Here is a 144,179-nt window from a genome sequence, read left to right on the forward strand (position 1 = left end):
CATTATCGGGTTGGCAATCAGTAACTAGTGGTGTACCGCAGGTATCAGCGCTAGGACCCCAACTATTTACAATCTATATTAACAACTTGGAAGAAGGGACCGAATGTAACCTAACCAAGTTTGCTGACGATACAAGGATGGGAGGAAAAGCAATATGTCAGGAAGACACAAAAAATCTGCAAAAGGACATAGACAGGCTAAGTGAGTGGGTGAAATTTGGCAGATGGAGTATAATGTTGGAAAGTGTGAGGTCATGCACTTTGGCAGAAAAAAAATCAAAGAGCAGGTTATTATTTAAATGGAGAGAGATTGCAAAGTGCTGCAGTACAGTGGGACCTGGGGGTACTTGTGCAAGCAACATAAACGGTTAGTATGCAGGTATAGCAAGTGATCAGGAAGGCCAATGGAATCTTGGCCTTTATTGCAAAGGGGATGGAGTATAAAAGCAGGGAAGTCTTGCTACAGTTGTAAAGGATATTGGTGAAGCCACACCTGAAATACTGTGTGCAGTTTTGGTTTCCATATTTACAAAAGGATATACTTGCTTTGGAGGCAGTTCAGAGAAGGTTCACTAGGTTGATTCCAGAGATGAGGGGTTGACTTATGAGGAAAGTTTGAGTAGGTTTGGCCTCTACTCATTGGAATTCAGAAGAATGAGAGGTGATCTTATCAAAACATATAAGATCATGAGGGGGCTTGACAAGGTGGATGCAGAGAGGATGTTTCCACTGATAGGGGAGACTAGAACTAGAGGGAAAAATCTTAGAATAAGGGGCCGCCCATTTAAAACTGAGATGAGGAGAAATTTCTTCTCTCTGAGGGTTGTGGATCTGTTGAACTCACTGCCTCAGAGAGTTGTGGAAGCTGGGGCATTGAATACATTTAAGTCAGAAATAGACAGTTTCTTAAACGATAAGGGAATAAGGGGTTATGGGGAGCGGCCAGGGAGGTGGACCCGAATCCATGATCGGATCTGCCATGATCGTATTAAATGACGGAGCAGGCTCGAGGGGCCGTATGGCCTACTCTTGCTCCTATTTCTTATGTTCTTATGTTCTTATAGTTATGTGGATAGACTGGAGAAGCTGGGGTTGTTCTCCTTAGAGCAGAGGAGGATAGAGGTGTTTGAAATCATGAAGGGTTTAGATAGAGTAAATAAAGATAAACTGCTTCCAGTGGCTGAAAGGTCGATAACAAGAGAGCACAGATTTAAGGTGATTGGTAAAAAAATCAGAGGTGACATGAGGAAAAACTTTGGAATGCACTGCCTGATAGGGTGGCAGATACAGATTCAATAGTAGCTTCACAATGCAATTGAATCAACACTTGAAGTAGAAATAATTTAAGGGATGTGGGCAAAGAGCTGGGAGTGGTACTAACTGGATTACTCTTCAAAAGAGCTGGCACAGACTCGATGGCTTGACTGACCAGTAAATCTCGTTCAAGTTGTTTACAAATTGAACCCACTCAAAATGTAGTGCGAGCATTAAATTTTGAGCAGCTTTGGTTGATCAAGTTGTATCTAATACTACTGCACCTGCGAATTGTTGTGAAAATAAACTGCAAACCTTTATACCATCTACTTTACTTCATTACCCAGCATGCATGTGGAAATGAGTGAGAATGTGAATTCACTGAACAACAGTGCACTGTATAGTAAAGACCTTTAACCTTTGTGGAACATGTATGAATTATCATTACTGGATGGTTTCACCGAGTTTATGTATATAGTTACAGATAGACACCAAAAATATTGAATTGGATGTTATAGATGTGTCACTTTTATACACTTTTTAAATTAAATCTTTGTAGATACTTTAAAGCATAACTTATTTTATTCGTCTGGGTATTTTTAGTTGTAGTCTGAGAATGTTTTTAATTTTTTTGGCAGAACAAATATAGTTTTTCATATAAATCTTCCCATTTATCTTGCAACCTAATACACCTGCATATTGTCATGCTTTATTCTATATGCATGACAACCTCAATCATGTAGTTGGAACAACTTATCTCATCTGTGGAATGCAGTTGGCCAGGGTTGAATAATGAGTAAAAAGATAAATTAATATCCTGGAATATTTACTCAGTTACCTGTTGAGATGAATATGAAATTTCAGAGTTTTGTCTTGAATGTTTTAATTTCTGTTATTCACCATCCTTTATGACATCAAATAAGTTAGGAAAATTCCATGACAATACAAAATATACATGGCCTGGTGGTTTTGCAAGCTCAGTGTGGTGAATGGCTATTTCTCATTGTATACTTTACCTTTGTTGAATATAAACCTTAACATGTAATTGAACTGGTACTTAGCGGTTCAAGAGGGTAGCTCACCACCACCTTCTCAAGGGCAATCAAGGGTGGGCAATAAATACTGGTCTTGCCAACAATGCCCACATCCCATGAATGAATATTTTTTAATTACAAGGTCGCCATTTTTATATCTTTCTAACTGCATTTTTTTTACATGATCTTGGATGCACTTTGCACCAATTCTTACCATTCTTATCAAGAAGTTCTTGGCTCTAAGCATTTCTTTCCATCTGACGTCCATGATTCCTAGACTAACAGACGTGTTTAGGGTTAGAGAAGAATAGAATGTATTATTATGATTAGTTACAGGTAACTTAAGCTCTAAATGTAAACAATATGTAGCCTGGCCCAGAAGCTAGCTGCTTGTGATCTCTATGTGGAAATTATACTGTTAACCATTTGCAGGATTCCAGGTTTTCAACTTTGGAAGTTAATATAAAAATGGAACTTAATACAAATGGATTTATTTACTATGATCTCTAACATATCCCCTATGCACTTGCTTATGACTCCTCTAGGAACCCACATTTGGCAGCTCATATGCGTAATAATCAGATCCACTAGAGCTCTCCTTGAGCAGACCTCTCATTGAGCAAACCTTTGGAATCCTCCGCTGCTTGTACAGGTCTGCCGGCTTCCTTTAATACAGCCCAGAAAGAGGTCACGTATGATAATGGTTTGCTGTATGCTGCTTAACTTTGCCATGCCATGGGGACAACACATTGAGCTATCATTGAATGACGACCTTCAACATTTTTACAGTGCATGATGAAGGTCCAGATTATTCTTCTTCTCCAATCAAATCAATCCAATTTTTCCTGAGCCCTGGAACCTTAGTTTGGCTTTCTGTAGTGTGGTGAGGACATTTATGATAGCAAATTTCTTGCTGGATAAGCAGTGCTGGTAGTATACATCCAGGGCCTTGCATCGAAGACAACTGTAAAGAAAGTAAATGAAGACAAAAAGGGAACAGAAAAAATTGAACAGAAATTTAAAACAAAAGAGTGATTCGTAAAATTAGAACAAAGACCTATTTTTGTTTATAACAGATGCCCGTTTGGAATCCGATTGGCGGCGGCGATATTCGAGAGAAACATGGAAAGTTTACTGAAGGCGGTCCCGCACACCGTGGTCTTCCAGGACAACATCTTGGTCACAGGTCAGAACACAGTCGAGCACCTGCAGAACCTGGAGGAGGTTCTTAGTCGACTCAACCGCGCGGGGCTCAGATTAAAATACTCAAAGTGCGTTTTCCTGGCACCTGAAGTGGAGTTCCTGGGAAGGAGGATTGCGGCGGATGGCATCAGGCCCACCAATGCGAAGACGGAGGCAATCGAGAACGCACCGAGGCCACAGAACGTCACGGAGCTGCGGTGGTTTCTGGGACTCCTGAACTACTTTGGTAACTTCTTACCGGGCCTCAGCACACTGTTAGAACCATTGCATGTCGCACTACGAAAAGGGGACGAATAGATTTGGGGCAAAAGCCAAGAAAATGCCTTTGTAAAAGCGAGAAAATTGTTATGCTCCATCAAATTGCTGTTGTTGTATGATCCATGTGAGCGTTTGGTACTAGCATGTGATGTGTCGTCATATGGCCTTGGGTGTGTATTGCAACAAGCTAATGATTGCAGGAAACTGTAACCGGTTGCTGATGCATCCAGGAGTCTGTCTAAGGCTGAGAGAACCTACAGCATGATTGAGAAAGAAGCGTTAGCGTATGTCTATGGGGCAAAGAAAATGTATCAATACCTGTTTGGGCTAAAGTTCGAATTGGAAATTGACCATAAGCCACCTATATCCCTGTTCTCAAAGAGTAAAGGGATAAATACCAATGCATCGGCCCGCATCCAGAGATGGACGCTCATGTTGTCCGCAGACAACTACGCCATCAGAAAACTGTGCCGATGCTCTCAGTAGGCTGCCATTGCCCACCACGGAGATGGAAATGGCGCAGCCTGCAGATCTAGCTATGGTTATGGAAGCACTTGAGAGTGAACAATCACCCGTCACTGCCCGGCATATCAAAACCTAGACAAGCCAGGACCCCTTATTATCTCTAGTCAAAAGCTGTGTGCTTCACAGGAGCTGGTCCAGTGTCCTAGTGGAAATGCAGGAAGAGATAAAACCGTTCCAGAGGCGCAAAGATGAATTGTCTATACAGGTAGACTGCCTTCTGTGGGGCAATCGAGTAGTGGTCCCCAAGAAGGGCAGAGACACCTTCATCAGTGACCTCCACATTACCCACCCAGGCATCGTAATAATGAAAGCGATAACCAGATCCCACATGTGGTGGCCCGGTATTGATGTGGACTTAGAGTCCTGTGTTCACAGATGTAATACATGCTCGCAGTTAAGTAATGTACCCAGGGATGTGCCGCTAAGTTTATGGTCTTGGCCCTCCAAACCATAGTCTAGGGTACATGTCGACTATGCAGGCCCGTTCTTGGGTAAAATGTTCCTTGTGGTTGTAGACCTGTACTCCAAGTGGATTGAATGTGAGATAATGTTGGCTAGCACGTCCGCTGCCACTACGGAAAGCCTGCGGGCCATGTTTGCCACACACGGCCTACTGATGTCCTGGTGAATGACAATGGGCCATGTTTTACCAGTGCTGAGTTCAAAGAATTCATGACCCGTAACGGGATCAAACATGTCACATCTGGTCAAGCAGAGAGAGCAGTGCAAACCATCAAGCAAGGCTTGAAGAGGGTAACTGAAGGCTCACTGCAGACTCGCCTATCCCGAAACCTGCTTAGCTACTGCACGAGACCCCACTCACTCACTGGGATCCCACCTGTTGAACTGCTCATGAAAAGAGCACTTTAGACAAGGCTCTCGTTAGTTCACCCTGATCTACATGAACAGGTAGAGAGCAGGCGGCTTCAACAAAGTGCATACCATGATAGCGCAAATGTGTCACGTGAAATTGAAATCAACGATCCTGTATTTGTATTAAATTATGGACAAGGTCCCAAGTGGCTTCCTGGCACTGTCGTGGCCAAAGAGGGGAGCAGGTGTTTCGGGTCAAACTTTCAAATGGACTCATTCACCAGAAACACTTGGACCAAATCAAACTCGGATTCACGGACTATCCTGAGCAACCCACCTTGGACCTTACCTTTTTTGATCCCCCAACATACACACCAGTGGCAACCGGCACCACGGTTGACAACGAAGCAGAACCCATCATCCACAGCAGCCCAGCAGAGCTCAACACTACAGGCAGCCATGCAAAGCCAGCTGCACAGCAGCCCAGTGAGGGCCCAACAAATGATTCAACAACACCAGCTTTCACACTGAGACGATCAACCAGGGCAAGAAGGGTCACAGATTAACTCACATTGTAAATAGTTACACTATTGACTTTGCGGGGGGGAGGGAGTGTTGTTATATATGTATACTTGTATTTACTCTGTACAGCCACCAGAGGGCTCATCTCCTGGAGTCCCAAGGGATCCCATAATCCCTTGGGAGCACAGGTATTTAAGGAGGCTTCACAGGTTGGAGAGGCACTCTGGAGACCTGCAATAAAAGACTAAGGTCACACTTTACTTTGAGCTCACAGTGTTCAGTCTGACTCCATACTCAACAGTAACAACCTATAGTAACTTTATTTATGCTAATTTTATTTCAATTAATTGATAATCTGGGGAAAGACTTCCACGGAAATTTCAAGGTGTTTGACCATTTTGGCAGACCAATTACTCTACATAGTTTTCAGTTTTCTTTATTTGGTATTTGATGTCTCACTTTTCAGAATATATCCCAGTTTATCATTAGCACTTGAACTATGTGATTCAGCTTTAGTAGCGCTGTCAGTAAACTCTCATCAGTTTATACTGACTGCAATTTTTGCTTATTCCTCCAATTTAGTTTAAAATGTGGCTTTTAAATTTTACACATTTTTCAGCAAAACATCCCACTCCAGTATTGATTTTCCAGATAACAAGGAAAGAGAGAAAGGTTGGGATAGATTTCAGCTACAGGATTATTTTGCTTTCCTCTGTACTTCTCCATTTAGTAATTGACGGTAGTTAACATCCGGAATGCTTTGTATTATGCCAAGTAATTACTATCAGCAAGCTTTTTGGTCTCTTGTAAATCACAGACTCGCATAAAGCTGCTAATGGATGGTGAAGGATCAGAAGTAGCAAGAGCTTAAGGAAATCACGCATTAAATGTAAATTCAATGTAAAAGGATTAAGTTAGTATAAAAGTAAAGTTCTGGAATCTGTAGCTAAAACACACCTTTCACCCTTGCATCACATGATAAAAAATGATATAGCGCCTTTCACAACCTCAGGACATCCCAAAGCGCTTTACGGCCAATTAAGTACTTTTGAAGTATAGCCACTGTTGTGATTTGCCCACAGCATGCTTCCACAAACAGCAATGTGATAATTACCAGATAATCTGTTCTAGCAATGTTGATTAAGGGATAAATATTAACCCGGACACCATGGATAACTACCTGCTCTTCTTCAAAGTAGTGCCATGGGATATTTTACAACCACCTGAGAGAGCAGACTGGGCCTCAGTTTAATCTCTCTTATGAAAGACGGCACCTCCAACAGTGCAGCACTCCCTCAGTACTGCTCTGGAGTGTCAGCCTAGATTTTTGTGCTCAAGTCTCTTGAGCCCACACCGTTTTGACTCAGAGGCCAGAGTGCGACTCACTGAGCCATAGCTGACACCGTGATCCAAGGTCTCTTCTAGTTCTGGTTGATACGCTCTTAACTATGAAAAACCTGTTGAGGTGAGAAGTGAGCAGGCTTTGCTAATCTCCATGGCATCAGCTGCTAGTGTTCCCAGTTATATGTGGGCATGTCTAGATAAGCAAGACATTTTTGCAAACAAGAATTTTGTTGTATTCAGTGTAATCAAAACTTCATCTGGGCTGTTGTAAACTTATCTGGAGTTATTTTGAAAATGGAATATAAATCATGATTTGCTGTCTGGGTGAGAACAAAACATTTACTGTCGCTAGGTTGTGTCAACATAACTGCAAATCAACTTGTCTTAATGCAAGATGAACTCCTATTGAATGATATGATGCATGCACACATTCAGAATATAATATAAGCTTAAACTAAAGCATGTTGGAATTTGACTCAAATATGGTAACCAGTATATAGAAGCATTTCAACCATGCTGTGATCCAAATGTGGCTATTTTATGTTTTTGGATATGTCTTACTTGTACCACTTTATAGGGTGGCAGTATAGGTTGGTTCAGCTATTCTCGTACAAAAAATAAACATTGGCATACGTGTTCAAAGGCATATAATTTCTGTACACAGAGTACTATTCTGAATATCCTGCTGTAATGGTGCTTAATGAGTGAGCAACTGCCATCCTTAAAAGAACTAAATTCAAAGAAATGAGAGAACAACTAAAGTAAGTGAGGGACAAGGATGTTCGTCAACATTTCAGTGGAGGAAAAATGGAAGACTGTTAAAGGAATAATGCTGAGTGTGCAGGACGAATATATTCTTAAGATAAACAAGCTCAATCTAAACAAGCATGACCTAAATGGATTTAAAAAAACCAAATTAAAAATAAAATAAAGACAAAAAATAATCTGAACAGATCTTGCAGGGAGTAATGGAATATATTCACAGGGATAAACATAGGAGCAGGCAGAAAAAAAACTCAATGGGGTATTGGAGAGGCTTCGAAAAGGGAAACAGATTGAATCAATGCAACTATAGACCAGTTAGGTTAACATCGGTGGTAAGAAAGCTACTAGAAACTTTGCTAAAAGATGAGTAAGGGGGTAAGCCAATCACCACAGAATACTCAGACTCTGACCTTCAGTAGCCAGAACATTTATATGGCAGTTGAGTTTCTGGTCAATGGTAACCCCAGGTTATTGATGATGGGAGACCAGGTGATGGTAATGACATTTAATGTCGAGCAGTGCAAATGTTACTTGTCACTTATCAGCCCAAGCCTGGATGTTGTTCAAGGCCTGTTGCCATGTGGGCATGGACTGCTTCATTATCTGAGGAGTTGTAAATGGAGCTGAATGCTGTGCAATCATCAGCGAACATCTCCCCTTCTAACCCTATGATGGAGGGAAGGGCATTGATGAAGCAGGTGAATGTAGTTTGGCCTAGGACACTGCCATGAGGAAATCCTGCAGCGATGTACTAAGATGATAGGCCTTCAACAACCACAACAGTTATACTTAATTGTTCACCGTCATGCCCAACTGGATGTGACAGGGTTGCAGAGCTTTGACCTGATCCGTTGGTTGTTGGATCGCTTATCTTTGTCTGTAGTATGCTTTTGCTGTTTTGCATGCATGTAGTACTATGTTGTAGCTTCACGAGGTTAGCAATTAATTATCAGGTAGGCCTAGTGCATGCTCTTCGACACACTTCATTGAGCTAGGGTTGCTCACCTGGTTTGATGGTGATGGAGGAGTAAGGGTTATAGATTTTGGTGATTTACTGCTGCTGTTGGCCCACAGTGTCTCATGGATGCTCAGTTTTGAGCTGCCATATCTGTTCAGAATCTATCCCACTGAGCATGGTGGTATTGCTACAAAACATGGTGAAGGGTGCTTGAGTGTCCTCAGTGTGAAGATGGAACGTGGTCTGCATGAGTACTGTGTGGTTGCCACTCCTACCAGTGTTGTCATGGACAGATGCATCTGCAACAGGTAGATTGGTGAGAATGTGGTCAAGTAGGTCATGTTCTTATGTTGGCTCTCTCACAATCAACCACAAGCCCAGTCTGGCAGCTACATCCTTAAGTGTTGTATATTTCATTGGGCTGGATCTTGCTGGAGCAGGGCATCTTGCAGACTTTTTTCTGTACCCTTGAAAAATGTTTGCACCTTAACTTGTTGCAAGTGCAAGCTGAGATTTGAAGATTGGGAAAGAAACAAAGGAATAACAGAGACGGAAATACAGTGAATTAGAGTCAAAACAGGTACAGAAAGAGAAATAAAAAGAGGGTAAGAAAGTTTGGATTAAGAGAGAGATAAAAGACAGAAAGGAAAAGTTTAAAAAAAAGTAAATTTAAAATTTGACTTATTTAAAATCTCTAACAACAATTGACTACAACTATTTTTGTGTAGACAATAAATAAGTGCCCCCTGGTTAAAGGCGGGGGGGGGGGGTGGGGGGGAGGCACACTCCAAAAACTTTAAAACAAGTGCCCCCCCCTTTTTTTTTGAGGGCACTAAAAACACAAATTATACAAGTGTCCCCTGGCTAAAAGGTGGGGGGCGGGCACTAAAACCGACAAACTTAAACAAATTAAACTTTAGACGTGGTTCAAATAACAATTGACTACATGCAGGAATGAGATTGAACAGTTTAAATTGTTCTCATTCTGGGCCACACAGGTTGATTGGCATTTCAATGACAATTATCATATCGTTAAAAAGATACTTGCACTGTTAAATTCTGGCCCTAACTTTCTACAACAAGTTTAATGGGCAATTAATGTCCAAATGCAGCAAGTTCTTTAAAATAATGGGGAGGATAAGAGTGAGATACTGTTCGTGGGAAACAAATGGTGGAACAGTGTAAATCGACCAGCTCAGAGAATTGTGATCCTGTGGAATTCTCTACCTCAGAGTTCATTAGATATATTCAAAAGGGAGTTAGATGTGGCCCTTACGGCTAAAGGGATCAAGGGGTATGGAGAGAAAGCAGGAATGAGGTAGAAAAGTTGCCTGATCAGCCATGATCATATTGAATGGTGGTGCAGGCTCGAAGGGCCGAATGGCCTACTCCTGCACCTAATTTCTATGGGGCCAAGTTTCGGCCTGAGTTGCTCCTGTTTTTTTGGAGTAACTGGTTTAGAATGGAGTATCTTAGAAATTGCAATTCTCGGCATTTAGTTTGCTCCAGTTCTAGTCAGTTAGAACAGTTTAGAACAGATTTTTTTTTCAAAAGGGGGCGTGTACGGCCACTTACGCTCGTTTTGAAAGTTTAGGCAGTGAAAACTTACTCCAAACTAACTTAGAATGGAGTAAGTGTAGATTTTTGTACGCTCAGAAAAACCTTGCCTACACTTAGAAAATCAAACGTAGGTTACAAATCAGGCGTAGGGAACCGGGGGCGGGGGGGGGAAAGGGAAGTTTACAAACATTAAACACTTCAGTTTTACAAATAAAGAGCCATCATCAATAATAAATGATAAATACATCAATAAATCAACCAATAAATCAAACAAAAAAAATTTTAAAAATCAATAAATAAAAAAATTTCTACTCACTGACTGCAGCACCGGGAGCCCTCCAACAGCATGCTGGGACGGGGCCCCCCCACTGTGTCTCTCTCTCTCTCTCTCTCTCTCTGTCTCTGTCAGTGTCTCTCTCTGTCTGTCTGTCTGTGTGTCTCTCTCTCACTCTCTGTCAGTGTCTATGTGTTTCTGATAGCGAGGGGTGGGGCGAGAGAGGAGAGGAGAGGAGGGAGAGGGAGGGAGGGGAGAGGGGGAGAGTGAGGGATGGATGGAGGGGGAGAGGAGAAGGAGGAGGCTGAACAGGCCCGGCCGACGTGACGAAGCCGGGCCCAAGACTTCGGGCGGGCGGGCCCTGCCGAAGGAAGAGGGAGCAGACCGGAGTTAAAGGTAGGTGGCCGGGGGAAGTCTGAGCTGGGGGCGGTGGTCGGAGCGGGAGCTGGGGGGAGGGGTCAGAGCGGGAGCTGGGGGGGTGGCGGTCAGAGCGGGAGGTGGGGGTGGGAGCGGGAGCTGGGGGGGGGTTGGAGCGGGAGCTGGGGGGTGGGGGTGGGAGCGGGAGCTGGGGGGGGGGTGGGAGCGGAGCGGGAGCTGGGGGGGGGGTCGGAGCGGGAGCTGGGGGGTGGGAGGGGAGCGGAGCGGGAGCTGGGGGGTGGGAGCGGAGCGGGAGCTGGGGGGTGGATGGGAGCGGGCAGCGGAGCGGGAGCTGGGGGGTGGATGGGTGGGAGCGGGCAGCGGAGCGAGAGCTGGGGGGGGAGGAGCGGGCAGCGGAGCGGGAGCTGGGGGTGGGGGGCTGGGGGGTTGAGAGAGCCACCCCCCCACAGGGGAGGAAGCTGGAGCCAGAGCAGGAGCTGGACGAGGGAGGTGCAGCCTGATCTTCGCCGCCCCAGTGAGCCCATTCGCCAGGGCTAGGGACTGCCTGCTTCGGGCCCCTCCCACACAGTTCCTGCTACTACACATGCGCGCCCACTGTAGCGTGCCTGTGCAGAGGTCCCGGCACTGATTTCAGTGCAGGGACCTGGCTCCACCCCCCATAGCTCGTGCTGCGCCGTGCCAAGCTCCAAATGACCTGCAGGGAGCCGAAGAATCTGAAGGTATTTTTCCGATGCACTTTTGGGCGCGATAAATGGGCGTCCAGGTCGGGGCTGCGCTGTTCTAGGCCCTACGTATCTATGTTTCTATGTTTCTATGGAGATTAGCAATTCACAGCTTATTTCTTAATCCCCTGAACCTGCTGATTGATTTGCACATTAATAACAGCATGCATCGTTAACAAAGCATTATTATTTCAGCAAGATTTGGCCCACTATCTTCACCTGATATTAAACAGTCTTGTGTATAAAAAATAATTTCTAAACCCTGTTTCTGGCTGAAGTCCTATCCCATCCTGTTTTTCAACCTTTCCAAAACGGGAAAAGAAGTGTCTGGCAGAATATGATGGATAGCAAAACAAATGTTGAGGCAGGAAATAAAATCTGTGCGCAAATGATAGTGTTGCTTAGCACCTGAACCCATTGTTTTTCACGCATATCTGTACTCCAACAGGGTACACATTCAAAACTGCAAGAGGCTCTACTGACACCCAGGATAGAGCTACTTCAGTTATTCCTGCTATTGAAAGGAGCACCGAGAAGGAGCATTAGGTTAGGTTCCAGAACAAATGTCTCATATACTGTCACCAAGCGGAAGGACTGGGATAAAAAAAATTAGGCGCCTACGCTCATCACTTTTAGGGTATTACATTTGTTTGCACTTTATTTCAGCTGTATTCAGAGCATTTTCTTCTGATGGTGCAAATAAGGTTTTAGTCGATCAAAGGAAGGGCATCTATGGTGGTTGGGTTGGTACAGAGAGCAATATTAGTGAAAGCATTAGGCTTATGCATTGAGCGCATGTGAACAGAACTTACAGCACTTCAGTCAGCTAAGGCACTTCGGTAAAGATCTCATCAGCTCAATCCAGATGCATGACTCTTCCTGGGTGCAGTTATTTCACTAAAGATGTCTTCTGGGTCATTCTCAGGATCTTGGACTTCTTTTAGCTATGGTTGGGCCAGTCTCCTCCTGGTCCTTGCACGTGCTCCATAATTTGGCTTTTCTGGATAGCAAGGTTGTGCAGCATGTAGCAGAGAATGAAGACTCTGGAAGGGCTGTACCATAACAACTCTCTTTAGGCATTTACAACAAAGGAATCGTGATTGTTGGCAACTCTGTGGTTCATGAAGGCCACGGCATTCTACTTTAGGGCCTGGATGGTCATATAGTACCATCAATAATGTTCTGGTTTTTGGAGAATCATACAATGTGGAAAAATGATACTAGTGCTTAAAGAGTTAAATTATGAGAATAGGTTGCATAAACTTGGCTTGTTTTCCTTTGGGTTTATAAGGTTGAGGGATAATCTAATTTTGATACTTAAAATAAGAAAAGGATTTGATAAAGTAAATACAGAGAAGCTCTTTCCTCTGGTTAGGAAATCCAGATCAAGAAGGTACAATCCTAAAAATAGAGCTGGGCCATTTAAGAGTGAAATTAGACAGCACTTTTTCACCCAAAGGGTAGTGGAATTCTGGAATTCTCTCCCCAAAAGGCTGTGGATGCTGATTCAATTGAAATTTAGCAAGAATGAGATTGACAGGTTTCTGTTAGGTAAGGATATCAAGAGGTATGGCTCAACGGCAGATAAATGGAGTTGAGATTAGCCATGATCTAATTGAATGGTGGAACAGGCTCAAGGGCTGATTGGCCTACTTATATTCATATGTTCCTAATAACAGTGCCCTCTCAATCTGGAGCCCTGTCCCATCCCGATAGGTTTTGGGGAAAATAATGAATGTGGTTGTCCTCCAAATTACACATCAGTACTTGCTTGATGCGTCTGTGTGCTAAGGAAGGTGCTGTTGTCCTCTGTGATAGCTAGAATAGCCTGAGGCATTAAACTTCAATAATGTCGAGACCTTGAATGGCACTGGCAATGCCATCCTTGTGGTTGAAGTTAACTGCAAGTCCATTCCCAACAAATCTGTAACCCTATGAAGCCTAGGTAGGTGGGCCTAGGCCAGTAGCCGTGTATGTGGGTAGTCCGCTTCTGGTGCCAGTGAACCTGCCTCACGTTTTTCCTTCATCCTCCTTTTCCTTCTCCAGCCCCGCCCCCCCCCAACCCCCCCAAAAAAAATGACTACCCAGATACAATTTTAATTGTAGTATTCAAAATCTTGCTCTTAAAAAAAAAAGAAACAAAATGAATCAGATAAAACTGTTATGTATGTAACTATGTAATACTTGCCACCAGAAGGCGCGACTGTTGGAGTCCAAATGGTCACCTGCACACACGTGCAGGGCCAGTATAAAAGGTTGGCTGCCATGTTGGTCAGACACTCTAGAGTTGTAATAAAGATGACTAAGGTCACACTAAGTTTAGCTCACAGTACTCAGCCTCGTGGAGTTCTTCTATACACAACGATTGGCGACGAGTAACAGAATGCGAACCTTCACGCAACCATGGCTGCCATTGGAATATTAGAGAGATTCGTAGAGGGTGATGATTGGGAAGCCTTCATTGAGTGTCTTGACCAGTACTTCGTGGTCAACGAACTGGAAGGAGAAACTAACGCGGCCAAAATATACGGCCTCATCAAGAATCTGCTCGCACCGACAAAACCAACGGAGAAGGAATATACAGAGTTGAGCACGCTGGTTCGGGACCACCTCAAGCCGAGGAGAGTATCCTCATGGCCAAGTATCGTTTTTACACGCAACATCGCTCCGGGGGCCAGGATATGGCGGATTATGTCGCCAACTTGAGTCGCTTCGCGGGACGTTGCGATTTTGGAGCTGCGTTGGGGCAAATGCTGCAGAACTTTTTCATGCTGGACATCAGCCACGAGGTCATTCTTCGAAAGCTGCTTGCTGCCGAAATCCTGGACCTGAGCAGGGCCATCGCGATCACCCAGGCATGCATGGCCACGGACGATAACACCAAACAGATATCCTCTCCACATCGAAGCTCACCAGCAAGTACTGTGCATAAAATGACATCGCTAGCAGGCCGAACTGCATATGGCAGGGCCTATATGTCTGCAGTTGCAAGACCTGTGATGACTCATATTCCGCTATCGGGGGTGAATGTGAATCCATTAGCACCTTGTTGGCGCTGCGGGGATAATCATCGGGCCTATCAATGTAGATTCAAGCACTACGTGTGTAAAGGCTGTGCAACGATGGGGCACCTCCAGCGCATGTGCAAATGTGCTGTGACATGCCACGTGGCAGACGATGATTGATCCGGCGCGGATCACGCAGCACAAGCAACTCAACCGGAGGAGAATTGCATGGGGTACATACCTTCACCACCAAGAGCCCTCCTATAATGCTGAAAGTCAAATTAAATGGAGTTCCAGTATCCATGGAGTTGGACATAGGTGCGAGTCAGTCAATAATGAGCCAGAAGGCTTTTGAGAAACTGTGGGGCAATAAAGTACAAAGGCCCAAACTGAGCCCGATTAATGCAAAGCTGCGTACCTACACCAAAGAGCTCAACCAGTCATTGGAAGTGCCGCAGTGAAAGTATCGTATGATGGAGCTGTGCATGACCTATCATTGTGGATTGTTCCAGGCAATCTGCCCAACGCTGTTCAGCAGAAGCTGGCTAGAAAAGATTAGATGGAATTGGAACGACATCAAAGCACTATCTTCAGTGGATGACGCCTCATGTGCTCAAGTGCTGAGCAAGTTTCCCTCACTATTCGAACCAGGCATTGGCAACTTCACAGGCGCCAAGGTACAGATCCATCTAGGCCCCAATGCACGTCTTGTCCATCACAAGGCTTGGGCAGTTCCGTACATAATGAGGGAGAAAGTCGAGATCGAACTGGACAGTCTCCAACGTGAAGGAATCATATCGCCAGTCGAGTTCAATGAGTGGACCAGTCTAATTGTTCCGGTGTTGTAAAGTGATGGCACTGTCAGAATCTGCGGAGACTACAAAGTAACGACTAACTGAGTCTCACTACAACATCAGTACCCGCTGCCCAAGGCGGATGACCTGTTCGCAACGTTATCGGGGGGGGAAGTCATTCACCAACCTAACCTCCGCCCACATGACACAGGAGCTGGCTGAATCTTCGAAAAGACTGACATGCATCAGCACACACAAAGGACTGTTTATATACCACAGGTGCCCTTTCGGGATTCGCTCGGCTGCAGCCATTTTCCAGAGAAACATGTAGAGTTTGCTGAAATCTGTTCCACACACCGTTGTGTTTCAAGATGACATCCTGATCACTGGTCGTGACACCATCAAACATCTACACAACCTCTCAGGTTGAAACGCTCCAAGTGTATTTTCCTGGCGCCAGAAGTCAAATTTTTTGGGAGAAAGTTTGCAGCAGACGGCATCAGGCCCACGGACTCAAAGACAGAGGCCATCAAGAATGCACCCAGACCACAGAATGTGCGTTCGTTCCTGGGACTCCTGAACTATTTCGGTAACTTTCTACCCGGTTTGAGCATGTTGTTAGAGCCTTTGCATATGTTGCTACGTAAGGGTGATGACTAGGTTTGGGGCAAATCTCAAGACACAGCCTTTGAGAAGGCCAGGAACCTGCTATGTTCAAATAAATTACTTGTACACTATGACCCATGTAAAAGTTTAGTGCTAGCTTTTGACGCCTCATCATACGAGGTCGGCTGTGTGTTACAGCAAGCCAATGTATCGAGCAACCTCCAACCGGTTGCATTCATATCTGGAAGTCTGTCGAAGGCTGAGAGAGCCTATGGTATGGTTGAGAAAGAAACATAGAAATATAGAAACATAGAAATTAGGTGCAGGGGCAGGCCATTTGGCCCTTCGAGCCTGCACCGACATTCAATAAGATCATGGCTGATCATTCAACCTCAGTACACCTTTCCTGCTTTCCCTCCATACCCCTTGATCCCTTTGGCCGTAAAGGCCATATCTAACTCCCTTTTGAATATATCGAACGAACTGGCCTCAACAAATTTCTGCGGTAGAGAATTCCATATGTTAACCACTCTCTGAGTGAAGAAGTTTCTCCTCATCTCGATCCTAAATGGCTTACCCCTTATTCTTAGACTGTGACCCCTGGTTCTGGAACTCCCCAACAACGGGAACATTCTTCCTGCCTCTAACCTGTCCAATCCCGTCAGAATTTTATATGTTTCTATGAGATCCCCTCTCATTCTTCTACACTCCAGTGGATACAAGCCCAGTTGATCCAGTTTCTCCTCATATGTCAGTGCTGCCTTCCTGGGAATCAATCTGGTGAACCTTCGCTGCACTCCATCAATAGCAAGAACGTCCTTCCTCAGATTAGGGGACCAAAACTGAACACAATATTCCAGGTGAGGCCTCACCAAGGCTCTGTACAACTGCAGTAAGACCTCCCAGCTCCAATACTCAAATCCTCTAGCTATGAAGGCCAACATGCCATTTGCCTTCTTCACCGCCTGCTGTACCTGCATGCCAAACTTCAATGACTGATATACCATGACACCCAGGTCTCGTTGCACCTCCCCGTTTCCTAATCTGTCACCATTCAGATAATCTTCTGTCTTTGTGTTTTTGCCACCAAAGTGAATAGCCTCATATTTAGCCACATGTGCCATGCATTTGCCCACTCACCTAACGTGCAGTCTCTTAGCGTCCTCCTCACAGCTCACACCACCACCCAGCTTAGTGTCATCTGCAAACTTGGAGATATTACACTCAATTCCTTCATCTAAATCATTGATATATATTATAAAGAGCTGGGGTCCCAGCACTGAGCCCTGCGGCACCCCACTGGTCAATGCCTGCCATTCTGCAAAGGATCCGTTTATTCCGACTCTCTGCTTCCAGTCTGCCAACCAGTTCACTATCCACGTCAATACATTACCCCCAATACCATGTGCTTTAATTTTGCACACTAATCTCTTGTGTGGGACCTTGTCAAAAGTCTTTTGAAAGTCCAAATACACCACATCCACTGGTTCTCCCTTGTCCACTCTACTAGTTACATCCTCAAAAAATTCTAGAAGATTTGTCAAGCATGATTTCCCTTTCATAAATCCATGCTGACTTGGACTGATCCTGTCACTGGTTTCCAAATGCGCTGCTATTTCATCTTTAATAATTAATTCCAACATTTTCCCCACCACTGATGTCAGGCTAACCGGTCTATAATTACCCGTTTTCTCTCTCCCTCCTTTTTAAAAAAGTAGTGTTACATTAGCTACCCTCCAATCCATAGGAACTGATCCAGAGTCGATAGACTGTTGGAAAATGATCACCAATGCTTCCATTATTTCTAAGGCCACTTCGTTAAGTACTCTGGGATGCAGCCTATCAGGCCCTGGGGATTTATCGGCCTTTAATCCCATCAATTTCCCTAACACAATTTCCTGACTAATAAGGATTTCCTTCAGTTCTTCCTTTTCGCTAGACCCTCGAACCCCTAGTATTTCCAGAAGGTTATTTGTGTCTTCCTTACTGAAGACAGATCCAAAGTATTTGTTCAATTGGTCTGCCATTTCTTTGTTCCCCATTATAAATTCACCTGTCTGCATGTGTATATGTGGTTAAGAAAATGCACCTATAGCTATTTGTACTTTGTTTTGAGCTTGAAACTGACCACAAGCCATTCATTTTGCTGTTTTCAGAGCGCAAAGCTATTAATACCAATGCTTCATCCCGCATCCAAAGATGGGCACTAACATTATCCGCTTATGACTATGTTATCCGCCACAGACCAGGCACCGAAAACTGTGCTGATGCTCTCAGCCGGCTGCCATTACCCACCACTGGGGTTGAAATGGCGCAGTCCGCAGACTTGCTACTGGTCATGGATGCTTTTGAGAGCGAGGGGTCACCCGTCATAGCTCGCCAAATCAGGACCTGGACCAGCCAGGATCCTGTGCTATAATTAGCAAAGAGTTGCATCCTAAATGGGAACTGGTCGGCCGTTCCCGGGGAAATACAAGATGAAATTAAGCCATTTCACCGATGCAGAGATGAAATGTCCATCCAGTCGGAGTGTCCCTTATGGGGTAATCGCGTGGTGTTGCCAAAAAAAGGCAGGGAAACGTTTATACGCGACCTACACAGTACCCACCCAGGCATTGTCATGATGATGGCAATTGCCAGGTCGCATGTTTGGTGGCCCAGCATTGATTCGGACTTGGAGTCATGCGTGCATCAGTGCAACACTTGCTTGTAACTGAGCAATGCACCAAGGGAGGCTCCACTGAGTATGGTCCAAACCGTGGTCCAGGATCCACGTAGATTTTGCCGGCCCCTTTCTAGGAAATATGTTTTTAGTAGTAGTGGACGAATACTCCAAGTGGAATGAATGCGTAATCATGTCATCCAGCACGTCCACAGCCACCATTGAAAGCCTCCAGGCCATGTTCACCACCCATGGCTTGCCCGACGTCCTTGTCAGCGACAATGGACTGTGTTTCACCAGCTCGGAATTCAACGAGTTTATGACCCGCAATGGCATCAAGCATGTCAGGTGTGCTCCGTTTAAACCCACGTCTAACAGTCAAGCGGAGCGGGCAGTCCAAACAATCAAGCAGAGCATGAAATGCGTGACGGACGGTTCCCTGCAGACCCGCTTGCCTCGCATTTTGCTCAGTTACTGGACGCGACCCCACTCACTCACCGGGGTTCCCCCGGCAGAATTGTTAATGAAGGGAGTCCTCAAAACCAGGCTCTCCCTGGTCCATCCGGATCTTAATGATCACGTGGAAACCCGATGATACCAGCAGAACATGTACCACAATCGTACGGCTGTTTCATGTGACATTGATGTTAACGACCCTGTGTTTGTCCTGAATTACGGTCATGGTCCCAAATGGTTTGCTGGCACTGTTTTGGCCAAGGAAGGGAATAGGGTGTTTATAATCAAACTGGTAAATGGCCAAGCGTGCAGAAAGCATTTAGATCAGACCAAATTGTGATTTACTGACAACCAGGAATGACTTGAAGAGAACATCACTATCGATGATCCACCACCACACACCCAACCAGCAATAGACCTCGCTGTCAATCACGAGGATGAACCCACCGTTCCTGACAGTCTGGTCAGACCAGCCGCGGTGCAGAGCAGCAATGGTCCGGCCAACTCTCACATGCCAGGGTTTGAACTTAGACGATCAACCAGAGAGCGAAGGGCTCCGGATCGCCTCAACTTGTAAATAACTTGTATCGAAGACTTTGGGGGGAGTGATAAGTTCCTGCCTCCTGCTTGTGCATTCTATGCCAGTGGAACCAATGTCACTGGTTAGAAAATATGCCCTTTGGCATTGAATTTATAAGAACATGATAAAAACATAAGAATTCGGAGCAGGAGTAGGCCATTCGATCCCTTGAGCCTGCTCTGCCATTCATGTAAGATCATGACTGATCTTCTACCTCAACTCTACTTTCCTGCACTATCCCCATATACCTTGATCCCTTAATACACAAAAATCTATTGATCTCTGTCTTGAATACAGTCAATGACTGAGTATCCACAGCCCTCTGGAATAGAAAATTCCAAAAATTCACCTCTCTCTGAGTGAAGAAATTTCTCCTCATCTCAGTCCTAAATGGCCGACCCCTTATTCTGAGACCCCTGCTTCTAGACTCTCGAGCAAGGGGAAACATCCTTCCTGCATCTACCCTGACAAGCCCTGTAAGAATTTTGTATGTTTCAACGAGATCACCTCTCATTCTTCTAAACTCTAGAGAGTATAGGCCTAGTCAACTATGACAACAGCATCAACCTGCTTGAGGAGAAGAGAATTTCTTGCTCATAATCAAATCAGTCGGGAGCGGGAGGTTCAGGATCGAGGCCTATAAAAGGCCAGGAGCACCGGCAGTTGGGAGTGGCAGTCGGGAGCAAGGGGCTCGACAATCGAGGCCTATAAAAGGCCAGGTGCAGCGGCAGTCGGGAACGGCAGTTGGGAGTGGGACGTCGAGGATCGAGACCTGTAAAAGGCCAGGAGCAGCGGCAATTGGGAGCGGCAGTCAGGAGCGGGAGGTCGGTGCAAGGACAAAAGTAAACAAAGAAGTATTAAGAAATCGAAGTGTGACATCACAGCCAAGCGGGTAAGTGATTGGCTGGTGTATTGGTGAGCATTTAATCTTTTTCGTTTTCTTTTTCTTTTCTTATCAGTAGGTAACCTTTGGCATTGTTGTCAAATTAAGTTAATTTAAGGGTTCAGTCATGGCAGGAGAGCCCAGACCCCTGTCATGCTCCTCCTGTGCTATGTGGGAAGTCAGGGATGCTTCCAGTGTCTCTGACTACTATGTGTGCATGAAGTGTGTCCAGCTGCAGCTTCTGACAGACCGCATTGTGGCACTGGAGCTGCGCATGGATTCACTCTGGAGCATCCGCGATGCGGAGGATGTCATGAATTGCACGTTTACTGAGTTGGTCACACCGTAGGTAAAGGTTACACAGGCAGATAGGGAATGGGTGAACATCAGGCAGAGGAGTGGAAGGAAGGTAGTGCAGGGGTACCCTGCGATCATCTCCTTCCAAAAGAGATATACCTTTTTAGACACTGTTGGGGGAGGTGACTCATCAGTAGAAGACATCAGCAGCCAAGTTCATGGCACCATGGGTGGCTCTGCTGCACAGGAGGGCAGGAAACAGAGTGGGGGGGGGGGGCTATAGTGGTAGGGGATTCTATTGTAAGGGGAATAGATAGGCATTTCTGTGGCTGCAATCAAGGCTCCAGGATTGTATGTTGCCTCCCTGGTGCAAGGGTCAAGGATGTCTCGGAGCAGCTGCAAGTCATTTTGGAGGGGGAGGGTGAACAGCCAGTTGTCGTGGTGCATATAGGTAAAAACGGGATGAGGTCCTACAAGCTGAAGTTAGAGAGCAAGGAGTTAAATTAAAAAGTAGGACCTCAAAGGTAGTAATCTCAGGATTGCTACCAGTGCCACATGCTAGTCAAAGTAGAAATAGCAGGATAGTTAAGATGAATACGTGGCTTGAGGAATGGTGCAAGAAGGAGGGATTCAAATTCCTGGGACATTGGAACTGGCTCTGCAGGAGGTGGGACCAGTACAAACCGGACGGTCTGTACCTGGGCAGGACCGGAACCAGTGTCCTCGGGGGAGTGTTTGCTAGTGCTGTTGGGGTAGGTTTAAACTAATATGGCAGGGGGATGGGAATCTATGCAGGGAGACAGAGGGAAGTAAAATGGGGGCAGAAGCAAAAGGTAGGAAGGAGATAAGGAAAAGTGAAAGGCAGAGAAATCAAAGGTAAAAATCAAAAAGGGCCACATTACAACATAATTCTAAAAGGACAAAGAGTGTTAAATCCAAGGAAGAGGCATATAATTTGGCCAGAAAAAGCAGCAAACCTGAAGACTGGGAGAAATTTAGAATTCAGCAGAGGAGGACAAAGGGTTTAATTAAGAGGAGGAAAATAGAGTATGAGAGTAAACTTGCAGGGAACATAAAAACTGACTGCAAAAGCTTCTATAGATATGCAAAGAGAAAAAGATTAGTGAAGACAAATATAGGCCCCTTGCAGTCAGAATCAGATGAATTTAGAATGGAGAACAAAGAAATGGCAGACCAATTGAACAAATACTTTGGTTCTGTCTTCACTAAGCAAGACACAAATAACCTTCTGGAAATACTAGGGGACCGAGGGTCTAGCGAGAAGAAGGAACTGAAGGAAATCCTTATTAGTCAGGAAATTGTATTAGGGAAATTGATGGGATTTCATAGTCTATCTTCCCTTTCTTAATCATTTTTTTAGTCATTCTTTGTTTGCTTTTAAATGCTTCCCAATCTCTGTCCTCCCACTAGTTTTGGCCACTTTGTATGCCCTATGTTTGATGACAGAATAAAATATCATAATTGAATGCAAAATATTCATGTTGAGTCAATTATTAAGAAAAATAATATTTGAGAAAGATGTTTAAACCTATTTCACTTTAGTGCATGTTTCAGCACTTACACACTCACAGCAGGGAGTCTTGCTGAAAGGGAACCCAGGAGAGATAAGACCACGGTGCTAACGTCCTGATTCTTCTACTCCTGCTCACTATGAATGAGTTTCCCTACTGGAAGTGTAGCATCACGCAATTTATGTTTTTACTTTCAGTATGATCATAAAATAGATAAGAATGTAGAGGCCATTCAGCCCACTCCTGCTCATCCTTCTAGAAAGAACCTCCCGTTCCTCCAACAGAGTATCTAATTGTCCAAGGGACACAGGCTTGTAAAAAATAGAAACATAGAAAATAGGTGCAGGAGTAGGCCACTTGGCCCTTCGAGCCTGCACTACCATTCGATAAGATCATGGCTGATCATCCCCTCAGTACCCCTTTCCTGCTTTCTCTCCATACTGCTTAATCCCCTTAGCCGTAAGGGCCATATCTAACTCCTTCTTGAATATATCCAATGAACTGGCATCAACAGCTCTCTGCGGCAGGGAATTCCACAGGCTAACAACTCTCTGAGTGAAGAAGTTTCTCCTCATCTCAGTCCTAAATGGCCTACCTCTTATCCTAAGACTATGTCCCCTGGTTCTGGACTTCCCCAACATCGGGAACATTCTTCCCGCACCTAACCTGGCCAGTCCCGTCAGAATCTTATACGTTTCTATGAGATCCCCTCTCATCCTTCTCAACTCCAGTGAATAAAGGCCCAGTTGATCCAGTCTCTCCTCATATGTCAGCCCAGCTATCCCTGGAATCAGTCTGGTGAACCTTCGCTGCACTCCCTCAATAGCAAGAACATCCTTCCTCAGATTAGGAGACCAAAACTGAACACAATATTCCAGGTGAGGCCTCACTAAGGCCCTGTACAACTGCAGTAAGACCTCCCTGCTCCTATACTCAAATCCCCTAGCTATGAAGGCCAACATACCATTTGCCTTCTTCACTGCCTGCTGTACCTGTATGCCAACTTTCAATGACTGATAAACCATGACACCCAGGTCTCGTTGTACCTCCCCTTTTCCTAATCTGCCTCCATTCAGATAATATTCTGCCTTTGTGTTTTTGCCCACAAAATGGATAACCTCACATTTATCCACATTATACTGTATCTGCCATGCATTTGTCCACTCACCTAACCTGTCCAAGTCACCCTGCAGCCTCCTAGCGTCCTCCATCGCCACCCAGTTTAATGTCATCTGCAAACTTGGAGATATTACATACACTCAATTCCTTCATCTAAATCGTTAATGTATATTGTAAAGAGCTGGGGTCCCAGCACTGAGCCCTGCGGCACTCCACTAGTGACTGCCTGCCATTCTGAAAAGGACCCGTTTATCCCGACTCTCTGCTTCCTGTCTGCCAACCAGTTCTCTATCCACGTCAGTACATTATCCCCAATACCCTGTGCTTTGATTTTGCACACCAATCTCTTGTGCGGGACCTTGTCAAAAGCCTTTTGAAAGTCCAAATACATCACATCCACTGGTTCTCCCTTGTCCACTGTGCTGGTTACATTCTCAAAAAATTCCGGAAGGTTCGTCAAGCATGATTTCCCTTTCATAAATCCATGCTGACTTGGACCGATCCTGTCACTGCTTTCTAAATGCGCTGCTATTTCATCCTTAATGATTGATTCCAACATTTTATCCACTACTGATGTCGCTCTACAATGACCTGTTTTCTCTCTCCCTTCCTTTTTAAAAAGTGGTGTTACATTAGCTACTCTCCAGTCCATAGGAACTGATCCAGAGTCGATAGACTGTTGAAAAATGATCACCGATGCATCCACTATTTCTAGGGCCACTTCCTTAAATTCTCTGGGATGCAGACTATCAGGCCCCGGGGATTTATCGGCCTTCAATCCCATCAATGTCCCTAACACAATTTCCCGCCTAATAAGATATCCTTCAGTTCCTCCTTCTCACTAGACCCTCGATCCCCTAGTGCATTCCGAAGGTTATTTGTGTCTTCCTTTGTGAAGACAGAACCAAAGTATTTGTTCAATTGGTCTGCCATTTCTTTGTTCCCCATTATAAATTCACCTGAATCCGACTGCAAGGGACCTACATTTGTCTTCACTAATCTTTTTCTCTTTACATATTTATAGAAGCGTTTGCAGTCAGTTTTTATGTTCCCTGCAAGCTTCCTCTCGTACTCTATTTTCCCCCTCTTAATTAAACCCTTAGTCCTCTGCTGTTGAATTCTAAATTTCTCCCAGTCCTCAGGTTTGTTATTTTTTCTAGCCAATTTATATGCCTCTTCCTTGGTTTTAACACTATCCTTAATTTCCCTTATTAACCACGGTTGAGCCACCTTCCCCGTTTTAATTTTACTCCAGACAAGGATGTACAATTGCTGAAATTCATCCATGTGATCTTTAAATGTTTGGATGGATGTGGCGAACAACTGGTTCAGCCATTCACTGTCAGATCTGGCTGGACCACATAAAGCATTATCGGTCCTGCTCTCATCTACCAAAACTGCTCACTATTCCAGGATCATTCTGGAATGCAAGAATAACTCCTAGCTTCTTTTCTCTACTGAAAATCATCTTCTTAAACCCCTCTCTCCTTTCCCCTCCTCCCTCACCTCCAACAACAATTGCAAGGAACTCATGGTCTTCTTTGTCTCCAAGATTGAGACCATCCGATCAGCTGCCTCTGCCACTTCCCATCCTTCCCCTAGCCTACTGGGCAAATGTCCTCTAAGATTCCCCCCTGCCCTAGCCCTGAACTCGCATCTTTCTCCAGTTTCTCTCCGATCTCCCCTCATGACCTCTCTGAGCTCATCTTGTCCATGAGACTAACTTTCTGCTCTCTTGACCCTACTCCCACTATACGGCTGACCACCCAACTTCCTTTTCTGACTCCCATGTTACCTGATATTGTTAACGGTTCTCTCTCCTCAGGTACTGCCCCCTCTCCTTTGAATCTGCTGTCATCACCCTTCCTGAAAAAAAACAACCCTCGACCCCCTCCGTCCTTGCAAACTACCGTCCCATCTCCAATTTTCCTTACCTCTCCAAAGTCCTTGAACATATTGTCGACTCCCTAATCCGTGCACGTCTTTCCCACAGCTCCATGGTTGAAACCCTCCAAACAGGTTTCCGCCCTACCACAGTACCAAAACGACTCTTACCAAAGTCACAAATGACATCCTTTTTGACTGTGACAAAGGTAAACTATCTCTCCTCATCCTTCTTGACTTGTCTGCAGCCTTTGACAAGGTTGACCACTCCATCCTCCTTCAATGACTCTCCACCGTCAGTCAGCTGTGTGGGACTGCACTCGCCTGGTTCCATTCTTATCTATCTGATCGTAACCAGAGAATCACCTGCAATGGCTTCTCTTCTCACTCCCGCATCATTACCTCTGGTGTCCCCAAAGGATCATAATTGTCTCCCTCCTATTTCTCATCTACATGCTGCCCCTCAGCGCCATTATCCAAAAATACACTGTCAGTTTCCCCACATATGCTGACGATACTACCTCATCACCACTTCTCTCGGCCCCTCCACTGTCAAACTGCTTGCCCAACATCCAGTACTGAATGAACAGAAATTTCCCCCAACTAAATAACGGGAAGATTGAAGCCATTTTGTCTTCAGTCCCCATCAGAAACTCCATTCCCTAGTCATCGACTCCATCCCTCTCCCTAGCATCTGTCTGAGGCTGAATCAGACTGTTCACAACCTTGGTGTCATACTTGACCCTGAAATGAGCATTTGACCACACATCTGCAGCATAACTAAGGCCGCCTATTTCCACATCCGTAACATCACCCAACTGCCCCTGCCTCAACTCATCTGCTGCTGAAACCCTCATCCAGGCCTTTGTTACTTCTAGACTTGCCTATTGTAACGCACTCCTGGCCGGCCTCCATGTTCTATCCTACATGAACTTAAGGTCATCCAAAACTCTACTGCCCACATCCTAACTTGCACCTAGTTTTGCTCACCCATCATCCCTGTGCCCGCTGACCTACAATGGCTCCTGATTAAGCAATGCCTTGATTTTAAAATTCTGTTCTTGTTTTCAAATTCTTCCGTGGCCTCGGCCCTCCCTATCTCTGTAATCTCCTCTGGCCCCACAACCCCCCACCGAGATATCTGCGTTCCTCGAATTCTTCCCTCTTGAGCATCCCTGATTTTAATCACTCCATCATTGGTGGCCGTGCCTTCAGTTGCCAAGGCCCTAAGCCCTGGAATTCCCTCCCTGAACCTTTCCACCTCTCTACCTCTTTCATCCTTTAAGATACTCCTTACAACTTACCTCTTTGACCAAGCTTTTGGTCACCTGCCCTAATTTCTCCTTTTGTGGCTTGGTGTCAAATTTTGTTTTATATCGCTCATGTGAAATGCCTTGTGACATTAAAGGCTCTATATAAATACAATTTGTTGTTGTTATCTACTAAATAACCCCCAAGGTTGTGGCCTTCAATTCCCTATTTGGAAGTACATTCAAAGCATTAATTCCTCTGCATGAATAAAAAATCCCTGACATCTGTCCTTTCATCTTGTCCCACTGCAGTGGCATTTCTTGAAGTAGTGCTTTATCTTTTTCTATTACTATCTTTTACTATCTTATAGATTCCCACCTCAACACACATCCTTTCCAGACTGAAGGGCCCATGGGGGCTAATTCAATAACCCCCAAAAACAGACTTGAGGTTCGCGATGTGTGATTAATCTGCATCTGTTGCTTCCAATGCAGGCAGCATGCCAACTTCGTGCTGCCTGCAAATTAGCATGATTGTTGCCTGCAGCCAGCACTAACTGTGCTGATGAGTGGCTGCATGCCTCAGTAGGGGCCCAAATCTATGCCTGCAGTACTTAAAGCCAGTCTGCACCTGTTTATGCAAGAGAGTCTGAGCAGGAAGAAGACTGAATTATAGCGCAACAGAGAAGAAAGCGTGCTCCAAAGTTCTCTAAGGCTGCACTGAAGGCCTTGGTGGAGGAGGTGGAGAGGAGGAGAGAGGTCCGCTAACCACAGGGGGCCAAACTCTGCAAAGACAGTACGAGCAGATAGCAATTGTGGTCTATACCAGGAGTCAAGCCCCGAGGACTTGGATGCAATGCCACAAGAAGTTCAATGACCTCACACGGATGGCCAAGGTCAGTGAATGAATCTTCAAATGCCATATCCCACCATCTGCATCACTAGCCTCACACATTGATCAATGCACCACACCATCATCATTCACCTACCAACAATATCAATCACGACGCATACCTCATATTCATAGCTTCACCTCACCCTCACACACTTAGCACTGCTGTAAACCTCACACCCACATCTCACAACTTGCACACATTGCCAACTATTCAACCATGACAGGCACATAACCCAAACACATTGCACTACACTCACTGACACATTTTCTTCTCTTTTCAGGACAAGTTGTGCATAACTGGAGGAAGCAGGAGCTAACTGGTGGGGGACAGGCATGGCTGCATATCCTTACCCCAATGGAAGAGATGGTTGTCACCATCATTGGAGCGGCCATCGCTGAGGCTGTGGCCAGCGGTGGAGCTGAGACCATCGAAGTTGATGGTATCCTCATACCTAATCCTCCTTCTCGCATCCCACTTACCCCTCATCGCAAAATCTCTTCTAATTTACAAGTTGCCAATGGTGTAAGCAAGCACCTCTTGCTTTTCACCCCTCCCCTCACCACAACCATACCATTGTGCCTTCCTCCTTTCAGATACCCAGGAACTGCAGCCTGGCCAGGCAGTGGTGAAGCAGAAACACCATCGCTCGATTACACACTCGCAGTCACCAGCTCAGATACTGAAACTGTGCATTATTTAGAGGATCTGCACGTGATGAAACACTGGGCATGAATGGCTTGTAACCAGGGCATGGAACAAGCGTAGCACAGGTGCCAACTCGCCAAAGAGCGAGGTCGTACATGAATTCTGCTGCATAGGGTTCAGCTGTGCACTTTAATAGGGCAGGCTACAGAAGGCTGATGGGTATGCGCAATGAAATGTTTGATGCATTGGCAGGTCTGCCAGAAATCTTGTGTGCAATGTCAATGAGCATGGATGAGTCTGGCACCAACTTAGCACAGGGCTTTGGGCAGAGCTTGAAGCCCATCCTTTCCAGCATGGAAGTGGCAGACCCAACCATGATGCAGTGTCTGATGGCTGATGTCTCAGCTTCCATTGCAGCACAAGCAGAAGCCACCCAATGTCTGGGTGCTGCAGTGGAAGCTCAAACTTCTGTCATGCAAGGTCAGCTTGCTGCCATCTTGGCTGTGGATACCAGTGTTCAAAGGGGCTTGCAGGATGTCACAGCAGTCCAGCAATCTGTCCTCCAACAGATTACTAGGATTGCTGAGGCACTACCCGGGCGGAGTACCAGTGGCTCTGTGGAATGTGAACCTGCTATCCTCTCTCCAGATGGCAACATTTGCCCTGTCACTCCACCAGTGCCCTTGCTGTTGCCTGTCATCCAGCCAGGTCAGCCTCCTGCTGCCCATGCCGAGATGGTGCAGTCCGAAGCCTGGCCTTTTATGCCTAGAGATGCTTGAGGTCGTCCTCCAAGGCCATCTGCAGTCTCCCCTGCTGAAAGTCAGCAGCATTCCGCCAGCCTGGGGTAGCACTCCGTTGGAACACTTGGACAGCCAAAGGCACATGGAAGGCATTCACTAAAGGAATGCACAAGAATGATTAGTTGATGTTTGTATGCAATATGGCGTGGTTTGATTTATAAATTGGTTTGGATTGTTTATTTTGTGATGGCTTTTATTTTTCTATTGTGGGCAAGCGGATGTTGTGATGGTCAGTGACAGAGGGAAGGTAAGGTGTGGGACTGTTGCGGAATTGGGATTGCATTTACTGGTATCGCAGTCGGATACGTCGATCACGGACAGTTCAGTCAGAAAGGGGCTGTCTTGGTTTCCTCCTTCCTCCTCCTCCTGCTCCTCAGCTGGTCGCCATATAGCTGGTGGCAAGGGCTATGCCCTCATGATGATTTTGCAGCATGCAGCAGACCACCACTCTACCGAGTTCCACAGGGCTCCTCCAGACAGTGGAAGCATTGCTTCCGCATACCAATAGTCTGTTTGATGATATTTCATGCGACAGCATGTCTTTCATTGCATACTACCCACATATGCTTGGATTGCACAATGGAGACATGAGCTATGTTGATAATGGATAGCCCTTGTCACCAAGTAGCCACCCTCTGGTTTGTCGTCGTGGCTCAAATTCATATTGCAGAGCAGCCTGCCACAGAATGCCAGGATATGAGGCATTCACCTCATTGATTCACTAAGCTGGACTTTGAGGGAATGGGATTCATTTTGGTTGCATTACTTCTCTCAGAGTTTACATGCGGTGCCTCCAAAGCGACCTGCGGCAGTCAGTGCCATCCTGCACCATGGAGAAGCTTACAATCCTAACAAAGCCACGTGCTCACTCCACCTGCTGCCCTCTGGCCAGAGAGAATGAAATGTATTCAGCTCTTTTGGAATACAGACCTCAGTTATCTCCCTTATGTAACAGTGGATGGCAAACTGGGAGATGTGGCAAATACCTCCTGCTCCAGCCTGGAAGGAGCCAGATGCATAAAAGTACATGGCCACGGTCACTCTCACAGCCACTGGCAATGTGGTCCTCGCCCTGCTCTGAGGTTGCAGTTGTGGCTGCAGCAGGTGGGCAGTTTTCAGTGAGGACGTCCTAAGTGAATTGAGACATCTGACACACTGTTCCTTGCTGAGGTTCAGATAGGAGAATTGCTCCCTTAAGAGCCTGGGCAGATTAGGCCTCCTACTGAGAGCCCATCTCCTCCTCATCCTCCTCCTCCTCCTCCCTCTTCCAGCAGCTTGTTCTGCTCTGTGTCACCTCTGCCATGCTGTAGGCCAAGGGGAATGCCTACTACTGCATCCATGTCTGGGAGGAAGTGGTCTGTGCAGAATTCTTGAAGTCAGGACAAATTCCTCCCACACCATTCCCTGTAGACTTAAGCAACTTTAAAGAACTCTAGAAACCACCAAACACTTCTATAAATGCAGCTAGAGCCAATAGAAATCACTCAGCAACTCACTGTACGTAGTTGATGATCGCTGGTGGGGGGTCCTTCCTGCTGCTGAATGCATGTTAAGCTGTGCCTGTTTAAGAGAAAAAGTTGGCTGGAGCTTGGAGCTCCAAAATGGTGGTATTGACGTCAAATACGCATTGCACACAGACTGATGTCATGATCTGCCTGCTCTGCACACTTCCAGCAGATGTTCACTGCGTGCGAATGCCCTCACCAAGATCATGTGGGACTTAATCATGTTGCGGTCACTATTCATCTGAAATGCAAGGACCTTTGTTTCCTGTGTGGTATCTTGCCACTTATGAGGCCCAAGTTTGCCCAGGAGTTGCTCTCTTTTTTCTGGAGCAACTACATTTTTTTGGAGTATCTTAAAAATCGCAATTCTGCCCATTTAATTTGCTCCAGTGTAAATGAGTTAGTTAGGTTTTTTTTTAGTTTAGTTTTTTTTTCAAAAGGGGGAGTTACCAGCCACTTACACCTGTTTTGGCCATTTAAGCAAGTTTAGAAAGCTAAAAGTTACTCCAAACTAACTTAGGCCAGCGTATGTGGCCACTTGTGTCTGCACAGAAAAACCTTGCGGTGAGCTAAGAAATCAGCGCAGATAGCCAAAGATAGGCATGGTGGGGGTGAGGGGCAGGGGGGAAGTGAAGTGAAAGGACCTTGCAAAGTACTAAACACCTTCACAACAACTAATACAGATCTTGTACTGTAACTTTTGCATAATTTATACATTCCACTGTATAAAGCTTCATAAAATGTGTACTTTTTAATATCATTTATATCAGAAGTTGAATTTTGATGGTGCTGACTGCCTTTCTTGCTGCTCTTATCAGCAGGCAGTCTAGGGACAACTTTTCTAATTCGAGCAGCTTGTTCTTTTTCTAAATCATTTGAAGAAACTCTCCTCTTGCCTCTTGCCCCCCCCCACCCCGATCAAAACTCTTCGCCCCCCCCCCCCGATCAAAAGTCTCCATTCTCCAACCTGTTTCTTGTAGCCCTCAGAGTGGTTTGAGTCTTGAAATCTCCAAGGTCATCAGGTGTGAATTTAGGTAGTTAGGTTTAGGGGGCTATTTTACTGAGGAAAGTTTCACAGCCAATTTTTTTCCTCGTCCAACATCCCCAAATGTGAACACTTTTCCAACAGGGGCAGTGGTCGGGACTCAGGAGCTGGCAAAGTGTCGGGGGCTGAAGGAGCATCGCGGGAGGGATAGTTGGGACTCGGGACTCGGGAGCCAGAGGAGCATCGAGGGCCGGAGGAGCATCGGGGGAGGGGCAGGGGTTGGGACTCCGCAGCCAGAGGAGCATCGAGACCGGAGGGGGGAGGCCGGGAAGGCGATTGTCAGCCAGAGGGGAGGATCAGAGGCCTCAGGGAGAGAGTAATAGAGGTCTCGTGGGTGGAATCGGAGGTCTTGGGGTTGGAGGTCAGGGAAATTGGATGCCTCAGGGTGTCCGATCGTGGAGCATGTTTGAGGCAGTGAAGGCAGCGGCCGGCCTGTGCGGCAGGCCACTCGCCCGGGATAGGGGCAGCGAACATTGGGTCGTCCCTTCGGCCAGAGATAGGGGCGGTGAGCATCGGAACGCGCTGGGAGGGCGAGGAGCTACGGCGCATGTGCCCAGACTCCACTGCCCATGCGCACAGGTGCCGGCACTGTTTTCGGCCCCCGCACTGTGATTGCCACGCCATGCCAAGCCCTAGGACGGTCCACGGAGCGGGGAGAATAATGAGCAACAAAATTTCGGCGCCGTTTTAGGAGCAGAAAGTCGGTGCACCTCTGGTAAGTGCGCCGGAAAAAGGGGTTGGGGAAATTTGGGCCCATGGTTCCCAAGCTGAGATCTAAGCTGCCTCTCATGAGCTCCCTAATGCATTTGTTCATGAGTGTATATTTCCTTTAGAAACTCAAGTACTAAACCAAATAATTCACACCCAATTAATGTTAAAATACTGGAATATTTGTAAAATATCTTTGTTACATGATTATATGTCACATGGTTGTGTTGACTGTTATGTGTTATGTACACACTCATATTTTGCCTCTGGTGGTGAAACTAGACATTTTAAAATAGTTCACAGTAAAAGGAAACCGGAAAGTAAATGGGATAAATCTTCTGTGACTGTCAACATCTGGTGATATTACCAGTAACAGGAACAAAATAAATTGTAGAAAAAGTTGCTGAAAGATTGAAACTGTGTAAGATACTTGAACCTAGGCCTGGCCAGCCATCTGATCACCTGAATTGAGAATAGGATGGGAAAAAATGTCTTTTGTACTAATGTAGAATGATGTAGATGACAGGCAAAGTAATCAGTCAAACAATTGTGGGATTGCCATGAAAGGGGTTTCTTTAAATTCATGTTTGAATGTTGATCAAAGGGATTAAGTCTACAGATCCGAGGTAGTTCTTATGAAGAATATCAGATTTAAAAACAATTGTACCTCATACGTGTTTATATTTCTGCATTTTGTACAAGTTTTATTTTGATTCGGGAGAATGTTGGGCTAAGTTGATCAAGCAGCTGAAATGTTGCAAGTAAAGGTCGCATCGTGTTTCCTCTCTCAGACTTTGTTTCACTGCTGACTCATTTCATTTGAGAAACATGCCTTTCAAGTGTCTCCCTTTCAGTATTTGTGATACTCAGTTTATTTATCCCTGGTTCTCACCCACCAAACGTACACACAGACACACATTATATAATTGCTTATCGCTCCTCTTTCTTACATACCAGATTTCATTTTCAGTGTATTTGTTCTTTAACATGAAAGGCCACTGTGCTGCCACCACACTTAAAAAAAAATTAATCTCTATTCTGAACCAATTTTGTGAAATAAATCTTGTCAGCGAATTATTTCTTTGCAAAAAGCACAGGTATCTAACAATCTATTGATAAACAGGATCAAGCAATGCTTAGGACAGAAATACAGAATGTCCCAGAGCACTTTAATTAAGTACTTTTGAAGCATAGACCCTGTTGTATTGTAGGAAACACCATAGACAATTTGCACACAGCAAGATCCCACAAGCAGTGATGCAATAAATGGGCTGGTTGAGAGATAAATGTTGTTCAGGACATTGAGAGAAAGCCCCCACACTTCTTGGAATAGTGCGATGGCATCTTTTACGTCAACCTGAGAGGGCAAACGGGGCTTCAGTTTAATGTCTTATACAAAAGATGGCACCTCCAACATGCAGCACTCCCTCAGTACTGCATTGAAGTGTCAACCAGAATTATGTACTCAAGTCACCGGAATGTGAATTGAACTTACAGCCTTCTCTCTCACAGGAAAGAGTTCTTCCACTAGACATAACTGACACAATGGCCCCAACATTAATTGGGAGACACGTTGGGAGCAGGGTGGGGAATCTGATAATGCATGGGAAACCCGGAAGTAAGTTCAGTGTGTCTGTCAGTGACTTTTTAACTCAGCGACCTCGCTAGCATTTTGGATTTCCCACCCAATTTCCGGCAGCAGATGTGATATAGACCTGTGTGATGTGATTTCAACTCCAGTGCTTAAAGGAAAATCCAAAGATGCAAGTTGGAGGAATTAGAGTTGGCAGTAAGGGAAGGTGAAGTCTCACAATGGAGTCCAGACGTTCAAAGGCTGTGCCCTGCTTTATTGACATCTCCCTTGATGTGCTGCTGGGCACTGTGAGGAGTAGGAGGGAGATACTCTTTCCTAGCAATGGGAGGAAGAAGCATGCAACTGAAACCAAGAAGGCGTGGTTGGAGATGGCAGAGAAGGTCAGCAGCAGGAACGTAGTGCCAGACTCCTGGCTTCAGTGTAGGAAGCTGTTTAAAGCAGGTCAGGAAAAGTGAGTACAGTGGTACATTCGCTTACATCCTGCAGTGCGCATCACCGCAAGCCCTCACTCTGCCTTCTCCAACTCGGTCAAATGCTGCCTTGATGTCAAGGGCAGTCACTCACCTCTGGAGTTCAGCTCAACCTACTCCAGCACATCACTTCTCACATCCACTTACTTTGCTGGTGCATCCATCCTTCTCTTTCTATGTACTTCCTCACAACCCCATCTATCCATCCACTACTCACACTGCCTCTCATCCTTATGCAATGTTATGCCTCTCCTTATAGTCACTCTAAACAAATACACTCTATCCATCAGCTGAACACAAGCCATAACACTCACTCATAGGTCTGTTCTTTCTCTCCTTGCAGGGGAAGAAAGGACAGAACACCAGGAAGAGAGAGAGAACCAGAGGTGGCCCTTCACAGACTTCCCAACTGACAACTGGAGAGGAGGAGGCAATAAAAATGAGTGGAGCTTTGCCATCTTTTGTTGTCTGAGCTGTGGAGACAGGGAGCTCCCAGTTACCTGGTGACACAATTCATTAAAAGTCACCCACATGTCATTTAAAAAAATTATTCGTTTATGGGATATGAGCGTTGCTGGCAAGGCCGGCATCTATTGCCCATTCCTAATTTTCCTTGAGAAGATGGTGGTGAGCCGCCATCTTGAACTGCTGCAGTCCATGTGGTGAATGTACTCCCACAGTGCTGTTAGGGGGGGAATCCAGGATTTGGACCCGGCGATGATGAAGGAACAGCGATATATTTCCAAGTCAGGATGGTGTTTAACTTGGAGGGGAACTAGAAAGTAATGGTGCTCCCACTGCCCTTGTCCTTCCAGGTGGTAGAGATCGCGCGTTTGGGATGTGCTGCCGAAGAAGCCTTGGCAAGTTGCTGCAGTGCATCCTGTAGACACTGCAGCCACGGTGCACCAGTGGTAGAGGGAGTGAATGTTTAAGGTGGTGGATGGGGTGCCAAATCAAGCTGCTGCTTTGTCCTGGATGGTGTCGAGCTTCTTGAGCGTTGTCAGAACTGCACTCATCCAGACAAGTGGAGAGTATTCCATCACACTCCTGACTTGTGCCTTGTAGATGGTGGAAAGGCTTTGGGGAGTCGGGAGGTGAGACAGGACATACCTGGGCAGCTTTCCACAGTGTTGGATAGATGTCAGTGTTGTAGCTACCAGGCTCCCCACCCATCCTTTCCTTCAACCACTGTCTGTCCCACCTGTGACAGAGACTGTAATTCCTGTATTGGACTGTACAGCCACCTAAGAACTCACTTTTAGAGTGGGAGCAAGTCTTCCTCGATTTTGAAGGACTGCCTATGATGGATAGAGCTGTACTGGAACAGCTTAGTTAGAGGCACAGCTAGTTTTGGAGCACAAATCTTCAGCACAACAACTGGAATGTTGTCAGGACCCATAGCCTCTGCTGTAGCCAGTGCGCTCAGCTGCTTCTTGATATCACGTGAAGTTAATCGAATTGGCTGAAGACTAGATTCTGTGATGGTGGGGATCTCAGGCTGATATGGATCATCCACTCGGTACTTCTGGCTGAACATGGTTGCAAACACTTCAGCCTTGTCTTTTGCACTCATGAGCTGGACTCCACCATCATTGAGGATGGGGATATTCATGGAGCCTCCTCCTCCACTTAGTTGTTTAATGTTCCACCAGCATTCACAACTGGATGTGGCAGGACTGCAGGGCTTTGATCTGATCCATTTATTGTGGGATTGCTTAGCTCTGTCTATAGCATGCTGCTTCCCCTGTTTAGCATGCATGTAGTCCTGTGTTGCAGCTTCCCCAGGTTGGCACCTCATTTCAGAAATGCCTGGTGCTGCTCCCGGCATGCTCATCTGCACTCCTCATTGAATCAGGGTTGGTCCCCTGGCCTGATGGTGATGGTAGAGTGAGGGATATGCCGGGCCATGAGATTACAGATTGTGGTGGAATACAATTCTGCTGTTAACCTGCTGTGCATCATGGATGCCCAGTTTTGAGCTATTAGTTCTATTCTGAATCTATCCCATTTAGCACAATGGAAGTGCCACACAACATGATGGAGGGTGTCCTCAGAGTGAAGATGGGACTTTGTCTCCACAATGACTGTGTGGTGGTCACTGCTACCAATGCTGTCATGGACAGATGCAGCTGCGACAGGCAGATTGTGAGGATGAGGTCAAACTTTTTCATTTGTGTTGGTTGTCTCACCACCTGCCACATACCCAGTCTGGCAGCTATGTCCTTCAGGACGCAACCAGCTCGGTCAGCAGTGGTGCTACCAGGCCACTCTGTGATGGACATTGAAGTCCCCCACCCAGAGTACATTCTGTGCCCTTGCTATTCTTAGTACTTCTTCCAAGTGGTGTTCAACATGGAGGAGTACTGATTTAGCCGCTGAGGGAGGGCAGCAGGTGGTAATCGTCAGGAGGTTTCCTTGCCCATGCTTGACCTGACGCCATGAGACTTCATGGGGTCTGGAGTCTAGGGGCCACTCCCTCCCAATGTATACCACTATGCCGCCACCTCGGGTGGGTCTGTCCTGCTGGTGGGACAGGACATACCCAGGAATGGTGATGGAGGAGTCTGGGGCATTGGCAGCAAGGTATCATTCTGTAAGTATGACTATGTCAGGTTGTTCCTTGAATAATTTGTGGGACAGCTCTCCCCATTTTGGCATGAGTCCCCAGATGTTAGTGAGGAGGACTTTGCAAGGTCGACTGGACTGGCTGTGCCTTTGCCATGTCCGGTGTCCATGCTGAGGCGTGTCCGTAGCTGGTGCTGAGGTGGATGCTGGGTGATCCGTCCAGTTCTATTCTGATTATTGTTTTTGTAACGGTTTTGTACAACTGTGTGGCTTGCAGACCATTTCAGAGGGCTGTTAAGAGTCAACCACATTGCTGTGGGTCTGGAGTCACATATAGGTCAGCTCAGGTAAGGACAGTAGATTTCCTTCCCTAAAGAACATTAATGAACTAGATGGGATTTTACGACAATCCGATAGCTTCACGGTCAGCATTACTGATACTAGCTTTTTATTCCAGATTTATTTAATTAACTGAATTTATACGGCACAGAGAGCGAAATATGATCATCTTCATAATGATAACTTGCAACATATTCTTACTTTGCTAGTACTTTTTCATGTCTTTTATCTCTGACAGGGCTTCATGCATTAGAAGTCGATGGAGGTGACCGACGACGAATCCTCAGAGGAGCTGAGTCCTTCTGAGGGTGCACTGTCACAGGTCTCATGCAGACCATGCACCAGCTCAGATACTTGCACCTTGGTGGGACCAATAAGGCAGATAGTTGGGTTTTCACCTGGAGACTCTCACTTCACAAGTGAGCAGGAGCAGGTGGTGGTGACAGGGACAGCAGCGGAGAGTCCGCGTCGGAGGGCACAGCCCTCTCCAAGCTCTGCTCAGCTGGACACAGATGCTGTAACCTGGGGGCCGCCAATGAAAAGGAGAATCATTGAGCAGCAGCAGATATTATGTGATGCAGTGACAGACCTTCAAAGTAGACTCACCACGATTACAGATTGAATGGAGGAGTCCTTCACAAGCATGAGTGGGTTGCTGTCACAGCCCACTGAGATAATTGTTCTTCCATGGATGGAGTGGCCAGCTCTGTGGAACATCAAACACTCCAATCAACTGAGCCCATGCTCGTCTTGACCACAGTTGTGCAGACTTTGGATGCCAACATATCTGCCACCTTAAATAGGATGACAGATACCTTAGCCTTGGCCTTACAGAGTCACACTGATTTGCAACAAAGTATTCTCTGGCACAGTGGTAGCAGTGAAGAGCGACTGGACCATGAGAGGGATGATGGCTAAACGGGACATGAAAGTGTTGTGAGAGTGACTGCTCTTGACATCAAGGCAGTATTTGACTGAGTGTTCCATCAAATAGTCCTAGTAAAATTGAAGTCAATGGGAATCACACTCAGCACAAAGGATGATGGTTGTGGTTGTTGGTCAATCATCTGAGCCCCAGGTCATTGCTGCAGGAGTTTCTTAGAACAGTGTCCTCGGCCCAAACATCTTCAGCTGCTTCATCAATGACCTTCCCTCCATTATAAGGTCAGAAGTGGGGATGTGCACTGATGATTGCACAATGTTCAGTTCCATTTGCAACTCCTCAAAAAATGAAGCAGCCCATGTCTGCATGCAGTAAGACCTGGACGACATTCAGGCTTGGGCTGATATGTGGCAAGTAACATTCGCACCACAAAAGTGCCAGACAATAACTATCTCCAACAAGTGGGTGTCTAACCACCACCCCTTGACATTTAACGGCATTACCATTGCCGAATCCCCCACCATCAACATCCTGGGGGTCACCATTGACCAGAAACTTAACTGGACTAGCCACATAAGTACTGTGGCTACAAGTGCGGGTCAGAGGCTGGGTATTTTGCAACGAGTGTCAAAGCCTTTCCACCATCTACAAGGCACAAGTCAGGAATGTGATGGAATACTCTCCACTTGCTTGGATGAGTGCAGCTGCAACAACACTCAAGAAGCTTAACAGCACCTAGGATAAAGCAGCGCACTTGATTGGCACCCCATCCACCATCTTCCACATTCACCCCCTTCACCACTGGCGTACCGTGGCTGCAGTGTGTACCATCTATAGGATGCACTGCAGCAACTCACCACAGCTTCTTCGACAGCACCTCCCAAACTCCAGACCTCTAGCACCTAGAAGGACAAAGGCAGCAGGTGCATGGGAACAACATCATCTCCAAGTCCCCCTCCAAGTTGCACACCATCCTGACTTGGAAATATATCGCCATTCTTTCATCATCATTGGGTTAAAATCCTGGAACTCCCTCCATAACAGCACTGTGGGAGTACCTTTACCACAAGGACTTCAGTATTTCAAGAAGGCGGCCAGTGGTTCAAGAAGGTGCTCAGCACCACCTTCTCAAGGGCAATTAGGGATGGCCAATAAATGCTGGGTTTGCCAGCGACGCCACATCCCGGGACGAATAATTTTTAAAAACTCAAAGCGCTTTCACTTATCATCTGTTGTTCCACCCACTCAATCAGTAGCTGACATGCTGCCTCGTGTCCCGATGGCTGAGGCTACTCCTGCTCAGGTGCAGGTGGAGCAGTCTTTGTCAGCACCCTCAAGGGCTCCAAGATCCAGAGGTTGATGGCCAAGAGCATCTCAGTGGTCAGAGCAGGGATTTGAGCAGCTGCCTCTAACTCTGCTGAAGTCACTATGTAGGAATAATAGGAAAAGGAAGGGTAATGCTTTGTAGTTGCACAAGGATCTGCACATGGGTGTCCGAGACAATATTGTATTTATGTTTCTGTTGTTTATTAAGGTCACATAAATGTTATTTTTTTTCACCACTTTCCTGTATTGTCCATTCTTGGGTGCTGGGTGGTAAGTCACCTTTTCATTTGCTTGTTAATGAATGGGAAGAAAAGGATTGAGGGGGACCAATGGGAGGATGGTAGTTGGTTGGTTGCTGGACTGCTTTGTGTCCGTGGCATTGAGAGAGGAGTGGGGGTAGAATGGCGGTTACATTGCCTCGTGACATGGATTCACTGGTGCAACCTAAGTGAATCCTGCATTAATAAGGGCATCCCTGGCATCCCCAGCAGCATTGAGCAACTGGGGGTGCATTGCACTCATAATCTTCCTCCTCCTCTTCTTCCCCCTCCACTTCCGAATCATCCATGGAAGATCTGAGCTCTGTGCCTTGCTCCCCCAGCAGGTCAAAACCTTGTTGCTGCACAGTGTTGTGCAGAGCGCTGCACACCATGATCATTCTGGAGATCCTGGCTGCTGAGTACTGAAGGGCACCTCCAGATCTGTCTAGGCACCTGAAGCGCATCTTTAGCATGTCGATGGCCTGTCTGGTGAAGGCGTGGCATTCATTGTAGGGCTGTTGGGCTTCAGTGGTCGGGTTTCTGACAGGTGTCATGCGCTAAGCTTGCAGTGGGTATCCCTTGTCGCCTAGCAGCCAACCCTTAAGTCTGCTTCCCAGTCCGAAGACATCAGGGAGCTTGGACTGCCGCAGGATAAAAGCATCATGGCTGCTCCTCATGAATCTTGCCACACCTGCAGAAAGATCTTTTTGTGGTTGCACACCAGCTGCACATTGATGGAGTGGAAGCCTTGCATTTGATAAATACTCCTGGTTGTTCTGGGAGTTCCCAGATTGCCTACTGTGTACAGTTGATGACACCCTGCAGCTGTAGGAAGCCAGCCAGAGATACAAACCTGAGCACCCGCACATTCTGACTGGCATCATTGCAGGGGAAGTTGACATAATTGCTGGCCCTGGCAAACAAACCATCATTCACCTGTCTTAGGCATTTGTGGGCTGCCGACTGGGAGATCCTGCATATGTCTGCAGTGGAGCCCTGTGTTATGTATTAATGCTTGAGGGTCACCAGACCTAGAGGGCGCCGCGATCGGAGATCATCCGGCTGTACACATGCGGCATGTGTTGGTCACCTGTATATAAGCTGTATGTCTTTGTCAAGCTGGCATTCTTGGGCTGGAATAAAGATGGATCAGGTTGCACCTGAGTGAGTTTACAGTAACCAGACTCTTGAGTCATTACAATCTCTTGACCCTGGAAGGCTCCATAGGCAAAAATATTGAGGGCGGTGCTGACTTTGATAGCCACTAGTAATGCCTGTCCGGCAGGTCTAGCAGGGAGCAGGCCTTCCTCTAGGAAACTGCAGATGTATGCCGCGACAACCTGAGTTTCCTGAGGCACTGCTGTTCCAACATGTCAAGGAAACCGAGCCTCTGCATGTAGACCCTGTTTTGAGGTTAGTGCCTCCTGTGAGCTGCATCTCTCTGGTGTGCAGCTAAAGATTTGCAACCCACAGGCTGCTGGTGCTGCTGATAGTGTTGCTGCTGGTCATGTTGCTTCGCGTTTGAGATCCAATCTAAGGCACCATAAGCGGCATCCATCCTGATGTGGTGAAACAAATCGCAAAAGTAAAGAAACCTCCAAAGTGTAGAAAGTAACCTCTCAGCAAAAGTACTGTGAACAAACCCTTTCCCACTAGCAGGGAAGAGAGCAGATGTGAGTACTGAGTATTTAATGGCATATTTCCCTGAGATTCATTCAACCCCTTTAATTGCCGCTGTGCACTCGCCTTGCTTTCATTGGCGATCTTCAGGAAGCCCGGGAAACTCGTGGACCCAACGTTAATCTCAAAAGTGAGTTGAGAAAATGCTCCAATTGAGTGATTAACATACATAAGAACATAATAACATAAGAAATAGGCGCAGGAGTAGGCCATTTGGCCCCTCGAGCCTGCTCTGCCATTCAATAAGATCATGGCTGATCTGATCTTGCCTCAACTCCATTTCCCTGCCCGCTCCCCATAATCCTTGACTCCCATATCGTTCAAAAATCTGTCTATCTCTACCTTAAGTATATTCAATGACCCAGCCTCCACAGCTCTCTGAGGTAGAAAATTTCAAGGATTCACAGCCCTCTGGAGAAAAATTCCTCCTTGTCTCCGTTTTAAATGGGCGACCCCTTATCCTGAAACTATGGCCCCTAGTTCTAGATACTCCCACAAGGGGAAACATCCTCTCTGCATCTATCCTGTCAAGCCCCCTCAGAATCATATGTGTTTCTGCTTTGTTCAGAATAAATTCACAGGACTATATCACAAGCTCAAACTGTTGTGATCTTTATTCAGACTCCAGAGTGGGGAAGTAGCATGGTGAATCATCTTTTATACCTGTTTGCCCCAGGGTGCACAGGTGACACTTAGGTCTCCCACAGGTGTGCCCCCTAATGGCAAGTCTTACATTTTGGTAAAGTTTACATACATAGATAGCATCACTTCCCCTCCCCAAAGTCTTATGTGCAGGTTATTTGCAAGTTGAGGCGATCTGGCGCCCTGCGTCCCTGGGTCGATCGCCTTGGTTGAAGTTCTGACGTGATGGGTTCATCCTCGTGGTTGACGGCGAAGTTGATCGTGTTAGTGGGTCGCTGGGGGCCAGGTCCTTTCACAGTGGTTCCTGGTTATCTGTAGTTCGCAGTTTGGTCTTGTCCAAATGCTTTACTCGTTAGCCCGGTACATGGTTTCACAATCAAACGCTCCGTTTTCATCACATACACTCCATTCCCCCCTCTAGGCTAATGCGGTGCTAGCGGCCCAACAGGGGCCCTGAACAAGGTCTACATCACTTATTCTGATATCGCGTGGGGGGGCCGTGCAATTATGGTGCATTCTCTGCTGATGGCATACGGAAGGCTCGGTTCTGAGTGATTCTGCCTGGTGACTGCATAGCACCCAAGATAGCCGGATCTGTAGGGAGTCTACCGTGACATGCGTAGTGCTAGCTTTAGTGATTTGGGCTGCCTGCTCCGAGGCTATTGTCGCTGACCCTGAGGTCTGGCAAGCCCAGGATGGCCAGAATGGCCTTGAGACTTTTGGTAATGGCGGAAGGCCTAGTGGTCCCGTGGACCTTGGGCTGTAGTATGGGAGCCCCGGACCACCGACTGCGCGTAGCCGCCCTGCCTCGCTTTGCAACGTTGAGATGGGTCTTTCATCTCTGTAACGGATAGGTTGCAACATCCCGTCTAGCAGTTCACCTTTGGCAGGCGGTAACATGGGAGCCTGGCTGGTCCAGGTCCTAAGCTGGGGGGCTGTTACAGATGATACCTCACTTTCTAGCACTTCCACGACCGCGAGTGGGTCTGCAGGCTGTGCCGTTTCCACCAGTGGTGGGCAACGGTAGCCAACTGAGGGCATTAGTGCCGCTCTCAGTGTCTGACCCGTGGCGGATCATGTTACAGTGCACAGACAGAGTTAGACATTCTCGAAACAATACATCGATAATGGTACCTCTGCTCTCCCAAACTTGTGGGATGGGCAGCTTGTCTGACTCGAGCACATATTGGGACACTCTTTGGTACGTCTCTTTAGTCCCGTGAACACAGGCTGCTGCTTTGTTTAACTTTTTGGATACATGTTCAATCGTTTGGGGCTCACCCGCTACTTTTGCTTGCTGCACAACACTCTCGACTCCATGTGGTAACATCTCACTTGCTATGAATACTTTGTTAGATACATATACAACTAGTTGGGATTCGCCTGCTACTTTGGCTTGTTGTAAGGTACCCCCAACCCCATATAATGGTACATCCTTGGCCGCGAAAGACCGCTCACAAGGGTTATATAGTGCACACAATTTATTGGAACGTAATGGGTTCCTGGCCTTCATAGCGGCCGCCCCTTTACCTTTGCCCCAAACCCAGTTGTCTTCCTTGCTGGGCGACACATTCCTCCGTTCCGTTGCAGCGACCACCTATGGTCTGGATGCTCTCTCGTCCCGTGGTCTGGACGCACCTTCGTCCCGTTGTCTGAACGCACCTTCGTCCCGTTGTCTGGACGCCTTTTCGTCCAATGGTCTGGACGCTCTCTCGTCCCATGGTCTGGATGTATTCTCATCCCGTAGTCTGGACGCACTCTCGTCCCGTGGTCTGGACGCCCTCTCGTCCGTGTCCATGATGCTGACTGCCGTGATCTTCCTCCCCAGGTATTTTGCCTCTGGCGCCGGGAAGACGCATTCGGATAATTTCGGCCAGAGTCCCACTCCGCATCGTCGACCTGGAGCCTCTTCCATCATCGCGAAGAGGTCGTTGGCTTCAGGTGGTGGGTGCCGCGCCTGTACCGCTGCTCGGTTGAACTTTACCTCCTCGTGGTCGTGATGAGCGGCCTGTGTCTCGGGGATCTGCTTGGGTTGCTGTGCTTTGTCGCTCCACAGTCTCTCGAATGCCTTCTGGCTCATAACTGATTGACTCGCCCCTGTGTCTAGTTCCATGGAGACTGGCATGCCGTTAAGTTCAACTTTTAACATTATTGGAGGGCTTTTGGTGGCGAAGGTGTGTATCCCTTATGCTTCCTCTTCATCCTCAGGTTCAGTTGCCTCTCCTGCTCATTCATCGTGATCTTCGCTGGATCGGTCATCCTCTCCTGACTCTGCCATGTGGTGAGTCAGAGATCGTTTGCACATTCGCTGAAGGTGCCCCATTGTTCCACAGCCCTGGTACACATAGGGCTTGAATCGACATTGATGAGCTCTATGGCTGCCCCTGCAGCGCCAGCATGGTGCTAATGGATACGCATTCACGCCCCACGGCGGACTCTGAGTCACTCTAGGCCTAGGTCTGGCCTCTGCGGTTGTGTGGGCCCTGCCCTGTGCCGTTCTGCCTGCTGAAAACATTATTTTGTGCGCGGTGCTTGCCGGTGAGTTTTGATTCTGTGAAGATATCTGTTCGTGTTATCAATCGTGGATATGAAGGCTTGGGCTATCGTGGTGGCCTTGGCAGACAGCAGTTTGTGAAGGATGACCTCGTGGCAAATCCCAAGCATGAAAAAGTGCCGCAACATTTCCCCCAAGGAGTCTGCAAAGTCGCACTGCCCCACAAGGCGCTTTAGGTCGGCGACAAAACTCACCATGTTCTGGCCCTCGGAGCGACGGTGCGTATAAAAACGGTACCTGGCCATCGGGATGCTCTCCTTTGGCTTGAGGTGTATCTCAGAACAGCGTACACAGCTCTGCGTAAGATTTGTCCGTTAGTTTGACCGGTGCCAGCAAATTTTTAAGGAGGCCGCATACCGATGACTCACATACGGTGAGGAGAATCGCCCTGTGCTTGATCTCTGTTTCAGCCATGTCTAATTCGTTGGCCACAAAATATTGGTCGAGGCACTCAACTAAGGCTTCCCAATCATCACCCTCAACAAATCTCTCAAGAATACCAATGGTAGCCATTACTGCGTGGAAGTTCATGATCTGTTACTCGTCGTCAATTTGTTATGTTCAGAATAAATCCACAGGATTATATTGCAAGCTCAAACTGTTGTGACCTTGGTCTCTTTATTCAGACTCCAGAGTGAGGAAGCAGCAACTGCTAATACAATTGTTGAACCACACATTTCCTACAAAATAGACCACATGTTACCGGACCTTCTTACTAGACAACTGGAAAATTGTATTTCCAGCCCAAGAAAAACCTGCTTGCCCCAGGGTGCACAGGTAACCCTTAGGTCTCCCACAGGTGTGCCCCCCTAGTGGCAACTCTTACATTTTGGTAATGTTTACATACATACATAACAGTTTCAATAAGATCACCTCTCATTTTTCTAAACTCCAATGCCTACATGCTCAACCTTTCTTCATGAGACATTATGTTAATTGGCATCCCACCTCCCCCGAGTGGGTTACGCGCACACAGTCTAATGCGCTGGAGCTAAACCCAGAAGTCGGTGGGTTGGTGTTGGCTCCCCAAGACTCTGTGAATTTCCCCGGTTTTTCCCCCCCCACCCATACTCAAACCCACGTGCTCCACCAGGTTAAAATTTAGTCCTTTATCACTGTACCATTTATTGGGATATTTAGAAATGTTTTTAGCTTAATACCTTACAACATTTCGGTTGGGTTACTGTTTAAGTAAGGGCTATGGCGTTGGATTGACATTTAAGGTTGTCATTAAGCGAAACACTGCATTAAGTGGTGCACTTTAATAATGTCACTTTTTAGCTCAAAAGTGCAAGTTTGATATTTCTATTTCTATTCATGTTAAAAAAGACATAAGAGGAAGACTTTCGTTTATTTAGTGCCTTTCACCACCTTAGGATGTCCCAAAATGCTTCATAGCCAATTAAGCACTGTTGAAGTGTAGTCACTGCTGTAATGTAGGAAATACAGCAGCCAATTTGCGTATAGCAAGTTCCAACAAACAGCAATGAGAGAATGATCAGATAATCTGTTTTAGTGATGTTGGTTGAGGGGCAATTATTGGCCTGGACACCGGGAAAAAACTTACCTTCTTATCAAGTAGTGCCATGGGATCTTTTACATCCACCAGACAGAGCAGACACGGCCTCAGTTTAACATCTCATCCAAAGGACAGCACCTTCAAGACTCCCTCAGTACTGCACTGTAGTGTCAGCCTGGATTTTATGCTCAAGTCTCTGGAGTGGGGTTCAAACCTTCTGACTGAGAGGTGAGAGTGCTACTAACTGAGCTAAGGTTGATACACTAATGCTCTTGTGTACTGCTGTGATGCTTGCCTGTGATGCTGATGCTGCAATGGGAATGGCTGATGTACTGCATCGATAGCTTTAAACTATACCCAGCAGAAAATAGTTTGGCTTTTCTTAGATACTCTGTCCATATGGCCAAAAGAAATGAACATGGAAAAATGATAATGTGCAGAATTTTGACTTGTGCTTACAGATTATAGGCTGGAATTTGTGGTGGGTAATAATGGCAAACTAACAGCATTCATCGTTATTACCCCTTTGAAACTGACCGCAACATCAGGATATAGCAGATGCGCATCTAAACGTGACATTCCTGAAGTAGCGGTCAGTCATTAAGTGCTCTGACACTGGCTGCGCTATGCTCCTCCCACCATAGCCGGCAATCAGTGTAATCGGTAAAATCAGTTGAACAGATGAAAACGTGGGCTTTTCTGCAGTTATATCACTGTTAAATACCTGATTAAATGTTAGGCCTTGTTGGATTAGCTGTAACTGGAGCTTTAACAGTGCATTGACTGCTGAACAAATGTTATGGCCAAGAAAAACTCATTTTAATTTTGTGGAGTGTCAAATTCTCCTTTATGATAAAATTTACAATTTTTAAGAAACTTTAGAATAAATTAACATATTTTTTTAAAAGATTGTTCATGATTATTTCAGTTCTACCTTACCCCCACGTGAAAGCCCCAATCTTTGTTTTGTTTTCTGTAACAATTTTTTAAAATTCAAGATAAAAGCAGCTTCTCATTTCCTGCTTCCCTATCTGTGAGAATTCTACAATGTGATTGGCTGCTTGGACAGCTTGGTGACGTCACAGCAAATTGCGTTAAGGATTCCCCATTATATTGCACTGAAATTACTTATGTATTGAAAAAGGCAAAGGTCTCACCACACAGGGCCAACGGCAAATGCCTTTCCTCTGCCGCTGACCGCAAATTCCAAGCCCTTCTAAATTGTACATAGTGAAGGCCATCAAATTTATTTGTATGTTTTTATTCAAGGATTAATGTGATTTCTTTCTATGTATCTTTACACTTTCATTTGATGATCTGTACCAATCTCTGGTAGATGTACGTCTCATTTACAATGATAAGAGTATATCTGGCCTGTTTTTACCAGCGTAAGGGTTTGAAAAATAGAAAAATAAAATGTTATCACTCATTTACATATTAAAAACACTGTCCATTAAGGTAATTTAACTTGTAGCTCTGTTAAAACATACTTTTTAAAAATCCAAAAAATAAATTTTTGTCTTAAATATTTAATTAAATTGCATTTTAATTAATTTTAAATATGTAGTGTGTTTTTAAAATTTATTTTTAATGTTTGTGTGTTTTTGGGAGTATTCCCATTCATACTTATGGCAGCTCTGTACATACAGAATTACTATAAATGTGGATGGGGATCCCCCTATTCTGATAGGTTGGGCCGGCCCAAATGATCCCACAAAGCCCGGGCGGTCCTGGGATACATGGGCCCCTACGTTGGCCTTCTCGTAGAGCCCCAGGATCACAAGTCGCTGAACCTCCAGGACCACCAGGTACTACGTAGAAATTATTCTGGTCAGAGACTTACTCGCGGGAAGACAGCTCTTGGGTGCCAGTGACCATAATTCAGTCAGATTCAAGTTAGTTATGGATAAGGACAAGGATAGGCCTGGAATAAAAGTCCCAAATTGAGAAAAAGCTCACTTTGCTAAGTTGAGGAGTGATTTGGCCACGGTGGACTGGAAACAGTTACTTGTGGGTAAATCAGTGTCAGAACAGTGGGAGGCGTTCAAGGAGGAGAGCTGGAAGGCTCAGGTCAAACATGTGTCCTTAAAGAAAAAAGGTGGGAATAACAATTTTAGAGCCCCCTGGATGCCTAGGGACTTACAGGGGAGGATAAAGAAAAAAAGGGAAGCTTATGTCATATACCGACAGCTAAATACTATAGAATCTTAGGAGGAATATAGAAAGTTAAAAGGTAAAATTAAAAAGGATATTAGGAATGCTGAGAGAGAGCATGAAAAATTATTGGCTAGTAAAATTAAGGAAAACCTAAAGATATTCTATAATATATTAAGAGCAAGAGGGTAGGGCCTATGAGAGACCATGAGGGTAATCTGTGTGTGGAGGCGGAAGATGTTGCTATGGTTCTTAATGAATACTTTGAGATTGTTTTCACAAAAGAAAGGGACAATGCAGATACTGCAATTGAGGAGGAGTGTGAAATTCTGGATGAAATAAACATAGTGAGAGAGGAGGAATTAAGGGGTTTAGCAGCTATGAAAGTAGATAAATCCCCAGATGAAATGCATCCCAGGCTGTTGAGCGAAATAAAAGAGGCCATGACCATCATTTTCCAGTCCTCTTTGGATTTGGGCATGGTGCCGGAGGTCTGGAGGACTGCAAATGTGGTACCCTTGTTTAAGAAGGGAGAAAGGAATAGGCCGAGTATTTACAAGCCTGTCAGCCTACCCTCAGCGGTGGGAAAATTATTGGAAAAAATCCTGAAAGACAGGATAAATCTACATTTGGAAAGGCAAGGATTAATTAGCGACAATCAGCACGGATTTGTTAAGGGAAGATCGTGTTTGACTAATCCGATTGAATTTTTTGAGGAGATAACCAAAAGGGTAGTGTGTACGATGTAGTGTATATGGACTTTAGCAAAGCTTTTAATAAGGTCCCACATGGTAGACTGGTCACAAAGGTTAAAGCCCATGGTATCCAGGGCAAAGTGGCTAGTTGGATCCAAAATTGGCTTAAAGGTAGGAAACAAAGGGTAATGGTTGATGGATGTTTTTGTGCCTGGTAGGATGTTTCCAGTGGGGTTCCATAGAGCTCAGTACTGGGTCCCTTGCTTTTTGTGGTATATATTAATGAGTTAGATTTGAATACAGGGAGTATGATTAAGAGATTTGCAGACAAAACTACAATTGGCTGTGTGATTGATAATGAAGAGGAAAGTCATGGATTGCAGGAGGATATCAATCCACTGGTTAGGTGGGCAGAGCAGTGGTAAATGGAATTTAATTCGGAGAAATGTGAGGTAATGCACTTTGGGAGGGCTAATAAGGAAAGGGTATACACATTAAGTGGTAGGCCACTTAATAGTGTAGAAGAACAAAGGGACCTTGGAGTGCTTGTCCACAGAACTCTTTTTTGATGCTTGTCCACAGATCCCTGAAAGTAGCAGGCCAGGTGGATAAGGTTGTCAAGAAGGCATACGGAATGCTTGCCTTTATTGGCCAAGGCATAGAATACAAGAGCAGGGAGGTTATGTTTAAATTGTATAATACTTTGGTTAGGCCATAGCTGGAGTACTGTGTGCAGTTCTGGTTGCCGTATTATAGGAAGGACATGATTGCACGAGAGAGGGTGCAGAGGAGATTTACTAGGATGCTGCCTGAAATGAAGAATCTTAGCTATGAGGACAGATTGGATAGATTGGGTTTGTTCTCAGTGTTCAGCCTGACTCATGGAGCGGTGCACAAGCTCCCACTCTGGGTGATACCGGTAGCGATGGTCCCACGCTGCTCGGCAGGAGCTGGCTGGGAAAGTTAAGCTGGAACTGGGATGACATCTGAGTGCGATCGCCTGCTGATGACACTTCATGTGCCCAGGTCTTAAACAAATTTCTTTCGCTGTTCGAACCAGGCATCGGGAGATTCCAAGGAGCAAAAGTGCAGATCCACCTAATTCCAGTGGCGCGACCCAACCATCACAAGGCGAGAGCAGTACCGTACATGATGAGAGAAAGGGTAGAGATCGAGCTAGACCGGCTGCAAAGAGAGGGCATCATTTCCCCGATTGAGTTCAACGAGTGGACCAGTCCTATCGTCCCAGTCCTCAAGGGAGATGGCACCATCAGAATCTGTGCCGATTACAAAGTAACTATCAATCGTTTCTCCCTGCAGGCCGACGACCTCTTTGCAATGCTGGCGGGAGGAAAGACGTTCACGAAGCTGGATCTGACTTCAGCCTACATGACGCAGGAACTGGAGAAATCATCGAAGGCTCTCACCTGCATCAACATGCAAAGAGGTCTCTTTGTTTATAACAGATGCCCATTTGGAATCCGAACAGCGGCAGCGATATTCCAGAGAAACATGGAAAGCTTACTGAAGTCGGTCCCGCACAATGTGGTCTTCCAGGACGACAACTTGGTCACAGGTCGGAACGAAGTCGAGCATCTGCAGCACCTGGAGGAGGTTCTTAGTCAACTTAACCGCGTGGGGCTCAGGTTAAAACGCTCGAAGTGCTTTTTCCTGGCGCCTGAAGCGGAGTTCCTGGGAAGGAGGATTGCGGCAGACGGCATCAGGCCCACCAATGCTAAGACGGAGCCAATCAAGAACGCACTGTGGCCACAGAACGTAATGGAGCTGCGGTCGTTTCTGGGACTCCTGAACTACTTTGATAACTTCTTACCAGGTCTTAGCACCCTGTTAGAACCACTGCATGTCTTACTATGAAAAGGGATGAATGGGTTTGGGGCAAAAACCAAGAAAATGCCTTTGTAAAAGCGAGAAAATTGTTATGCTCAAACAAATGGCTTGTGTTGTATGATCCATGTAAGCGTTTGGTACTAGCATGTGATGCGTCGTCATATGGCGTTGGGTGTGTATTGCAACAAGCTAATGATTTCGGGAATTTGCAACCGGTTGCCTATGCATCCAGGAGTCTGTCGAAGGCTGAGAGAGCCTACAGCATGATTGAGAAAGAAGCATTAGCGTGTGTTTATTGGGTAAAGAAAATGCATCAATATCTGTTTGGGCTAAAATTCTAATTGGAAACTGACCATAAGCCACTTATATCCCTGTTCTCCGAGAGTAAAGGGATAAATACCAACGCATCGGCCCGCATCCAGAGATGGGCGCTCACGTTGTCCGTGTACAATTACGCGATCCGCCACAGGCCAGGCACAGAAAACTGCGCCGATGCTCTCAGTAGGCTGCCATTGCCCACCACGGGGGTAGAAATGGCGCAGCCCGCAAATCTAGCCATGATTATGGAAGCATTTGAGAGTGAGCAATCACCCATCACTGCCTGGCAGATCAAAACCTGGACAAGTCAGGCCCCCTTATTATCTCTAGTCAAAAGCTGTGTGCTTCACGGGAGCTGGTCCAGTGTCCCAGTAGAAATGCAGGAAGAGGTAAAGTCGTTCCAGCAGTGCAAAGATGAAATGTCTATACAGGCAGACTGCCTTCTGTGGGGCAATCGAGTAGTGGTCCCCAAGAAGGGCAGAGACACCTTCATCAATGACTTCCACAGTACCAACCCAGGCATCGTAATGATGAAAGCGATAGCCAGATCCCACGTGTGGTGGCCCGGTATCGATGCGGACTTAGAGTCCTGCATTCACAGATGTAATACATGCTCGCAGTTAAGCAATGTACCCAGGGAGGCGCCGCTAAGTTTATGGTCTTGGCCCTCCAAACCATTACACGTTGATTATGCAGGCTCGTTCTTGGGTAAAATGTTCCTCGTGGTGTAGACGCCTACTCCAAGTGGATTGAATGTGAGATAATGTCGGCTAGCACGTCCGCTGCCACTACTGAAAGCCTGCGGGCTATGTTTGCCACACATGGCCTACCCGATGTCCTGGTGAGCGACAACGGGCCATGTTTTACCAGTGCTGAGTTCAAAGAATTCATGACTCGTAACGGGATCAAACATGTCACATCTGCCCCGTTTAAACCAGCGTCCAATGGTCAGGCAGAAAGAGCGTGCAAACCATCAAGCAAGGCTTGAAGAGGGTAACTGAAGGCTCACTGCCGACTCGCCTATCCCGAGTCCTGCTTAGCTCCCGCACGAGACCCCACTCACTCACTGGGATCCCACCTGTTGAACTGCTCATGAAAAGAGCACTTAAGACAAGGTTCTCGTTAGTTCACCCTGATCTACATGAACAGGTAGAGAGCAGGCGGCTTCAACAAAGTGCATACCATGATAGCGTAAATGTGTCACGTGAGATTGAAATCCATGATCCTGTATTTGTATTAAAGTATGAACAAGGTCCCAAGTGGCTTCCCGGCACTATCGTGGCCAAAGAGGGGAGCAGGGTGTTTCGGGTCAAACTTTCAAATGGACTCATTCATCGGAAACACTTGGACCAAATCAAACTCAGATTCACGGACTATCCTGAGCAACCCACCTTGGACTCTACCTTTTTTGATCCCCCAACATACACACCAGTGGCAACCGGCACCACGGTTGACCACGAAGCAGAACCCATCATCCACAGCAGCCCAGCGAGGGCCCAACAAATGATTCAACAACACCAGCTTTCACACCGAGACGATCAACGAGGGCAAGAAGGGCCCCAGATCGACTCACATTGTAAGTAGTTACACTATTGACTTTGGGGGATATATATATATATATATATGTTATATATGTAAATGTATTTACTCTGTACAGCCACCAGAGGGCTCATCCCCTGGAGTCCCAAGGGATCCCATAATCCCTTGGGAGCACAGGTATTTATGGAGCTTCACAGATTGGAGAGGCACTCTGGAGACCTGCAATAAAAGACTAAGGTCACACTTTACTTTGAGCTCACAGTGTTCAGCTTGACTCTTTCTCCATACACACAGAGACCTCATTGAGGTGTACAAAATTTAGAGGGGCCTGGATATAGTGGAGAGCAAGGGCCTATTTCCATCGGTGGAGGAATCAATTAAGACGGGGCATAGTTTTACGGTGCTTGGTAGAAGGTTCAGAGGGGATTTGAGGGGTCTGGAACTCACTGCCTGGAAGGGTGGTGGATGCCGGAACCCTCACCACATTTAAAAGGTGCTTGGATGGGCACTTAAAGTGCCGTAACCTGCAGGGTTACAGACCTAGAACCGCTAATTAGGATTAGACTGAATAACCTCTTGTTGGCCAGCGCAGATACGATGGTAAGTACTGCATGGAATTGAATACAGCCAGGATGATCTCCTGGACTGGTTTCGATCACCTGGATGGGTCAGAGAGGAATTTTGCCAGATTTTTTTCTCGAATTGACCTGGGTTTTTATCTGGTTTTTGCCTCTCCCAGGAGATCATATGGCTGCGGTTGGGGTGGAGCGCAGTGTAAGGAATGTCGCAGTTGGGTGGGGTGGACTGTTTGAGCTGGGTGCTCTTTACCTTTCTGCCATTGTTCATTGTTCATAGGTTTATATGTAACCTTCAGGGCTGCTGACCGAGGGCTGTGCAGCTCTTTGATGGCCGTCACGGACGTGATGGGCCGAAATGGCCTCTTTCTGCGCTGTTGGTTTCTATGTTTCTATAGCAGGTACCAGACGCTGCTCATGAATGCGATGGTGAGCAGGATTTCTACTGTCATCCTGACCATAGCATGGAAACTGCACCTCAGGAAAGATATATTGACTTTGGAGGGGTTGCAGTACAGGTTCACCAGAATTATACCACAGCTTAGGGAGTTAACTTATGAGGACAGGTTGCATAAGCATTGAGATTGAGGGGTGATCTGATTCAGATATATAAAATGTTAAAAGGATTTGATAGGGTCGATATGGAGAAACTGAGTGCAAAATGCGGATCTGTAGCACACGGTTTTTGGATGCTTTGAGTGCCCTTAGAGCACGAAAATGGGGTCCATGGCACACGCGCACAGTTGTGGGGAAAATCGCGTTGGACGCCACATTAATGAGCTTGTTAGTGCGCGTGCATTTAATGTCTGCCAGAAGTATGTAGAGCAGGCAGATCAGAACGTCAATCCACATGCAATGCTGATTTGACGCCACCGCTGTCGTTTAGAGCTCAATGGTCCAGCTGTAACCCTCTCTTACCCTCGCACAGCTAAACACACATTCAGCATCAGGAAGGACCCCCTCACCAGCACTGTCTAAAGGGATCATCAACTACTTACAGATTGATTGCTGATTAATTTATTTTGGCTGTTGCTACAATTCTAGATGAGACATTAAACTGAGGCCCTGTAAAATAAATCTGCCCCCGGCTACAGCCACAACTGCAACTGCAGAGCAGGGTGAGGACTGCATTGCCAGTGGCTGTGAAGGTGATGGTAACGATGAACTTTTATGTTTTTGGCTCCTTCTTGGCTGGAGCTGGAGATATTTGCAATATCTTGCAGTTAACCGTCCACTTTTGCATAAGGGAGGTCACAAAGACTCTCTATTCAAAGAGTGCTGATTACATTTAATTCCCACTGGCCAGAGAGCAGCAGGTGGAGCGAGCATATGGCTTCGCCAGGATTGTAGCTTTCCCCATAGTGCAGGGTGGCATTGACTGCACGCACATCACTTTGTGGGCGCCGCATGTCAACTCTGCCATCTACCGAAACCAAAATGAATTCCACTCCCTCAACATCCAGCTGGTGTGCAACCATAGTTAACAAATCATGCAGATGAATGCCCAGTATCCCAGCAGCAGTCATGATGCCTTCATTCTGCGGCAGTCTGTTGTGTCAGCTGCATTTGAAACATCACCGCAAACCAAAGGGTGGCTACTGGACGGCAAGAGCTATCCGCTGACAACATTGCTCATGACTCCAGTGCGCAACCAACGTACATATGTGCAGCACGTATAAATGAAAGCCATGCTGTCTCACTTAATGTGATAGAGCAGACCATTGGTGTGCTGAAACAATGCTTCTGCTGCCAGAACCGCTCTGGAGGAGCCCTGCAGTACTCGGCAGAGCGGGTGTTAAGATTTGTGGTGGTCTGCTGCAAGCTACATAACCTCGTCACCATGAGGACACAGCCCTTGCCACCGGCTATACGGCGAGCAGCTGAGGAGGAGATGGAGGAGGATGAAGAGGAAGGGAGCAGGCAACTTAGATAGTCCCTTTCTGCCTGGGCTGTCCATGACAAACTCATCTGAGTGCAATACTGGCAACCGCAAGTTCAATACCCCATTCACCAACAGTCCCACACCTGACCTTCCCTCTATCACTGACCATTACAATGTCCATTTGGCCACAATGAAAAAAATAAAAGACTCCACAAAATAAACATTCAAAACCAAATAAATCAAAACATTCCATTTTGCATCCAAATGTCAACGAATCACCCCCATGCATTCCCCTAGTGCCTGTCTTCTGTATGCCTTTGCCTGTCTTATTACTCCTACGCAATGCTCCCCCAGTGGCTGCAGCATGGCTGCTGGAAAGTTGCTGACTTTCAGTGGAGGAGACTGCAGATGGCCTTGGAGGATGACCTCGAGCAGCTCTGGGCCTAGAAGGCCCGTTTCGGACTGCACCAGCTGGCAGCAGTCTGGGCTGGCAGGGTTGTCGTATGAGTTTAAGTGAGAATTTCCAGATATGAACTTGATTGATTTGAATGTTATGAATGGCACTAGAGCCTATCACGCCACCTGTGCCAGCCAAAGATCTCCCAAAAATAGTTCAAAAACTGTAACTTCAAATTTGTCACATTTCCCATAATGATTGATTTGCGATTGATGACTGCAGGAAAAGCAGCCTTTTAAATTATTCTGGAATCTAGCCCTACTAGCATGCCTCCTTCACGCAAGCCGAGATTGCACTGGGGGAAACTGAGATTAGACTATCTGGATTCTGGACCGATATCTTTATCGTAACTGTCTCACCTGTTTCATTTACATTTGCATTGAAAGGGCAGATGCAAGAAACACCTGATCCAATTTTTGTTCAATTAAAAAAAGGCTGGGGTAGGCAAAGACCTGGTGCAACAGAATACCAATCTACTTTCTTTCCCTACCCACTCAAATTGCATGAGTTATTTGCCCCATATTGGGGGGAATTTGGGAGGCTTTTGTGTTTTAGAATGTGTCTATCACATTTTCCTTTGGAGGCCCATGCTTCTCTGAGAAGCTGATGGCTTACATTGATAGGGCAGCTTAGAATTAGGAAGAATCAAAGAAGTTGCAAAGAATCATACAGCAATTCTCAGAATTCCTTTTTGTGATTGACAATAAGACTAACCATTCACAGAGCACTCTCGGACTTCCTCCACTCCTGTGTATCAATGCAAAATTAATGTGGTTGAAAACCTTCTAGAGAAACCAATTTTAGGATTAGTGTAAGTAACTGGAAATTGTTTTTGAATAATACATCAAGATAAAGCATAAACACTTCCTCCTTTTTCTCAAGTAGCTTTGCTGAAAAACACATATAAGGGACTATGGGCCCGAGTTTGGTCGACCTACCGCCGGCTGCCGACGAGTTTTCTCAACGGTCTCCATGTTTTCTGGATGTTCTCCTCTCTGAGCGAGTTTGGTCAGGTCCTCATGCCGGCGGGGAGAGAAGACCACTGGGGAGCATCCGTTGGCATCTGCTGGTGTACGCAGGCGTGCAACGCCGACAAAAGTCCTCTCACCCGCTCCCTCCTGAGATTGGTCCAGGCGGTCCTCCACTCTAGTAGCAGAAGAGACCACCATGTGGAGGCAGGTCTTACCTGAACGGTAAGTATGAAGACCTGCAAGAAAAGGTTAGTGCACTTGTTTTCTTCATTTCTTTTGCAGCGACTTTGGTGGATGGGGTCCTCTGAAAGGTTTGCAGTAGGTTTTTGTCATGTGTTGAAAATGTTTTATTTTTCCCGTTCCTGCCTCCCTGGACCCAACTCTATTCTCGGCATTACTTTGCCGAGGATCGCATTTGCCACTCAGAATGCGACCTAGCGCCCACTGCTGCCCAGAATCGGCGTGCAAGGCCCATTTTTTCTGCTGGGTGGTTTTTTGCACTTTTTCCATCAAACTTCCGCCCATGTGCCATCAGGATCTGAGCAGTCCTTTTGACGGTACATGGACAGAACGTAGGTTTGACCAAACTCGGGCCCTATGTTCAGAAGGGTGTTTATTTAGCAAACATTTTACATTGCTGTGTGAAATGTTGCCATTATTCAATCTTTAGATTCTGTAATCAAAATGATTACACAAGCTCCATTTCTTTTATTATATTAGAGAGAACTTAAAAACAACCGGTAAAAATGATTAATGTAAACAGCAGTAATTCCTAAAGAATTGTACTATTACTCAAGTATGGAGGGAGGCTGTGAGCAAATGTCCTGAATTTTTAAAATATTTATACAAGTATAACCTTTTAGTAGGAACATAGGGTACTGAGGTACTTTTGCAGAGGTAAAAAAGGACCACATTACAGCAAAATTCTAAAGGGGCAAAGTGTGTTAAAAAGACATGCCTGAAGGCTCTGTGCCTCAATGCAAGGAGTATTCGGAATAAGGTGGACGAATTAACTGCGCAGACAGCAGTTAACGGATATGATGTAATTGGCATCACGGAGACATGGCTCCAGGGTGACCAAGACTGGGAACTCAACATCCAGGGGTATTCAACATTTAGCAAGGATAGACAGAAAGGAAAATGAGGTGGGGTGCCCTTGCTGGTTAAAGAGGAAATTAGTGCAATAGTAAGGAAGGACATTAGCCTGGATGATGTGGAATCGGGATGGGTGGAGCTACGGAATACCAAAGGGCAGAAAATGCTAGTGGGAGTTTTGTGCAGACGGTGGTCTGCAGTAGTAGTGAGGTTGGGGACAGCATCAAATAAGAAATTAGGGATGCGTGCAATAAAGGTACAGCAGTTATCATGGGCAACTTTAACCTACACATTGATTGGGCTAACCAAACTGGTAGCAATGCGGTGGAGGATGATTTCCTGGAATGTATTAGGGATGGTTTTCTAGACCAATATGTCGAGGAACCAACGAGAGGACTGGCCATCCTAGACTGGGTGATGTGTAATGAGAAAGGACTAATTAGCAATCTTGTTGTGCGAGGCCCCTTGGGGAAGAGTGACCATAATATGTAGAATTCTTTATTAAGATGGAGTGTGACACAGTTAATTCAGAGACAAGGGTCCTGAACTTAAGGAAAGGTAACTTCGATGGTATGAGACGTGAATTGGCTAGAATAGACTGCTTGGTGATACTTAAAGGGTTGATGGTGGATAGGCAATGGCAAACATTTAAAGATCACATGGATGAACTTACACAATTGTACATCCCTGTCTGGAGTAAAAATAAAACAGGGAAGGTGGTTCAACCATGGCTAACAAGGGAAATTAAGGATAGTGTTAAATCCAAGGAAGAGGCATATAAATTGGCCAGAAAAAGCAGCAAACCTGAGGACTGGGAGAATTTTCTAATACAGCAGAGGAGGACAAAGGGGTTAATTAGGAGGAGGAAAATAGAGTATGAAAGGAACTCTATTGCTGGGAACATAAAAACTGATTGCAAAAGCTTCTATATATATGTGAAGAGAAAAAGATTAATGAAAACAAACATAGGTCCCTTGCAGTCAGTTTCAGGTGAATTTATAATAGGGAACAAAGAAATGGCGGACCAGTTAAACAAATACTTTGGTTCTGTCTTCATGAAGGAAGACACAAATAACCTTCCGGAAATACTAGGGGACCGAGGGTCTAGAGGGCAGGAAGAACTGAAGGAAATCCTTATTAGGTGGGAAATTGTGTTAGGGAAATTAATGGGATTGAAGGCCAATAAATCCCCAGGGCCTGATAGTCTGCATCCCAGAGTACTTAAGGAAGTGGCCCAAGAAATAGTGGATGCATTGGTGATCATTTTCCAACAGTCTACTGACTCTGGATCGGTTCCTATGGACTAGAGTGTAGCTAATGTAACACCACTTTTTAAGAAAGGAGGGAAAGAGAAAATGGGTTAGGCTGCTTAGCCTGACATCAGTATTGGGAAAATGTTGGAATCAATTATGAAAGATGAAATAGCAGCACATTTGGAAAGCAGTGACGGGATCGGTCCAAGTCAGCATGGATTTATGAAAGAGAAATCCTGCTTGACAAATCTTCTCGAATTTTTTTGAGGATGTAACTGGTAGAGTGGACAAGGGAGAACCAGTGGATGTGGTGTATTTGGACTTTCAAAAGGCTTTTGACAAGGTCCCACACAAGAGATTGTTGTGCAAAATTAAAGCACATGGTATTGGGGGTAATGTACTGATGTGGATAGAAAACTGGTTGGTAGACAGGAAGAAGAGAGTCGGGATAAACAGGTCCTTTTCAGAATAGCAGGCAGTGACTAGTGGGGTGCTGCAGGGCTCAGTGCTGGGACCCCAGCTATTTACAATATACATTAATGATTTGGATGCGGGAATTGAGTGTAATATCTCTAAGTTTGCAGATGACACTAAACTGGGTGGCGGTGTGAGCTGTGAGGAGGATGCTAAAAGGCTGCAGATTGACTTGGACAGGTTAGGTGAGTGGGCAAACGCGTGGCAGATGCAGTATAATGTGGATAAATGTGAGGTTATCCACTTTGGTGGCAAAAACATGAAGGCAGAATATTTTCTGAATGGCGGAAGATAAGGAAAAGGGGAGGTGCAACGAGACCTGGGTGTCATGGTTCATCAGTCATTGAAAGTTGGCATGCAGGTACAGCAGGCGTTGAAGAAGGCAAATGGTATGTTGGCCTTCATAGCTAGGGGATTTGAGTATAGGAGCAGGGAGGTCTTACTGCAGTTGTACAGGGCCTTAGTGAGGCCTCACCTGGAATATTGTGTTCAGTTTTAGTCTTCTAATCTGAGGAAGAACGTTCTTGCTACTGAGGCAGTGCAGCGAAGGTTCACCAGACTGATTCCCGGGATTGCAGAACTGACATATCAGGAGAGACTGGATCAACTGGGCCTGTTATTCACTGGAGTTTAGAAGGATGAGAGGAGATCTCACAGAAACATATAAAATTCTTATGGGACTGGACAGGTTAGATGCAGGAAGAATGTTCCCGATGTGGGGGAAGTCCAGAACCAGGGAACATAATCTAAGGATAAGGGGTAAGCCATTTAGGACTGAGATGAGGAGAAACTTCTTCACTCAGAGAGTGGAATTCCCTACTGCAGAGTTGTTGATGCCAGTTCATTGGATATATTCAAGAGGGAGTTAGATATGGCCCTTCCGGGTGAAGGGATGAAGGGGTATGGAGAGAAAGCAAGAAAGGGGTACTGAGGTGAATGATCAGCCATGATCTTATTGAATGGTGGTGCAGGCTCAAAGGGCCGAATGGCCTACTCCTGCACCTATTTTCTATGTTTCTATATGCAAAAAGCAAAGATACAAATGAATTCTTCAGGTTTATATTTCTTGGACCTTGCTATAAATCCCAAATCCAAAATGTCATGTATCTTACATTATTATATATAACTGTATCCTAACATGCTATACATGACTGTAATAAGATGTGATCTGTAACCACAAGCATACCTTACCACCAAGGGTGCACTTGCAAGAGACAGGTATATAAGGACAGGTCTCAGGCACGTGCAGCATTCCAGAGCTGTGAAATAAAGGTGCAGGTCCAGAGTGACCTTGACTTCACTACAAGCCTCGTGTGAATCTGTACTGAGGGGACAGGACTTTACAGTGGCGACGGGTTACGGGATTACAGAATCCACAGAATGGCGAACAACGGATCAGATGAAAAGTACAATGCGGGAGACAATTGGGAAAACTTTATAGAAAGGCTCCAGCCAAGCTTTGTAACCAAAGACTGGTTAGGCGACGATAAGGCAGACAAGAGAAGAGCCCATCTCTTGACCAGCTGTGGCTCGAAAACATACGCTTTAATGAAGGATCTGTTGGCACCCGAGAAACCAGCAAGCAAGTCGTTTGAAGAATTAAGCACACTGGTAAGAGACCACCTGAAGCCAGCGAGCAGCCTACACATGGCCAGACACAGGTTCTACAACTACAGACGCTGTGTGGGCCAGAGCATACCCGACTTCGTGGCGGAACTTCGGAGGTTGGCTCATTTATGTGAGTTCTCCGATGAACTGAGGAGAGAAATGCTGAGAGACTTTTTCATTGAAGGAATAGGCCATGCAGGCATATTCCGAAAGCTCATAGAGACCAAGAACCTGATCTTAGAGGCAGCAGCACTGGTTGCACAGACATTCTTGGTAGGGGAAGAAGAAACGAGGTTGATTTACAATGCAGGTATGACAACTAACAAAATATCGGAAGAAGAAGTTCACAGCACTAAACAAGCTGCTACCCCCACACACAGACAAAACCGGGAGAACAGGCTCTCGACAGCAGGCAGAAGCCATCAAGGGCCAAAGGAACGGCCGTTCACACCTCATTAACCCACAATGCGAGCAATCAACTACAAACTGAGAGAAGCTCAAGAGAGATCAGCCAGACGCAGCTCATTCTTTGGGAACTCTTTGAACAATGGACCAGGTCTGTGCTGGAGGTGTGGGGGTGGGCACTTGTCCAGCGGATGTCGATTTCAACAGGCTGTTTGCAGAAATTGTGAATGTACAGGGCATTTGGCCCGCATGTGCAAAGAAACGGCAGCTCGGCTGGTATACGAATCGGATGGGTCGGAAAGCGGACCAGAAGATGGTGGGGACAGTACCCGGGACACCAGTGTACAGCGGGTCAACACGATCAATGGCCGCTGCTCCTGCAACAGGACGCCTCCTGTAATGATGAGGGTCCTACTCAACGGGATTTCTGTCAACATGGAGCTGGATACGGGAGCGAGTCAATCTCTCATGGGCGCTCAACAATTTGAACAACTGTGGCCGCATAATAGAGACAGACCAAAACTCACAAGGGTCGACACCAAACTAAGGACCTATACCAAAGAAATCGTACCAGTCCTCGGCAGCTCCATGCTCTCTGTCACACACAAAGGGACAGTGAACCGACTTCCCCTGTGGATTGTCCCCGGAGACCCCCCAGCACTGCTGGGGAGAAGCTGGCTGGCAAAACTAAACTGGAAATGGGATGATGTCCATGCCATGTCATTAGAGGAACGGACCTCCTGCTCAACAGTTATAAAGCGATTTGAACATCTCTTTCAGCCAGGTGTGGGCACTTTCAAAGAGGCCAAAGTCAAAATCTACATCACACAGGATGCTAGACCGGTCCATCACAAGGCCAGAGCTGTACCCTATGTGATGAGAGAAAAGATTGAACACGAACTAGACAGGCTTCTGTGGGAACGCATTATATCACCTGTGGAATTTAACGACTGGGCAAGTCCCATCGTCCCAGTCATGAAGCCTGATGAATCCGTACGAATTTGTGAGGACTACAAATCTACCATAAACAGAGTCTCCCGACAGGACCAGAACCCGCTGCCCAGAGCGGAGGACTTATTTGCCACATTGGCTGGAGGTAAACTTTTCTCAAAATTAGACCTCACATCTGCGTATATGACGTAAGATTTGACCGAGGAATCCAAGCTACTCACCACCATCAACACACATCGAGGCCTTTTCATGTACAATCGATGCCCATTCGGCATCAGGTCGGCAGCTGCCATATTCCAGCGCAACATGGAGAGTCTGCTCAAGTCCATCCCGGGGACGGTTGTATTTCAAGACGACATACTTATCACGGGCAGGGACACCGACTCCCATCTCCGTAATTTGGAGGAAGTACTAAAGCGGTTGGATCGGGTCGGCCTACAAGTCAAGAAATCCAAGTGCCTGTTTCTCACACCCGAGGTTGAATTTTTGGGCAGAAGGATTGCCACTGATGGAATCCGCCCAACAGAGTCCAAAACAGAAGCAATTCGCCTGGCACCCAGGCCCCGGAATGTCTCAGAACTGCGCGCCTTTCTCGGGCTACTCAATTACTTTGGGAACTTTATGCAGAACTTAAGCACGCTGCTGGAGCCTCTCCATGTGCTACTCAGGAAGGGGTGCGATTAGTTTTGGGGGGACACCCAGGAACGCGCCTTCAATAAGGCACGCAATGTTCTGTGTTCCAACAATGTTTTGACTTTCTTTGACCCAGGTAAAAAGCTAGTTCTCACATGCGATGCGTCAGCGTATGGGGTCGGGTGCGTTTTGCAACATGTCAATAGTGCGGGCAAATTACAACCCATAGCTTATGCCTCCAGGTTACTTTCGCGGGCGGAGCGCGGGTACGGAATGGTAGAGAAGGAGGCGCTCGCGTGCGTGTACGGTGTTAAAAAGATGCACCCATACCTTTTCGGGGCCAAGTTCGCGTTAGAAACCTCCTATCCGAGAGCAAGGCAATAAACGCCAACGCCTCGGCGCGAATTCAATGGTAGGCACTCATGCTGGCGTCCTACGACTACACAATAAGGCACAAACCAGGCACAGACAACTGTGCCAACGCGCTCAGCAGGCTACCACTGGTGACCACGGAAGGGTCTGACGAATAGGACTGTGAGATAGTCATGGCAATCAATGCCTTTGAGTCCACAGGTTCGCCCATGACGGCTCGCCAAATCAGAGCCTGGACGGCCAGCGACCCCACGTAAAAAGATGTGTCCTAACCGGTGACTGGGCAGAGGCTCGCGATGCCTGCCCCGAGGAATTAAAACCCTTTCACAGGCGCATGCATGAGCTATCACTACAAGCAGACTGCCTGATGTGGGGCAGCCGAGTAGTCATGCCTCTGCGAGGCAGAGAGGCATTTGTCCGGGAGCTCCACCGCGAGCACCCGGGGATCGTTCTCATGAAGGCCATAGCCAGATCCCACGTCTGGTGGTCTGATATTGACGCGAACTTGGAGCTCTGCATCCGAAGGTGCACCATTTGTGCCCAACTCAGCAATGCCCCCAGGGAGGCTCCACTGAGCCCCTGGCCCTGGCCTACCAAACCGTGATCGCGGGTGCACGTAGACTATGCGGGCCCATTCATGGGCAAAATGTTCCTCGTAGTTGTTGATGCATTTTCAAAGTGGATCGAATGCACCATTTTAAACTCGAGCACAACCTCCACCACTGTGGAGAGCCTCACAACCATGTTTGCAACGCACGGAATCCCTGACACATTGATCAGTGACAATGGTCTGTGCTTCACCAGCGCAGAATTCCAAGACTTTATAATTGACCACGGCATAAATCACGTCAAGATGGCACCGTTCAAGCCGGCCTCCAACGGCCAGGTGGAGAGAGCAGTGCAAATCATTGAACAAGGCATGCTTAAAATCCAAGGTCCCACGCTGCAGGGTCGTCTGTCGCGACTGCTGCTGGCATACAGATCTTGTCCGCACTCACTGACTGGGATCCCCCCTGTGCAACTGTTGATGAAAAGAACTTTAAAAACAAGGCTCTCATTAATCCTCCCAGACATGCACAAAATCGTTGAGGCAAAGTGCCATAAGCTGACTGAGTACCATGACAGAAATTCAAGGGGGAGATGGAATGAGATAGGGGACAAAGTGTTTGTACTAAACTATGGCAGGGGTCCCAAATGGCTTGCAGGGACAGTTACGGGCAAGGAAGGAAACAGGCTACTGGTAGTACAAATGGACAATGGCAAAACCTGCCGGAGGCTTGTAGACCAAGTCAAAAGCAGATTTACCAACAACATGGGGAACTAGAGGCAGACTACAATGTGGAACTCGCACCACACCTGGTGGACAGACAGAGGGAACAACCTGAGGAAAGGGCAATCCCAACAGACAGCCCAGGCGAGTCAACAACAATCTCACCAATCGAAACAGATAGCCCAGGCGAGATACCAGCAACCACACCCAAAGAAAAACAGACACCAAGGCAAACAACTGAACCACAACTCAGACGCTCCACGCGAGAGCGTAGACCACCTGAGAGACTGAACCTCTAAAGACAATAAGACCTTGGGGGAGGGTGATGTCATGTATCTTATAACTGTATCCTAACATGCTATACATGACTGTAATAAGATATGACCTGTAACCACCAGCATACCTTACCACCAGGGGTGCACTTGCAAGAGACAGGACTATAAGGACAGGTCTCAGGCAAGTGCAGTATTCTAGAGCTGTGAAATAAAGGTACAAGTCCAGAGTGACCTTGACTTCACTATATGCCTCGTGTGAATCTGTACTGAGGGGACAGAACTTTCCACAAAATAGATGAGAAAACTTTGCTGATTTGATTTCCAAGGTAAAAAACTGCTTCCCCATGAGAATTAGTTACTTATATAACTGTTGTATGTGAGGGGCCAGCCTTTTAGTGGAGATGTATTGGTAAAGATCATAAATCTTAGTTGTTCGATTAAAAAATATAGTGTTTATGAATTAATGTGCAATAATAGTTGGATGTCTCAAGATGTCTCAAGAAACATCAATTCTTCTCACCGACATTCCGGTTATTTTGGCTGAGATGTTGACAAGCGGCCTACTAATGAGGCCCGGCCACTTAAATCGACTGAACCTGCTGCCTGCTCCCGCTCGGGCATGACACTCGCTTTGCTGCATTCCCATTTGGGAGTTAAAATCGAGGCAGAAATTTCAGTAGTTTACAAAGACAAAACAGATAATCCCAAGCTGTTGAGCTGCTTAACTCATATTACTCTGCATTATATTTCCTTGTATTATTTAAATTGCTACCACTGGTGTATTATCATGCAAGAAAGGAGCCCATGCAGAACTAACAGCTTTATGGACCCAAGGTTCAGATCTCCCGTAGAACGGCGCACCTCGGAGAGGTCCGCCTATTTTCTAGAACTCAAAAAGTGTCTAAAACTTACCTCGTGATTCTCTGATATCTGTAGGCCCATTTCCTGCTCAGCACGGCACAGCAGGAGCTGCTGGGGGCTGAGTAAGCACTGCCAGCAGGGGGGCAGGGCTAGGGCCCAGCGTCAGCTTGAGTTCTGGCAGCGTTGCGCATGCGCGTTGGAACGTGTGCGCATGCGCAATGGCACACAAACATTGGCAATCAGCCATCTTTAAAGAGACATGCAGAAAAGTGATTTTTGGGTGTGTGGAGCTGTGCAAAGCCTTCTGACTGATTTTTTGTGCCTGAAGGAGTGCTGTTAGCAGTACTGTGGAAGAAATCAGCTGCTGAAATCAGTGAGTGCTGTTTGTTGCTGCTAAACTTCCAGAACAAGTGCTGCATAGGTGCACGCAAAATAAAGACTGTGTGTTTTGAAAAATCACTGAGTATCAATTGAATACAGCGATGGAACAACGTCCACCAAGAACGAAGAATTTCTTTCATGAGGAAGTGGAGACACTAGTTAATGTCATTGAGCAGAGATGGCAGGAGCTGGATACCAGCAACAGAGGTCGCACAAAAGTCATCATCATCATAGGCAGTCCCTTGGAATCGAGGAAGACTTGCTTCCACTCCCAAAGTGAATTCTCTGGTGGCTGAACAGTCCAATATGAGAGCCACAGACCCTGTCACAGATGGGACAGACATTTGTCGAGGGAGGGGGTGGATGGGGCTGGTTTGCCGCGCGCTCCCTCCGCTGTCTGCGCCTGACCTCTTTACGCTCTTTGCGTTGAGACTCGAAGAACTCAACGCCCTCCCGGATGTACTTTCTCCACCTCGGGCGGTCTTAGGCCAGGGTCTCCCAGGTGTCAGTGGTGATGTCGTACTTTACCAGGGAGGCTTTGAGGGTATCCTTGTAACGCTTCCGCTGCCCACTTTGGCTCGTTTACCATGACGGAGCTCCGCATAAAGCATTTGCTTACGGAGTCTCGTATCTGTCATGCAAACTATGTGGCCTGCCCAGCGAAGTTGATCGATTGTGGACAGTGCTTCAATACTGGGGATATTAGCCTGGTCGAGGACACTGATGTTGGTGCGCCTGTCCTCCCAGGGGATCCACAGGATTTTACGGAGACATCTCCAGCGACTTGAGGTGCCTTCTTTCCATCGTCCATGCCTCAGATCCATACAGGAGGGCGGGTATTACTACAGCCCTGTAGACCATGAGCTTGGTGGTAGATTTGAGGGCCAGGTCTTCAAACACTCTTTTCCTCAGACAGCCGAAGGCTGCACTGGTGCACTGGAGGCGATGTTGAATCTCTGCATCAATGTCTGCCTTTGCTGATAAGAGGCTCCCGAGATATGGGAAATGGTCCACGTTGTCGAGGGCCGCGCCGTGAATCTTGATGGTTGGAGGGCAGTGCTGTGCGGTGGGGACAGGTTGTTGGAGGACCTTTGTTTTACGGATATTAAGCATAAGGCCCATGCTTTCATATGCCTCAGTGAATATATTGACTATATCCTGGAGTTCAGCCTCTGAATGTGCGCAGACGCATTCATCGTCCGCTTACTGCAGCTCAACGACAGAAGTTGGAGTGATCTTGGACCTGGCCTGGAGGCGGCGTAGGTTAAACAGCTTCCCACATGTTGATTGATAGGTGGAGCGTGGCGGCAAGGAAGATTGAGAAGAGGGTTGGAGCGATGACGCAGCCCTGTTTGACCCCGGTCCGGACGTGGATTGGGTCTGTAATGTATCCGTCGGTAAGGGTCACGGCCTGCATGTCGTCATGAAACAGGCGAAGGATGTTGACAAACTTTTAGGGGCATCCGAAACGGAGGAGGACGCTCCATAGACCCTCACGTTTGACAGTGTCAAAGGCCTTTGTAAGATCGAAGGCGGCCATATATAAGGGCTGGCGCTGCTCCCTGCATTTTTCCTGCAGCTGTCGCGCTGCAAAGATCATGTCCGTTGTGCCCCGTAGGGGACAAAATCCGCACTGTGATTCCGGGAGGAGCTCCTTGGCCACAGGGAGAAGACGGTTGAGGAGAACTCTAGCGACAACCTTCCCAGTGGCTGATAGCAGGGAGATACCCCTGTAGTTTCCGCAGTCGGACATGTCCCCTTTTTAAAAAATGGTCACAATCAGTGCATCTCTGAGATCTCCCGTGATGATCTCCTCCCTCCAGATGAGAGAGATGAGGTCATGTATCCAAGCCAACAGCGCCTCTCTGCCATTAATGCAATAGTAAGAAAGGACATTAGCTTGGATGATGTGAAATCGGTATGGGTGGAGCTACGGAATACCAAAGGGCAGAAAATGCTAGTGGGAGTTGTGTACAGACCACGAAACAGTAGTAGTAAGGTTGGGGACAGCATCAAACAAGAAATTAGGGATGTGTGCAATAAAGGTACAGCAGTTATCATGGGTGACTTTAATCTACATATTGATTGGGCTAACCAAACTGGTAGCAATGCGGTGGAGGAGGATTTCCTGAAGTGTATTAGGGATGGTTTTCTAGACCAATATGTCGAGGAACCAACTAGGGTGCTGGCCATCCTAGACTCGGTGTGTGTAATGAGAAAGGACTAATTAGCAATCTTGTTGTGCGAGACCCCTTGGGGAAGAGTGACCATAACATGGTAGAATTCTTTATTAAGATGGAGAGTGATACAGTTAATTCAGAAACTAGGGTCCTGAACTTAAGAAAAGGTAACTTCGATGGTTTGTGGCGTGAATTGGCTAGGATAGACTGGCAAATGATACTTAAAGGGTTAATGGTGGATAGGCAATGGCAAACATTTAAAGATCACATGGATGAACTTCAGCAATTGTACATCCCTGTCTGGAGTAAAAATAAAACGGGGAAGGTGGCTCAACCGTGGCTAACAAGAGAAATTAAGGATAGTGTTAAATCCAAGCAAGAGGCATATAATTTGGCCAGAAAAAGCAGCAAACCTGAAGACTGGGAGAAATTTAGAATTCAGCAGAGGAGGACAAAGGGTTTAATTAAGAGGGGTAAAATAGAGTATGAAAAGAAGTTTGCCAGGAACGTAAAAACTGACTGCAAAAGCTTCTATAGATATGTGAAGAGAAAAAGATTAATGAAGACAAACGTAGGTCCCTTGCAGTCAGATTCAGGTGAATTTATAACGGGGAGCAAAGAAATGGCAGACCAATTAAACAAATACTTTGGTTCTGTCTTCACGAAGGAAGACACAAATAACCTTCCGGAAGTGCTAGGGGACCGAGGGTCTAATGAGAAGGAGGAACTGAAGGATATCCTTATTAGGCGGGAAATTGTGTTAGGGAAATTGATGGGATTGAAGGCCAATAAATCCCCGGGGCCTGATAGTCTGCATCCCAGAGTACTTAAGGAAGTGGCCCTAGTAATAGTGGATGCATTGCTGATCATTTTCCAACAGTCTATCGACTCTGGATCAGTTCCTATGGACTGGAGGGTAGCTAGTGTAACACCACTTTTTAAAAAGAGAGGGAGAGAGAAAGCGGGTAATTGTAGACTGGTTAGCCTGACATCAGTATTGGGAAAATGTTGGAATCAATTAATAAAGATGAAATAGCAGCACATTTGGAAAGCAGTGACAGGATCGGTCCAAGTCAACATGGATTTATGAAGGGGAATTCATGCTTGACAAATCTTCTGGAATTATTTGAGGATGTAACTAGTAGAGTGGACAAGGGAGAACCAGTGGATGTGATGTATTTGACTTTCAAAAGGCTTTTGACAAGGTCCCACACAAGAGATTGTTGTGCAAAATCAAAGCGCATGGTATTGGGAATAATATACTGAAGTGGATAGAGAACAGGTTGGCAGACAGGAAGCAGAGAGTTGGGATAAAAGGGTCCTTTTCAGAATGGCAGGCAGTGACTAGTGGAGTGCCGCAGGGCTCAGTGCTGGGACCCAAGCTCTTTACAATATACATCAATGATTTAGATGAAGGAATTGAGTGTAATATCTCCAAGTTTGCAGATGACACTAAACTGGGTGGCGGTGTGAGCTGTGAGGGGGACGCTAAGAGACTTCAGGGTGATTTGGACAGGTTAGGTGAGTGGGCAAATGCATGGCAGATGCAGTATAATGTGGATAAATGTGAGGTTATCCACTTTGGGGGCAAAAACACGAAGACAAAATATTATCTGAATGGCGGCAGATTAGGAAAAGGGGAGGTGCAATGAGACCTGGATGTCATGGTTCATCAGTCATTGAAAGTTGCCATATAGGTACAGCAGGCGGTGAAGAAGGCAAACGGTATGTTGGCCTTCATAGCTAGGGGATTTGAATATCGGAGCAGGAATGTCTTACTGCAGTTGTACAGGGCCTTAGTGAGGCCTCACCCTGAATAGTGTTCAGTTTTGGTCTCCTAATCTGAGGAAGGACATTCTTGCTCTTGAGGGAGTGCAGCGAAGGTTCACCAGACTGATTCCCGGGATGGCTGGACTGACATATGAGGAGAGACTGGATCAACTGGGCCTTTATAGATTGGAGTTTAGAAGGATGAGAGGGGATCTCATAGAAACATACAAGATTTTGACAGGATGGGACAGGTTAGATGCAGGCAGGTTCCCGATGTTGGGGAAGTCCAGAACCAGGGACACAGTCTTAGCGTAAGGGGTAGGCTATTTAGGACTGAGATGAGGAGAAACTCAGAGAGTTGTTAACCTGTGGAATTCCCTCCCGCAGAGAGTTGTTGATGCCAGTTCATTGGATATATTCAACAGGGAGTTAGATATGGCCCTTACGGATAAGGGGATCAAGGGATATGGAGAGAAAGCAGGAAAGGGGTACTGAGGGAATGATCAGCCATGATCTTATTGAATGGTGGTGCAGGCTCGAAGGGCCGAATGGCCTACTCCTGCACCTATTTTCTATGTTTCTATGTTTGTATACTTTAGCGCTCAGCAGGGATTCCATCCGCACCCGTAGCCTTGTTATTCTTGAATTGTTTTATGACTTTGCCTACCTCGTGCAACGTTGGAGCTTCACTGAGTTGGTGGCGGGTCGCATGCTGCGGGATGGAATTGAGAACACTCGAGTTAAAGGCAGAGTCTCAATTGAGGAGATCCTCAAAGTGCACCCTCCATCGGGCCCTGACAGCCTCGGTGTCCTTGATGAGTGTTTCCCCGTTCTTGGCCAGGAGTGGGGTGGGGCCTTGGGAGGTTGGACCGTAGGTGTCCTTGACTGCAATGAGGAATCCTCGCATATCGTGGCTATTGGCCAGTTGCTGTATCTCCTGTGCTTTCTCCATCCACCACCTGTTCTTTAGGTCCCGGGTTTTTTGTTGGACCTGAGCTTTGAGCCGTCTATAATGTTGTTTTGCAGCTCCCGAGTTGGGTTGTTGCTTGAGGCTCAGAAATGCTTTGCGCTTGCTATCTATTAGTTCTTCGATCTCCTGATCATTTTCATCAAACCAGTCCTGATGTTTTCTGGTTGAGTGACCAAGTGGCTCTTCACAGGCACTGGTTATGGCGGCCTGGAGGGCAGACCAAACGCTGTGGGCATTCAGCATCTCAGGATCATCAAGGCACGCCAGATTGGCTGTGAGGCGCTGGCTGTATAGGGCTCTCTTAGCTGGGTCTCTCAGTGCCCTGGCATTATCTTTTTTGCGGCACTGCTTCTGCTGTCCCCTCTGCTTTGGGGCAATGTTAATGTTGATGACGGATCGGATTAGGCGGTGGTCCGTCCAGCAGTCATCAGCTCCTGTCATGGCGCGGGTGTTGCGCACATCCTTTTGATCCCTGGCTCGGACAATGACATAGTCAAGCAGATGCCAGTGTTTGGAGTGAGGGTGTTGCCACGATGCCTTGTATTTGTCCCTCTGGCGGAACATGGTGTTGGTGTTGAGGAGTTCATGTTCTAGGCATTTTGTCAGGAGTAGGGTACCACTGGAGTTGGCTTTCCCTACCCCCTCTCTGCCAATCACGCCTCCCCAGAGAGCTGTATCTTTGCCAACCCTGGCATTAACGTCATCCAGGAGGATCAATTTATCACCCGTGGGGATGCGGGACAAGGATGTCTCGAGGTTGGAATAAAAACCGTCTTTAGCCTCATCCGTTGCATCGAGAGTAGGGGCATATGCACTGATCACTGTGGTGCATTGGTTCCGGGATAGGACGAGACGAAGAGTCATGAGGCGTTCGTTAATCCCGCAGGGGGAGTCTTTGAGGCAGTCGACCAGCTCATTCTTGACGGCAAAGCCAACTCCATGAAGGCGGTATTCTGCCTCTGGTTTCCCTTTCTAGAAGAAGGTATAACCTCCATCATGTTCCTTCAACTGGCCTTCCCCTACTCGCCGGGCCTCGCTTAGGGCGGTGATGTCAATGTCAAAACATCTGTGTTCCCGGGCAACTATGGCAGTGCAGCGTTCTGGCGTGTTGCTATTGGAATTGTCCATGAGGATCCTGACGTTCCAGGTCTCGAACTTCATACTGGTGAAGTGGAAGATGCCTGTGCATGAGTTCTTTTAACATGGGGTGGCCGCTGCACACCGGCAACCACACGGGCTTAGCTGAACAAGGTCTTGGTCCAGTGGCAAGGGGGTCCAAGACAACTGGAGACCAGGCACAGCTGTAACAGCCTACTTGCCAACGGCGAAGTGTTGGCCGCAAGCTCGGCGCTGAGTATTGCCATTGGTGGTAGATGGCCCGAGGCTTGGTTGGGGGGCAGGCATTAGGAAGGTGACTTCCAAAGTTATTTTAAGAGTTAAAAGTTGATAAAAATTTGATAAAAATTCGCAATTTATTTTAAAAGTTTCTAAAAGTTGTTAAAAGTCAAAGATGTAGATCAATAATAGGTGTTTAAAAGTATTTTGATTAAAAGTCTAAAATGTAAGTTTTAAAAGTTCTTCCAAATTGTTTAAAAAGTTTCCAAGTTGATTAAAAGTTTAAAAGTTGATTAAAAGTTGGTTAGGAGTTTAAGATGTTGGGTTGAACGCCGCCGCCTCGGTCCCTTCGGCCCGTTCAGCGCCGGCCTGGAGTCCCTTCGGCCAGTTGAATGCCGGCCTCGGTGTATCTTTGGCCGGTTCGATGTCCCTGGAGTCCCTTCAGCAGGTTCGACGTCCCCCCAAATCTGTCAGCACAATGAACAGCTGATGTGTGACCACAGGGACAGGCATGGGCAGGTGTGGAGTCCTTTCGCCCCGGGATGGGTGCGGGCTGGTCCCTTGGCCCAGGATTGCAGTGGGCCGGTACGGAGTCCTTTTGGCCCGGGGCCTGCGCGGGGTCCCTTCGGCCCGGATAGAAGCAGGCCGGCGCAGGGTCCCTTTGGCAACTGCAAGGCAATGTTTGTTTGTTGCCCCACTGGCTGCTCAGGGCCCACTGGGCTGCTCAGGGCCTGCTGATTGTTGTCCCGCTGGGCTGCTCAGGGTCCGCTGTTTGTTGTCCCGCTGGGCTGCATAGTGCCACCCAAAGAAATGAAGAAACGCTGCAACTTAGCTGCAGAAGATTACTGCGCAGTGGTGCATACCAGGAGATCTGGAAGCCAGTGTGCAAAGAAATGGCACGACCTTGGTCAAGTAGTTAGTGTATGTAATATTTTAATTTTTCAATGGAATCTCAATTGTGAATGTGACCATCTGTATATGTCCCAACCTGCAGAAAGACGCACTCTGTAAAAAGTTATATTTTAATCTTTGCAGAAGAAATTGGCCCACAACAAAAGGGAAAGAACTCGAACAGGAGGAGGCATACCAAATCTGCATCCACTGACCCCCTTGGAACAGAGGGTCACTGTTTTGATGAGTCGTACATGGAGAAAAGCAATCAGTACTGCACAAGCTGGGCCCACACGCGAGGGAGAGGGCAAGTTCTGAAAATGCATCGTGGCCCTTCAAATCAACCTGCTGCCTGGCCTGCTATGTGTGAGACTACTGATGCCACCCATCCTGCCCCTCCTGTGCTGCTAATCACTTGACTGTTCTGTTAAATTTTGCAGAAGATGATGCCAATCCTGAAGATACAGAAGAAGAACCAGAAGAACCAGATGCGGACGATCCAGACCAAGGGTGGGTGCAAGGGTTGACTGAAATTTCTTCAGGGGAGACTTTTGAATTTAACATGTATCAGTCCACATCAACGGACATCAGTCTTTCAAACATTTGCATAGGTCCTGGTCCGACATTCTGTGGTTTCACAGATTCTGAGGTTGCGGGTCCCAGTGGTGGTGGTGGTGTAATGCAGCATTTTACACCCAGTCCGGCCTGCGCCTCCCACTGGAGTGGTGCCGCCTGCAACACCCAGGGCCCCATCGTCCCCGCCTGCACCTCCCACTGGAGTGTGCCGTGAGGCAGACCCAGGCAGAGGAGAAGGAGAATCGAAACACGCTCTCCTGAGATGCAGCGTGCAACAGATGTGGGTCAGGCTGCGGTATTGGGTGTGGAGAGCAGTGACCTTACCCGATCGCTCGTGGGCAGCATCAGTGCGATGGGTGAAGAGGTGACGGTACTGACGGAAGAAATAGCAGTAATGACATGGGAAATGAGGGAGGGAATGTCAGAGGGAGTGCAAGTGATGGCACAGGCCCTCATGGAGGTAGCTGCTGCAATAAGGGCACACAGCTCGGCCAATCAAATTACACCCCCATGAAGAAGTGAACATTCACCGAGATGTGGATGAGAGATGGTTGCAGCCTTTCTTTGCTGCTTTTGTTCTTGTTCTTGATGTTACTGTAGTAACTTTTTTCAAATTGAAATTGTTTTGTAACTTTTTCAACTTTAGAACTAATAAGTGATCTTAGCCATTTTAAGTGATCTTAGAGTGTAAATGTTATCACATTTTGTAAGTTATTTAATTTTGCACCTAAAAAGTGATCTTGAAGTTTAAGTGATCTTAAGAGTGTAAGCTTTTTCACATTGAAATTGTTTTATAACTTTTGTAACTTTATAAGTTTTTAAGTGATCTTAAAGAGTCATATTAAAGTAAAGTTTGATACAACAAATATTTTATTACACTGACATGCAGTATATTGTGAACTTTTCAATAAAATATTTTTACATTAAAACTGAATCATGTTCCATTAACACAACACAACATAGGAACAACTCCAAAAAATAAACATGTCCATGCGGAACAGTTGACGCTGAGCCCTCAGGCATCAGTAATTGAAGCGTTCATGGATGAGCTGCTGGTACAGGGCTCGAGCAATCATTAAAGGAGCACGATGGATGCTCCGGCATCAGGCACTTGCATGCTTTCCTGATCGCATCATCATCCTCATCCTGCTCTTCCAAATTACTATCATCAGGCACTCTCACCTCATGTTCCACTTCTGGCTCCACTACCGGCTCCTGCTGCCTCATGATGACTAAGTTATACAGCATGCAGCACACACCAGTGAACTGACCAACATTCTCAGGGGAATATTGCAAGTGGCCTCCAGAACGGTCCAGGCATCGGAAACGCTGTTTCAAGATTAATATGTCCTTACTATACAGTACAAATGCACACGAGACCCATACTAGAGAGAAGGTCACTCGATGACCAGTAACCTTTATTTGCCAGCATTGAAGTGATGAAGGTGGGTGGAGCTGCCCCTTTTATATCTGAAAATCCAGGTTAGGATTGTCTCCCACAAGTTCACCACCTAGTGGTCAGTGTTCTCACGGTGTACAACTTAGGTCAGTTTATACATGGATTACAATGACAGTTGAATACATGACATCACCTCCCCCCCAAAGTCTTATTGGGATCACAGGTTAAGTCTCTGGTGGTTTACGCTCCCTTGTAGAGCGCCTGAGTTGGGGCTCCGGTTGTTGGGCGCTGGCCTGAGTGTCTGCTGTTTGCGGTGCCTCAGGCCTGTCCGGACTGCCCACAGTGACTGGGCTCTCCTCCACTTGGTTCCGGTGTTTGGTCACCTGTGGTGGAGTGAACTCTACATCGTGTTCTTCCTCTGCTTCTTCTATGGGGTTGCTGAACCTCCTTTTTGTTTGATCCATGTCTTTGCGACAGATTTGTCCATTGGTAAGTTTAACTACCAGAATCCTATTCCCCTCTTTGGCAATCACAGTGCCTGCAAGCCATTTGGACCCAGCAGCGTAGTTGAGGATAAAGACAGGGTCATTGACATCAATACATTGCGCCCTCGCATTCCCGTCATGGTAGTCACATTGTGACCGGCACCTGCTCTCAACAATTTCTTTCATGGTGGGATGTATGAGGGATAACCTGGTTTTGAGCTTCCTTTTCATCAGCAACTCTGCGGGTAGAATCCCTGTGAGTGAGTGTGGTCGGGATCTATTGGCCAATAGGAGGCGGGATAAGCGGCTTTGTAGGGAACCCCCTTGGATTCTGAGCATTCCCTGTTTGATTATCTGCACTGCTTGTTCAGCCTGGCCGTTTGAGGCTGGCTTGAATGGTGCCATTCTGACATGGTTGATACCATTTCCTGCCATGAAGTCCTGGCACTCAATGCTTGTAAAGCACGGGCCATTGTCGCTGACCAAGACGTCTGGTAGACCATGGGCGGTGAACATTGCCCGTAGAGTTTCTACCGTGGCAGAGGATGTGCTTGAATTGAGAATGTCACACTCGATCCATTTGGAGTAGGCATCTACTACAACCAAAAACATTTTTCCCATGAAAGAGACCTGCGTAGTCCACATGGATGCATGACCATGGCTTGGCGGGCCAGGACCAAGGGCTAAGGGGGGCTTCCCTGGGCGCATTGCCCAGCTGGGCACACGTGTTGCACCTGCGAACACATGTGCCCAGTTCCAGTGCATCTATCCCTGGCCACCAAACGTGTGACCTGGCAATTGCCTTCATCATGACAATGCCCGGGTGCTCATTGTGGAGTTCTCGGATGAATACCTCTCTGCCCATCTTGGGCATGACTACTCAGTTTCCCCATAGTGGACAATTGGCCTGAATCGAGAGATCATGCTTGTGCCTGTGAAATGGTTTAAATTCCTCAGGGCATGCCCCGTATGTGGCTGCCCTGTCCCTGTTCAGGACACATTTCTTGACGAAAGACAGTAGCGGGTCTCTATTTGTCCAGACTTTGATCTGACGGGCTGTCACGGGTGAGCCTTCGCTTTCGAAAGCTTCAACAGCCATGACCATCTCAGCAGCATGCTCGGTTGTCCCCTCGGTGGTGGCTATTGCTGAGTGCATCGGTGCAGTTTTCAGTGCCCCGGTCTGTGCCGAATTGTATAGTCATAGGCGGCTAACGTGAGTGCCTACCTCTGTATGCGGGCCGACGCATTTGCATTTATGGCCTTGTTGTCGGCCAAAAGGGACGTTAGGGGTTTGTGATCTGTCTCCAGCTCAAATTTCCTGCCAAACAGGTACTGGTGCATTTTTTTACTGCATATACACATGCAAACGCTTCCTTTTCTACCATCCTGTAGACCCTTTCTGTCTGGGACAGACTTCTGGAGGCATAAGCTACCGGCTGTAACTGACCCTTGACATTAACATGCTGCAACACACACCCGACCCCATAGGACGATGCATTGCACGTTAACACAAGTTTCTTACATGGGTCATATAGCGTTAACAGATTGTTGGAACATAACAAATTGCATGCTCTATCAAAAGCCCTTTCCTGGCTGTCCTCCCAGACCCATTCGCAACCTTTGCGTAGGAGCACATGTAGCGGCTCTAACAGCGTGCTCAATTTGGGAAGAAAGTTACCAAAATAGCTTAGGAGCCCCAGGATCGAATGCAGCTCCGTCGTGTTACGGGGTCTGGGTGCTCTCTCGATCGCTTCCGTTTTGGACGCAGTAGGTCAGATCCTGTCTGCTGCTACCCTCATCCCCAGTAATTCTACCTCTGGAGCTAGGAAGACGCACTTCGTCTTTTTCAGTCGCAGACCTACCCGGTCCAGTCTGCGTAGCACCTCCTCCAGGTTGTGGAGGTGTTCTTCAGTATCGCAACCCGTGATGAGGATGTCGTCTTGAAAATCCATCGTCCCTGGAATCGACTTGAGGAGACTTTCCATGTTTCGTTGAAAGATCGCGGCGGCCGAGCAAATCCCGAACGGACATCTGTTTTACTCAAACAACCCCTTGTATGTCGTGATGGTGGTCAGCTTCTTCGACTCACTCGCCAGCTCCTGGGTCATGTAAGCTGAGGTCAGGTCCAATTTTGAAAAAAGTTTGCCACCGGATAGCATCGCAAAGAGGTCCTCCGCTCTCGGTAGCGGGTACTGGTCTTGGAGTGACACCCGTTTGATGGTGGCCTTGTAATCACCACAAAACCTTACCAACCTATCCGCCTTGAGCACCGGCACAATCGGGCTCGCCCAATCACTGAATTCAACTGGCGAGATGATGCCTTCCCCCAACAGGTGGTCCAATTCGCCTTCTATCTTTTCCCGCATCACGTACAGTACCGCTCTGGCCTTGTGGTGTACTGGCCTGGTGTCCGGGTTTATGTGAATCACGACCTTGGTCCCCATGAAAGTTCCAATGCCGGGTTGAAATAGTGAGTCAAATTTGTCCAGGACCTGTGAGCATGATACTCGCTCCATAGAAGAAATTGCCCCATTTCCAGTTCATGACAGCAAGCCAACTCCTCCCCCGGGACAATCCAGAGTGGTAACCTGTTCTCCAAATCTTTGTGGGTCACGACTACCGTGGCGCTGCCTAGCACCGGAATGATCTCCTTTGTGTATGTCCGTAGCTGTGCGTCAATCGGCAGTAATTTTGGCCTCCTGGCCTTGGACGCCCACAACTTGTCGAACTGTTTGATACTCATCAGGGACTGGCTGGCCTCCGTGTCTAGCTCCATTGATACTGGGATGCCATTGAGGAGCACTTTCATCATTATCGGTGGCGTCCTGGTGTATGAACTGTATATGTGCTCCACATGAACTCGCTGAACTTCAGCTTCCAGCGATTTCCCCCAGTATTTATTTGGCCTCGTAGGGCTTACATCGGGCCCGTCCTCCTCGTACATCAACCTGGCTGCAGGCTTCCTGCACATACGTGCCAAGTGATTGCTGACGTTGCAGTTTCTGCAGGTATATTGCTGATACCTGCAAGCCCTGGCTATGTGTTTGCCTCCACACCTCCACATGAGCCGTTGTTGGAAACAAAAGGTGCATTACCAGTCGATCGTCTCTGACTGTCTCTGTAACTGTCCTTAAATGCACCATTGACAGGTGTTGATGGCCCCATTACTGGCCGCATTGTCCCTTGCGATGGCATGAATCATTGTTCAGCTAGCCATTGTCTCTGTTGAATTCCCCCTTTGGTTTCGACTACATGCTCAGGCATATCCGATTGCCCCTGTCTGCCTGGAGAACTGTGTGCCACGTTAACAATGTTGACTCCCTGTCCATTTGCTGCATTTAAACCAAGATTTTTGTCAAACATCATTCTGGTTTCTTTCTCCCCTGAGATAAATGTCTGGGCCATAAAAGCCGCCATTTCCAGGGTCAAGTCTTTGGTCTTAATCAGTTTCCTGAAAACCCCAGCGTGCCCGATGCCCTCAATAAAAAAGTCTTGCAGCATCTCCGCTCTGCATGCATCTGGGAACTTACATAGGCTCGCCAATCGCCGGATGTCTGCCACAAAGTCTGGAACGCTTTGCCCTTCTTGCCGCCGGTGCGTGTAAAACCGGTGTCTCGCCATGTGCATGCTGCTCGCCAGTTTAAAGTGTTCCCCAATCAATTTACTGAGCTCTTCAAAAGTCTTGTCCATCGGCTTCTCTGGCGGTAGAAGGTCCTTCATCAGAGAGTACGTCCTGGATCCACAAACCGTCAGGAGATGAGCCCTGCGTTTGTCGGCCGAATCCTGTCCCAGCCATTCCTTAGTGATGAAACTTTGCTGTAGTCTCTCAATAAAATCGTCCCAATCATCACCAACATAGTACCTCTCGTCTGTGCTGCTCTTACCCATGCTCACGTGGTTTAAATCCCAGTTTCTCGTCGCCAATAATATGTCCTTACTAAACAGTACAAATGCACACGAGGCCCATACTAGAGAGAAGGTCACTCTGTGACCAGTAACCTTTATTTGCCAGCACTGAAGTGATGAAGGTGGGTGGAGCTTCCCCTTTTATACCTGAAAGTCCAGGTTAGGATTGTCTCCCACAAGTTCACCACCTAGTGGTCAGTGTTCTCACGGTGTACAACTTAGGTCAGTTTATACATGGATTCCAATGACAGTTGAATACACGACAAAGATGCCAATGGTCCTCTCTATGATGCTGCACGTCGAAATGTCGACATGTTATATTGATGGTCAGCTTCCGTCCGTGTTATGCGTGGGACATCATGAGCCAGGTGGCGAGGCCGTACCCTTTGTCTCCCTATAGCCAGCTCTGCCCTTCTGGCTGCTGCTCAAACATGTCAAATATAATGCTGTCGCGTAGGATAAACGCATCATGGGTGCTGCCAGCGTATCTTGCATCGACTGACATGATACTCTGCATGTTGTCACACACGAGCTGCACATTAATGGAGTGGAAACCTTTTCAATTCCTGAACTGCTCGGCCTCCTCCACAGGTGCTCGCAAGGCGATGCAGCCCTGTACCTTTGGGAAGTCAGCAACCTTGGAGAACCCCAGAGCTCTGTCATGCATTGCTTGGCCAGTCATTGGGAACTTGATGAAGTCATTCCTCCGCGCATACAGTGCAGCTGTGACTTGGTGAACGCAGACATGCATTGCACGTTGAGAGAGGGTGTACACATCTCCAGTTGTAGCTTGAAATGATCCCGAGGCATAGAAGGAAAGTGCAGCTGTAACCTTCACTTCAACAGACAAGGCAGTCGGCGCTCTGCTTCTCGGCTGTAAATCTGCTCTCAGCACATCACAGATCTCAACGACAACTTCTCTGCGGAAACGCAGCCTTTTGACAAAATCAACCTCACTCATGTCCAGGTACGAACGCCTGACTCGATAGTGCCCATGTGGGTAAGGTCTCCCGCCCATCAGCCTACGGGCTATGATGTTACTGGTGCGGTGAGCTCTAATCAATTCTCTCCTATGCAGCGAATTGATGGAGAACCATTGCATAATCTGTGGCATTGATAATGCAGCGCCCATACTTGAAGTAAACTTTCAAAGATGCGTGCTGGCTGGCTGGCTGGCTGGCTCTCCGTCCCGGTGCTTTTCAGGCCTCCCCCATCCCCTGGCTGAATAGCCGAAAGATCGCAGCTCGGTTTGCTGCCTGCATGCTGGGGCCCTGCTCTGTGGACGGGCTCTTTGGACGTTGCCCTCCCGATGTTTTCAATGCCGCCTCTATCCCCTGGCCAAATGGTCGAAAGATCACAGCTCGGTGCCTGCTGCCGCTGCTTCGATGGAGAGGTAGGAAAATGTAATTTTTTATTTATTGATTTATTTATCCTTTATTATTGACGGTGGCTCTTTATTGGTAAAAGGGAAGTGTTTAATGCTTTGTAAAATCCCCTAACTTCCCTCTAACTTCCCTTCCCCCCCACCCCCCGCCATCTCTCGCTCCCTGCGCCTAATTTCTAAAATGTAGGTAAGGTTTTTCTGAGTATACAAAAATCGACACATACTCCGTTCTAAGTTAGTTTGGAGTAACTTTTTGCTGCCTAAATTTGCAAAACAGGCGTAAGTGGCTGGTAACGCCCCCTTTTGAAAAAAAAGTACTAAAACGAAACTAATCTAACTAACTAGAATTGGCACAAACTAAATGCCGAGAATTGCGATTTCTAAGATACTCCATACTAAACACGTTGCTCCAAAAAAATAGGAGCAACTCGAGCCGAAACTTGGGCCCAATGTATCTATGATTACTGCTAAAATACCTTTAAAATTGTGCTGAAAATGATTCCAGCCTCAATGATTTTAAACTATTTGTAAGTGGTAAGTAAGCCTTTCCTGAAACCTGAATTAAACATAATTATCCAGTAAAGATTCACTCATAACTCATGCTCTATTGTTTAAACCTGTCTTGACATTGATGTGTCTACCTGCTTATGGTTTCTCTTGTAAATTGCCCAGCTATTAGTAGCAGCTTTTCCTTCAACATATTGGAAAAAGCTGTCATTGTTTTTGCTCCACCTAGAATAACTTTAGTGTAGACAGATCCCTACTAACTTCTTGGAGGAGCTAGTAGAACCAGAATGAGAGATAATAACATGTTTACTTGAATAGAACTTTCAATACACATGCCTTATTAGGGATTAGGACATGTGTTTAAAAATGGGCACACAGAGTGTAACCACTCCTGAATGGAGAAGCTCAAGATTGCATGTGATATTGGGCCTCAGGCCACATTATCATCGAGCTGGCGAACTGCAGACACCTACTTGGTCTCTCCGGGCAGCTCGCCAGTGAAGAGGAATGGACAATTGGGCCACGATGGTGTCAGCAGTGACCTTCAAATGAGTGGTTGAAGGGGGGGGGAAACGACGCGGAATGAGGCGATCAGGAATAGGGGTCACCAGGAATTGGAGTGATCGGGAAGCATGGGGGGCAAGTGGGAATCGGAGCAACCAGGAACGGGGTGGATTGGGAATAGGTGTGACTGGGAAGGGTGGGGGGGTGATCAGGAATAGGACCGATCGGGAAGGGGCATCAGGAATAGGGGCAAACTGGAAGACGGGGGACGATAGGGAATAGGAGTGACTGGGAAGGGGGGTGATCAGGCATAGAGTCGATGGGGAAATTGGGGCATTCGGTAATAGGGGCAATCAGGAAGTGGGATGATCAGGAATAGGTGCGATCAGGAAGGTGGGGTCAGGAATAGGGGCAAACTGGAAGAGAGGGCAATAGGGAATAGGAGCAACTGAGAAGGAGGGCAATCATAAGAAGAGCATAAGAAATAGATGGAGGAGTAGGCCATATAACCCCTCAGCCTGCTCCGCCATTCTATAAAATCATGACTGATCTTCAACCTTAATGTTTGATCCCATATACCTTAGAGTCCAAAAATCTATTGATTCTAGCCTTAAATATACTCAATGCTTGAGCATTCACAGCCTTCTGGGGTAGAGTATTCCAAAGATTCACAACCCTCTAAATGAAGAAGTTTCTCCTTAAGTTTCTCCTCACCTCAGTCCTGAATGGCCGATCCCTTATCCTGAGACTATGACCACCACTTCTAGACTCTTCAGCCAGGGGAAAGAGCTTCTAAGCATCTACCATGTCAATCCCCCTCAGAATCTTATATTTTTCAATGCGATCATCTTTCATTCTTCTAAATTCCAGAGAGTACAGGCCCATTCTACTCAATCTCTCTTCATAGGACAACGCTCTCATCCCAGGAATCAATCTAGTGAACCTTTGTTTCATCCCCTCTAAAGCAAGTATTTCCTTCCTTAGGTATGGAGACCAAAACTATACACAGTACTCCAGGTGTGGTCCCATCAATGCCTTGTACAATCGACACAAGACTTCCTTACTGTTGTACTCCAACCCCCTTGCATTAAAGGCTAACATACAATGTGCCTTCCTTATTGCTTGCTGTACCTGCATGTTAACTTTTTGTGTTTCGTGTACAAGGATACACAAATCCCTCTGAACATCAACATTTAATAGTTTCTCACCATTTAAAAAAATTCTGTTTTTCTATTCTTCCTACTGAAGTAAATAACCTCACATTTCCCCACATTATAGTCCATCTGCCACCTTCTCGCCCAATCACTTAACTTGTCTGTATCCCTTTGCAGGCTCTTTGGGGCAAAATTGCCCTGTTAGCACTTCCAGGAGGCGCTAATGGGGTGCAATTGTGTTTCCACCTGGGGGAGGGGGGCGCTACCGCCTCCTGGGAAATTTCCCTGGAGGTTTGGGGGATGCTGCCACGTGCCGGCGAGCAACTGGCGATGACGTCATCAGCAAGCTTAGTTGGAACAGTGTAAGAGGCTGAGGACAGAGTAGTCAGTGTGGGAGTAGAGCAGAGAATTAAAGTGACAGGTGAGCGGAAGCTCGGGGTCACTCTTGTGGACTGAACTGAGGTGTTCTGCATAGCAGTCACTGAACCTACGTTTGGTCTTCACAATGTAGAGGAGACAGCATCGTGAGCAGCGAATACAGTATACTAAATTGCAAGAGGTACAAGTAAATTGCAGTTTCACCTGGAAGGAGTATTTGGGGCCCTGGATAGTGGGAAGGGAGGAGGTAAAAGGACAGGTGTTGCATCTCCTGCGTTGCACATGAAGTTGCTGTGGGAAGGGGAGGGGGTGATTGAGGAGTGGACCAGGTGTTGCAGAGGGAGCAGTCCCTTAAAAAATTCTGAAAAGGGAGGGGAGGGAAAGATATGTTTGGTGGTGGGATCAGCTGGAGGCGCTGGAATTGACAGAGGATGATCCGTTGAATGTGGAGACTGGTCGGGTGAAAGGCGAGGACAAGGGAAACCCTATTGTGATTCTGGGAGGGAAGGTAAGGGGTGAGAGCAGAAGTGCGGGAAATGGAATGCACACGATTGAGGCCCATGTCAACTGTGGTAGAAGGGAATCCTTGGTTGAGGAAAAAGGAAGACAGATCAGAAGTATTGAACGAGGCATTGTCAGAACAGATGCGGCGGAGAAGGGGAAACTGGGAGAGTCCTTGCAGGAAGTGGGGTGGAAGGAAGTGTAGTCCTGGCCCGTGTGGGAGTCAGTGGGCTTATAGTGGATTTTTGTCGATAGCCTATCCCCAGAAATGGAGACAGAGAAGTCGAGGAAGGGAAGGGACATGTCGGAGATAGACCATGTGAAGGTGAGGGATGGATGGAACTTGGAAGTAAAGTGAATTAAATTTTCTAGTTCAGGGCGAAAGTAGGAAACTGCACAAATACAGTTATCAATGTACCGGAAAAAGAGGTAAGGGAGGGGACCCGAGTAGGACTAGAACAAAGAATGTTCCACATATCCCACGAAAAGGCAGGCATAGCTAGGACATAGCAACATCTTTAATTTGGAGAACGTGAGTGGAGTCAAGGGAAAAGTTGTTCAATGTGAGAACAATTTCAGCCAGGCGGAGGAGGGCGGTGGTGGATGGGGACTGATTGGGCCTCTGTTCAAGGAAGAAGCAGAGTGTCCTCAGGCCGTCCTGGGTGGGGGATGGAGGTGTAGAGGGATTGGACGTCCATGGTGAAAAGGAGGTGGGGCCAGGAAACTGGAAACTGTTAAAGTGGCAGAGGGTGTAGGGAGAGTCGCAGATATAGGTTGGAAGAGACTGGACAAAGGGATAAAAAACAGTCGAGGTAGAAAAAAATTAGTTCTGTGGGGCAAGAATAGGTTGAAACAATGGGTCTACCAGGGTAGTCCTGTTTGTGGATCTTGGAAGGAGGTAGAAGCGGGCTGTGTGGGGTTGGGGGACTATAAGGTTGGTGGCTGTGGAAGGAAGATCTCCAGAGGAGATGAGGTCACTGACAGTCTTGGAACCAGTGATTACTAATTAATTCTGGCTCATTACACAAGAAAAGATCTAAAATAGCCAGTTCCCTGGTTGGTTCTACACTGTATTGTTCTCAGAAAGTGTCTTGTATGCATTCCATGAACTTATGCTCCAAACTACTTTTGCCAATTAGATTTTTCCAGACTAAATGAAGATTAAAGTCACCAACGATTATTTCATTATCTTTTTTACAAACTCCTCTTATTTCTTCATTAATACTCTTTCCAACAGCATAGTTACTGTTAGGTAGCCTATAAACTACTCACACCAGTGTTTTCTGCCCCATTTATTTCTTATCTCCATCCAAACTGATTCTACGACCTGCTCTTCTTCACTACTGTCTTTATGTTATCCTTTATTTTCAGGGCTACCCCCTGGTTTTACATTTTATCTTTTTTTCAAAAAATCGAGTACCCTGAAATATTTAGTTCCCAACCTTGGTCACCTTGCAACCGTGTATCTATAATGGCTATTAGATCAAACCCAATTATCTTTATTTGTGACATAAATTCAGTTGTTTTGTTACGAATATTTCGTGCCTTCAGATAAAGCACCTTTAATTTCAACGTTTTACTATTTTTCCCTAATTTGACCTTATTTAGTCATGTACTATTATCGTTAAACTCTCTGGCCCAGAAATTGAGCTACTTACCACCACCCGTTCGTGCTGGAATGCTGGCAACATCCTGTTCTGGCACGGGACAATGTGGTGAGGGCCTTAGTGCTGCCAATAGCAGTGCTGACCCTGGAGATTCAAATAGGGAGAACATGATGTAAATGTCACGCTCTCTGAACTTCAACCTTAGTGTTGAGTTTGACGCTGGGTCCTCAGCTCGCTCTGAAAAGCGAGTGTGCAGCAGCCTCACAGAGACATTGTTAGCACTTCTTAAAGGGACACACGCATCTTTCAGGTGAATTTGAATTTAACTTTTTGAACTGTATTTGTTTTATTTTATTGAAGTAGTGGTGCAATACATGTTACAAAAGTTTTAAGTGTACAGGGAGTGCTGCTGGACGTTTGCTTGGCCTTGGATAGTAAAGGAAAGCCTCTGAGAAGACAGAAAATGCTGGAAATACTCAGCAGGTCAGGCAGCATTCATTGAGAGAGAAACGGAGTTCACATCTGAGGTCAGGATGGTACCTAACCTGCTGAGTATTTCTAGCATTTTTATGTTTTTATTTCAAATTTACAGGATCTTCACGCAGAGGGAAGAGGAGGACGCAGAAGAGGAGGAAAAAGCAGAAGGAAGAATGCAACCCAGACAGCCCCTTTCTATCTGGGATATCCGGGATGGAATCATCCGCCTGTGGTATCAGTGACAACAGCCCCAATTCCCCTTTCAACATTAGCCCCACACCTTACCTTCCCTCTGTTACTGACCATCACAGCGTCCCCATGGCCACAATGTTGAAATAAAAGCCACCGCAAAGCAAACTTTCCAATCCAACTTTATACATCTATCCATCCAATATGAGAAATCAACTCATCACTCGTATGCATCATCATAGGCAGTCCCTCAAAGCGAGGATGACTTGCTCCCACGCCAAAAAGGGCTAAGTTCACAGGTGTTTCAATGAAGGACCTAATATTCCAGATCCCGAATTACATCTTGGAGGGTGGAAGATGCCTGTGCTTGGATTTTTTAACATGGGGTGGCCGATGCACGCCAGCCACCACACGGGCTTGACAGAGCTAGGTCTTGGTCCAGTGGCAAGGATTACCCAAGACGACTGGAGACCAGCTCTGCTGCACAGACCTAGCGAGCACGTATCGCAGTGTGGGCTGGCCCTTGCTGCCCCTGGGCCCATGCCTCTTCTGGGCCCCAAACTGATGCCTCTCCTGGGCTCCGGTCACTTCCCTCTACAAACTCTTGCTGCTCCTTCGCCTGCTGTGCCTGCCTGCACTACAATCAGTGACCTGGCTTCGCAGCCGTCGCCCTCCTGCAGCAGCACATGCTGCTCCCTGAAGTGGTATGCCGTTGCACGCTGCTCCCTCCAATGGCCCCGGCCTGATGATGGTCTTGCAGGCCGGGACTGCGCCATATGCATTCTCTTATTGACTATCTTGTGTGTCCCTTTGCCTATCCTACTGATTTCAGGCAGTGCTACCACAATGGCTGCAGCACAGCCAGCCTCCGCCTTCTCCTCCTTCTTCTTCACTATCACCTTCTTCTTTTCCATCTTCTTCCTCCTCCTTCTTCCTCTTCCCCTCCTCTTCTTCTCCCCCTCCTCTTCTTCCTCTTTCTCTTTCTCTTCCTCCTCCGCTTCTTCATCATTTTCCTCCTCTTTGCCTTCTTCTTCCTCTTCCTCCTCCTCTTATTCATCTTCTTCCTCTTCCTCTTCCTTCTCTTCCTCTTCTTCCTTCTCCTCCTCCTTCTCCTTCTCCACCTTTCCCATTTTCCTCATCCTCTTCCTCCTCCTCCTTTTCCTCCTCTTCCTCCTCATCATGTTCCTCCTCCTGTTCCTCCTCCTCCTCTTGTTATTCCTCTTCCTCCTCTTTATCTTCCTCATCTTCCTTCCTCTTTCTCCTATTCCTCTTCTTCCTTCTCCTCCTCCTCTTCTTCTCCTTCACCACCTTCTCTTCCTCATTCTCCTACTCCTCTTCCTTCTCCTCCTCCTCCTCCTCTGCTTTTTTGTCTTCTTCCACTTCCTCTTCCTCATCCACATCCCCCTCCTCCTCTTCCTTATCCTCCTTTTCCTCCTCCCTCCTCCTTCTCTTTCTCCCCTTTGTTTTCCTCTTTCTCTTCCTCCTCCTCCTCTTTGTCTTCTTCCTCTTCATCCTCATCCTTTTCCTTCTCCTCCTCCTTTTCCTCCTCCACCTCTTCCTTTCCTCCTGCTCTTCCTCCGCCTGTTCCTCCTCCTCCTGCTCCTCCTCCTCTTCCTTTCCTCTTCCTCTTGCTCCTCCTCTTCTTTTTCCTCTTCCTCTCCATCTTAGTCCTTTCCTCCTCCTCTTCCTCCTCCCCTCCTCTTCCACCTCCTTTCCACCCTCCTCCTCTTCTGCCTCTTCCTCTTCCTCCTCCTCTTCATCTTCCTCTTCCTCCTCCTCCTCTTCATCTTCCTCCTCCTCCGCTTCTGCCTCTTCCTCTTCCTCCATCTTCTTCCTCTTCCTCGTCTTCTGCCTCTTATTCTCCTTCCTCCTCCTCTTCCTCTTCCTCCTCCTCTTCCTCTTCCCCCTCCTCTTCCTCTTCCTTCTCCTCTGCCTCTGCCTCCTGCTCTTCCTCCTCTTCTCCTCTTTCTCCCTCTTCCTCCTATTCCACTTTCTCCTCCTCTTCCTCTTCAGGCCACATTTTTTCTGTGTGTAAAATGAGGAAAGCACAAGGGTGGAATTGTGAGGGGAGGGTGGGAAAGCAAAAGGTGCATGTGATAATGAGGATACCAGCATCTTTTATCCTTTCAGCCATGTCACTGGCCAAGGGCTCAGCCATGTCCCTGCCAAAAATGGCCTGCGCTGTATCTTCCAAGAGGGTGAGGTGAAGCTAGGAATAGGAGATGTGCCTCATAATTGGTATAGATTGTTGGTGGGCGAGACTTTGAGTGGTGGGTGGAGAGTCATGCATTGAGAACTGTGTGAGGCTAATGGTGCAGTTGGTAGAAGACGGCTTTTGATAATTAATTCACTGACCTTGTCCACTCACCTGAGGTCTTGGTGATGTGGTCCCACATCCTCCATTCTAGAGGGTCTCCTGGCCCCCTGTGGGTAGAGGACATCTCTTCCAGTGTTGAACCCCTGCACAAAACTGGAGTGCTGTGTGCGAGACCCTGGGTGTCTCTTCCTTGGGTTGCTGAGCCATTTGTCTTAGTGCTGAAGCTCTTTTCCCATTTTTCACGTGCAGAAGGCAGTTCAGTCTTAATAGCTGAAGACTGCCTAGTTTGGAATGATATTTCATTTTGTTCAGAAAGCAGTTGCGTTTAAAGGGCTAAACACTGCCTATTTTTGATTTTTTTTTTAATATAAGGCAGTTCGGGGGAGAAATTGGCCTGATTTGCATCTCCCGTTAGCTTCTCCAGTGGGCGGTTACAGGGCGCTAAGGGCTTACCGACAGGGCGTGGCAAATTCACGACGCCCGCAAACTTCCCTGGCGGTTTTGCGCTGGCGGTAACATTTACCGACTCGCTCTATTGCGCCATGGATATCATGATGTCATCAGGTGCACAGCACCCTGTTATCGCCCCGGGTGCAATACTTGCTTCCGTCCCCTGCAGCATCGTCAGATGTCAACAACGGCAGTTGCAGGAGGTGTTGTCACCTCGGCTGGCCACTTGGTGAGTGCTAATTAAAGGCAGTGGTGGTTAGGTAGAGAAAAAATGAATTATGTCCCTAGTGTGTTTCATTTCGCTTTTTTTGGACCCCACTCTCAGAGTGCTTGGGGCTGTAATGGACGTATCCCGGGTGCCGTGACCCAACACATACATTCATCCTCACATTGGCCCTTCCCTTTAAGGGAGGGAAGGAGCCTGTACAGATGGCAGTGCTGCACGGAACAGTGTGCAGTGCTCTGCTGCTACCAACCCTCTCACTCCCTTTAGTGCTCTAAGAGAAATGATGGCGTTTGATTTAGCATCCACTTCCTTCTTGGAGTGCTAAAGCGGAAGTTTCCGTCAGTGCAAAACATTTTCGCCTGCCGATACTTTTATGTCCCACAAAAGTTATTGCCCCAAACGGGACGCTATGCAATTTCTAGCCCTTAATCTTTGAGGTCTCGAGACTGCTTTCTAAAATGACAGCTTCGCTTTAAGAAAATGCGGCCTCACTCCAAGGACGCGACAGGGATGTGGCATTGGGCTTCCTGCTGAATGCACAGCCTAAAGCAGCCATTAGTCATTTGGCTGTGTGCGGAAATCATTCAAATCAGTGGGCAGCACCAAAATAAAATGCTGCCTGCGATTTTTAAACAGGCGTGAGCAAATCTCGCCCCGTGGTGCCATGGCCTATTTTCAAGCCTTATTGAACTTCTAGGCCTATATGTTATACTTTGGCACTAAAATATAAATGGTATGCTTGATCATTAGTTTGCAGATATTTCTGTCAAAATAAAGCTGTATCATAGATAAAGGACCCTAGTTAAAATGGATTGACAAATTGATTGCTGGCAAAACAATTTCACTACTAGTTTTTCAACAGGTAAAATCGTCTGTGAGTATCTCTTGGTACAAATTACATTTAAAAAATGTATGTTTCCATCTTCTTTACCAAAGCAGAAAATACAGTACTAACCAATCATGTTTACAATGATTTTACATTGTCAGTGAAATCATTTCTGTTGCTCAGGTTGTCCAAGATTATTGCAGTATCACTGACACACCAACAGACAATCAGAATAAATGCAGTTAGTTAGCCATTTCGGACCTCACCAGAGATTGTCAGAAATTCATGAAAATGGCATGGATCTATGTTTATTACTTGCATTTATAGGTAAGTTACATCAGTGTTCATCAATACAATTCTAAGGTAATTTCCCTCACAAATTAACACATAATGATTGTTATTAACTTGCAATTCATTTAGTCATTTGATATATGTTTCAACTCACAAAGTATCAGTTCTTTGATATTTTGGTAATTTCATAAGCTTTAGAATGGAAAGGTGGAATGTGTAGGGTTTTTTCCACCCATCACTATGATGTTCGCTGCATTGGTATCTGAGTAATTCGCTCTCTGGTTCAGTTCTCCAGAGGGTAGACAAAAGGCTTATTATAACAAGATCTCAGTGTTCAGATGTCCGTTATAGCGCTATATTGTGTAGAGTGGATTGCAGTTGATGAAATGCTGCTTTATATGAAGAGAGATTTTAGACAGCATAAAACATTTCTACTTGGGTTACAGAACCTTATCAAGTTGCATAGGTTTTTCAACTCCACCTGGGAAAGTTAATTTAGGTTGAAGGACCTCTTAATCAGCTATGCAATCAAAAAGGCAAACCCACTGAGCACAATGAAGACAGCAATTAAACATATCATCTAGTACAAGGCTGCTGGAATTTGCTTATTGGCAGAGCATCTATCATAAAAATCACTGTGGTATTCTAAATCCAGGCAACTGCAACCTTCCATTTTACAAAGTAAGCAAACAGTACAAGGGTTGCCAGGCTCTTACTAAACTAAAATATGCCACATAATAAATGTATAGGTCAGCACTTAACAGACTCATATTAAGGTAATAAAACTTGACATTTCAGTTTTTATTATTGGTGCATACTAAGAGATGAAAGGTTTAAGCTGACTTATAGTTTCATCTGATAAATATGATTTTGTTTTAAGGATAGAGAGTCAGGGATTATTTTAGTTATATAATTCCTTCCGTCTTCCGCTGTCTGGAGAATTGAGCTGGGCTAAAGCTGAATGGATCTGCAACTTTCATCAGTTCTATTTGCACTGGTACATTGACCACTCCAGCCCACTGATTATTCTGGACAAAATCGCATGAAATTTATAGTCGCCACATAAAGTTGGGAAGAATACATCTTTTCTAATCTTACATTTATTCAAAGGACTTCAGTAGAAATTGAAATGTTCTATTTCATCCAAGTGAAAAGTTAAAATTCACAGGTTGCTAGTTCCAAGGCAAAAGACTGAGACATCATCTTGTCTGCACAAAATCCCATTTGCACATCATCACTGACCAACTGGCCCTTTGTCTCCCAGTGCATTGAATTTCAAATCCATGTCCTCATTGCAAGTGGTTTTGCCCTTGGTGGTTTCGAATCACCCCCCCTTACAACAATTCTAGACCTGGGCCAAAGTGGCGAGTTCACGTGTGTCGCTATGGGTCTCAACACTTCCTGTGCCACCAGGGATCCCAGTGCCATCTCCAAGTCTGCCTCTGCCTCGCTGGGGAAAATGTACTGCTTCTGTGGCCGTGACATGGGGTCCCTCGATACTCGGACTTCCACCCCCATCACCCTACCACAGTCGTGCTTGTGTGTGGCGAACGATGCGAGGTTGTCCCGCACGTACGCCTGGTACTTGGCTGGGGTAGTATTGACCAATTACTCAAGGTCGTAACTCCCCTTCGGCTTCATAGTACACATGTTGCCTTTTCCTTCCTCTTTCCTTGGGATCACTACAACTTCTTTCTCCTTATCAGAACCCACTGCTCCCCAAAGGCAGTAATTCCTCAAATCCACTATAATTCTGTGGGCCAACATAAAGTCGGCCCCTCGGACTCCTGACCCTGGCTGTTCCCACTTTATTAGGATGCATTCCCATCTGATGTGGAGGGATCCTAAATCTATGGATAACGGCCTGGACATCGGCCCCGCCTGCTCGTTCCTGGTGAACCCCACCAGACTGAATAGAACCTTGCTGGACCAGGGTGAATCGGTCGGGTTCCTCACATGGGTCACCGTGCTCGAAGCCCCGGTGTCCACCAAGTACTTCCCCTCTACCTTCTCCACCCCCATCCTCATGTATGGTCTACTCCACTCTTCGTACGTGAGTGAACACAGGTACTCAGGCTGGGTGCGTGCTAGTCAGGGTGGTGGGATTACCGGAGCGGTCAGGATTTCCCTGCTCACAGCAGAGTCTACACTTCCCTGCTCTGGCACAAAAACTTTCCGAAGGGCGGCCACCAGAACATCAAATTGTTCCGCGGTCAGTCCTGTAGTATCTCTGCACCTTGTTACAAACTCACACGAGGCATGGATATATCAGACACGGTCACTCTGTGACCTTCACTTTATTCCCAGGACAGAAGAGTGTTGATCCTGGGTGGGACCTCCCCTTTTATACCTGGAAGCCCAGGTGAGGAGCTCACTCCCTGTGGTCAGGGTGTGCATTACAAGGGTACAGGTACAGTATGCATGAGTTACAGTTACATACTTATAGTCATTGCAAGATGGTGAAATACATGACAGGTCCCTTCACCTCGACAGGTTTCGTCTTAGCCACTGGAGGATTCGCTTTACCTTGCCCCCTCCTTGGGGCTGGGCAATCACTCCTCCGTCTTCCCACACCAGAAACACGTCCTAGCCTTCCCTGCGCTAACCCCTTCCTGACACAATTCCTTTTTACTAGCCTCACTGGCCTTCATTTCATGTACCTTGCCCTTACTTGGTTTGAGCTCCTCCTCTGAGCCGGTTTTAAAAGCCAGGCTCATGTGACGGAACACTCCGGCCTCCGTATTCGCGAGGTTCTCGGAATCAAACCAGGCCTCCGCTTTTACCCTTATTAGTAGCAAACTGTTTGCCAAGAGGGTCCTGAGCCAATGGTTTCTTGCCTCCCCTCACCACGCCCCCCGCAACTGTGCTCTGTCGAGCACCCCCCCGTGGCCTTTTTCTAGACAGGCCAGAGCCTGTCCGCGAATGCCTGAGGTGCTTCCCCTGCCAGTTGCAGTGTCCTCTCTACCCTAGAGAACGGACTACCCTGGGTGTGACCCATGGCTCTCAGGATTTCCTCCTTTAAGCCGGCCATGGTCCCCTGTCCCCATTTGGTTTCGGCGGACAGGGCCTGATACAGATTCCCATCCAGGGAAAACAGCAACAGTTTGTGATCCTCAGTCTCATTACACCCATTAATCCCCCCAATCTGGTCCACCTTGGTAAAGTGAACTGAGGGGGTCCCCTTCTTTCTTTAACTAGGGCAGCCCCAAGATCATATTCTGCAGGTGCGGGGTGGTGAACGGAACCACAAAATCGCTGTGCAGCGTGCCCTGACCTGCGCCCTGACATCGGTCTCGGTGGCGCTTCAGGCGGTGGTCGGACGTCCCTACCCTGCCCCTATCCTCGCTATCTTCTCCTTCCTCTTCCCAGTCCACCTGAGCTTCCCTCGGGGCTATCAAGCAAACCACGCCTTTGGCTTTGGATAGAGCTTGAGTCAATCTTTGGATTTCTTCTTGGCAGGGCCTGTGATTCCCACTCTCAAACACCCTACTGTTAGCTACCCTGTAAGCTGTCTTAATATCTCTCAGTTGCCCCTCCAGCCCGTCAACTTTACCCATTAACTGGGCGTTCTCCTCCAGTACAGCCTGCTTGTTGAGCTTGGCCTCGGTGACCTGGCATTGCAGGTACTCTCCGGTTTCCTCCTGAGTATGCCTTTCCTGCCTCTCCTCGTGTAACTCATCCACTAATCTATTCCCCACTGTGGCCCTTGCAGCTGACGGCTCCTCTGACTCTTGGAGCTCTGCCTTAAGCTTACCAACCTGCCCCCTGAGCAGCTGGATTTGCTTATGCAAACACAGGAGCCAAATGGCCTTTTCTTTTGCCTTTTTGTGCTCCTTACTCCCTGTCCACAGAGCAGCTTTGTCCTCAGGACTCTCAGCTCGCAACAGGTCTAACACCTACTGCTGTGATACATTAACTTTTCCGAATACGTACGAGGCAATCCTATCCCCCATTGCCGATCTCTTGACCTTGAGATCTTCCATAACTGTCTGTTCACTCAAACCAGGTCCTGCCGCCAGTTGCCAGATTCTGTAAGTGGTTTTGCTCTTGGTGGTTTCGAATCACCCCCCTTACAATAGTTCTGCACCTCGGAATTATAGTAGTGAACAGGATACTCAGTTATAGACAGATCACAATGCTTTTATTCAAGTTAAAGCACACACCTGCTTCCAGTAAAACACACCCTGGTGGCATAAAACAAACACAGTACAACACACAACACTGGCCTGTCTGAACAGGCCCCTATCGCAAAGTACCCACGACTAAAACACCCCTGCTTGGATCAATAGTGCACCACCGAATCTGTCCAACAGACTGTGTGTACGCCTATGATCTGTGTAGAACCTCCCCACTTAACCCCTAAGGCTTGGCTGGGACACACAACATCCCTTCACACTATGCGGTGGTCTAAAGGAGGTGTGGGCTGGGATAATGTTCACCAGTCATCCCTTTAGCTTACTCGCTGCTTTTCCCAATGAGGCGTATCTTCTGGTTCCGTACTAATCTGTGGTTTCCAAGTCCCAGTCTCAAGGTCAGCTTCCCAGTTGAAATAGCGAAGCTCTCTTTGCTCGTAGATGGTGGTTTCTTCTCTCCATCCCAGACGGAGTGCTCGGTCCTTGAGTGCGTTGAACGAAGCAAGCAAGCGTAGAAGAGGAGAGAGAGAGAGAAATGGCAGCAAAGTGCCTTCTCTTATACCTGAAAAAATGCTTGCTGAATCCTTGTGCCAAAAACCAGTCCTTTGCCTGAGGCAGTCCAACTATAGAGCATGAATCACATCTCTGGCCTGTACCTTTGTTACCGGGCTTTTGCTGGGGATAAAGGCTCCAACGAGTCTGGGTGGTCAATAGCTTTCTTTGTCCTGAGGTTCCCGCGCCCAGGGGCTATCTCATCCAGGATGATGGCTTGAGCACTGATCAATTTACCTGATCTCTCATTGTTGGGTTCCCATTACATGTCAAAAGGGTCCTCCATCGGCCATCTAACTGCGATGAGGTTCCTGCCTTCAGCTATTGACCCATCCCAGACTATCCCTGCCCATCTGATGTGTATTCCTGTGGAACATGCCTGGGCCTGTTTCAGTCATGCTGTCAGCTCTCCTCCAGTTACTGAAATATGGAAAAGCAATGTCCAAAACTTAAAGTCCAAAATCCTGAAGTCTGTGTCGATGTTTACGCCAATGCTTACATCATCTACAAATCTCTCCATGACCTCACCGTTCTGCCACCTTCTTCAGTCTTATTTGCTGCATGTGACATTCCCCCTTACTCAACTCTGCAATATGTGGCATAGTCTTCAGCTGTATTGGCCCTACACTCTGGAACTCCATCCTATACCTCTCTACCTCTCTTTCTCTTTAGATCATTAAAAGTCTTATCAAAACCCATCTCTTTCACCAAGCTCATGGTCACCTCTTAATAACTCTTCCAAAATGCCTTGATGGCCATTCTTTTCTTCCTCCGTGAAGCATTGAAAGACTATTCCATTATGTGTTAAATCTGTATTGGATATGCATTTTGTAAAATCACCTTTGTATTAATCAAAAATGTACTTGATGACTACTAACAGATTGTAAGCACTTGTTATAACCTCACACACGCACCTTGATTCATTGCACCACATGTATTTTTGATATGTAACTTTAACAGTTCTTTATACGATCACCTTTTTCATATCAATCAAACAAGTATACAATAGTCATAAAGCCTAAAATTTGTCAAGCTTTGCAAAACTTTGAGAAAAAGAAGCATTCTGCCTTCATGCAATTAACAGAGTGTGAGAATCAACGAACTGGTCTTGGGACTAGCTAAGACACTGGGGGAAAAATATATCCCCTTAGAGCTTTTGTTAGTGGCAGTAGATGGCACTAATGGGGCACTAGACCTGTATCACCGGGGCAAAGCGAATCCAACACTGAACGTCAAATCCGTGCCCCCTGTAGTGCTGCCAGCAAGAGATTTTGCTGGGAGTGTCAACGCCAGGTAAATCGGACGTCAGTGAGTGTGCAACATTCACTGACCACTTGATTTGCAAAATTGATTCTCGCCACTTGCCTCATGGCCTGCATAAACACCGACAGGGTGAGCTGGTTGCGGCACCAGGAGGCTGGCTCTAAGGACGTTATTTAAAGGGATCATCAGTAATCACTTGTAGCTGTCAGGTTACTGCAGTTTCAGTATTTTTTAGTTAGTTTCACAAGAACAACAACAACTTGTATTTATATAGTGCCTTTAACGTAGTAAAATGTTCAAGGTGCTTCACAGGAGTGTTATATGTCAAAAAAAACTGACACCGAGCCACATCATAAGCGATTACAGCAGATGACCAAAAGCTTGGTCAAAGAGGTAGGTTTTACGGAGCGTCTTAAAGGAGGAAAGCGAGGCTTAGAGGCTCAGAGGGTTAGGGAGGGAGTTCCATAGCTTAGGGCCCAGGCAGCTGAAAGCATGGCTACCGATGGTTGAACAGTTATAATCAGGGATGCTCAAGAGGGCAGAATTTGAGGAGTGCAGATATCTCGGGGGGTGGGGGGCGGCGGAGGAGTGGTGGGTAGGTGAGGCTGAAGGAGATTACAGAAATAGGGAGGGGCAAAACGATGGAGGGATTTGTAAACAAGAATGAGAAATTTGAAATCAAGGCATTGCTTGACTGGGAGGCAATGTAGATCAGCAAGCATAGGGATGATGGGTGAATGGGATTGGTGCAAGTTAGGACACGGGCTGCTGAGTTTTGGATGACCCCAAGTTTATGTAGGGTACATTGTGGGAGACCAGCCAGGAGTGCTTTGGAATAGTCAAGTCTAGAGGTAGCAAAGGCATGAATGAGGGTTTCAGCAGCAGATGAGCTGAGGCAGGGGCAGGGGCAGAGACGAGCAATGTTACAGAGGTGAAAATAGGCGGTTTTAGTTATGCTGCGGATATGTGGCCAGAAGCTCATTTCCAGGTCAAATATGACACCTAGGTTGCGAAGAGTTTGGTTCAGTTTCAGACAGATGCTAGGGAGAGGGATGGAGTCGGTGGCTAGAGAACTCAATTTGTGGCGGGGACCAAAGACCAAAGACTTTGGCTTCAGTCTTGCCAATATTTAATTGGAGAAAATTTCTGCTCATCCAGTACTGGATGTCGGACAAGCAGACTGACAATTTAGAGTCCGTGGAGGGGTAGAGAGAAGTAGTAGTGAGGTAGGGCTGCATGTCGTCAGTGTACATTTGAAAACTGACACTGTGTTTTCGGATATCACCAAGATGAGAAATAGGAGGGGGCCAAGGGTAGATCCTGGGGACGATGTGGGAGTGGGAAGAGAAGCCATTGCAGGTGCTTTTCTGACTATGATTAGATAGTTAAGAATGGAACCAGGCAAGTGCAATCCCACCCAGCTGGATGATGGTGGAGAGGCATTGGAGAAGAATGGAATGGTCAAACATGTCAAAGGCTGCAGATAGGTTGAGAAGGAAGAGGAGGAATAGTTTATCTTTGTCACAGTCACAAAGGATGTAATTTGTGACTTTGATGAGAGCCGTTTCGATACTGTGGGAAGGACGGAAACCTGATTTGAAGGGATTCAAACATGGAGTTCTGGGAAAGATGGGTGCAGATTTGGGAGGTGACAACGCATTCAAGGACTTTGGAGAGGAAAGGAAGGTTGGAGATGGGGCAGTAGCTTGCAAGCACAGTGGGGTCAAGGGTTGGTTTTTTGAAGATAAGGGTGATGACAGCAGATTTGAAGGAGAGGGGTACAGTACCTGAGGAAAAAGAACCGTTAACAATGTCAACTAACATAGGAGTCAGAAAAGGAAGTTGGGTGGTCAGCAGTTTAGTGGGAATAGGGTCAAGAGAGCAGAAAGTGGATCTCATGGACAAGATGAGCGTGGAGAGGTCAAGAGGGGAAATCAGAGAGAAACAGGAGAAAGATGCGAGTTCAGGGCTAGGGCAGGGTGCAACCTCAAAGGAAGTTTGGCCCAGTGGGCTAGGGGAAAGAAGGGAACTGGCAGAGGCAGCTGATCGGATGGTCTCAATCTTTCAGACAAACGTAGAAACATAGAAAATAGGTGCAGGAGTCGGCCATTCGGCCCTTCGAGCCTGCACCACCATTCAATATGATCATGGCTGATCATGCAACTTCAGTACTCCATTCCTGCTTTCTCTCCATACCCTTTGATCCCTTTAGCCATAAGGACCACATCTAACTCTCTTTTGAATATATCTAATGAACTGGCCTCAACAACTTTCTGTGGCAGAGAATTCCACAGGTTCACACTTCTCTGAGTGAAGAAGTTTCTCCTCATCTCGGTCCTAAATGGCTTACCCCTTATCCTTAGACTGTGTCGCCTGGTTCTGGACTTTCCCAACATCGGGAACATTCTTCCTGCATCTAACCTGTCCAATCCTGTCAGAATTTTATATGTTTCTATGAGATCCCTTCTCATTCTTCTAAACTCCAGTGAATATAAGCCCAGTCGATCCACTCTTTCTTCATATGTCAGTCCTGCCATCCCAGGAATCAGTCTGGTGAACTTTCGCTGCACTCCCTCAATAGCAAGAATGTCCTTCCTCAGATTAGGAGACCAAAACTGTACACAATATTCAAGGTATGGCCTCACCAAGGCCCTGTACAACTGCAGTAAGACCTCCTTGCTCCTATACGCAAATCCTCTTGCTATGAAGGCCAGCATGCCATTTGCCTTCTTCACCACCTGCTGTACCTGCATGCCAACTTTCAAGGTCTCGTTGCACCTCCCCTTTTCCTAATCTGTCACCATTCAGATAATATTCTGCCTCCCTGTTTTTGCCACCAAAGTAGATAACCTCACATTTATCTACATTATACTGCATCTGCCATGCATTTGCCCACTCACCTAACCTGTCCAAGTCACCCTGCAGCCTCTTAGCATCCTCCTCACAGCTCACACTGCCACCCAGCTTAGTGTCATCTGCAAACTTGGAGATATTACATTCAATTCCTTTGTCCAAATCATTACTGTATATCATAAATAGCTGGGGTCCCAGCACTGAACCCTGCGGCACCCCACTAGTCACTGCCTGCCATTCTGAAAAGGACCCGTTTATTCCTACTCTTTGCTTCTCATCTGCCAACCAGTTCTCTATCCATGTCAATACATTACCCTCAATACCATGTGCTTTAATTTTGCACACTAATCTCTTGTGTGGAACCTTGTCAAAAACCTTTTGAAAGTCCAAATACACCACATCCACTGGCTCTCCCTTTTCCACTCTACTAGTTACATCCTCAAAAAATTCTAGAAGATTTGTCAAGCATGATTTCCCTTTCATAAATCCATGCTGACTTGGACCGATCCTGTCACTGCTTTCCAAATGCACTGCTATTACATCTTTAATAATTGATTCCAACATTTCCCCACTACCGATGTCAGGCTAACCAGTCGATAATTCCCTGTTTGCTCTCTCCCTCCTTTTTTAAAAAGTGGTGTTACGTTAGCTACGCTCCAATCCATAGGAACTGATCCAGAGTCTATAGAATGTTGGAAACTGACCACCAATGCATCCACTATTTCTAGGGCCACTTCCATGAGTTCTTCGCACTTCTTGTTGGAGGTGAGTGTGGTGGAGACAGGGGAGAGGGGGTTAAGAAGATGGTTTGCAGTAGAGAATAGTAACCGGAGGTTATCTTTGCATTCCAGAATGATCCTGGAATAGTGAGTAGTTTTGGTAGACAAGAGTAGGACCCGATAATATTTTATGTGGTCCAGCCAGACCTGATGGTGAGAGGCTAAACCAGTTGTCCGCCACATCCATTCAAGTCTGTACCTCTTGGACTTGAGCGAGCAAAGACCAGGGGTAACAGCCAGGATGAGAGAGAATAATGGTTTTAATAGGGACGAGGACATCATCATCATCATCATCATCATCATAGGCAGTCCCTCCTCTAGGACATCAAAGGTGGTGGTAAAGGTATGATTGAGCAAATCGGTGGCTGCAGAAAGGCTGGACAGTTTTGAATTGATAAATGCAGTTGTAAGAGAGTTTGGAGAGAGTTTTTTCCAGAGGTGGATGCAGAAGGAATTAAGGTTGGGTGGGGGAAGGGGGATGTGGGCGGAGAGTGATACAAGGAAGTGGTCAGAGATGGCCTTATCTGCAATTAACAAGGTAGGAATAGCAAGGCCACTAGAGATGACAAGGTCAAGGGGATGGCTGTGAATATGGGTAGGGGAGTTCACATGAAGGGAGAGATTAAGGGAGGATAGGAGGGTAGTGAATTCAGAGGAGAGAGTACATGATGAATTGAGATGGAGGTTGAAATCACCAAGGATGAGAAATCACTTGGTGCAGAGGCTGAGGGAGAAAAGCAGTGAAGATATCTCAGTGATAAATTTTTTATCGTACTTGGGTGGAGGGGGAAGAGAACGAGAATTTTAAATTGGAGGAGCGAGGGGTGGAATAAGGCAAGATGTTCACTCACTGCAACTGTTTCATTCAGTCATTTCAAGATTCTTTTGTATCATGAGCCTTCTGGCAACTAAAAGGTAGCTACATTTATGCTTCAAAGATTCAAACTGCTACACTTGGTTACATTAACGGAGGATGTACTGGCATGCCACCTCGATCTCCAGGATCTACGGCAGAGGGAGCATAGGCAGCACGAAAGATGGGAACATGTGCGCAGAGGGAAGAGGAGGGCCATTAGGGCTCTCAACAGGAGGCCGTACCCTCCGAGGATATTTCGAGAGCACTTTTACCTTCAATTAAGCAAGGAGCAGTGTATTAGAAGGCTTCGCTTCACTAAGGAAGTGGTCACAGAAATCTGCCACCTCCTGCAACCAGACCTCCAGTCTCAGATCAGGACGACCACAGCTCTCCCAGTGGCAGTCAAGGTCACCATCACCCTCAATATCTTCGCCAGCAGATCCTTCCAGTCAGCAACAGGAGACGTAGCTAACATCTCACAGTTCGTCGTCCATCGCTGCATCCGGGTGGTCACAGAGGCTCTCTACACTAGGAGAAGGGACTACATTTCATTCCCCATCACCAGAAAGAAGCAGGACGAGTGTGCATGTGGCTTTTCCAGGATAGCGGGATTCCCCTGGTGCAGGACGCCATAGACTGCACCCACGTTGCTTTGTGGGCACGGTATAACAATCCTGAGATCTTCTGTAACTGCAAAGGCTACCACTCACTTAATATGCAGTTAATGTGCGACCACAGACAACGAATCCTTAATATCAGTTCTCGCTATCCTGGCAGCAGCCACGAAGCCTTCATCTGCGCCAGACTGGTGATCCAGCACTCTTCCAGTACCACGTCAAGCTCGAGGGTGGCTATTCTCAGACAAGGTCTATCCACTCTCCACCTGGCTCATAAATCCCCTCCGCAACCTCACCACTCGTACCTAGCACTCATATAATGAGAGCCATGCCAACACTGGGAACATCATCGAGCAGACCATCGGCTTATTGAAGCAACGGTTCCACTGCCTTGACCGCTCGGGAGGATCCCTCCAGTACTCGCCAAAGCGGGTTTCCCAGTTCATGGTGGTCTATTGCATGCTTCACAACGTAACCATCAAGAGGGCGCAGCCCTTGCCAGCACGGATTGCGGGACCACCTCAGGAGGACGATGAGGAGGAGGATGAGGAGGAAGAGGATGAGGAGGAGGAGGAGCAACAGGAGGGAGGAGGCAGCGAGACAATTGACCTTCTGGACAGGACTGTCCATGATCGGCTCATCAGACTCCGATTGACATGAATGAAATCTCAGATCCCCATTGCTCACCACATCGCCATTTTTATGTTCAGAATAACTCCCCAAGACTGTATATTATAAGCTCAAACTGTTGTGAGCTTGGTCTCTTTAATGTAACTCCAGAGTGAGGAAGCAGCATGGTAGACTGCCTTTTATACCTGCTTGCCCAGGGTGTGCAAGTGACCCTTGGGTCTCCCACAGGTGCGCCCCCTGGTGGCAAGTCTTACACATTGGTAATGTTTACATACCTAACATCACTCCCCCCAAAGTCTTAGATACAAGTTATTTACAAGTTGAGACGATCCGGGGCTTTGCGTTTCCGGGTTGATCGCCTGAGTTGAAGTCCTGGCATTGGTGAGTCGGTTGGATTATTGCTGCGCTGCGGTGTGGCTGGTCTGATCGGACTGTCAGGCATGGTGGGTTCATCCTTGTGGTTGACCGTGAGGTCGATTGCTGGTTGGTGTGTGTGGGTGGATCAATGATGGTAATGTCCTCTTCAAACTGTTCTTGGTTGTCAGTGAATCACAGTTTGATCTGATCCAAGTGCTTTCTGCACATTTGTCCATTCAAAAGTTTGATGACAAATACTCTATTCCCCTCCTTGGCTAACCAATGTCCGCAACCCATTTGGGACCATGACCGTAATTAAGAACAAACAGGGTCATTCACCTCAATGTCACACGATACACCCACGCGATCGTGGTACATGTTATGCTGGTGACGTCAGGTTTCCACATGATCATTGAGATCAGGGTGGACTAAGGAGAGCCTGGTTTTGAGTGCTCTCTTCATTAACAATTCTGCAGGGGGAACCCCGGTAAGCGAGTGTGGTCGTGTGCGGTAGCTGAGCAGAATCTGAGATAACCGGGTCTGAAGGGAACCATCCGTCATGCGTTTCAAGCTCTGCTTGATGGTTTGGACTGTCCGTTCCACTTGACCATTGGATGCGGGCTTAAATGGCGCAGACCTGACATGCTTGGTGCCATTGCGGGTCATAAACTCGTTGAATTCCGAGCTGGTGAAACATGGTCCATTGTCACTAACAAGGACGTCGGGCAAACCGTGGGTGGTGAACATAGCCCGGAGGCTTTCAATGGTGGCAGTAGACGTACATGACGACATTATTATATATTCAATCTATTTAGAGTAAGCATCCACTGCTACTGGGAATATCTTTCCTAGAAAGAGTCCAGCGAAATCTATGTGGACCCTGGACCATGGTTTGGAGGGTCATGACCACAGACTCAGTGGGGTCGCCGTTGGTGCATTGCTCAACTGTGAGCAAGTGTTGCATTGGTGTACGCATGACTCCAATTCCGAGTCAATGCTGAGCCATCAAACGTGCGACCTGGCGATAGCCTTCATCATGACTATGCCTGGGTGGGTACTGTGAAAGTCGCGTATAACTGTTTCCCTGCTTTTTTTTGGCAAAACGACATGATTCCCCCATAGGAGACCGTCCGAATGGATGGACATTTCAGCCTTGCGTTGGTGGAACGGCTTAATTTCGTCTTGCATTTCCGCGGGAAACACTGACCAGCTCCCATTGAGGACGCAGCTTTTTACTCGTGATAGCACAGGGTCCTGGCTAGTCCAGGTCCTGATCTGGTGAGCCATGATGGGTGATCCCTCGCTCTCAAAAGCATCCATTGCAAGAAGCAAGTCTGCGGGTTGTGCCATTTCCACCCCGGTGGTGGGCAATGGTAGCCAACTGAGGGCATCAGCACAGTTCTCAATGCCTGGTCTGTGGCAGATTACATAGTCATACACAGATCACATTAGTGCCCATCTCTGGATGCGGGACGAATCATTGGTGTTAATACCTTTGCTTTCTGAGAACAGCGAAATGAGCGGCTTGTGGTCGGTTTCGAGCTCGAACCGGAGTCTAAATAGGTATTGGTGCATTTTCTTAACCCCGTATACACATGCTAATGCTTCTTTCTCAACCATACTGTAGGCTCTTTCAGCTTAGATAAACTTCTGGATGCACATGCAACAGGTTGCAGTTTGCCTGACACATTGGTTTACACACATTGGCTTGCTGTAACACACAACTGACCCCGTCCGAAGATGCATCACAAGCTAGTACTAAAGGTTTACACGGGTCATACAATACAAATAACTTGTTAGAACATAGCAGGTTTCTGGCCTTATTAAATGCTGTCTCTTGAGATTTACCCCAAACTCAGTCGTCACCCTTGCGTAGCAATAAATGCAAAGGTTCCAGCAAAGTGCTCAACCCCGGTAGAAAGTTACCAAAATAGTTGAGGAGTCCCAGGAATGAACACAGCTCCGTCATGTTCTGTGACCTGGGTGCATTCTTGATGGCCTCCGTCTTGGAGTCCGTGGGTCTGATGCCGTCCGCCGCAATCTTTCTCCCCATAAATTCGACTTCTGGTGCCAGGAAAATACACTTGGAGTGTTTCAGCCTGAGTCCCACTCTGTCCAATCGCTTTAGAATCTCTTCCAGGTTGTGCAAGTGTTCAGTGGTGTTGCAGCCAGTGATCAGGATGTCGTCTAGAATCACCACGGTGTGCAGAACCGATTTCAGCAGATTCTCCATGTTCCTCTGGAAGATGGTCGCAGCCGTGCGAATCCCAAAGGAGCATCTGTGATATATGAACTGTGTTAATGCACGTCAATTTTTTCGAAGGTTCAGCCAGCTCCTGTGTCATGTAAGCAGAGGTTAGATCCAGCTTGGTGAACAACATCCCCCCTGCGAGCGTTGTCAACAGGTCATCCGCTTTGGGTAGTGGGTACTGGTCCTGTAACGAGACTCAGTTGATTGTTACCTTGTAGTCCCCGCAGATTCTGACCGTCCCATCGCTTTTCGACATCGGAACAATTGGACTGGCCCACTCGTTGAATTCAACTGGCGATATGATCCCCTCTTGTTGAAGACTTTCCAGCTCGATCTCGACTTTCTCTCGCATCATGTATGGAACCGCTCGGACCTTGTGATGAACGGGTTGTGCATTAGGGACTAGATAGTTCTGCACTTTGATGCCTGTGAAGTTGTCGATGTCTGGCTCAAATAACGACAGGAATTTGTTCAGCACTTGGGCACACGAGGCGTCATCCACCGAAGACAGTGCTTTGATGTCATCCCAGTTCTATCGGATCTTTCCTAGCCAGCTTCTGCCGAACAGCATTGGGACATCGCCTGGTACAATCCATAGTGGTAAATCATGCACAGCTCCATCGTACGATACCTTCACTGCCACACTGCCAATGACTGATATGAGCTCTTCGGTGTGGATCAGGCTTAGGTTTGGTCTTTGTGTCTTGTTGCCTCAAAGTTTCTCAAAAGCCTTCTGGCTCATAATTGACTGACTTGTTCCCGTGTCCAATTCCATGGCAACTGGAATGCCATTTAATTTGACTTTTAACATTATCAGAGGGCTTTTGGTGGTGAAGGTGTGTACCCCATACACTTCCTCTTCAACCTCGGGTTGAGTTGCCTCTCTTACTCGTTCAGCGTGATCCGCGCTGGATCGGTCATCTTCTGCCGATTCTGCCACGTGGTGAGTCGCAGCATGTCTGCATATTCGCTGGAGGTGCCCCATTGTTCCACAGCTCTTGCACATGTATTGCTTGAATCGACATTGATGAGCTCGATGATTACCCCCGCAGTGCCAACATGGTGTTAATGGATTCGCATTCACGTCCCACGGCGGACTCTGAGTCATCCTAGGTCTGGCCTCTGCAGGCGTGTAGGCCCTGCCATGTACCGTTTTGCCTGCTGATGACGTTATTTTATGCACAGTACTTACCGGTGAGCTTCGATGCTGCAATGATATCTGTTTAGTGTTATTGTTCATGGACATGAAAACCTGGGCTATCATGATGGCCTTGCTCAGATTTAGGGATTTGACAGACAGCAGTTTGCGAAGAATGACCTCGTGGCCGATTGCAAGCATGAAAAAGTCCCGCAACACTTCCCCCAAAAATCCAGCAAATATGCACGGTCCCACAAGGCATCTTAGGTTGACGACATAGCTCGCCACATCCTGACCCTCGGAGCGTATAAAAGTGATACCTGGCCATCAAGATGCTCTCCTTCGGCTTGAGGTGTTCCCGAACCAGCGTGCACAACTCTTCATATGTCTTCTCCTTTGGTTACGTCGGTGCTCGCAGATTTTTCATGAGGCCATATATCGTGGACCCGCAAACGGTGAGGAGAATCACCCTGCGCTTGACTGTGGTTTCTCCCGCATCCAGCATGTTGGCTATGAAGTACTGGTCAAGGCGCTCAATGAAAGCTTCCCAATCATCACCCTCAACAAATCTCTCAAGAATATCAACGGTAGCCATAACCGCGTGAAAGTTCATGATCTGTTACTCGTCGCCAATTGTTATGTTCTGAATAACTCCACAAGACTGTGTATTATAAGCTCAAACTGTTGTGATCTTGGTCTCTTTAATGTAGCTCCAGAGTGAGGAAACAGCATGGTAGACTGCCTTTTATACCTGCTTGCCCAGGGAGTGCAGGTGACCCTTGGGTCTCCCACAGGTGCGTCCCCTGGTGGAAAGTCTTACACATTGATAATGTTTACATACATAACAGCCATCATACAATCATTGTCACATGGCGTATCACAGCATTCTCCTGAGCACAAATGAGAGAGACTACAAAATATTCCAAACATCATTAATAATTTTATCTATAAGCATATCACACATATCACATGAATTCTAATAACTAATGACCCTTGTGCCTGTCATAGTTGAATAGCTGTCATTGTGTGCAAGATATGAGATGGGGGTGTGAGTGTTGCTGGGTAGTGATTGTTGGTGGGTGAGTGCTGGGGGTGTGGTGCTTTGGGCAGTGTGTGAAGACTGTGGTTTAGATGGTGGTACATAGCATTTGTTGAAGCATTCACTCAACCTGACCACCCGAGTGAGGTTGTTAAATTTCTTCCTGCACTGTGTGTGGGTCCTGGGGACCACAGTGCGGCCTGAGACATGCTGCACTACCTCCCTCCACATGGTGCGGAAGACATGCTGTGAGAACCTCCTGCCACTTGTCGGGTAGTGCACCGACCTCCGTCTCTCCACAGCGAACACCAATGCCTCCAATGCTTCATCGGTGAATCTGCGGGCTTGCTCCCTGGGGCATGGACCTGCCATGACCACACGTGGTTCAGTCCTCCAGCTCCTCCTCCTTCTTCTGCTTCTGCTTGCTGAGGCAGCTACACAGCCAGCAATGATGAGAATGAGGTGCTGCAGCATCAATGAACCTCCCTTTTAGTAGTGAAAAAAGCCTGTGGCAATGAGTTGCAATTAGACAGCACCCAATATTGGTCCATCCTTTATGTGTAACGCCAATGAGCTTGGGTTTTAAAACTTGATTTAGGACTCCAAGGGAGAGAATGTGTTATCGGCTGGAAAGCAGTCGGTGTCCTCTCCAACTACTGTGAAAGGCCGCCCGAAATGGCCGCTGTGCGAAACAAGGTAAATTGGTGTAGGGCGCTAACCTTAGGTGCAACACTGTCCTGGTGGTGTTGCATGAGGCATCCGGGAACAATTATTTTTGCCAGTGCGGTGCTGCTGCTTCCCTGAGCATTTGTGTGCGAGTCTGTGAAGCTCGCAATCCATTGTGGGTAGTGAGGAGCTCTGAAATTTAAAGGGCCATGCACATTGAAGCAAGGGAAAATAAAATGCACTAATTCAATTTATTTAACAAATAATCAATATTAAAAAATGTTCCAAATGTCAATATTTAGCACTGAACTCAACAAATGGAAAAACTGCCTCAGTGCTACCATAAATGGCTCAGCAGGCCAGGTAAGGGGCACCCAGGGTCTCGTACACAGCACTTCAGCTTTCTCAGGGGGTCAACACTGTAAGACTGGCCTTTTACCCACAGAGGCCAGGAGGCCCTCCAGAAAGAACAATGTGGGAGTACATTAGCAAGACTGACACTGCCAACAGTATCACCCCCATCACCTGGCTCCAGTGCCTAAAGTAGCTTTGTGAATTCAGACCAGTGGTCAAGGTCAGTAAATGCATTTTCAAAAGACATCACCTACCACTAAACCACTAGCCTCACACACTTCTCAATGCAGGACACCCAATCACTCTGCACAAATAACAAGACACATCTCCCCTTCCTAGTCTCAACTCATCCCTTTGGAGGAGACAGTGCTGGCCATTCTTAGCAGGGGCATGGCTGAGCCCTTGGCCAACAGCAGGGCTGAAAGGATACAAGATGTGGGTATCCTCGTACATTATCCTCCTTCTGGCATGCACCTCTCGGCTTCCCGGCCTCCCATCAGCACAATTCCTCCGTTGTGCCTTCCTCATTTCACACACCCAAGAAATACATCCTGCCCAACCAGTGGGTCAACAAGAAGAGGCAGCCTGTTCAACCAATGGGACTGCAGGCGGATGATTCAATCCCAGATATCCTGGCCATAAAGGGGCTGTCTGGGATGCATCCTACCATCTGATTCCGCCTCTTCTGCGTCTTCCTCTCCCCTCTGCAAGCGAATGCTGTAAATGTAAATGTGAAATGACAGGAACATGCAAATACTCAGTTGGTCAGGCAGCATGTCGACCGGAGACGTGAACTCCATAGATGTTGCGTGATCTGCTGAGTATTTGCGGTATGGTCTGTCTTCTGAAAGGTGTTAACTTACCATCCAAGCCCTTGCAAGTTTCCAGCAGTAATCCCAAACCACTCAAACAACTTTTCACATACATTGTAGCAAACCGCCACTTCAATAAGATCAATAAAATAGAAAAAAACAAGGCCAAACCTTTCCATTCAAACTTACCTGATTGATTTGTGTATCCCTTTAACAGCTGCAGTTATTGCCCCTGTCAATGTTTGTCAGTCTGCTTGCACACCAGGTTAACCCCCCGTGCTTAGGACCCAGCGCTGAATTGAGTGCTAGGGTCGAGGTTTGCGTAGGTGACATTCAGTCGCCATTGCAGGCGACTGACATCACCACACTGCCATTTTTTTTACAGGGGGTTGCTGGTTACCCGCAGCGCAAAGGGGCCCACGAATATGGCGGCCACCACGGGGACTGTCTCCACCTGCCGTAAGAGCGGCGGCGCCATTTTTTCAAGAATCGCTGGTGCTAACATGGGGCGGTAAGTGTATGAATTTCTCGCCCGAATCATTTTATTGAGCAGTGAGCACAAATTTTTTGTACTGTCTAAAGTATTTGTGCCTGGCGCTAATTCTCCAAATTTTCTACTGACACTGCCCATTCCTTGGCTTTAACTAATTTCTCGCCCACTTTACAATAGGATCTTATAATTACCAGACCTGGGACCAGACAATGTTAGTAGAACAGGAGATAACAGGTCTTGAAGTTACTAGCTAATGCCTTAATAAAAAGCAAGAGCAAGATGAGATGTAGGAGCAGCTCTCTTCCTATCTTGTAGGCCGCTGATTAGTCAGCGATAAAGGTATGACATCTTGAGGACCAGTCAATCATCCCTTGCCCATCAAAGGTAGGGACGGAGAGTGAGCTGACTCTTCTTTCCTTTGTCTGAAAGAAACTCAACCCTTTGGAAAGACCCTAATAGGGTAGATACCTGTGTCAATATATATCCATGGAACTGCGCCCAAAAGTAGCATAAAAGGGGGACCACTTATGAGAGTTAGGAGCAAGGACTGATCCTGGAGAGGAACCAAGCAGCAGTGGCCTAAGAGAGGAGGATCCAGATCTGAACAGAGGTTGGCCCAGGAGATGTGAGACCAACACAATGGCCAATGGACATAGGATATCCCAGGTAGGATGAGGCCAAGACAAGGGCCAATGGACATAGGATAACCCAGGTAGGATGAGGCCAAGACAAGGGCCAATGGACATAGGATAACCCAGGTAGGATGAGGCCAAGACAAGGGCCAATGGACATAGGATAACCCAGGTAGGATGAGGCCAAGACAAGGGCCAATGGACATAGGATACCACAGGCAGAGTGAGGTGGAAGAGACCCCAGGTAGGGTAGAAGCTTCCATCAAGACTCCTATCAAGGGGGCACGAACTCAACCCAGGACAGCACGGGTGATATAATTCTCATTCTGTGCTGTAAACTATGGCTAAGGCACATATAAGTGCTGACCTTTGTGTAATACCTAATAAAATATCACTGTACCATATTGGAGTCACGTCGAACAATTGGGAAAGGGTGCTAAAACCCTGACAGCATCTTGGGATGTTTTTCTATATTGATGGTGTTATGTAAATGCAGATTGTTTTTATTATTGTTGTGCTCCATGTCTGCACGTCTCCCTACCTCTGTTCCAGCACATTTCCACTTCTCGTCTGACTCTGGTCTCTTTTATACACCCTCCCTTTCTGAACTATCAGCTGTCTCAGCTCTGTAGGACTATGGTTTTGTCCTAGATTAATTTGTAGTGGGCAAGAACAAATTAGTTAACACTACCGGCTACTTCTCAGAGTTCGACACTGGAAAATAATGTGAAGACATCTATAAGTATAATTCCCACTGTGCGTGGCAGTCTTTACTGAGTACTGATCAACCTGTTATCAACATTACGCCTATCAGTCTGTCCCTTGAGCTGCTAAGCTACATTATAGTTACCAGTTCGTCAGTTCCCTGCATGCTCACGATTGTCCCAGTGGTCTGCTGACGTGTCGTGATGCGCATCTTCTGATGACTGACCGGGTCACCCTTCCTTGACGGTTGCTGTGTTCCCACTCACCTTTGCTGAGTCTCTGCATAAGTTTCCCTGCGCACTCACGATTGACCCGGTGGTCTGTCGGGTTCGTGGAGCACAACTTCTGATCACTGACCAAGTCACCCCTCTTTGACTGCTGCAGCCTGCTGTCCCGTCGTCTGTGTGTTTTGTCCCTGCTTTTCTCAGGTGTTGTTTCCATGGCTACCGAATCCTTCCTTTGAGCCATTGATGATGTATCTTCTTTGAGCACGCTTTTAACATTTCAGAAACTGGCCTATTTTCTAGTCTAGCACTATCATGAACCTCACTGTGTTCAGTATCGGTGTTTACACTTCTACAAAGGTTTGGTCAGTATCAGTGTTTACATGTCCACACAAGATTTAGTATCCTTTCCATTGTGTTTGAGTTTACAGATTATAGTTTGTGTGATTTTACATTTCCACAAAAGGTTTCTGACAGTCCTATTGTGTTGGGCTTTCTCTACAGATTAACATGAAGCATTTTAAACAGGAGTGTCCAACAGTTCTTACATTGTACAGGAAGTCAGTATTTATTGCTTTCGTGTTTTACGCATTTTATACAGAATGTTTAAAAAGGTTAATCACAGAGTTTGATTTCCTGGGCCTTACACTGGGTTCAAGCCCTACAATATCCACCCTCAAGTGATAAAGTTTACTCTTAAAAGAAATTGTAAAACTTCCACGTACAGACATCGCAGAATACATTCAGAGGAATCAGCTATTGCATGTTATGGTAGCCGGTCGGTTTCTCTTGCTGACCATTTCTCGTTCAATAACTTTAATATTCGCTTGGCCTTCAGTCTCCGGCATCTTCCACATGAATCGATTAGCAGGTATGATACTACAATTAGTTGCACCACCACCAACACATGCGAGGCTATGCGCATCCATGGATGGATCTGTATATTAGTTCCAATAGCCCTAGCCCACAATGAGGTTTCTGGGATTTCATTAACTTTCCCTGCTAATCTCTTGTTTGTTTGCTGTAGCTGATAATAGTGTTTCCTGGATCTTTTGATCCATTCCTCTAGCTTTGCCAAATGCTTCAGCAATGGTGGGATGTCATACCCGAACCTCTCCACATATCTCCTTAAATTCTCTTTTAAATCACCTTTTACTTGGATTCCCGTTGCACTGTGTTGCTAAACATTTATCAATTCCCACGCCCCTATCCTCACCGGTCTAGTAGGGGTTAAACAGAATGTGCTGCATGTAATTGGGCATTGCCAAGTGCCGTGAGTGTAAGTTGTGTGGCTGGTTGTTACACAGTATTCCCCTTTTCCCACATGTGCGCTTTGCGTGGACTGCAACTGAGCATTCAAAGCTTCCATGGTGCAATTCACCTTGGTTCCTGAATTATTGAACCCATATGACAGCTGAGAATGTTCCTCAATAGTATAGGGACACATCACGGTGTCCCCGTGTGTATTGTATCCTTTTAACCTTGTCTCCACCATATAATCTCCTAAATTTACTGTGTATGGAGAGATTCCATGATACTTTACATAATTTTCACCTTGCAACACTCCTATATTTTCTATCCGATACACCAAGAGTGGCACAGTCCCATGGGGAATTACTGGCAAATATAACACCAATCCCAGTATTGTCAGATTACTTCTGCTACAATCGGCTTGGACAGGATATACCTGAATTAAACCTCGGAACTGACACACTGTGACGTTATTACGGTATTCCATTAAATCTTCGAGGTCTTCGTTAGTTATACACAAAGGAATTTTACCATCTTGGGTATGTTCGAGATTTTCTCAGGCCTGCTCTACCAACCAGGATCCATAATTTTATCTTCCCCTAACTGGTCATCCTGATTGTCATTAGCACCCTCAAGTATCTCCTTGAGTTTAGTTTTTAAGTTCCTGATTCCTCCCCCCAGGGCAGCCAAATCCAGACTATTCATCAATGGTGACCCAGTATTAAACATTGTGGCCACATCATTGATCAACCCTCTTTTTCATTTACTTTTAAAACCACCTGTGTCAATGTTTTTTTCCCTGTAAATATTATCCTGGTGTTCACTTCCATGGCTAACGAACCCTCCTGGCTGTCTGTCTACCAACACTTGTTTCAACAGCCTAGTGTAGACGGCCCTTGTCTTGAGGCTACACCACTCCGGTAATCCTAACTCTGTAAAGTTTAACATCATGGGTATCACCTCATGATGTACGTCATGGTACAAAACCTTTCGTGTGGAGATGAGGACTAATCCGTTCTTAGGCCCCATTGTGAGAGTAAGACATTTATCCTCTCTCCTAGGCTTGGGCGGTACGGCATGTTTGATCTTCTTAACCTTGATTAATTGAAACCCTTCCAACCTTAATTCCTCGCAGTGCAATTTACCCCACTTGCTGTTAGGGTTCCATTTGTAATAGTGTACCAAGTATAGTTTCATTTCCCCGTGGCATACAAACATACAATGACCATCCCCATATAAAACAATTGGCTGTCATCTTTAACCAGTATTTGCATTGTGTATCCCTTATCCGCACCACCATTGTCTCTTGCTCCTGTGGTTTCCTGCATGGTGTATGCATGTAAAAATGGTTCTCTCCCCCCTTGACCACCATCAATGGTTCCAGCATATCTTGGTATGTGTAAAGTTATGCATTACCGTAGGACTGATCCCTTTCTTGGGCAACCCCTCTAAAGTACCATTTTTCCACTGCATCCACTGAGTCCGATGGTACCACTCCTCAGGCTTTTCGCAGACCAAACACACTGGGTCTCCAGCCGAGACTTTATAATTGGTCACTGATAACTGTCCTGGGCATGAATTTTGGCATCCACCCTTGATTCCCTCAAACTATATTATGTGTTTTTGGTTCTCTCTTTCCAGTGGCGGTTCAGTCTGTTATATATGTGGACTTGTATTTACTCTGCACAGCCATCAGAGGGCTCATCCCCTGGAGTCCCAAGGGATTCCTGGGAGCACAGGTATTTAAGGAGGCTTCACAGGTTGGAGAGGCACTCTGGAGATCTGCAATAAAAGACTAAGGTCACACATTACTTTGAGCTCACAGTGTTCAGTCTGACTCATTCTCCATACACAACAACTGATGACGAGATAGAGATAGCGAACCCAAAGATGTAGAGAACAGTGGGCAGCCTGGATACATTTTCGGAGGGAGGTGATTGGGAAACTGTTGTGGAGCGACTCGATCAATACTTCGTGGCTAACGAGCTAGATGGGGAAGAAAGCACTGCCAAACGAAGGGCGATCCTCCTCACCGTCTGTGGGGCACCAGCGTATGGCCTCATGAAGAATCTGCTCACTCCAGCGAAACCCACGGAGAAATCATACGACGATTTGTGCACACTGGTCCGAGAGCTTTTGAACCTGAAGGAAAGCGTTCTGATGGCGAGGTACCGCTTCTATACCTACAAACGGTCTGAAGGCCAGGAAGTGGCGAGTTATGTCGCTGAGCTAAGACGCCTTACAGGACATTGCGAATTTGAAGGACATTTGGAGCACATGCTCAGAGACTTTTTCGTACTTGGCATTGGCCACTAAACCATACATCGCAAACTTTTGGCTGTAGAGACCCCAACCTTGAGTAAGGCCAAAGCGATAGCCCAGGCATTCATTGCCACGAGTGACAATACGAAGCAAATCTCTCAGCACACAAGTGGTGCTACAAGTACTGTGAACAAAGTGATGTTGTTTTCAAATTGTAATGTATAGGGCAGGTCACACATACCTGCAGCTGCACGTCCACAGATGATGTAAGGGGTGGTTTGCAGAGGGTCAGCTTTCCCTTCTGACCTTATATGAGCGGTTCCGAATCGCTCCCACACCCTTGGTTCTAGACACTCGAATTATGAAGGGACTGTGACAGACTTGGACAGACAATTGGTTTCAAGGTAGGAAGCAGGTATAGCTTTATTGTGTTTAAAAAAGAAGTAAAAAGTCACACCTTTAATAACACACACAGACCAATACACATTGAAGGGTACAACACATTGAATAAATTGTCCAATTACAGTCTGTGGGGAAAAGAATACAGCTTAAACTCTAAATGGGGTAAAGAGGTGAATGCAGATACATTTACACAAGTTATCCCAGCCTCCCCCCTCCCAATTCCCCTAACTAACTAAGTTATAGCTCTCAGGGTTCAGGGGCTATGCTCACCAATCCCTTTAGACAGTTGCCGGTGAATCACGGTTTCGGGGTTCGCTGCACTTGGCCTTCTAGGCGAGCCGTACCCCGGATGGAGGAGAGGACTTCGGACTGTGTAGTCTTCGGTTGGGGTGCGTCCGTTGATGCGGTAAGTTGCGTTTTGGATGTATGGGGTAAGTACCCACTTTCTTTGGTTAGGAATAGTTTTAGTTAGTCCTTTTTGGTAATTTCTCCCCCATTGGGTCGTTCAGAAGTAGATTGTAGAGTGGTTGTTAATTTGGTTCCTGACAACCTTCCGTTTCGTGCACCTCGTGCTCGGTCGGTCCTTGACGATTTCTTGTAGTTTCCTTCACTACTCCATTTCTTCACTCCCCAGCTCCAGCTGCTTGTGTCTGTGTCTGTGTTCCAGTCTCTGTGTTCTGCTAGTTTTGAGTTCTGCTAGCCTTTGAGTTCTGCTAGTTTTCCTGTGTTCTGCTCGTCTTTCCTTGTAAAACCGGGGGATAGATATATCCCCAAAAAAGGCTCTGTTATCTCCCATCAAATCTCTTGGGCTCTGTTTAAACTGTCTGTCCATTGATTTTCAAATGTCTCCTTTGTCAGCAGTAACTCGATTAGGGTGTGAGAATGTGCTATCACTGGTTTTGCATTGTTTTAGGATTGTCCAGTTTCTTGACCATGATTTCCATTGTGCTTGATTGGGTAATTCAATTATCTCTTAGAGGGTGAATAGTTCCCCCAGACAGTCTGGGATCCTTAATACACGAATTTGGCCCCACCTCCTGTATCTGGTAAATCTTTTTCGCAGCCAAAATGTTGTAGAATCTTAAAATTGATATGCTCCTTCCCATAGATGTTTAGAGGATCTCAAGCTTCTGTAATTTAGGTCCATTTTGAATTCCCTTTCTTATGAGTCCAAACACTGGGGGGGGGTGTCTCCATGAATGCATCCCCTTTTATCCCCCGCAGGCTTCGTCTGCCCCTTTAAACTCATTTTAAAAGCCCAGAAAGGGATTTTTCTCCTCTGTAGGGGAAAGGTACCTGGAATCTTTGCGAGATATTGACAAATTCTACATTGACTCAGAGTCCACCATCAAAGGTGATGAATGCAAAGCCATTAACACCTTGTTGGCACTGCGGGGGTGATCATCGTTTCCATTCATGCTGATTCAAAGAGTACGTTTGCAAGGGCTGTGGAACAATGGGACGCCTCCACCGAGTGTGCAGGCGAGCTGCAAAGCCTGTTAAACCTGCAAACCACCATATTGCAGAGGAGGACAGATCCACCGAGGATCACTACGAACCAGAGCCTCGGATCGAGGAGGCAGAGGTACATGGGGTGCACACATTCACCACGAATTGTCCCCCGATAATGCTGAATGTTGAACTAAATGGACTCCCAGTGCCAATGGAGCTGGACACGGGCATGAACCAGACCATCATGGGCAAAAAGACTTTCGAAAGTTTGTCGTACAACAAGGACTCAAGGCCAGTCTTAACTCCAGTTCGCACGAAACTAAGAACTTACACAAAAGAACTGATTCCTGTAATCGGCAGTGCTACTGTAAAGGTCTCCTATGATGGAGCGGTGCACAAGCTACCACTCTGGAGGAGGAGCTGGCTGGGAAAGATACACTAGAACTGGGACGACGTCCGAGCGATATCGCCTGCTGACGACACTTCGTGTGCTCAGGTCTTAAACAAATTTCCTTTGCTGTTTGAACTCGGCATCGGGAAATTCCAAGGAGCAAAACTGCAGATCCACCTAATTCCAGGGGTGCGACCCATCCATCACAAGGCGAGAGCAGTACCGTAGATGTTGAGAGAAAGGGTAGAGATTGAGCTAGATCGGCTGCAAAGAGAGGTCATCATTTCACCAATCGAGTTCAGCGAGTGGGCCAGTCCTACTGTGCCAGTCCTCAAGGGAGACGGCACCGTCAGAATCTGTGGCGATTATAAAGTAACTATCAATTGTTTCTCCCTGCAGGACCAATACCCACTACAAAAGCCCAAGGACCTCTTTGCAATGCTGGCGAGAGGAAAGACGTTCATGAAGCTGGATCTGACTTCAGTCTACATGACGCAGGAACTGGAGGAATTTTTGAAGGCCCTCACCTGCATCAACACGCACAAAGGTCTTTTTGTTTATAACAGATGCCCGTTTGGAATCCGATTAGTGGCGGCGATATTCCAGAGAAACATGGAAAGTTTACTAAAGTTGGTCCCGCACACCGTGGTCTTCCAGGACGACATCTTGGTCACAGGTCGGAACACAGTCGAGCACCTGCAGAATCTGGAGGAGGTTCTTAGTCAACTCAACTGCGTGGGGTCAGGTTAAAATGCTCGAAGTGCGTTTTCGTGGTGCCTGAAGTGGAGCTCTTGGGAAGAAGGATGGCGGCAGACGGCATCAGGCGCACCAACGCGAAGACGGAGGCAATCGAGAACGCACTGAGGCCACAGAACGTGATGGAGCTGCAGTTGTTTCTGGGACTCCTGAACTACTTTGGTAACTTCTTACCGGGTCTCAGCACATTGCTAGAACCACTACATGTCTTACTACGAAAAGGGGGCGAATGGGTTTGGGGCAAAAGTCAAGAAAATGCCTTTGTAAATGTGAGAAAATTGTTATGCTCAAACAAATTGCTTGTGTTGTATGATCCATGTAAGCATTTGGTACTAGCATGTGATGCGTCATCATATGGCGTCGGGTGTGTATTGCAACAAGTTAATGATTTCCGGAAACTGCAACTAGTTGCCTATGCATCCAGGTGTCTGTCTAAGGCTGAGAGAGCCAACAGCATGATTGAAAAAGAAGCGTTAGCGTGTGTCTATGGGGTAAAGAAAATGTATCAATACCTGTTTGGGCTAAAATTCTAATTCGAAACTGACCATAGGCCACTTATATCCCTGTTTTCCGAGAGTAAAGGGATAAATACCAATGCATCGGCCCGCATCCAGAGATGGGCGCTCACGTTGTTCGCATACAACTATGCCATCCGCCACAGGCCAGGCACAGAAAACTGCGCCGATGCTCTCAGTAGGCTGCTATTGCCCACCACGGGGGTGGAAATGGCGCAGCCCACAGATCTAGCCATGGTTAGGGAAGCATTTGAGAGTGAGCAATCACCCGTCACTGCCCGGCAGATCAAAACCTGGACAAGCCAGGACCCCTTATTATCTCTAGTCAGAAGCTGTGTGCTTCACGGGAGCTGGTCCAGTGTCCCAGTGGAAATGCAGGAAGAGATAAAGCCATTCCAGCGGCGCAAAGATGAAATGTCTATACAGGCAGACTGTCTTCTGTGGGGCAATCGAGTAGTGGTCCCCAAGAAGGGCAGAGACACCTTCATTAATGACCTCCACAGTACCCACCCAGGCATCGTGATGATGAAAGCGATAGCCAGATCCCACGTGTGGTGGCCCGGTATCGATGCGGATTTAGATTCCTGCGTTCACAAATGTATTGCATGCTTGCAGTTAATCAATGTACCCAGGGAGGCGCCGCTAAGTTTATGTTCTTGGCCCTCCAAGCCGTGGTCTAAGGTACACGTCGACTATGCAGGCCTGTTCTTGGGTAAAATGTTCCTTGTGGTTATAGACGCGTACTCCAAGTGGATTGAATGTGAGATAATGTCGGCTAACACGTCCACTGCCACTACTGAAAGCCTGCGGGCCACACACGGCTTACCCGATATCCTGGTGAGCGGCAACAGGCCATGTTTTACCAGTGCTGAGTTCAAAGAATTCATGACCCGTAACGGGACCAAACATGTCATATCTGCCCTGTTTAAATCAGCGTCCAATGGTCAGGCAGAGAGAACAGTGCAAACCATCAAGCAAGGTTTGAAGAGGGTAACTGAAGGCTCATTGCAGACTCGCCTATCCCGAGTCTTGCTTAGCTACTGCACGAGATCCCGTTCACTCACTGGGATCCCACCTGTTGAACATGCTTATGAAAGGAGCACTTAAGTCAAGGCTCTCGTTAGTTCACCTTGATCTACACGAACAGGTAGAGAGCAGGCTGCTTCAACAAAGTGCATACCATAATAGCGCAAATGTGTCACGCGAGATTGAAATCAATGATCCTGTATTTGTATTAAATTATGGCTTCCTGGCACTGTCGTGGCCAAAGAGGGGAGCAGGGTGTTTCAGGTCAAACTTTCAAATGGACTCATTCACCGGAAACACTTGGACCAAATCAAACTCGGAGTCCCGGACTATCCTGAACAACCCGCCTTGGACCCTACCTTTTTTGATCCCCCAACATACACACCAGTGGCAACCGGCACCACGATTGACCACGTAGCAGAACCCATCATCCACAGCAGCCCTGCAGGGCCCAACACACTAGGCAGCCCAGCAAGGCCAGTTGCACAGCAGTCCAGCGAGGGCCCAACAAATGATTCAACAATACCAGCTTTCACACCGAGACGATCAACCAGGACAAGAAGGGCCCCAGATCGACTCACATTGTAAATAGTTACACTATTGACTTTGGGGGGGGGGAGTGTTGTTATATATGTGGACTTGTATTTACTCTGTACAGCCACCAGAGGGCTCATCCCCTGGAGTCCCAAGGGATCCCATAATCCCTTGGGAGCACAGATATTTAAGGAGGCCTCACAGGTTGGAGAGGCACTCTGGAGACCTGCAATAAAAGACTAAGGTCACACTTTGCTTTGAGCTCACAGTGTTCAGTCTGACTCATTCTCCAAACACAACACAGTCCCTATCCCCTTTGTCCCATTATGTGGGAACCTTTTAACAAAGTAAATTATTATCAGTCCCCCAGGGGGGTTTGATGACCGCCTGGATTTCTTCCCATCCTTAGTGGCTCTGGTGAATTTTGACCCAAACCGACCCAGAGTCCAGATGCTCCTGGTGTCAATACAATGATTCCACCCACCTTCCTGAGGATAGAGGACATGTACGCAAACTGGTCTAGGTCCGGCTCCACAACAAGTGACCATTTTTACCTGATAGGTCATTACCCCCTCCTGTTTTTCTCGAGGTCCAGAGACATCTCCTTTTGGCTGGCAACATTCTTTGCTTTGGATCTCCGGCCACGTCAGTGCTGTCCCTGGTACAAGATTTCCCAAAACACCATCCATTCTATTGATCGATCATCTGAAATTAAACAAAAATAAAACTTGCTCTGTGACAAATTTTACCTCCTGCAGACTGAATATACATTACTTATTTAAATTATGACGGACAATACGGCTGTAGAGGTTTTCATTTCCTCTCGCTTCTTTGCGTTCCTGCTAGGAACAGATTAGGGGACCTTTTCTTTCGACACTGAGTCCAATCCCTTTCCGCCACCTCTCTGTCAGGTTCCTGATTATCCAGGACTCGGTGCTCAACTGGCTGGTCCCCCAGTTCCTCACACTCCCAAGCTATGGGTGGAACTCAGCCAATCATACTCATAATGGTGGCCTGTTGCCTTTTTGACCTTTCTCCTGGTCGGTTCAGCTTCATTTGATTAATGTGGAACCATTTTACCGCTTTGGGAGCTGTACTGCATATACCATAGGGCTAGCCTTGTCCACTATACTATACGGTCTTTTATACAGAGGTTAATACACCCCCACCCTCACATAGTTACGCGCCATCACCTGATCTTCTACATGCCATTCCTGTGGTTTACTTGGGCTTAAATACAATCATTTGCGCTGATATACTTTCCCGATGTTATGCATTCAGGTTGAGTTCCCTTGAGAGCTCCCACAACTCCTTCACAAACTTTTCTCTGTTTACCTCTTTCAGCTGTTTGTCAGCAAGAGTCGGGACCGGTAAATGGGTAGGTGTGCACATGGGTCGCCCCGTTACCAACTCGGACTTTCTACTCTGGGATTAAGTGCATCCATGAGGATCAGAGGATGCACTTAATCCCACCACTTGAGCTGCTCTTCTAATTCTATCCAACGGGCTAGCTTGAGAGTTCAGTTCATTCTCTCTACAATTCCGGGCAACTGGGAATTATGGACCTCATGCCATGTTCCCTCAATCCCTAACAGCTTCAGAGTAGCTTGCATCACCTGTCCCGTAAAATGGCTTCCCTGATCTGACTCTACCATTTTGGGGAGCCCCCACCTGGAGAACACTTCCCTAACTAGAATCTTAGCAGTCCCTAACGTGCATGTGGACTTGCAGGGGAACGCCTCCACCCACTTCGTGAAATGATCCACTAGCACCAGGCAAAACTTGTTAACTTTCCCGGAGGTAGTAAAATCTATCTGGGTATATTGCCAAGGTCCTTCGGATTGGCGGGTGTGGCCTAAAGGCATTTTGTTCCGATGGGGATCCGGATTATTAGCTGCGCAGATCAGGCAGTTTTTATAATAATTTTCCACATCCTCCCTGAAATGGGGCCACCACGCTACCTCCCTGATCCTGTCGCAAGTTCTGGTCCTGGGTGACCAGCCCCAGGTCCCATGTGCCAGTTGCATAAAATCCTCCCGGTACCTTTCCAGTACTATCCATAAGTCTCCCTTGAACAGCATTTCCTCTTTGATCTCAATATCATTAGCCCTGCATGATCCCTTGATTGGTTTTCCTTCCCTCTTGAGTGCCCTTGACACCACATCCTTGTTCTGAACTGTTTTGAAATCTGGTGGGAGAGGGCCCTCTTGGTTTCAGGGACCATTGAAACTATTAACACTGACTGATATGGATCCCACGGAATCTCCTTCTTGGCCCCTGTCCTAGCCAGTTTGTGGGTTCTCTTATTCCCACCTGGGTTCAGCTTTGGAATGGGCTTTGACCTTGTGAATGTAAAATTGTTCCTTTCCCGATCCTACGATTCCCATTATAGTAGCTAACATAGGAGCGGTCACCAATGGTTTGTCATTGACTGATGTGAACCATCGTCTGACCCAGATTGTCAGATATTTGGTGAACATCAAGTCTGAGCAAATCGTGTAAAGAGGGGGAAACTCCATCGGATGTGTGACTACATAAGTCACTGCTGCCAGCTCCGCCTGCTGGACGCTGAGGGCGTCTGGCAATTTAATCGCCAGTTCTACCTTTGTTTGTGGATTGTATATGCCGCATACTGTTTTTCACTCCTCCTTCTCCATAAAGCTAAACCGTTTACATAAATGTTCCTTCCCTCAGTCTCCCATACCCCTTCCACTGTACAAGTGTATAGTTCTCCCGGTTAATGGAGATTTGCGACCAGTTTGGGTTCTGACGTGAATCTTACCCTTAGTTCCATCCCTCCCAGTAGCAGCGTCCAAGTCGCTATCCTAGTACTGGATATCATTTTCAAAGTCTCCACCATTTCCCTGGTCCCCATTATTAATTCCCCAATCTCATCCTCTAAGGGACAAATATTTACTTTAGCTACTCTCTTCCTTTTTATATATCTGTAGAAGCTCTTACTATCTGTTTTTATATTTCTTGCTAGTTTACTCTCATACTCTACCTTCCCTCTCTTTATAATTTTTTTAGTCGTTCTTTGTTGATGTAAAAACATTTCCCAATCCTCTGACCTCCCACTAATCTGGGCAAATTTGTATGAATTTTTTTTTAAATTTGATACCATCCTTTACTTCGTTAATTAACCACGAATGGTTCTCTCTTCTCTTAAAGTCTTTCCTTCTCACTGGAATATATTTTTGTTAAGAATTATGAAATATCTCCTTAAATGTCTGCCACTGTTTATCAACCGTCTTACACTTTAAGCTATTTTCCTAGTCCACTTTAGCCAACTCTGCCTTCATACCTTTGTAATCACCTTTATTTAAGATCAGGACGCTGGTTTGAGATCCAACATTCTCACCCTCCAACTGAATTTGAAATTCTACCATGCTATGGTCACTCTTTCCTAGAGGATCTTTTACTATGAGATCATTTATTAATCCTGTCTCATTACACAGTACCAGATTGAAGATAGCCTGCTCCCTGGTTGCTTCCGCAACGTACTGTTCAAGGAAACCATTTTGGATACACTCAATAAACTCTTACTCAAGGCACCCTTTCTGTGTCTTCTTTGGGTTGACTTTAAAACCTGCTTTAGCCAATATTTCCAAGAGCTGTTTAAGCAGCTCTTGGTGCTCCTCCTGTGACACTGTGAACAGTAACAGGTCGTCCACATACTGCACTAATCTAGAGGCTATACTGAAGACAGACAAACAATCCGCCATATGGTGATGGAATATTGAGGGGCTGTTATGGAACCCTGTGGCAAACAGGTCCACGTATACTGCTATTCCTTAAACGTAAAAGCAAACTTGTACTGGTCCTCCGGATGCACCGGTACTGACCAGAACCCATTAAAAATATCCAGAAGTGTAAATACTTTGACCGATGAGGGAATATTACCAATAATGTCGGCCACTGCCGCTACTGTAGGTGCACAGGCTGGCATGTTCTTGTTTAAAACCTGGTAGTCAATGGTCATTTGCCACATTGTCTGGCTTCTTTACTGGCCATACCGGAGAATTAACATGGGTGGCCCCTGTCCTCAACACCCGCTGCTCCACTAGGGAGCGGACTGCGTTTTCTAAATCTCTCTCTGCCTCCTTAGGAAAAGAATACTGTTTCTGTGGACGGGACATGGGTTCACCCCTGATCCTTACTTCTGCTGACCTAACTCTCCCACAATCATATTTGTGCATGGCAAAGGCTTCCTGGGCCCCAGTAATAACTTTCTGATACAGTGATTGAATTTGGACCACCAAGGTCTCTAAATCGTAACTCCCAGCAGATGTGATCACCCATGCCTCTCCGTGGCGCGGGGGTATGACTACTATCTTGTCGCCACCCTTTACCCCTCCCCACAGGCAATGATTGGTCATGTCTACTGCCATCCCATAGGTCAACATCAAACCTGCCCCCAGAATGCCTACGCTGTCCGAATCCCATTTCATTAACACACATTTTCATTTTTTTCTGTAAAGATCCTATTTCAATGTTTAGAGGTTTGAATACCACCCCAGCCACTGTGTTGCTCATAATTCCTCCCAAGATGTAAGGAAGGAGGCCTGCTGGACCAAGGGGATGACATAGGAGACGGAAAGTGTATTATTGTACTCGATGCCCATGTATTTACCAGATACCTTGCCCCCTTCCCCTCAACCATAATCATCGTACCTGAGTTGACACAGGTATCTGGGCTGGGCGCGGCCCCTTCATTTCTGATTTTCCTCCCCCAGGTCCTCTCCTTTCGCGGCATGGACTTTTCCGTTAGAGGACTCGAATGGTTGGACCTGATGGGACAAGAGCTCGATCATCTCTTGATAATCGGGGGTGCTGGGTTCCTGCCTTCCCCCTCAAGCACTCCCTCTCCCTTTAAGAGGCAACCTACATTCTCGTTCAAAATGTCCTGACTTCCCGCAGTTGTAACAAATTTCTAGGCTTTGTTCCTTAAAACCTTCTTGTTGCCAGCTCTTTTGAGCCTGTCCCTTAACCTCACAGACCTTCCTCTTTGTCTTGGTCATGTTTCCTACAAGGGCTTTGTCTGCCTGTCGGGCTTCGAACTGCAGTGTTAACTTCCTTATCATCCCAGCATCAATGTTGTTATTCTCGGGGACAAAGTCCGAGAGGGCTGCTTGCAAATATGGCAATGAATGGAATATGAGGATCTGTAGCAAATGGTTCAGCGGCTCTTCTCTCAAACCAGGCGGATCCAGGGCCCCTCCCATGGCTGCATTGTAAGTTGGCAATGCTAAGGATGTCATGAATAGCACGTTTAGTGAGTTGGTCACACCACAGGTAAAGGTAAAGGTTACACAGGCAGATAGGGAATGGATGACTATCAGGAAGAACAGTCGAAGGAAGGTAGTGCAGAGGTCCCCTGCGGACATCTCCCTCCAAAACAGATACACCACCTTGGGTACTGTTGGGAGAGATGACTTATCAGGGGAAGGCAGCAGCAGCCAAGTCCATGGCACCAGGGGTGGCTCTGCTGCACAGGAGGGCAAAAAATAGAGTGGGAGAGCTATAGTGATAGGGGATTCTATTGTAAGGGGAATAGATAGGCGTTTCTGCGGCCGCAATCCAGGATGGTATGTTGCCTCCCTGGTGCAAGGGTCAAGGATGTCTTGGAGCGGCTGCAGCGTATTCTGGAGGGGGAAGGCTGAACATATAGGTACCAATGACATAGGTAAAAAATGGGATGAGGTCCTACAAGATGAATTTAGGGAACCAGAAGTTAAATTAAAAAGTAGCAACTCAAAGGTAGTAATCTCAGGATTGCTACCAGTGCCACGTGCTAGACAGAGTAGGAATTGCAGGATAGCTCAGCTAAATATGTGGCTTGAGGAATGGTGCAAGGGGGAGGGATTCAAATTCCTGGGACATTGGAACTGGTTCTGGGGGAGGTGGGACCAGTACAAACCGGATGGTCTGCACCTGGGCAGGACCGGAACCGATGTCCTAGGTGGAGTCTTTGCTAGTGCTGTTGGGAAGGGTTTAAACTAAAAAGGCAGGGGGATGGGAATCCATACAGGGAGGCAGAGGGAAGCAAAATGGGGGGAGAAGGAAAAGGTAGGAAGGAGAAAAGCAAGAGTGGAGGGCAGAGAAATTAAGGGCAAAATCAAAAAGGGCCACTACAACATAATTGTAAAAGGACAAAGAGTGTTAAAAAAAACAAGCCTGAAGGCTCTGAGTCTCAATGCGAGGAGCATTTGTAATAAGGTGGATGAATTGACTGCGCAGATAGCTGTTAACAGATATGATGTAATTGGGATTACGGAGACATGGCTCCAAGGTCACCAAGGCTGGGAACTCAACAGCCATGGGTAGTCAATATTCAGGAAGGACAGACAGTAAGGAAAAGGAGGTGGGGTAGCATTACTGGTTAAAGAGGAGATTAACGCAATAGTAAGGAAGGACATTTGCTTGGATGATGTGGAATCTATATGGGTCGAGCTGCAAAACACCAAAGGGCAGAAAACATTAGTGGGAGTTGTGTACAGACCACCAAACAGTAATAGGGAGGTTCGGGATGGCATCAAACAGGAAATTAGGGATGCGTGCAATAAGGGTACAGCAGTTATCATGGGTGACTTTAATCTGCATATTGATTGGGCTAACCATACTGGTAGCAGTACGGTGGAGGAAGATTTCCTGGAGTGTATAAGGGATGGATTTCTAGACCAATATGTCGAGGAAACAACTAGAGAGCAGGCCATCCTAGATTGGGTCTTGTGTAATGAGAGAGGATTAATTAGCAAGCTGGTCGTGCGGGGCCGTTTGGGGAAGAGTGACCATAATATGGTAGAATTCTTCATTAAGGTGGAGAGTGAAACAGTTAATTGAGAGACTAGGGTCCTGAACTTAAAGAAAGGAAACTTCGATGGTATGAGACGTGAATTGGCTAGGATAGACTGGAGAATGATACTTAAAGGATTGACGGTGGCTAGGCAATGGCAGACATTTAAATATCACATGGATGAACTACAATTGTACAAATCTGTGTGGCGTAAGAATAAAAAAGGGAAGGTGGCTCAACCGTGGCTAACAAGGGAAATTAGGGAAAATGTTAAATCCAAGGAAGAGGCATATAAATTGGCCAGAAAAAGCAGCAAACCTGAGGACTGGGAGAAATTTAGAATTCAGCAGAGGAGGAAAAGGGTTTAATTAGGAGGTGGAAAATAGAGTATGAGAGTAAGCTTGCAGGGAACATAAAAACTGACTGCAAAAGCTTCTATAGATACGTGAAGAGAAAAAGTTTAGTGAAGACTAATGTAGGTCCCTTGCAGTCAAAATCAGGGGAATTCAGAATGGGGAACAAGGAAATGGCAGACTAATTGAACAAATACTTTAGTTCTGTCTTCACTAAGGAAGACACGAATAACCTCCTGAAAATACGAGGGGACCGAGGGTCTAGCGAGAAGGGGGAACTGAGGGAAATCTTTATTAGTCAGGAAATGGTTTAGGGAAATTGAAGGGACTGAAGGCCGATAAATTCCCAGGGCCTGATAGTCTGCATCCCAGAGTACTCAAGAAAGTGGCCCAAGAAATAGTGGATGCATTGGTATTCATTTTCCAACATTCTATCGTCTCTGGTTCAGTTCCTATGAATTGGAGGATAGCGAATGTAACCGCACTTTTAAAAAAAGGAGCGAGAGAGAAAACAGGGAATTTTTGAACGGTTAGCCTGACATCAGTGGGAAAAATGTTGGAATCAATTATTAAAGATGAAATAGCAGCGCATTTGGAAAGCAGTGACTGGATCGGTCCAAGTCAGCATGGATTTATGAAAGGGAAATCATGCTTGACAAATCTTCTTGAATTTTTTGAGGATGTAACTAGTAGAGTGGATATGGGAGAACCAGTGGATGTGGTGTATTTGGAATTTCAAAAGGCTTTTGACAAGGTCCCACACAAGAGATTAGTGTGCAAAATTAAGGCACATGGTATTGGGGGTAAGGTATTGACGTGGATAGAGAACTGGTTGGCAGACCGGAAGCAGAGAGTGGGAATAAACAGGTCCTTTTCAGAATGGCAGGCAATGACTAGTGGGGTGCTGCAGGGTTCAGTGCTGGGACCCCAGCTTTTTAAATATACATTAATGATTTAGACGAAGGAATTGATTGTAATATCTCCAAGTTTGCAGATGACACTAAACTGAGTGGCAGTGCGAGCTGCGAGGAGGATGCTAGGAGACTGCAGGGGAACTTGGACAGGTTAGGTGAAGGGGCAAATGCATGGCAGATGCAGTATAATGTGGATAAGTGTGAGGTTATCCACTTTGGTTGCAAAAACAGGAAGGCAGATTATTATCTGAATGGTGACAGATTAGTAAAAGGGGAGGTGCAATGAGACTTGGGTGTCATGGTACATCAGTCATTGAAGGTAGGCATGCAGGTACAGCAGGCAGTAAAGAAGGCAAATGGCATGTTGGCCTTCATAACGAGGGGATTTGAGTGAGGCCTTACTGCAGTTGTACAGGGCCTTGGTGAGACCACAACTTGAGTATTGTGTGCAGTTTTGGTCTCCTAATCTGAGGAAGGACATTCTTGCTATTGAGGGAGTGCAGCGAAGGTTCACCAGACTGATTCCCGGGATTGCAGGACTGACATATGAAGAAAGACTGGATCGACTAAGCTTGTATTCATTGAAATTTAGAAGAATGAAAGGGGATCTCATAGAAACATATAAAATTCTGACGGGTTAGATGCAGGAAGAATGTTCCTGATGTTGGGGAAGTCCAGAACCAGTGGTCACAGTCTTAGGATAAGGGGTAAGCCATTTTGGACCGAGATGAGAAGAAACTTCTTCACTCAGAGAATTGTGAACCTGTGGAATTCTTTACCACAGAAAGTTGTTGAGGCCAGTTCATTAGATATATTCAAAAGGGAGTTAGATGTGGCCCTTACGGCTAAGGGAATCAAGGGGTATGGAGAGAAAGCAGGAATGGGGTACTGAAGTTGCATGATCAGCCATGATCATATTGAATGGCGGTGCAGGCTCGAAGGGCCGAATGTCCTACTCCTGCATCTACTTTCTATGTTTCTATGTTTCTATCCATGAAAGCAGTCGGGTTTTCATTCGGGTTTTGCTTGGTTACTGCCAAATCTTTAAAAGGATCTCCACTTCCTTTCCCCATGGCCTGTATAACACTGAGCTTCAGGTTATCCCAGGTTCCCCTTCCCATCTTGCTTTCTGCTGGGAGACTCGCATATTTTGAGGCTCTGAGGGTGTGCAACAACAACCTTTTCCTCATCATCCATGTTGTTCAACCCAGCCATTTTGTCTATCTCCAGGAAACGGCCGACGGGGTCTTTGTCCCCTTCCAGCTTTGGCAAGCCAGATGCCATTTTCCTCAGATGATCGTTGTGGTGTATGTAGCACACAAATCACTGACTTCACACGGTCTGGTGTAAGTCTAACAGCTATGACCTTCGTCCTTTATTGTTCAGCTCCAGAGTGCCTCCCAGGTGTGGTGGTCACCCTTATATAGTCCTTCTTACAGGTACTACCAAGGTTTCCCACCACAGCGCCCTCTGTGGTGTGGCATAGTACTTACATTACATTTAAGGTACTGGGACGATACACACATCATTACATAACAATCGTTATTATAGGGAATGATGAATTCCCATTCCAATTGCCCGAGCCCATCCACCCCCACAGCCGGTGGATGACTAGACAATAGGCCAGTTTCTGAAGTGCTAAAGGTGTGCTCAAAGAAGATAGATCCTTGACGGTTGCCGTGTTCCCACTCATCTTTGCTGAGTCTCTGCATAAGTTTCCCTGCGCTCACGATCGACCCGGTGGTCTGACGGGTTCGTGGAGCACAACTTCTGATGACTGACCAAGTCACTCCTCTCTGACGACTGCAGCCTGCTGTCCCCTCATCTGTGTATTTTGTCCCTGCTTTTCTCAGGTGTTGTTTCTATGGCTACCGAATGCTTCCTTTGAGCCATCGATGATCTATCTTCTTTGAGCACGCCTTTAGCACTTCAGAAACTGGCCTATTTTCTAGTCTAGCTCTATCATGGACCTCACTGTGTTCAGTATCGGTGTTTACATTCCTACAAAGGTTTGGTCAGTATCAGTGTTTACATGTCCACAAAAGATTTAGTATCCTTTCCATTGTGTTTGGGTTTCTCAATAGATTATAGTTTGTGTGGTTTTACTTTTTCACAAAAGGTTTCTGACAGTCCTATTGTGTTGGGGTTTCTCTACGGATTAACATTAAGCATTTTAAACAGGAGTCTCCAAGAGTTCTTACATTGTGCAGGAAGTCAGTATTTATAGCTTTCGTGTTTTGCACATTTTATACAGAATGTTTAAAAAGGTTAATCACAGAGTTTGATTTCCTGGGCCTTCCACTGGGTTCAAGCCCTACAATATCCACACTCTGGAACATTCCCCCCCAAACCACTTGGCTTTGCTATCTCTCTCTCTCCTTTAAAAGCTTCCTCCAAACCTACCTCTCTGATCGTGCCTTTGGTTACCACTGAAATCCTTCTCCCATCATGACTCGGCATCCCATTATACTCACCACTGTGGAGTGCTTCAGGATGTTTTATTACCATAATATATAAACATAAACTGGGCTGGGACCAGTGTCTTGGCGAATCAAATTACTAGAACTGTAGAGAGGGCTTTAAACTAATGAAGGAGGTGGGGGTGGGAGGATTCAGTAAAGAGTAAATTTAAAAGCAGCAAAAGAAAGGTCAAGGCTTAGAGCAGAGCAGAGTTTTGGGTAAAAATAAACAGAGTGGGTCAGGAAGGGACCAAGAGAGTAACAAAGGTAATGGGGCATCAGTGATTAAGGTGACAGCAAGGAAAAATAGAAAAAAGTCAAAGCTAAAGGCAATATATCTGAAGGCGCGAAGCATTCACAACAAAATAGATGAATTAATAGTGCAGATAGAAATTAATAGGTTTGATCAAATAGCCATTATGGAGACGTAGTTGCAAAGTGACCAAGGTTCGGAACTAACTATTCCAGGATACTTTACTTTTAGAAGAGATAGGCAAAATGGAAAAGGGGGGGGATTAGCCCTCATAATAAAGGATGTGATAAAGACAGTGGAGAGAAAAGATCTTAGCTCTGAAAATCAAGAAGTAGAATCAATTTGGGTGGAGCTAAGAAAGAGCAAGGGGCAGAAAACATTGATGGGAGTTGTTTATAGGGCCCCAAACAGTAATTGTAATGTAGGGCAGAGTATGAATCAGGAAATTAGAGGTGCATGTAACAAGGATAATACAGTAATCATGGGGGACTATAATCTACATATAGACTGAGCAAACCAAATTTATAGTAATAATGTGGAGGATGAATTCATGGAATGTATACAAGATAGTTTTCTGGATCAGAATGTTGAGGAACCAACTAGGGAGCAGGCTATTTTAGATCTAGTATTGTGCAATGAGAAAGGGTTAAATAATAGCCTTGTGGTAAAGGGGCCCTTCGAGAAGAGTGACCATAATATGATAGAATGTTATATTAAGTTTGAAAGTGATTTAGTTAATTCCGAAACGAGGGTCTTAAATTTAAACAAAGCAAACTACATAGATATGAGGGGCGAGTTGGCTACGGTAGAATGGGAAACTACATTAAAAGGTATGACAGTAGATGAGCAATGGCTAGCATTTAAAGAATTAATAGATAATTTACGACAAATATACATTCCTTTAAGGCACAAAAACTCCACAGGAAAAGTGGCCCAAGCGTTGCTAACAAGAGAAGTTTTAGATAGTATTAGATCAAAGGAAGAGGCTTATAATGTTGTCAAAAAGAGCAGTAAGCCTGGGGATTGGGAGGATTTTAGAATTCAGCAAAGGAGGACCAAGAAATTGATAAAGGGAATTAGAATATGAGAGTAAACTAGCAAGAGACATAAAAACAGACTGTATAAGTTTCTATAGGTATGTAAAAAGGAAAAGATTAGTGAAAGTAAATGTGGGCCCATTTCAGGATGAGACAGGAGAAATTATAATGGGGAATAATGAAATAGCAGAGAAATTAAACAAATGCTTTGTGTCTGTTTTTGCAGAAGAAGACGCGAAAAACCTTCCGGAAATAGTGGAGAACCAAGGGTCGAGCGAGAATGAGAAACTGAAAGAAATTAGTATAAGTAAAAAAATAGTACTGGAGCAGTTAATGGGACTGAAAAGCCAATAAATCTCCTGGACCTGTTGGCCAACATCTTAGAGTTTTGAAAGAGCTGGCTATAGAGATAGTGGATGCATTGGTTGTCATCTTCCAAAATGCCATATATTCTAGAATGGTTCCCACAGATTGGAAGGTAGCTAATGGAACCCTTGTGGTGAAGGGTCATCGACCTGAAATATTAACTCTCTTTTTCTCTTCACAGATGCTGCCTGACCCGCTGAGATTTCCAGCATTTTCCATTTTTATTTCAGGTTCCAGCATCCGCAGTATTTTGCTTTTGTAGCTAATGTAACCCTGCTAGTTAAGAAAGGAGGGAGAGAGAAAACAGGGAACTACAGATCAGTTAGCCTGACATCAGTAGTAGGGAAAATGCTATAATCTATTATTAAGGACATGGTAACAGGGCACTTAGAAAATAATAATTGGATTGGGCAGAGTCAACACGGATTTATGTTTGACAAATCTCTTTTTGAGGTTATAACTAGCAGAATAGATAAGGGGGGGACCAGTGGATGTGGAGTATTTGGATTTTCAGAAGGCATTCGAAAAGGTGCCGCACAAGAGGTTATTAAAATAGATTAGGGCTCATTGAATTAAGGGTAATGTACTAGCATGGATTGAGGATTGGTTAATGGACAGAAAACAAAGTAGGAATAAACTGGTCCTTTTTGAGTTGGCAGACTGTAACTAGTGGGGTACTGCTAGGATCAGTGCTTGGGCCTCAGCTATTCACGATTTATGTCAATGATTTGGAGGAGGGAACCAAATGTAATATATCCTAGTTTACTGATGATACAAAGCTACATGGGAATGTAAGTTGTATGGAGGATGAAAAGGGACTTCAAAGAGATATAGTCAAGCTAATTGAGTGGACAAGAACATGGCAAATTGAATATAATGTGGAGAAATATGAAGTTATCCACTTTGGTAGGAAAATTAGAAAAACAGAGTATTTTTTAAACGGTGAGAGATTGGGAAATGTTGGCGTTCAGAGGGACCTGGGTGTCCTTGTACACAAATCACTGAAAGTTAACATGCAGGTACAGCAAGCAATTAACAAAGCAAATGGTATGTTGGCTTACTGCAATTATATAGGGTCCTGGTGGGACCACACCTGGAGTATTGTGTACAATTTTGGTCACCTTACCTAAGGAAGGATATACTTGCCATAGAGGGAGTGCAACAAAGGTTCACCAGACTGACTCCTGGGATGGGGGGATTGTCCTATGAGGAGAGATTGAGTGCACTAGGCTTTTATTCTCTCGAGTTTAGAAGAATGAGAGGTGATCTCATTGAAACATACAAAATTCTTACAGGGCTTGACAGGGTAGATGCAGGCAGGATGTTTATCCTGGCTCGGGAGCCTAGAATCAGGGGTCGCAGTCCCAGAATAAGGGGTCATAAGAACATAAGAAATAGGAGCAGGAGTAGGCTATACGGCCCCTCGAGCCTACTCCGCAATTCAATAAGATCATGGCTGATCTGATCATGGACTCAGCTCCACTTCCCCGCTCGCTCCCCATAACCCCTTATCCCCTTATCATTTAAGAAACTGTCTATTTCTGTCTTAACTTTATTCAATGTCCCAGCTTCCACAACTCTCTGAGGCAGTGAATTCCACAGATTTACAACCCTCTGAGAGAAGAAATTTCTCCTCATCTCTGTTTTAAATGGGCGGCCCCTTATTCTAAGATCGTGCCCTCTAGTTCTAGTCTCCCCCATCAGTGGAAACATCCTCTCTACATCCACCTTGTCAAGCCCCCTCATAATCTTACATGTTTCCATAAGATCACCTCTCATTCTTCTGAATTCCAATGAGTAAAGACCCAACCTACCAAACCTTTCCTCATAAGTCAACCCCCTCATCTCCGGAATCAACCTAGTGAACCTTCTCTGAACTGCCTCCAAAGCAAGTATATCCTTTCGTAAATATGGAAACCAAAACTGCACGCAGTATTCCAGGCATGGCCTCACCAATACCTTATATAGCTGTAGTAAGACTTCCCTGCCTTTATTCTCCATCCCCTTTGCAATAAAGGCCAAGATACCACTGGCCTTCCTGATCACCTGCTGTACCTGCATACTAACCTTTTGTGTTTCATGCACAAGTACCCCCAGGTCCTGCTGCACTGCGGCACTTTGCAATCTTTCTCCATTTAAATAATAACTTGCTCTTTGATTTTTTTCTGCCAAAGTGCATGACCTCACACTTTCCAACATTATACACCATCTGCCAAATTTTTGCCCACTCACTTAGCCTGTCTATGTCCTTTTGCAGATTTTTTGTGTCATCTTCACGCATTGCTTTTCCTCCCATCTTTGTATCGTCAGCAAACTTGGCCACTTTACACTCAGTCCCTTCTTCTAAGTCGTTAATTTAGATTGTAAATAGTTGGGGTCCCAGCACTGATCTCTGCGGCACCCCATTAGTTACTGGTTGCCAACCCGAGAATGAACCATTTATCCCGACTCTCTGTTCTCTGTTAGTTAGCCAATCCTCTATCCATGCTGATATATTACCCCCAACCCTGTGAACTTTTATCTTATGCAGTTACCTTTTATTTGGCATCTTGTCAAATGCCTTCTGGAAGTCCAAATACACCACATCCACTGGTTCCCCTTTATCCACCCTGTTCGTTACATCCTCAAAGAACTCCAGCAAATTTGTCAAACATGACTTCCCCTTCATAAATCCATGCTGACTCTGCCTGACCGAATTTTGCTTTTCCAAATAACCTGCTACTGCTTCTTTAATAATGGATTCCAACATCTTCCCAACCACAGATGTTAGGCTAACTGGTCTATAGTTTCCTGCTTTTCGTCTGCCTCCTTTTTTAAATCGGGGCCATTTTGGACTAAGTTGAGGAGAAATTTCTTCACTCAAATGGTCGTGACCACCCCGACCACCATCTCTACCCCCCCACCCTGACCACCATCTCCACCCCCCCACCCCGACCACCATCTCCACCCCCCCACCCCGACCACCATCTCCACCCACCCACCCTGACCACCATCTCCACCCCCCCACCCCGACCACCATCTCCACCCACCCACCCTGACCACCATCTCCACCCCCCCACCCCGACCACCATCTCCACCCCCCCACCCCGACCACCATCTCCACCCCCCCACCCCGACCACCATCTCCACCCCCCCCACCCCGACCACCATCTCCACCCACCCACCCTGACCACCATCTCCACCCACCCACCCCGACCACCATCTCCACCCCCCCACCCCGACCACCATCTCCACCCACCCACCCTGACCACCATCTCCACCCCCCCACCCCGACCACCATCTCCACCCACCCACCCCGACCACCATCTCCACCCCCCCCACCCTGACCACCATCTCCACCCCCCCACCCCGACCACCATCTCCACCCCCCCACCCCGACCACCATCTCCACCCCCCCACCCCGACCACCATCTCCACCCCCCCACCCCGACCACCATCTCCACCCACCCACCCCGACCACCATCTCCACCCACCCCACCCTGACCACCATCTCCACCCACCCACCCCGACCACCATCTCCACCCCCCCACCCCGACCACCATCTCCACCCCCCCACCCCGACCACCATCTCCACCCACCCACCCTGACCACCATCTCCACCCACCCACCCCGACCACCATCTCCACCCCCCCACCCCGACCACCATCTCCACCCACCCACCCTGACCACCATCTCCACCCCCACCCCTGATCACCATCTCCACCCCCCCACCCCGACCACCATCTCCACCCACCCACCCTGACCACCATCTCCACCCACCCACCCCGACCACCATCTCCACCCCCCCCACCCTGACCACCATCTCCACCCCCCCCACCCTGACCACCATCTCCACCCCCCCCACCCTGACCACCATCTCCACCCACCCACCCTGACCACCATCTCCACCCCCCCACCCCGACCACCATCTCCACCCACCCACCCTGACCACCATCTCCACCCACCCACCCTGACCACCATCTCCACCCACCCACCCCGACCACCATCTCCACCCCCCCACCCCGACCACCATCTCCACCCACCCACCCTGACCACCATCTCCACCCCCCCACCCCGACCACCATCTCCACCCCCGCCCCTGATCACCATCTCCGCCCACCCGCTCCCTAATCTCTCCCACTCCTGACTAGCTACCTAACTGCTGTTCCACTGTGTACTTCTTTTGGCATTTGAAAAATCTGTCCTAATATTTTTATTCCTGCCTTTAGAATATATTCTAAGAAGCTACACATGGAAGCAGATAGACTGAAAAGGTGGAGAAAAGCTGGGAAGTTAAAATTTCAAACCCAAATCTAAGCCGCCTACTTCCAGTTTTAACGGAAGTGGGATGGGAGCCGGCTGACCAGCCTCCTCTCAGGAGGCAGACCCGTCAAGTAACTGGTTTAATGAGGTTGCATGCCTTAGATTATTTCTCTGTTCCAGCTGTAAAGCTGGTTGGCCGCATTTCCTGGGCCTTGGGAAACCCGACAGCTAAAGTGAGGTGAGGACTGCTGGATGGGAGAGGTAAGTGCTTTTCCAGCAATGCTTGCAGACCAGGAGGAGCTGGAGTGTTTCCCCCAGCCCTCCAAGCTACCCTGTTAACCTACCAAGCCCACAATCTCTCCCCTCCTTCTCCTCTACGGGCTACCTGCAATCTTCTGCCCTCCTCCACTGATCTCTTTGGGTCCCCCATTGATGACCCCCTGATCCTCGATCTATCTGGCAGCTCCATCAATGTCCTTCCCCTTCCCACCTGGCCCCAGCTCTCTCCCACCTTCCTCTCTGCTCCCCAGCTGTGGCCTGGTGCCAGAGGTCGACCCGCCTGACAGCCTCTCAATCTGGCTGGCTGCAGCCAGGAAAGACATTCCAAAAATGGTAATCAGGTCCTGCCCTTAAATTCAGCAGGACCTAAGGGAAACCCGTTCTTCTGGGTTCCCGACTACTAAACCTCCCCCACCCCTGACTCCATCGCCGCCTCCTCGGAAAATTGGGGCCATTGTTATTTCGCCTTCTCAACTTGCTGGTCCTTCAACTAATGGCAACATGATAGATACACATAAAATTAAGGTGTCACGACATTTGTAAGGGTTATGGAGATTTATATGCATCATAACAGCTGCACATTAAGAGAATAGAATGCTATTCTGTTTATGAAGTTCATAGAATTAGTGGTATGGATCCATATAGCCACCTGCATGCCATCAATAACGATATGCACTTGAAGGAAAACTGCTACCTATGAAAAGATGCAGTGGTCCCTCAGGCTGCTGGCTCTTTCCCATGAATAAAAATGTAGTGAAAATTCTGGATTTTAAGAGGGCTAAACGTCTATACATGGCAGAGGATTTAAATGAGGTCGAATGAACAACCCAATGAGGCGGGGATATCACCAACACAGATAAAATTGGGATATCTTTAAAATCATCGTAATGCAAAAGCAAGTCATGTATGTCCCTAGAATTAAAAGAAGAGCACATAGTAAAACCAATTCATTTAATAGCTCATGTGCAAAGAAAAATTAAACTTAACCTAAAAGAAAATCGCGGAATTTCCATGCCGTAACTTCGGCAGAAAATCTTTGGAAATCTGGAAAAATAGCATGTACAGCGTTTAGACTATTTCTCCAGGATTCCTGCAGATCCTCTACCAAAGTTAATAGTGCCTGATTGGGAAAACCTCAGGGAAAATACAGCCTCATATTTCTCAGGAGAATGGGAATAGGTATCAAGCTCCGCTTAAGGCAACAAAAGCTTCTATCTGAGCAGTCAAAGGAAGAATTGGAGAAAAAGATAATGGATAACTGCAGTAACAATAGCAAAATCTTTTTTCAGTTACGCTGTTAAAAGGTTCCTCAAGGAGATTCAAGTGAACTTCTCGGATATGGCAGAAGTTTTGAATTGCTGCTTTGCATCAGTCTTCACTCCAGAAGATGATGCTCAGCTATCAATAATGCGTGCACATATGACTCGAAGGGGAGGAAATTGCGTAGCGCCCAATTTGGGGGCGGTAACAGCCACGAGGCGTGATTTCCTGCGCCAGGCATGGAAGTCCTGCCCCGCTCGCGATATTGAGGTTACCGTCCCCGAGAGCAGGTGGAATGCAAAATAATGCGCTCCACTTGCTCCGTGGGCCGTGATCGGGGTGGAAGCAAAAGGAAAGGGTCTCAGCGCTATGCAGTGGGACATGGAGCATGCCGTGTAGAAGGGACCCTCCCCTTCATTAAAGTGTAGAGCCAAGCCGCTGGCTCTGTGAGTCCCTACCTGCTCCACCAGGGAGTAGGGTGCTGTGGCACCAGTCCGGCACTCAAGCAGAGTGCGGGGCTGCAAGATCGTGGCACGGACCCCACATTCCACGCTTCAACGGGCCGCGACAGGTAAATCGGACGATTTCTTTTGTGCAAGTGCCAGCTCCCCTTTAAGTAGCACCCCGCGAGTGGCCGACAGCACGGTACGCGCCCCCTGAAGCTGTCGCTGGCATCGCTCGGTGCAGCTTTAGAGGGCGCTCCCGAATTTTCGCTCCAAGGTGAAAATGGGTCGCTGCGCATGGTGATAATGTCATCTCTAGCTACCAGTTACCGCCACTGCTAATCTCCCACGGAATTTAGCAAGAGTCATTAGTGGTGTTGCGCCCTGGCGAAAAGTGCTTTCTGCTCTGTTAGCGCTCCCCGGGGGCTACTAACAGGAGGTGCCAATGACTCGAAATTCTCCCCCTTAGTGTCAAAGTTGTTGTGCATATAGTCTTGGATAGAATAAGGGGTCACATAATATATCGGGCTGCTCTATGAGCCCCATGCTGATATATTTAATAGCTCGCTGGTGTCTGGGATTGTTTCCATGGTCTGGAGAGAGGTCCATGTAGTGCCAGTATTCAAAAAGGGCAACAAGTCAGCAACAAGAAATTACAGACCCATTTGCTTGATTTTGGTTATGAGAAAGTTGCTTAATGGATCTGTTATGTATTAATGCTTGGGGGTCATGATCGTTTTGCTGTGTCACGTGACATCTCGGTCAACGATCCGGTTTATGTACTGAGCTATGGTCAAGGTCCAAAGTGGATCGCCAACACCGTTACAGCCAAGGAAGGTAACAGTGTTTATTGTCGCTCACAACAATGTCAGGCAAATTATGAGTAGCTAATAAGATACGAAAGCTCTCCATGGTAGCTGTGGTGCTGGATGACATCATAACACACTCTAACCACTTAGAATATGCATCCACTTCAACAAAAAACATCTTTCCTAGGACGGGCCCGCAAACTCATTGTGGATGCTCGACCATGGTTTGGATGGCCACGACCAAAGACTCAGCGGAGATTCCGCTGGTAATTTACTTAGCTGCATGCAAGTATTGCACTGATGCACGCATGATTCCAAATCAGAGTCAATTCCAGGCCATCATACATGAGACTTAGCAATGGACTTCATCACGACAATACCAGAATGAATGCTATGAAGTTCACGTACAAATTTTTCTCTACCTTTCTTCGACATGATTACACGATTACCCCACAGTAAACAGTCTGACTGAATGGATAGCTCATCCTTGTGATGGTTGTAAGGTTTGGTCTCCTCACGCATCTCCATAGGTATGGCAGACCAATCACCACTGAGTACACACCGTTTTACAATCGATGAAATAGGGTCATGGCTGGTCCAGACCCTAACTTGTTGAGCAGTGACAGGGGTTCCTTCACTCTCAAAAGCATCCATTACTAATAGTAGATCTGCAGGTTGAGGCATCTCCATCTCAGTTGTGGGTCAGGGCAGACGAGTCAGTTCTAAGTACCAGGTCTATGACGGAAGACGTAATCATAGGCAGACAATGTCAGCGCCCACCTTTGAATACAGGATTTACCTGTTTGGTCTTCGTTTTGAACTAGAAACGGATCACAAGCCACTTATTTCATTGTTTGCGGAAAACAAAGGTATTAATACCAATGGGGAATTTTTTTTACCCCATACACACAGGCCAAAGCTTCATATTGTAAGCTCTTTCTGCTTTAGACATACTTCTCGAAGCATACGCAACAGGTTGTAGCTTGCCTGATTCATTTCCTTGTTGGAGTATGCAGCCAACTCCATATGATGAAGCATCACAGCCCAATACAAGATGCTTACACGGATCATAATGAACAAGCAACTTGTTTGAATATAGCAGATTCTTGGCTTTCTCAAAGGCTCTGTCTTGAGATGCACCCCAGACCCAGTTGTCACCTTTTCTTAGTCACACGTACAGTGGCTCTAGTAAAGTGCTCAATCTGGGTAAGAAATTACCAAAGTAGTTGAGTAGCCCAAGGAACGAATGCAGTTCCATCACATTCTGAGGCCTGGGTGCATTTTTGATGGCCTCGGTTTTCGAATTAGTGGGCCTGATGCCTTCAGCAGCAATCTTCCTCCCAAGGAATTCGACTTCAGGTGCGTTGAATACACATTTCGAGTGTTTCAGCCTGAGTCCTACTTTGTCCAGACGCTGTAGAACATCTTCAAGATTGTTCAGCAGTGTCGTGACCTGTGACCAGAATGTCATCTTGAAACATGACAGATCTAGGAATGGACTTCAGTAAACTCTCCATATTCCTCTGAAATATGACTGCAGCTGAACGAATCCCAAAAGGACACCTGTTGTAGATGAACAGTCCTTTATGGGTGTTGATGCAGTTGAGTTTCTTCGAAGTGTCGACAAGCTCCTGTGTCATATAGGCCGACATCAGACCCAGTTTCGTGAACGACTTTCCACCAGCTAGCATGGCGAACAGGTCATCAGTTCTCGGTAATGGATACTGATCCTGATTTGAAAATTGGTTAATTGTAACCTTGTAGTCGCCACAAATCCTGACAGTGCCATCACTCTTCAACGCAGGAACAACCCACTTGTTAAACTTGACCGGTGATATGATCCCTTCACGCTGGAATCTGTCAAGCTGAATTTCAACCTTCTCCCTCATCATGTATGGAACAGACCGAGCTTTGTGATAGACAGGCCTTGCATTGGAGTCCAGGTGAATCTGCACCTTGGCTCCCATAAAATTGCCAATGCCCGGTTCAAACAAAAAAGGAAACTTTTTCAATACTTGAGCACACGAAGTATCATCCACCGAGGACAACACCTTGACAACATTCCAGTTCAGCTTGATTTTCTCGAGCCAATTCCTGCCAAACAGCATTGGACCATTACCTGGGATGATCCATAATGGTAGCTCATGAACCACACAGTCATATGGCATCTCGATTGCTGCATTGCCGAGCACCGGTATGAGTTCCTTAGTGTAAGTACGCAACCTGGCATTGACTGGACTCGGCTTAGGCTTCACAGCCTTAATGTCCCACAGCTTGTTGAATGTCCTTTGGCTCATTATCGACTGGCTCGCACCCGTGTCCAGCTCCATTGATACAGGCACGCCATTCAGCTTCACATTAACGACTATCGGCTGACTCTTGCTTAGGACCGAATACAGTCCATTCACTTCCTCCTCGGGTTACGTATCCGGGCCATCACTGAACTGGTCCTCATCAACTACATGGTGAGCCACACCACGCTTGCTCCATTGTGGACACATCCTGTGAAGATGCCCCACTTTCAAACATCCATTGCATGAATATTGTGTAAACCGACACTGATGAGGCCGATGATTGCCCCCACAACGCCAACAGGGTGAAAACTGGTTCGAACCAGTTGACGGGCTCTGAGCAGCGGCAGGTTTTGCGTAAGCAACTCTGCCCGAAGATGACACCATCTTGTTTACAGTACTTGCCGTGGAACTCTGACTTGTCGATGATATCTGCTTCAAATTATCAACCATCGTCGTGCATGCCTGGGCAGTCGCGATGGCCTTTTTTAAATCCAGCGTCTCTGCAGGCAACAGCTTCCTGAGGATCGCATCATGGCTAATGCCTATCATGAAGACATCACGCAGCATGGCTCAGCAAGACATCGCAGGTCGGCGCCAAATCCCGACACGTCCTGGCCCTCAGCACGAACATGCGTGTAGAAACGGTAGCATGATATGAGGATCCCCTCTTGTGGTTTCAGATGGTTACACATGAACGTACACAATTCCTTGTACCCTTTTTCAGCCGGACGTACAGGCGAGAGAAGATTCTTCATGAGGCCGTAAATTTTCAAACTACAAACGGTGAGGAGAACTGCCCTGCACTTAACTGCGTAGGCCTCTGCCTCCATGCCGTTGGCCATTAAAAAATACTGATCCAGGCGGTCGAAAAAATCCACCCAATCCTCGCCCTCCATGAATCTCTCCAGGAATCCAACCGTGCCCATTGTGCATGTGAAGGTTCTTAAATTACCTCATCGCCAAATGTAATGACTCAAGAGTCTGGTTACTGTAAACTCACTGAGGTGCAACCTGATGTATCTTTATTCCAGCCCAAGAGTGCAAGCTTGACAAAGATACCCTGCTTATATACAGGTGACGAAGCACACATGCCACATGACCTCGGTGCCCTCTGGTGTCATTAATACATAACAGGATCATTAGTGATACACGGTATGACATAGAAGGGTTAATAGAGACTCTCGGTAACCTGGTTGTATTTTATACGAAGCTATTAGGTTGGTGGATTAAGATATCCCAGTTGGCATGTATTACCTGGATTTTCAAAAATCTTTCAACAGGCACCATGGATTAGAATTAGACTACTTAATAGCAAGAAAGGTAGAACTTGCATTTATATAGTGCCTTTTGTGACCTTAGGCCATCCCAGCCAGTTAATTATTTTAAGTGTAGTCACTGTTGTAATGTAAAGAAACACAGCAGCCAATTTGCATAGAATGTTACAGCACAGAAACCGATCATTTAGTGCTTATACTCCACATGAGCCTCCTCCACTCTATTTACATCATCTCACCCGATCAACATATCCTTGCGATACTTCTCCCTCATGTACTTATCAGCTACCCCTTAAATATATCTATATTATTCACCTCAAGCACATCTTATCCAACACAGGATCTGTTTGCACACAGCAAGGTCCCACTGACAGCAATTAGACAACTGACCAGACAATTTGGTTTTGGTGATGTTGGTCAGGGGATGAATATTGGTCAGGCCACCAGGAGAATGCTCCTGCTTTTCTTTGAATAGTGCCATGGGATCTTTTATGTCCACCTGTGATGGCAGACAGTGCCTCATTTTAACATCTCATCTGAAAGATAACACCGGTGTCAATCTAGATATATGCTCAAGTCTCTGGAGTGGGGCTTGAACACACAACCTTCTAACTTCTAAGCGAGATTGCTACAAACTGAGCCAAGGCTGACACCTAATAAGATAGAGTCCTATGTGATTGGCGGTCAGATCTTGTGTTGGATAAGGAGTTGGCTGTATTCTAATAGGCAGAATGTATTTATTAATGTTAGTGGTTCCGTGCAGGGATCGGTTACTTGTGGAGTCCCACAGGGATCAGTGTTCGGGCTGATGCTCTTCACCATCTTTATCAATGATCTGAATGAAAGAGTTAGAAAAACAGTCTGCAAGCTCACAGTTAATACAACGATTTGTACAGGTGTCAGGCCCTTAGATGAGCAAAATAGATTACAAGCAGATCTGGATGCAATGGGTGAATGGGCAGATATCATTAAATATAAATAAATGTAGTGTTATACATATGGGTAGAGCTAATGTCAAGTATTTGTATATCATATCGGTTTAAGAACATAAGACTATTGAGCAGGATAAACACCTGGGTGTTATAATACATGACTCTCTTAAGGTTCACAACAAGTACTGCAAGGCTACAGCAAAAGCAAATATAGTATTAAGACGTATTGCTGAGACAGTCCAATACAAAAGAAAAAAAGTATACTGTCTTTGTATAAGACCTAAGGTTAGGTCTCATCTAGAATACAGTGTCCAGTTTTGGATCCATTATGTGGTTGCTGATATAAAGGCCTTGGAAAAGATTCAATGGTGAGCCACTAGATTGATATCTAGATTAAAGGTCCTTAATTATCACAGAATTCTTATAGAGCTGGGTCTTTTTACTCTAAAATGTGTAGACTTTCAAGAGATTTGATTGAGGAATTTCTCAGAGGCTTTTCCCCCCTAGATTGTCCTAAAGTTTTTTCCTCTTTTGTATTTGCCTCTCCCAGGAGATTACATGGCTGCTGGAGGGTGGGGTAGTTGAGGCCATGATGTTATGTTGCACAATGACAAAACGGTCAGGCCCGATGCACCGGCTGTTTTTTTCCTGATTGGTATTTTTGTACATTAGTTGGGAAAGTGATGACAGCTGCAGAGACCCCTCAGAAAATTCTCAGTAATATCTCAGATCAATATATATATTTAGAATCTTTCCTCTTCTCTATTACTTATAGACAAAAGTGATTTGTATAAAATCATAGAATCATATAGCACAGAAGGAGGCCATTTGACCCATCATGCCGATGTCAACTCTTTGAAAAAGCTGTCCAATTATTGCCACACCTCCGATTTTGTTGTATAGCCCTCCAAATCTTTGCTTTGCAAGTATTTATTCAATTTCCTTTTGAAAATTGCTGTTGAATCTACTTCCACCACCCTCTCAGGTAGTGCATTTCAGATCATAAAAACTCGCTGCGTAAAAAGAATTCTCCTCATTACCCCTCTGCTTCTTTTGCCAATTATCTTAAATCTGTGT

Source organism: Pristiophorus japonicus, chromosome 10 (genome assembly GCF_044704955.1).
Source record: "Pristiophorus japonicus isolate sPriJap1 chromosome 10, sPriJap1.hap1, whole genome shotgun sequence".
Taxonomy (NCBI): domain Eukaryota; kingdom Metazoa; phylum Chordata; class Chondrichthyes; family Pristiophoridae; genus Pristiophorus; species Pristiophorus japonicus.